At 42.1% G+C, this 130061-nt stretch overlaps 2 protein-coding genes, 1 long non-coding RNA gene and 1 other non-coding gene across 6 annotated transcripts in view; all 4 read left to right on the forward strand.

Moving 5' to 3' along the window:
* The window catches only part of DGKG (diacylglycerol kinase gamma), a 153834-nt gene extending 136572 nt beyond the window's left edge, over positions 1-17262 (forward strand). For all 3 annotated transcript variants that reach the window (XM_023750483.1, XM_023750484.1, XM_023750485.1), the window contains 3 exons: positions 6378-6498; positions 8692-8752; positions 17103-17262. In XM_023750483.1, coding sequence (XP_023606251.1) covers positions 6378-6498; positions 8692-8752; positions 17103-17201 — 281 coding nt within the window. In that variant the 3' untranslated portion in view covers positions 17202-17262. The remainder of the gene's footprint in view (positions 1-6377; positions 6499-8691; positions 8753-17102) is intronic.
* A 1374-nt stretch (positions 17263-18636) lies between these two features.
* On the forward strand, positions 18637-30393 carry LOC106696378. Its single transcript, XR_002828203.1, has 3 exons — positions 18637-19492; positions 30077-30215; positions 30315-30393. It is a non-coding gene; the product is annotated as an uncharacterized LOC106696378 (long non-coding RNA).
* A 22022-nt stretch (positions 30394-52415) lies between these two features.
* Positions 52416-110165, forward strand: ETV5 (ETS variant 5). Its single transcript, XM_006084818.3, is given in 14 exon segments — positions 52416-52577; positions 55714-55833; positions 55972-56059; positions 56186-56233; positions 56327-56377; positions 80950-81079; positions 82000-82287; positions 94341-94459; positions 94462-94599; positions 97201-97260; positions 101340-101408; positions 101570-101739; positions 105948-106049; positions 107627-110165. Coding segments are annotated over 13 exon segments (1530 nt in total). The 5' UTR covers positions 52416-52577; positions 55714-55788; the 3' UTR covers positions 107849-110165.
* A 1714-nt stretch (positions 110166-111879) lies between these two features.
* On the forward strand, positions 111880-111986 carry LOC111825125. The gene has a single exon (XR_002828248.1). It is a non-coding gene; the product is annotated as a U6 spliceosomal RNA (small nuclear RNA).
* The last annotated feature ends 18075 nt before the right edge of the window (positions 111987-130061 follow it).

A 130061-nucleotide genomic window follows, 5' to 3' on the forward strand; every position in this document is an offset into this window, starting at 1 on the left:
ACCAGACTAAGCAGGATGCCCAGTTAATCGAAAGCTCACCTGGATTTGCAGCCTCTCCATGGATGTAAGAAAGTATGAGAAACATGGAAGATTTTTTTTTGTATGTTTTAGCCCAAATATTTTTGTTTGGGGACTCTTGTATACAGCTCTAAGAAGGTAGATAGACAATTAGAGATTGTTGACAGTTGGCAGGATGAATGTGGCAGAAAAGGAAAGTGAAACTAATATATTTTTAATGTCCACTCTTTCACATACAACTCTGACATTTAATCTCATACCCAAATTTGAGATTAATATCATTATTCCTAATTCCACATTTTCAAGTGAAGAAGCTCTAGATGAAAACAATCAGGAAGTAACTTGTTGATATTCCTTTTCACTCCAACTCCTGCATGTGTTGGGGCAGTTTTATTGCCTAGAGCTCAAGTTATCAAACTTGAGTGCGCCCGAGAATCTTCTAGAGGGCTTGTTAGAACACAGAGTATTGGACACAACCCAGAGTTTCTGACTCAATGGGTCTGGGGTGGGGCCTGAGGATTTACGTTTCTAACAAGTTCCCAGGTGACGCTGCTGCTGCTGCTGCTCTGAGACCACACTGTGGAAACCACTGGCCTATGGGGATGACCCATCCAAAAACCTAGCCCAGTGGTTCCGAAACAGTGCTCCATTCTGTAATCTTAAAAAAATAAAGTGATACCTAGCTCATTCTGATTTAACTGGTGCAAGCTAGGCATCATTATTTGTAAAAACTCTCCAGGTACAGCAAGTCCTCACTTAACATATTCGATAGGTTCTGCCACTTTAAGCAAAATGACGTACTATGAAACCAGTTTCACCATAGGCAAACTGATATAAACAAGAGTTAAGTTCCTGTGGCATTTCATCAGCATTACAATGAAATGAGGTTGGCCAAAACAATATTATTTGAGGAACTGCTGTAACTCTAACAGGCAGCAAAGTTTAGGAACCACCAAACTTGCCTCACTTCTCCTTGACTCTAATCCTCATCACCACCTTCTTCTTCGGCTCCCCACTACTGGGGCCACAGGTGGAACTTCTCATGCACCGGAGCTGCTCTGCTCACAACATCTCTTTCCAACCCTCTTTCTCCCACCGGCTCAGAATACCTGGTCCTTGAACTCATCAAGTCTCTTACTGGCCTTCTCCCTTTCCATCCAGCCCTTCACATTCAGCCCCTTGTTCTTTCTTTGACCATATCTACCTGGGGAAGTTTAAGGAGGAGTACCTAAATCAAACTGCAGGCATGGAAGTCCAGGGACGTTTTTTGAAGTTGATGGCACTTGAACTGAGTTTTGATGGACAGTAAAAAGTGGAAGAGGGCATTTCAAGCAGGGGAACAGCATATGTAGTGGCACAAGGAGGGAGACGGAAGGGTTTACCTGGGAATTCCATGCTGTTGTGTATGTCTGGAGCTGGTACCTAGCCCTACAATGTCAGGAAATAAACTTCACAGGCAGCCTCTTGCCAGTTGGGAATGGGCCTTGGGCATCGAGCCAGGAAATTTACATCATCTTTACAAGTATGAAGAGCGGTTGATAGGTTTTCTCTTAAGGACTTTTAAATTATAACATTGATCATACTTATAGAAAATATGAAACACCTAGAAATGCATAAAGCAGAAAATAACAATCACCTTTAATCTAATTACCCAGAACTCACCACTGTTACAATTTTAGGGTAATTTGTCCTTTTCTTCTATGCATATTCTTACATAGTTGAGAGCAGGCTCTTTAAGTAAGTTCATATCCCTCCTTCGCACTTAACATTATAACATACATGTTTAATGTTTTTGAAATTTTGTAAATATTTTAATGGCAGCATAAAATTCTATCATATGGATACCATATAATTGATTTAACTATTTTCATACAGATAGGAATAGGGGAGAGAAGATTTCACTACAGGCATACCTCGGAGATATGGTGGGTTAAGTTCCAGACAGCCAAAGTAAAGCAAGTATTGCAATAAAGCAAGTGCAATCTTTTTGTTGGTGGAGGGTCTTGCCTTCAATTTGTTAAAAAAAAAAAAGCAATAAAGCAAAGCACAAAACAAGGTATGTCTGTGTTACAATTGATGCTACAGTGTTCACGTTTGTATGAACTTAGATTCTGTCAATGATTTCTTGTGATCAGTATTAAGAACAAAATGAATGAATCAACTGTCTGAAAGTTTCTTCCCAACAAGTTTTCTGCCAGCTTCCACTCATCACAGGTGTGAAAAACTGCACATTTCATCTTCTCTTCACAGCACTTGTGGTTATGACTGAAGGATTTGGGGTGTGGGCACAACACAAGCGGATTTGCATTTATAAAGTTGCATACTGGAGACTGAATCAAATGGAACAAATCAGAAATGTTATTGTCCTTACTGTCCCTCCTTTGCTTCCACATTTTCCCCCTTTCCATTTCCCTGTTCACCGTTTTTCTTTCCCAGAGAGTGCATATTAATTGTTCATTGCACTCAAGCACTACGTAAGGCTTTGTAACCAAGAACAGAGCTGAGAGGCCTCGCTCTATGGTCACTACAAGCTTGTGCCCAGCCCACAGACCCTTTTTTTATAGTTTTGTCAAAAAAAAATCTCTTGCCTGGTCAGTGTGGCTCAGTGGTTGAGCGTTGACCTGTGAACCAGGAGGCAGAGAGGTTCATTTCCATGCATGGGTTACGAGTTTGGTCCCTAGGGGGTGTGCAGGAGGCAGCTGATCAATGATTCTCATCATTGATATTTCTCTCTCTCCCTCTCTTTTCCTCTCTGAAATCAATTAAATTATATATTTTTAAAATCTCTGGACAGTACTTCTCCTTCAGTATAAATATCTATATATATAAAAGCCTAAGCGACCATTACAACCAAACGACCAGAACAACCAGTCGACCAGTCGCTATGACACGCACAGGAGCTGCCCCCTGTGAGCTCCCACAGGGGGAGCACTGCTCAGCCAGAAGCCAGGATCATGGCTGGCAAGCACAGCTGCAGCAGGGGGAGCCTCTCCCAACTCCACAGCAGCACTGAGATGAGCTCGAGTGGCACCCGGCCTGGCTTGGGCTCCTCCCTGGCTGCCTTGCAGCTTGGCACACTGCTATATTCCCCGAGGGGTCCTGGATTGTGGGAGGGCACAGGCCAGGCTGTGGGACCCTCCCTGCACAAATCCATGCACCAGGCCTCTAGTTTTTTTATATTCTCCAGTAAAACTCCCAAGTGGGTTTATTGCTAAATGAATTTCTCTCTTCATCCTGTGACTATCCAATACTACATATGATCATCCCTGTCCCTAGAATGTTTTTCCTCTTTCTTAACCCAGCAAATTGCCTTGGTAGTCATCCTTCAAGACCTTCCTTAAATGACCTTCCAACCTTGACCAGTCAGAATCAGTTATTCAGGCTTCCTTACTCCTATAGTTCAAGTACAGCGTTTTCTATACCTAACACTTTTCTCCCTCTTGGCTAAAAAAAAAAATCCTTCCAAACTAAAATATTTTGTACCCCACTTCTTAACAGAGTGCCTGATACTTGTTTGCTACTCAGTAACTGTTGAATGAATAAATAAGTAAGTTAATTCCTGTTTTACTAAGGTGCATAGACATTTCATCTTAAATACTAATGAGTTGATAAGTGTAAAGACAATATGGAGTTGATATGAATTGCCAAAACCACACTCTGAATCATTGGTACCTAAGGTAAAACAGACACCTGGTATACCAGATGTCCTGATCCTGGGTTCTAAGTTCTAAACATTTAATTGTTCTGTGTGCCTGGACATTGATTTGCATTCTATTCTGTTTTATTTTAAAAGAAAATTTAATTTGGGTGTAAGTATCTCTGTGCTAGAAACAGTAAAGGGAATTCAGTGATGCCAGTATTTCCAAAGTATGTTCCTAAGAAAACTACCATGGACTGTTCATAGGCATCACACAAAAGAATAGCCTTGTGGTCCCATATATTTTGGGAAACAGAGATAAATAGGTTTCTTTACCTCAGAATTTCCTGGTAGCCATTCTAGGAAGTTGAAAGAAAAATCAGTTAAGAAATGGTAAAGAGATAGAAAAGCAGTCAGTCTTCCTTCAGTGGTAGATAGGAGTCATCTAGCCCCTTTATGCTAGGGAAGATTCAGAATACAAATTCAAAGGCAGAATGGCAAAAAGTGTACTGAGAGCCTAGCTCCTACATTTATCTCCTCAGTTCCACATTTGTGCAAGCCCCTGCCCCCCACACACCCACCACGCTGATGAGATCAGCCTTCATTACTTCTCTTCTAGAGCCAAGAAGCAAGGTAATGTGTGGGAAGTGATAACTGTAAGGTAATGTGTGGGAAGTGATAACAACTCTAGAGTTAAAGCCATTCAACAGGAAAATTTGTTAAAAGACCAAGACATTGTAAAAACTGAAACACTTGAGTCCATTAAGTCCTCTGCTTCTTAGAACATCTTGTTACCAGGGAATGTTTCAAGGAGGGAAAAACATTGAACTATCCCACAGCTCTGTCAGATACCAAAGCCTGGTACAAAGAACAACATTTTATAAGATATCTGTCCCTCTGCCACTAGAAAAACTTTTTAAAAGTTCTGCTTCTCTTCCTTTCTTCTACCCCAATATAACTCCTCCACCCTCTTCACACTGTATATCTATATATACTTCTCTCCTCCCACCTTTTCCTTCTCCTCCTCTTCCTCTTCCTCCCCCTCCTCCTCCTCCTCCTCCTCCTCCTCCTCCTCCTCCTCCTCCTCCTCCTCCTCCTCCTCCTCCTTCTCCTCCTTCTTCTTCTTCTTCTTCTTCTTCTTCTTCTTCTTCTTCTTCTTCTTCTTTCTCTCTCTCTCTCTCTCTCTCTCTCTCTCTCTCTCTCTCTGTCACATAACCCATGTTGATTTCACTGACACTGTTAAAATGACACAGTAAGCTAAGATTACCAATGGTTATTTAATGCTCTTTGGTAAGAAGGGAACTAATTAAGTGACTAGAGGTTTAGACATGTGTTGTTTATTGGAAGTAAACTCCTTAAGAGAGCCTGGAGCGTTCGCCTAAGCAAACATTGCCCTTCATGACTTCTTGTTCCAAGTCCAAATGAGATGGAGACTTTAAGGAGATAGTATCTTTTCAGAGAGAGAGAGAGAGAGAGAGAGAGAGACCCGAGAAGGAGAATGGGAGTGCCATGGATGTAGAGGGGGACGCTATATACCTGTTACAGAAAGACTAAAGCAATTTGTGTTCATCAATGATTACCAGTAGGTTAGACATTAGCAATGTTGACACATTTGTGGTCAGCGCAATGGTTTGTTTAACTGTCTTCACTACAAATACATCCATCAAGAGAATGTTTTTTAAACAATAGTCTTTTAAACAAAAAAAAAGTAAAAACAAACCCAAATATCTGCTTGCCAATGCTAATAAACATTATTGCAATATATCAGGAGGTTCCTTAGAAGACAGAAGCCATCTGTTAAGTAAACAAAAAAATTAACATAGACACCATTTTTTAGTTTGTGGATATTAACAGGATGTTAGTGATTAGCTACAACCTATGAAAAAAGTGCCTTTGCTGAAGTAGGCAAAAGAATGGAAGCTTTTAAAGAGTCTGCATTTTTATTTTGTTTCTGTTTTAAATAAATAAAAGTTGTGTTGTAAAAGTGAGACTTGGGCCCAACATCAAATCTTAAGACTTCCATTGCTTTCACAATAAATTGGGCAGGCACAATCTAAGCCTTAGGAACTTGAAAAAAGAACCTCTTCCAGGTGTCAAATCAGAAGTTACTGCCACTGTGGGAGGTCGTCGATATTATGTGACTCTGAGCCTGACACTAATATTTTCTGTTCCTCTTTTTCTACTGTGGACCTAGAATAATCTGGTGTAGGTAAAATATTCTTTTCCTTGGCTCAGATTAGGCACCTGGTGTCCTGAAAGAGGTCACTGATTTCCCCAAGGATGTCCAAGGAGGTTGGCTCACCACTGGCTTACCATAGGCCAAAATTGAGGTTAATTAACCATCAGTCATCATCAGTAGGGCCAAGATGTTATTCAGACATTCAGAGAAGAGAAACTTGATCCAGCTATGAATAATGGTCTTCATCAACATTCCTTCCTATATTAATCCCAATCCAATGTCTTTTTAGCTTGAAAATAACTTCAGAAATAGCTCAGTTCATCTTTAATGTTACTCCACATCAACACCTTTTTTCACTAGAACTGGGTTTCTGTTCATGAAAAGGTACATTTAATGGCCTTTGAAGAAATTTTCTATTCAGAATGAGTATGAAAATGCTGTTTGGTGGGAGATGAAGAGATATTGACAGATCTGGGTTGGCCAAAACCTGCCTGAGGAACACAGAGATGTATATGTACTGCTTTTGCTTTTCTCACTCTGCAGACCTCAGTGACCAGCTTCTTGAAGTGGTGGGACTAGAGGGAGCCATGGAGATGGGGCAGATCTACACTGGCCTGAAGAGTGCGGGCAGGAGGCTGGCCCAGTGCTCCTCTGTCACCATCAGGTATGCTTCCACATTACCCAGCATCCTCCAAGTCTCCCGATTTGTTCCTAGATTTAAGTGCAGGAAGCATGGGGGGGGGGGGGCAGAAGCTTGATAACTTTTATAAAGAATGTCTTTCTTTGGAGACCATTTCCCAAAGTAGATATAATGCAGTCACCCAGGACATAAACTAGAGGGTCTACCACAACCAATTTGCTGTTGTCTTAGAATGAATTGATGAAATTCTCTAAGCAGGAGTATAAGACTCCTTGCCTTTTTATATTTACAAATTAAAATGTTAGCTGTATGTCGGAGGGCACACTCTGACAAAAAGCAGGCTTTCTGCTCTGCTCTTTCTTGGATAGTGGCCTTAGAAACACTATTTTCTATATGCCTTTGTAGAGCTAAACCATCAACATCAGGAAACCCATTATAATTGACTAAGAGGATGATGGTTCTTCAAGGTATGGACCATCAGGTCAGCCACTGCAGGCGCCTAGAAGAGAAGGAGTCGAAAGGAGGGGATCCTGTGATTTGGATTGCTTCTGTTTAATCAGTGCAACTAATCAGCTTCTTCTCCACCTGATTATTTCAGAAGTCTTTGTTCCTTTCCTTTTTCCATTCAATTTCTGCAGATAAAATCTATTAGTGTGCCTTGGGGACCTCCTAGAGGGGACCACAGCATGCAGGTTTCCCAAAGATATTTGACCACAGAATCCTTTTCTCCAAGAACCTCTTGGGCAAGTGTCCTCAGAGCACATTTATGGAAACCCTGCTCTTGACACTCCCTGTATGCCTCCGAATGGTCCCCTGAAATTGTTCCTTGATGTCTCTTAGCTGAAGGTCTATCTCACGAACCTCTTTTCTTCATTCTGTCCCTGTGTCTTCTCTGTCTTTTCTGTTATTTCCCCAAAGCTTTGCTCCTCTTTCTCTCTGGGCTGTTGCTGTGCTGGGTCCTCTGCTTTCCAGATAAATCTCTTCCTTCCCTGTCCAGTCACCATGACTCTAGTATTGGGTAGGTCCAATCAGCACATCTAAGCTATAACTTATGTAGACCACAAAGAATGTAACATCTTAATCCTGGAAGAATTTTTAAAAATCCATGTAAAAGAAGGAAGAATTTCTCTTTATATTCAGTAGACTATTTCGAGATAGAAACAGAGTGGGTGAGCCAGGAGCTCCATCCTCCTGGGCATTTTCCAGATTCTCTCCTCAGTCCCCAAAACAAAAATCCACTCTCTCCTCTTATTACTTGTTTGACTATTAGGTTTATTGTTGTTCTTGTTGTTGTTTTAAATATCCCCAGGGTCAGTCAGAGAATGATCAAATTAAAACACAACTTGCCTCCCACATTTTATAGTTTCAAAAACAGGGCAGTTGTCAGGTGAGGACTTCCTGTCCAGTGGGTAGCAACTGTTCCCTGCTCACCCAGACCAGAGACCTCTGGGAGGACCTGCCTTTTCTCCCAAAGGTGAGGTAGTATGAATTCACAACTCTTTAACAGAAGAAAGATCGGAGACCTCGTCTCTCTCCTTTTGACAATCCACTTGCCAGAGAAGCTTTGTCCCAAACAAAAAAGCAACACTGTCTCCTCTCCTCTCTTCCTGCCAATGGGGACAATGTTCCCAATGACCCCATTTCCCAGTTCGTGCAACCAGATAAAAGAGGGGGTGGTTAGGATCAGAGGCAAGGCAAGACACACTCATATCTGACCTGTACCTTGTACAAGTTGGAGACATTTATATCATTGACACAATGCAACTTCTCACTCAACATAGAAACCAGGCCTTTTCCCATTTCATAACCTTTCCCATTTCAGTGAAGTTTTTGGCACCATCTGCAAGCCCTCTGCCTGATTGTTTGAGGGTCTGTTCAGCAGTTATGCTGCTATGCTTGTTAGCCACTGATCCCCAGGCTTCTGTGGACTTCACTGCTCACCCAGGGCAGTGTTTCTCAAAGTAGGGTCTGAAGACCAAAACAACAAAATCACCCATAGTACTCATCAAAATGCAATCTCCTGGACCTGGAAAGTCAATATCCTTGACGTGGGCCTGGGAATTTTTTTTAATAACCCCCACTCCCCAAGACAGTCTTAGAGAACCACTCCTATGTGGGCAGATAAGGACTTCCCACTTCAGTTTCCCTGGCGGGGACAACCCTGATTCTCTGACTCTAAGAAGCTCACTGTGTTATCTTGGTTCTCCGGGGTTCCAGGACAAACAAGCTGCTGCCGATGCAAGTGGATGGAGAGCCCTGGATGCAGCCACCTTGCACGGTAAGTTTTCCTGGTCTTTGAGGTGAGGATGAGAAGCTTTATTTGGGGTCTTTTGGGAGCACTGACCTAATATGAAATCACTGAATCTCAGAGTTGCACAGGCTTTGAGAAATCATCCTCTCTTTCACTTTGTTCATCCATCCATTCATTTACCTGCCAAGCTTTTATTGAATACCTGCTATGTTTCAGCACTTGTGAGGCATCAGTTCCAAAACTCATGAATGAAAGCTCACGATTCTTCTGAGACTCGTTTATACTATCCTTGAGAGCCTCAGCTTGAATCATTCCAGTGGCAGGGAATTTACCGCATCAAAAGAAAGACTGTTCTGCTGATGAACAAATCTAATTGTTAGAAAGTGCTTCTTTATGTTGAAGTCAAATCTGCACACTTAACCTAGAACTTTCAACAAGTCACCCATGGGAGCTCCTGCGGGGGGAATTCCCATAGTGCATGGACACATTCATCATGAGTTCACCACAGCTGTGAGGACCTATATGAGAACTCCACTGAAAGAGTAACCACATGAGTTATCTATTTTGGTTATGGTGTTCACCTAGCACTTAACACTGAGCCTGGTTTTCTAATAGTTGTGCAATAATGTTTATTGAACAGTGAACAAAGAACTGAACAATTGAACAAACAAAAACAAAGGGGACATCTTCATTCCCTTTATACTATGTTAGCTCTCCACTTAGCTATAGGAGCCAGGCAGCCTTTCTCTTAGTTTCTTCTCTGCTGAAACCCAGCTAGAAACTCTATGGTGAAGAGAAACCACTGTCTTGGTGTTCAGGAACCAGGGTCTTCATGAGATACTACATTAATAATATTCTCTATACTATCATGAGACAAATCTCAAAAGACAAAAGTAATATTTCTAAGCTTTCTCACTCTGGTAAATATTCAGATGCCTCAATAACCTGATGTTTTGAGCCCGTCGGAACATCAAGTGGTATTCCACTAGAAAAAGGGTTTTCATGAGATTTCATGCATCACAGCACAAAAGAACTTTTGATAAAAACTGAATACAGTTAAATTAAAATGAAGTTTTAAAAAACTGTTAAATACAGTTATACAAATAAATGCAAATGGATCATTCTTTGCAAGAGAAGATACATAATGGAAGCATTAGTAACATGGATCCCAAACCTAAAGTTCTATTAAACAATGCTGAAAGCATTTGAGACATTGTTGAAGGAATAATAAAGATATGTTAAATTTTTCATTGTATTTTTTCATTTTGGCAATTTAAAAGAGTTTCTCAGAAGAAACTTTTAATAACTAAATAATCCTTTAGTGAAACTAAAAACAGGGCACACACTTTCAAATCTGGGAGAATTTAAAATTTATGAACCTTATCAATGTAACAAAAACAGAAAGCAAATAATAAGCAAACATTAAAAATTTTTTTGAAGTATGATGAAAGAGGTTGAGACTAAATACATCAATAATGACAAAAAATATATGTTAAAGTCTCCTAACAAAAGGGGATTAGAAATTAAAATGTAATGTTATGCTTTATAAGAGATATACCTAAAACAAAAGTATATATTTGTCATATCCTTTTTTAGGCATAGAGAAATTAAAAGTAATAAATGTATTGTTAATTATATTAATTTTAGACAAACTAACTTGCCAACATGCCAAAAACACAAAATAGAGTAAAGAAGGTCACTTTTATTTGATAAAAAGTAGAGTCAAGTAGGAGAAATAATGTAATGGTCATAAAATTTTAGGTATCTAATAATAGAATCAAAATATATAATGTGAGAAATAGTATCAATATATATACTGAAGAAAAAAATGACAGATAAGAAAAAACTGACAGAAAGACCAATATTGAGAGGCTTTAAAATATGTTTTTGCCTTAAAAAAAATAAATAAATAAGTGACATAAAACTTGGATAAAATAACTTGATAACCTATAAACAAATTAAATATCTTTATTTTTTCAAGAACCCACAGAATATTTACTAAAATAGATCATAAAGAAATTTACCAAAAAATCTATATAAAATTCAGAAACAGAAATTATAAAGTTTATTTTATTTAACTACAAAGCAATAAAACTAGAAATTAATAATAGAAGATTAAATAAATAAGCAAACAAAATTTAAAATTAATAATAGAAGATTAAATAAATAAGCAAACAAAATTTAATTATTCAATGATTTTAAATTTTTCTACAGAACAGTAGATTCAAGAGATTAAAACCATCATTATTGACTTAGAAAAATAAAAATAAAGGCTCTCATTCAAAACTTATAGAATATAGCTTAAACCATATTTGAAGGCATGTTCAGAGACCCATATACATCTATCATTCAAAAGAGGGGGGGAAAAAGTAATGAATCATTCCAAAATTATAAGAATAAAACAAAATAGGAGAGGCAGAAGGAAGAAAATAATAAAAATAAAATAGAAATTAAATAATTTAAAAACAGGAAAATCTAAAACTAGTTCTTTAAACATGTCAAATATTTGAAAACCTAATTTCAAAAAGAGAAAACCAATGATCATAGTTATTAAAATGTAAAAATATATAATAATTGCAATAAAAATATAAATGCAGTAATGGTTTTATTTAATTACTAGAGGCCTGATGCACAAAATTCGTGCAAGGGGCACGGTCCTCGCAGCCCCAGCTTTGTCTGGAAGGACGTTCAGCTGTCTGGTCTAATTAGCATATTACCCTTTTATTATTACAGATAACACATTACATAATATGAGAGATATAAAAATAGATGAAGACTTAAAGATTTAACAAATATTTTTTTAAAAGGTTTGAATTTAGAAACTTGTTTCTAAATAGAGATGCCAAACAAAATCTTATTGCAATTGTTTTTTAACTTTAAAAAAAAAACCAATGCAATAGTGAAGGCATTTAATGAAAGAACTATGAGGAAGGGCTTCCCACAAGATATTAAAACAGCTATAAAGCCACTGTAGTTGGCACAATATTGTATAGATAAATCAACTGTACAGAAGAGGCCCTAAGAAACCCTAGTACATAAAAACTAATGAAGAAAAAAAAAAGGAAGATCATAAACTAATTTAAAGGCAATGAACTGTTTAACATATACTAGCCAAAAAATTGCCTGACTGGGAAAATGTCATTATATATCAACTTCTCAACTCTATACTCCAGAAACAAAACAGAAAAACTCTAATTCTATTAAAGAATTAAATGTTACTAGCTGGGGGGAAATATAGGTGACTATCATCACACTGTGAGCAAGGACTTTTTAAAGAGGAAAACGTGACATATTGGACTATTAACAAGTTTAAGACTCTACAAGTCAAGAATCAATATAGATCTTTAAAAGGCTAAAGACAAGATGTTTCCAATAGCTATCTCAATGAGCAGGTTAATTCTCATAATGTATAATGATCTCTTAGAAACCAGCAGGAGAAAATACTAGGAATGCAGTTGTGAACAGACAATTCACAGAAGAAATGCCATGGGCTAATAAACCTGTGAAATAATATTTAATATAACAAATTAAGAAAAAGGAGGAGAAAGAATTTCAAGTTAAAATAGTGAGAAAGCCCTGCCATGTTTCACTTACCAAATTAGCATAATTTGCTTTTCTTTTAAAAATAATATTCATTGTTGTCAAGGGTGTGGCGAGTCAGGCACATTCAACCAGTGAGTCCAGAGTATAAACTGGTACAGCTGCGCTGGTAAGCATTTGGAGCCATGTATCAAGAAGATCCTTGCAAATATTAAATCCAGTTCATTTACTCTGACCCTTAAAATTGTTCATATACTTCTAGGTATTTATTCTAAGTAAAATGCAAGTTTCTAGAAATACAGAAACCAGTGTTTAAAAATGTCTATATTATTCATAATAGCAAAAAAAAAAAATTGGAAATTACCTACATTTAGGGAAATGGTTATGTGAACATCATCAAATGGAATAATTTTCAGCCACTGGAAATTATATAATGAATTTTTAATGATATCAGAAATGCTTTCAGAATAATGTTAAATGGAAATAGCTGATTTCAATTTTATTAAAAATATATAAGCACAGAAACAAACTGGAAAAAATATACCAAAAAGTTAACAGCAATTACTTCTAGGTGATTTTTAATTTTTTTCCATAATTTCTAAATTCTTAAAAATGGGGATATATTTGTTTACACATAAAGATTTTTGTGTATAAAATAGTCATAATTTAAAGACTTGCCTTGTGCTTGCAGCACTGTAAGATGGCCTCTCATGCTTTACCACCAGTTAGATGGCATCATTTGAGCTTTGAAATTAAGAACCTTCTCCCAGAGTTAGATAATAGTACCAGTAAGATCTCAAAGTTGAAAGGGATTTTACTAGTCCAGTGATTCCCAAACTTGAGTATATGTTCAAATAACCTGGAGGGCTTTCAAAACACAGATTGCTGGATTTGTTATTCAGTAGGTCAGGATGCCTTAAGAATTTGCATTTCTGACAAGTTTCCAGGAAATGCTGATACTGCTGGTCTAGGGACCACACTTTGAAAACCAATAATCTAGTTGAACTTCCCGACCTATCAATAAATCCCAGACTTCTCCACCCCTAGTAAAACCTGATTGTCCAGCTACATTTGAAAGCCTCTGATGGCAGGAAACACTCTTATGAAGCTGGGCCTCCTAAGATGTTGGAGAACCCAGAAATAGCTAAGATCTGAAAAACTGTGCAAACCCCCTCTCTCCTCCTCAAGGCTCACTTTAAGCAGGAATATTTCCTTGACTTTTTAAAAAGTCAAGTTGAGACCTTTCAAGTTTGTGCCTTTCTATTTATTTCCAACTGAAATTAGGGCAGACTTAGATACTTCCCAAATGATCAGGGAAGGGTCCACACATACAGTTATTGGCCATTTTGCTGGGCATGATTCGAATTATTTGCCCTGAGAGGGCAACGTTGAGGAGTAAGTCTCTCAGTTTATTGCTTCTCTTGAAGTAATAAAAATGTGTTGATTTCCAGAAGATGGCCCCCAAAACAAAGTCAACTCCCAGCACTAGTGAAATTTTAAAATTTACTCCTTTCAATGGGGAATTATATGCTGCAGTAGTTTTGTGAATTTCAAGCTATCACAAGAGCCCACTATATCACTTATCTCTATAATAGAGCAGAGAACTAGGAACATGGGGCTGCTGTCCCTAGTGCTTGTCAGATGTTGTAAATATTATGAAAGGTGTTTAAGAAATTATAGAGACTTTAGTTAATTGCCTGACCTGCCCAATTACCAGAGAAACTTGAGTTCTAACTACAGAAACATGAATGCTCTCTTTCCATCAAGGGTCAAAAAGTCAGGTTTAGCCACATCCAACTACCTTCTAAAATGAGATCTTCGCTATTTAACTTCACCAACCCCCTCCTAATTTGGATACCCAAAGGGGGTAAGAGACTGACATCTCTTTGACTCCAAAAGAGGATATGAACTCATATTTCTTATTTTTAGTGCATATACATACAGTCAACTCTCAGTTATCTATAGTACTTGAATCCACAAACCACATCAAAATCTCATGTTACCCAGGGTCTCCAACCTCCTACTCAATCAAGACCTTCATCAAAACTGCTGAAAAACCAAATGAGAGGGATTTGAGTTTCACTTCCTTCTCTTCACCCTGGAAGTGCTAACAAGCAAGCAAATAGCTCAGCTAGAGAGAGAAAAAGGAGAAGCCAGGGTCTTCTATCATCTGAAAAAAAATGGGCTCCATCCGTGGGAAATGTAGGCAGTGCCAGTTGCCACTCTGCCTCAAGCATAGCCACCCACCACTGCCATGATGTTCTCTCTCTCTTCTTGCTGTTCTAATCGGTCAGTACTTCCACAGCATGTCCTCTGAATAGGCACTGCACTTGCTCCGGGAATACCAAGGTGAGTAAGATGAAGTTCTTCCCCTCAGGGGACTTGTGTGCTCAGGCAGTAAGAGAAAGCTTACCACAAGGAAATGTGCCACAAATTGCTGTCATCAGAGAGAGCAAAATTACATGCCACAGAGAAGTGCTGTCAGAGTCCCCAGTCTATGCCTCACTTCCATAAATTCTGGAATAACCATAATGCCCATAATAAGGCACATAACACAAAATGTTGCTTGAAGTGTTCTTGGTTTGTTCCTCTGGTGACTACCACAAAACAGAAAGATGGACTCCCCTTCCAGATCTCCAGACTCTAGACCAGTGGTTCTCAACCTTCCTAATGCCGCGACCCTTTAATACAGTTCCTCATGTTGTGGTGACCCCCAACCATAAAATTATTTTCGTTGCTACTTCATAACTGTAATTTTGCCACTGTTATGAATCGTAATATAAATATCTGATATGCAGGATGTATTTTCATTGGTACAAATTGAACATAATTAAAGCCTAGTGATTAATCACAAAAACAATATGTAATTATATATGTGTTTTCTGATGGTCTTAGACAACCTCTGTGAAAGGGTCGTTCGACCCCCAAAGGGGTTGCAACCCACAGGTTGAGAACCGCTGCTCTAGACCAGGGGTCCTCAAACTTTTTAAACAGGGGGCCAGTTCACTGTCCCTCAGACCGTTGGAGGGCCAGACTATAGTTTAAAAAAAAAAACTATGACAAATTCCTATGCACACTACACATATCTTATTTTGAAGTAAAAAAACAAAACAGGAACAAATACAATATTTGTATTTGCATGTGGCCCGCGGGCCGTAGTTTGAAGACCCCTGCTCTAGACCAACATGAGAATCATTTTCAGCTTCTATCACTCAGTAAGTTTCCACAACAGCTTTTGGTTCTACCTTTTCCTTTCCATAGCCTGGAGCCTTATAAATTTAAACCTGGCTTCCATAGTACCCTCTTGGTCAGACTCTTCCTTCATTCCAGCTCACTCTGACAACTGTTAAATAATTTTCCTAAAACTCTTTTTCATCATGTTATTCTCCAGCTTAAAAAGTTATCAGAGTTCCTCATTACCTCACATTAAACCCCTTAAAGCCCTATCCCATCTGTATTCCCAACCTCATGTCTCATCCTTTGCCCCCCATTCAACCAGTTTGTATGTGGCCCCTCTTCCCAGTGTCTTCCCTTTCTCTTTTCAGCAGCGCATTTCCTCCCCTTCCTTTCAGATCTTAAAATTATTTTTCAAATACTCCATTCAGACTACTCATTCCTTACCTAATTTCTTTTTGGCACCACTTGGTTTAAGCTACATTCATTTAAATATGTAGTTTCTCTGTTGCTTTCTGTGGTCACACTGTCATTTCCAATGATGGGATAAAAACCATGAGAAAGGGCTCCTAGATTCTGTTGCTTTTGATACACATCTTTTTCCTTCTCCTCCAAAGTAAGATACCAATTATTTAACTGTTACGTACCATTTTACACTTTATGATGGGCTTTCATTGACAGTCTACCAGTTGACCTTCACAACTTTGTGAGAAAAATGTCCTCATATTATAGTTGGCCAGATGGGGTTTTGAAAGCTAAGGGATTTTTCCAAAGGCTCACAGTAAAGAGGTGGGAATTCTGGGACACAAACCCTGGTCTTTGAATCCTAAATTTCTCTCGTTCCCACATCATCTTCCTACTCTGAATACATCAGACTTGATAAGTGTTGTTGATAGACTGAAAATGCAGATTATTGAAGTGGCAGTGTCACCAGGCCACATGTAAATAGGGATTAAGCATTTTGAATCCATGCCCTGAAGACAATGAGCATTCACCAATGTTTTCTACTTCAAATTGACTTAAAGTTTACAGGAGAAAATACTCATAAAACCTAAAATTAAAAAAAAAAACCCATATGCTTTTAAAATAAAGTTAGGTCTCTCCTAGGTGAGGTGAAGAAAAGAGGAAAGACTTAGGAGACACACTTGGGAATTCTCCAGATCATGTTGCTTGAGTCAGGGCTTCAACAGAAAGTCAACTTTGAATTACTGGTTGACATCTCAGCACTGCCTAAGCAGGAATGGCTAGGAGTGGAGGCTGGGAATCTGAGAACTGGGCTCTGGATGTTCTGTCCCTCTCTGTGTAACCTTAGGCCTTTATCCTGCCGAGGGGTTGAATGAGATGGTCCCCGAGGTATCCTCCGGCTGTGACATTCTGAAAGTCTATGAATAGCAAGGACACAAGACAGGTGCGAGCTGATTACCACGTGGGAAGCTCACACTTGTCTGTCCCCAGTGCTTCCGCCCCTCACTTCCAGCAGTGCCAAACTCCAGGCCTCGTCAGGGTCCAGTTGCCAATTCTGAAGTTGTTCAAGGACAGTCGTCCTTCTGCATGGGGCTCCTTCCAACCTGAAGCTGGCCTTCCTTCCTCTCTCTGAGACTCACTCTCCCATAGGCTTCTGGGATTCCATGCCACTAATTCAGTTCTGCCTCTTTGCTTTTAGATTAAAATTATTCACAAGAACCAAGCACCCATGATGATGGGACCTCCCCAGAAGAGCAGCTTCTTTTCCCTGAGAAGGAAGAGCCGTTCAAAAGACTAAACAATGTGCCAATTGCCAGTGAAACCAAGACAGAAAACAAGAAACTGTAACACACACACACACACACACACACACACACACACACACTCTCTCTCTCTCTCTCTCTCTCTCTCTCTCTCTCTCTCTCTCTCCTCTCTAACCAGCAGAAGTTAAGCCACCCTTCAGGAGGAAACCTTCACTCTGCCATATATTCTCTTTATTTCAAGAATGGACATACCCTAACAGAGCCAGTGCAACCGAACATTTTGAATGGACTTGGGGCCCACCAGGGTATGGTTGGCTCATGCAGCAATCTCCACATTCCCAGAAGGCCTTGGGTGAGACTTTCCCAGATTGAAGAAGAACTCCCCCTTCCTTCCCACCAGCCCTGTAAGTTTCCTCATGGACACTCGCAAGGAGCAGGCTGCAGGTTTCCTGCCTATGGTGAGATCGGATGTGGCCCAGGGAAAGAGCTCCCATTCCAGAGAGCCTACACAAAGGTGCCTCTGTAAAGAGACAAATGGCCTCCAACGCTCAGAGCATAACCCTTGGCAGGGCTCAGCAAGCGCACGTTGAGTTCTTGGTCGTCCTTCCAGCGAGAGCAGCAGCTTTTCCCTGAACCTGCTGAGGAGGCAGAAAGGCTGTGCAAAGCTGTGTTTCCATTCTTGGTTCTCTCCGCTGTCAGTGGGCACTTGTTATTTCCCGAAGCCTTCTCCTGGTGGCTGTGTTTGTTTAGAGACGGCTCCAGGAGCCCCCAGAGCTGCCTGCACAGCATACCTTAGATGTGGTATTTATTTTCTTAGTCCTGTGAACACCTGGGAGGAAAAGCAGAGAAACTGGGATTTATTTTTCAAATTGGTGTCATAATATTGTATAAAAAGGGAAGGAAAAAAAACCACCCCCAGCTTCTTTCTTTTTCAAGCCAAAGTGTGTTTCCTGTTTGAGTTCCAAGCCCTGGTGGCAGTCTATTCCTGAAGGCAGAGAAGTCAGGCGGGAAAGGCCGTTTGCTGAGGAGACCAGGAGACAAACCATCAGGTGGTTCCTCCAGCCTCTTTGCACCTAGTCCTCCCAGAGTATGACCTGAGGGCCCTTCTGATGGTCTTATTTGTGTACATATGTGTTGCGTATATATTTATAAATATAAATATTTATTTACTGATGGACTTTTCCTGATTTAAAAATATATATTTAGCATAGGAACAGAAAATGGAAAAGATAAAGAAGGTTTTTACTCCTCCATTCCACCATTTCCTTGTCAAGACATATTGCCCTGTGGTGACTGTGAGATTTAAGGGAAATGAAAGTAGATTCTTATCATAGAGAAACTGAGAATTCCTATTCTGGATCATTAAAACAACCATGATATATATACTGGGCATGATTTATTCTTCCATTTATCAGATAAGAAAACCGAGTCTCAGAAAATTAAGAGACTTGTCCATGATATCTTGGCTAATGTGGTTTGGGAATAGGTGCCACTTAAGAAGATACAAAAAAAAAAAAAGGATACTCGATAGAGAAAATAACCACACATCTTGGAACAGGGTCATTTCTGGTCACTGAGAAATGATTCCATTTGGATCCAGGTTGCCAGGGAAGAATGAATGTGCAGCACATGTGTGCATAGGACAAGCCCACATGAGAAAATGAGGCCTCATGATTGATGCTTCTCAACGATTCTCTTTGGCCTGAACTGATGAGAAGTTGGTCTGAGTTTAAGGCACTGAACAGATCATCAAACTCTCCACATATCACCTCATCATGGTCATCACAGTCTCTCAGCATGGAAACAACCTGGCTGGCTGCAGGGATAACCTCCGTGGAAAGTCCCAGGAGGGCTGAGGGATCTTCTGCGAGGTACTGCCAGCCAGGACCCAGAAGGGTCTCAGCAAAGCTCAGTGGGCTTCGTTCAGCTGGTGCTGGCATTACCCTCCTTTCCCGAGAGCAAATGTCTGTGGAGCTGCTTCGATAGAAGAAACATTTGCCTTGCTCCCTCGGGCCTCCATCCCCTCTGAGATTCCTCAAGAGGAAACCTGGGCTCACTGGACATTGCTCTGCTGAGCTTCCTCTAATCTCCTGGCACTGAGTCAGGAGCTTTGTTCAAGGAAAGGAAAATTACGATTGTGTGTACAAATTGATTCTAACTCTGAAGGAAGCAGTCATCTAGGACCATGTGGACTGGACATCTAGGACCATCCTGCTCAACCTAACAGTGCAGAGCACCGGGCAAGGGGGAAACCAGGCCGCCCGAAGAATCTCCTGAGGAACTGGAGCCATGGTGATGGGATCAACAAGCTCCAGAATGACAGCAGGTACCTTCTTGGAAGCCAATTGATTCTGAAACACACACAGGATCAGGTTTGGGGTCACCAATGCTAAGGCATTTACAGAAGTGTTTGCATGTGTTTCAGCCCTGATCCCCCAACACTGAGGCTGTTGACACATGGCATTATTATGAACACATGAAACTGATTTTCAAAGATTCACAAGTCAGAGACTCGCCCTCTGCCCACTCTACTCTAGTGCATAGGACTTATAATGTTGCTTGAGAGACATGTCCCAAGTCTTCCTTAGAGCCAGAGTATAACAAACTTGGGTGGAATTTCACTTCCAATTTGGTAACTTCAGTAAGCCTAGGGTTGTTGTTTATTCTGATCTTGCCACTCATCCCTTAACTTCTGTGACTGTAATTTCTTACTATAGAGTGCCTCATCAGAGTGGACCTCACAGCAACCTCTGAGATTGGCAGAGAGGTATTATCATTCCAATCTAAATAATGAAAAAAAAACCCACAACAACAAGGCTTATAGAGGTTTAGTAACTTCTCAAAATCACACAGACAGTCGGGGGATAATTCAGTTCTGATTCCTCACCTTATTCTTAGTCTGGCCATGCCACTGACATGTTCTCACCTGCCCCCACACTTCTACCCCACTAGCAATACAAAGAATAAAACAAGAATCTTTGACACCTTGTGTTGTCCGTGGACTAATGGGCTAGGAGTTGCTATGGCTTGGTCTTTGTGGGTTTCCTCCAATGAGTTGAGAATTGAGATAGACTTAGTAGGATGATTACATTTCAGGTCAGAGACCAGCTCCTCTCAAGAGAGTTCTTTCCACAGATGGAAAAGATATGTTAAAATTGCCAAATAAATTAGGAAATACTTGGCAGAACCTGGAAGAGCCTCCAGACTGGCGTTACATAACATGTATATACATTATACATATGCACATTATATAAGGTAACATAGTACTTAATGTGCTGCATATATTATGTAAATTACATATTTGTGAGTAATCATGATAAATATAGAGACCCACTAATCACTTTTTTACACATACTCAGTGACAGATTAGGAAGTTTCTTTGCCAGAGAGTCTTAAAACTTACTCTCTCCTGCTGCTTTGGTTCCAACTCCTGCCAAAAATAATTGCATCAACTTTTCCCATCTCCATCCCCCTTTCCTGCTGGCCAAAATTCTCAGTTACCTCCTTGCCCAGCTAGTACCTTCTATGGAATACTACCACAATTGGGATCATAAAAATAGAAATCATGTGGATGGGAAGGATCTAGACTCCCAGATTCCCTATGTCACAGGCTTACCTTCCCCCCCTCAAAACTCCCAGACAGGTGAGTGCCTAATGCTAGTGTTAAAGGAAGAGAGGAAGGGAGACGGGGAGAAAGAGGAAGAGTCTCCAAGCAAGGAAACCAACTCTCCAAGCAAGGAACCATCCTAGTGTTTCTTGGCCACCAGTTCCCGGATCCAGCAATAATCAATCAGGAAGTTATTTCAAACAGAATATCTGAAACCATAATTACCTAAATGTGTTTCACAAAATACTAGTATCCATAAAATGCTCCATGAAAAAAAAAAAGTTCTGTGGTCAAGTACTAGATCCCCTTCTAGGAGATGCATACAGGGGCTTATCTCTAAGAACTCACGGTAAAGAGCCATAGGGACCTTTATTTGTCTGCAAACATCTATAGATTAGAAACCCTGCCTTAAGCCCACTATTTCTTCTTTTTGTTTTGTGGAAAGATGGGAACATGAAAGTAAACATCCTCTGCAATATTCTTCCAAAAAGTAATTTTCTCGGGTAAGGAGTGTCCATTCTTAAGAAACTCTTTCTTGTTTCTTCTATGTGATTGTTTAACTACTTTGATTGTTCCCATTGTTCTTCATGTCTTCAAGCAAGAACCTTGGTTCTGGACCCTGCCCTCTGAAGGGATTGGGATTGGGGGAAAATTAAGGAGAAAACATGATAGCTGACAGGGGTCAGGCTTCATCTGTGTAACTCCAGAGAACAGAACTCGGTTTACACAGCACAGTTGTAAAGAAGTCTATTTTTACTCAATTCAATGACTGCTCTTAGAGCTGACCTAATAAGGCGAGTGCTACCTTGTGGGGGAATGAACAGCCACCAGCTCTTATAGGGAAAGCCTTGACCCAGTTGGGTGGGAAACAAGCAGTGGTTGTTCTACCTTGTTCAAAAAGCTGTTGAAGTGTTTTTGTAAGCATTAATGTTAAATCAATAGTTCTATTACTTCTTTTTGAACAGTATACCTTGGCTTCTCTTGTTTTTTGAAAGAATGAAAAGTGACTCCCAGAGAGATGTCTGAATAAGTGGATACTGACCAGTTGTACCACACTTATACATGGGAGGACTAATCTGACTCATTGTACCCTCAAGGGCAGCCAGTGGCAGTGATCTCTCCTTGGTAGCTGTGAGAATTGAAGGAATGAGTTAAAGTATTAAGACAAAAAGAAATTTTGCATTTCTATCGAGGTCCATATTAGCAGTTTGGAATTCTTTTCCTGGTCACAAATACCAGACCTGCATCTGACTTGCAATAACAATGAAAAAGAAACTATCCCACATCTTGAATATCAATCAAATTTTAGAAAGAAAAGAAGAGCAAAATTGTACAGAATTGCACATGGGGCCATTGTTTTTAGCTCACCTGATATTCCAGCATATTGGAGTGCATCATGTAACTTTCTACTACAGAGAGGAAACAGAGAAGGGAGACAGAAAAGGGAATTCCCATGTATTGCTTACTGGGTACAAGGCACTGCATCAAAGTCTTTTCATGTGCTATCCCATTTAAACCTTAGAGTAGCCTACCATATGGGCATTGTACTTATTTCACAGGTAAGGAATTAGTATATAGAAAGGTGAAGTACTTATCCAAGATCAGATAGATAGTGAGTGATAGAGCTGGGATTTGACATGGCTCTTTCTCACATCAAAATGTATGCTTTTCTACTATATTTTAGTGTCTTTAACATTCTTATATAACTATTTCCCACCCTGCTATCATCCTGGGTGAGGTTACATGACATTGTAATCTCCTATCTGGTCAACCTCTGTATATCCATCTAATCATATTCCTATTTAAGAACTTCCAGTGCTTGCCCACATTTAAATTCAACAACCTCCATGGACAGCTGGAACCCACTACCTCATTCTTGCAATCAAATTGGCAGTCATCCCTTAATCATCAATGTTTCAAATGCTAACTGAATGGGACTCATTTCCCAAGGCCTACATAATAAATTTTCTATTTATCTCTGTGAGGAAGAGAGCCCCAAGCACCCTTCTCAGACTGAAATGCCACGGTCAGCAGTGACTGGCCTGCTTGGGGAAGGAGAGCTAGGGTTGTGGAAAGGAACCTCCAGCAAGAAGGCTTTGCATGTGATCCTCATTAGCGATAGGCGTGGGCTGGGCCATCTGTGTTCCACAGGAGAACAGAATGGCAGGCTGCCTTTCACATGCCAAGAGAAGCAATCTAATGGGAAGATCCAGAAAGCTCAAAAAACAGAGAGGAATTTTTCTTCATGGACATCTCTGTGGGAAACCAGGGACATAGAAAACCAAAGGTTTTTGGAAATTAGCTGCTTCACTTGCTGGGCATTCCACCCTTGCTACCACTTTATTCTTCATGTCCATGGTGCAGGATGGCAAGCAGAGCCCTGCAGCCTCACGTACTAACTAAACTCCCTTAGATGGAGCCAATGATAAACCTATGTTATCCTGAAATCTGTGGAGGCAAGGGCAGGTACATTATAGCAAGGCATCAGAGTTTGCAATTAAGCCTCCAAGTCTCCCAGGGTCAGGAAACACTGCAAATAGAAGAGACCATTTAATTGGATGCTCAATGCAGATTCTAGAGAAGTAATCCGGAAATATGGAGGACTACTCTAAATGCAATTTGGAAACAAAGAGGATAACATCTAACCCAGTATTTAATGTGTAGTAGCTAATGAGTAAATATTTGTTAAATGAATTAATAGGTACAGTAAGTATAGTGAGTATCTGTCTTTCTACCCTGGAATAGATAGGGAGGGAGGTGGGGGAGGGGGGATGAAAGCTTTTTAACTAACAACTCAGGAACTTGAAACCACAGGATGTAGAGGGAGCTCATGGGGGCCTTTAACTACCCAGACATCTGTTGACTGATGGATACAGCTAAATATGGATCATCAAAGGGCTTTCTAGGTCACATGGAGGGCAGCTTCATGATTCAGAAAATATGAAATTCAACTTGGACAGAAAGACAGAAATATTTGCATTCTACTTCTTAGAGATCAGGTCAGAATTGACAAAGAATAAAAAAACAGCACACAAGTGGAGTTACAACACAGTAAGAGACCCACATAATAAGATACAGATTCATGAGATGAAAAGAGATAGAGAACTGAAAATTTTTTAGCAGATTTATTTGGGCAAGGGAGATGAGCATGAGCACTGTGGTCTAAAAATGGAAAAGGGGACTGAGGAATCTTTTATTTTTAAAGCATAAAGTTGAGTTAATGGTAAAATAGAAATTTCCAGGCATTGATAAAATCATTCCTAAATAGCAACTATCATTTATTGTCCAGTCCAAAGCCTATTACTTTTTTAAATATATTTTTATTGATTTTAGAGAGGGAGAGGGAGGGAGAGATAGAAATATCAATAATGAGAGAGGATCATTGATTAGCTATCTCCTGCATGCCCTCCCCCCACACTGGGGGATTGAGCCCACAACCTGTACATGTGCCCTGACCAGGAATTGAAATGTGACCTCCTGGTTCATAGGTCCAACACTCAACCACTGAGCCTCACCAGCCAGGCCAAAGCCACTTTTAGACCACTTTTAAACTTCACAAGAACCTGAGGTTGGTGCTATGTGGTTCCCCATTTGACAAATGAGGAAACTGAGAAACAAATGAGAGCAAACCTCATGGGGGAAGATCCAGGATTCAGATCTGTCAGTATCTGCCTTCAAAGTCCATGTTCACACCTGCGGTGCCCTCACTGGTTCCTCTGAGCTTCAAGCATGGTGACAGGGATTTGCTACCCCCAAACCAATCCCCTGTACATGACTTCCTTCTCAAACTGAAAATCCAAGTCTCTCTCCTCCCTCTTCCACAGAGCAGAAGTGGCAAGTACCATTCATTTGGGCACAGAGGCACACTGAGGAGAAGGGGCAGATGTGGGCAGCAGAAGGTCCATGCACACCTTACCCACCTCCCTTTTTCTTAGGTTCACTCTCCAAGGCACCAGCTTGGCCATATCCTAAGCCACTACTCAGAGAATAGACAGCCAACAATGAATGCCCAATGAAGAACTCTACGAGATCAGAGCATTCACATAATATGAAACATCATATTAAAAGATTCACAGAGACCATGTTAAAGATCAAGAGCAGTGAGCTCTAGCTGGTTTGGCTCAGTGGATAGATTGTCAGCCTACAGACTGAAGGGTCCCGGGTTTGATTCCAGTCAAGGGTACATGCCCAGATTGCAGGCTCAATCCCCAGTAGTGGACGTGCAGGAGGCAGCCAATCAATGCTTCTCTCTCATCATTGATGTTTCTATCTCTCCCTCTCCCTTCCTCTCTGAAATAAATAAAAATAAAAATAATTTTTTTAAAGATCAGGAGCAGTGAAATGAGGTCAGGTAGTCAAACATCTGACTTAGTAACTGATAGTGGAAGGTGGAATGGAAGTTTGAAGTGGTCTTTTAAAAATCTCTTAGATGAATTATAATTTGGGGTTAAAGACTGCTTCTAAAATAATGCCCCCCCAAAAAAAATTTTATTAATTTTTTCCTTTCCAAAAAAAATTATTTTTAAAATGGAGTCTTACTAAGAATTACAAGGTAAGGGATAATAAAATGGTTATTTCTTTTTACCTTAGACAGTACAAAAAGAAAGGAATTTATTAACCCCACAGTGTAAGTGTCAATCCAGAAAGAGATTCCAGAAAGTCAGCATTTTCTGTTGAAGAACTAGACAACAGTAATTAATTAATTTATTTGTTTATATTTTTTTATTTTTTTAAGAGAACTGGTACCTATTGGTTACCAGAAAATGGCATGATCTTCAAAAAAAGAAAACATTTCCTGTTGAATATTTCCTCTCTCCCCAACACTCTTGAGGTAAAAGGATTGAGAACTAAATCTTTTCACTTAGAGAACCACATATGCATGGAGGGTGTTAATAATAGAGGATGTCAGTGAATTGTTTGGGGCTTGCTGTCATCATACTCTGCTACCACCAGGCATTAAGGAAATGATCATAAACCTAAGAGGATGAAGCAATTTCCACCTTCATCCACTCCCTATCAGCCTCCTGAAGCTCCCCTATCCCCAGTTAAATACACTTCCTGGAATTAGAACATCTGGTAATCATTTCTTTTTATTATGAAAATATTCAAACATATGGAAAAGCAGAGCCGTGAGTATAATGAGAACCCACATATCTGTCACTTAGAGTCAACAGTTCTTATCATTTTGCCATATTTGTTTTATCTTTTCTTTCATCAAAATATTTTAAGTGAATTATAGATGTCATGACATCTCACACCAAAATATTGCACATACATCATCATGGGAGATCCTTTAAGTGTTAAAGCTTGTGTGTGTCCTCCACGTTGCTGGAGAAAGATGTCAGAGTGTTGAGTATATGAGCTCAGTCATTTCCCAACTGACTGACTCCAGTTGTCACAAATAGAAGTTAATCAGGTATCACTCTAAGGAAGGTTTGGCTGTACTCAAAATGTTCCTGATGGATCTGGAAAGACAAAGGTAAACAGCACATTAACTAAATTCTCAGAAGACACTGAGTTGGGAAGTGTTATAAGCACGAATGATGCCGGAGAGAAAATGCAAAGTACTTGGAGGAGTTAGAAATTTACCTGAATACTGTGTGTTCCTTATTTTTTAAATAAAAATTGTTTAAAGCATTAGCAGTTACAGAAAGATTGGGCACAGTATTATTTTGGACAGGTGAAACATCATATCTGCAGATTCATTTAGTCAGATTAAAACACATTCTCATCATTGCCTCCATAAGTGAAGAATATGGAGCTAGTCTGGGGGAGGGGTAAGCAGCTGAGATGCACAGACAGATCCTCCCCCTCCACTGGGACACAACTGAACTGGAAGTGTGTCAACCCCCAAGAGAATGTCTGGGAAGCCTGGTTGAGAGACGTTGGCTCCCTCATGCAGGATGAGATTTTATTTTCAGGAGGCAAAGTGAAAGGGAAGTGGGTATTATTACACTTGCTCTGTGCTTAGCTACTGGGGTCAGGGCAGGCAAACTGCAGATGTTCTGGACAAGATATAGGCAAGATGTTGGTTAGTTTGCTTGCAAAAGTCTGCTGGCTCAGTGATTCTGCCAAACAAAAGGGAAGCAGGTAAAATGAGACAGCAGGTTCCAGAATATTCATCCTGTCTCAGTCAATAAATGGAATGAGTTTCCTATTCAAGAACTGCCTAGCTGATGGCAACAACTGGAAATCAAGGCCTGATACTCAACCGTGGCCTGATTCCCAGCTGTGGCTGGCAAACCTAACCCAGCACCCATCTAGCTTCCCACACATTAAGAAGGAAAAGCTTTCTTAACCATCCCCTCAGTGCCTATCTGCATACCTTTGATTCATTAAACATTCCACCCCACACTCCCTTCCCCCATACTGTAGGGAGCGGCTATAGGGTTAAGCTCATGTGCTGGGCCCGCACAGCCAAGGGTTTGGTGAGCCTGGGGGGGTGGGGGGGGCGGCGAAGGATGTAGAAAAGACAGACAACGAGAATAAGCTGGATCTAGGTGGATCTTCCTGTGCCTGGCTGAGGCCACAGAGAGAGATCCAGACGGCAAGCTGAGCCTTTATTTTATAGCCAGAGGTAAACAAGGTAGTGGTCATTATAGTTACAATGTTCTTGTGAGTTTCATTTGTTTTGGCAGCACTTGCTGCATCTCCCACAGCCCATTAGCTACCCATATAAGATCTAGGGAGCATCATAAGGTCAAGCCTAATTATGCTAAGAGGACTGTGCCCTCTAAGCTGGAACTTATTTGTGGCTTTGCCAACAGGTCAGTCCGAAGCTTAACCCTATAGCCGCCCCCTACACATACCATGGCGTCCATAGACCAAGCATCACCTTCTCTTTGCCTAACGTTGCTGCCATGAGCAATGAACGTCCGTGTTAGTCAAATGAAAATTATTTTCACCATCTTGAGTGTAGGAACTTGTTTTCTTTCCAGAGCACCCCTTCTTTGAAAGAACACAGTCTCTTCTGATCTCTTTCCTCCAACCTAACCCCTGGCCCTGATGCCCAGGATCTGCAGATGGGTGTGAAAACACATGAGCTCATTGGAGCTTATGTAAGAGCTATTGGCAGGCCTTCCCAGGAGAGGGATGGTGGCCGGGTCTCTGCACCCTCCCATTGCCTTGTGTAGGCAACATGATTTTTCTTTTCTCTATCTCCTCGAAACAGAGAGGCTTACTTGTACTGCTGTGCCTTAGCCGTGTGTAGCAGTAGTCGAGGAAGCATAATGTTCCCTCCTACATTCCAGTGATTAAAAGTGGCACAGCTTCCTGATGGGGGGAAATAAGTATTCAAAAGACCAAGTTCACTTGCATGTGTTGAGCCCCTTTCGTGGTGGCACTGCTCCTTTTCTCAGCTCTTTGGATCACCACAGAGGAGCAATAAGAGGAATAAAATGGGATCTGAGGACAGAAGCCTCCTTGACATCTCAGAGGGCTCCAATTTCAATGTCCCTTCTGAGATGTTGGTGAACAGGGTCTAGGGCAGAGAGAGAGATGAAATAAATGGGAGTTCCCATCTCCCCACAAAGGAAAAATTAAGGACATTTATGGAAATCTGTTGGATATTCTCAAAGGCAGGTCATCTTCAGGAAATTGATCCTGCCTCCAATTGATGTGGAGAGAACTCCTTTCCTTTCCCAGACTTCATTTTCTGGAGGCCAAGAAGAAACTTTTGGGAACTGTACTCAGGAAACAAAGAGAAGTGAAGCGACCCAACCTCCAAACTCAGTGGGTGTTTTACATGGCTTCCCAGAGGCGAAGGGAAGGTTTAGGTTAGGACTTGGTTTTTCTCCAGCCGTTGAAGAAATGGGAGGACCCATGATGATGTGATGCTCTGCTCTGCTGCCTCAGTTGCTCTGGCCCCAGCTGCTGGAGGCAATGCCAGAGAAGATTGGGGTCTCAGTCGGTGCTTGTTCTCAGTCTCCTTACTGAGTTCATAGACCATGACCCAAGGCACTTCCTGCCCACACAGCATCAGGTCCGGAAGTGCATTCCTCAACCTCTGCTCAGCACATCCCTGCTTCTCACATGGGACCAACTCCACTTCCTGGCCTGACAAGGACCTGGGCAAGTCCTATGATATCTGTTTTCCTACATGTACAACGGGGCTGGAGAGGAGGACTAATACAATTATTCACTTATTCATTAATATATATTTTGTTATTTAACAATGTCTATTTGCCAGGCACTGCCCCCTAACTTAACATGGCTCAATGCAATCCTCTTACCTCTCATCTTTTCCCATCATATTCTGCTTTTCACAACTTCCACTCACCCCTAGTTCCTGCTTCTTTCACTTTTTCTTCTTTTATTCTCATGCTATTTTTCTTCTTTTTCCTCCCCATGACTCTATTTTAGAATGGCCATACATAAAATCAGAATATCTGCCCACGTTGTTAACTCCAGGCAAATCTGTGTTTAAAAGGCCCAAGAAAGATCAGAGGACAGTATCCAGAGCCTAATTTCAGGGTGTATTCAAGTGTCTCACAACTTCTCCCTTCAACAAATTGTCCTTAATGTCTAACTCAAACCCCTCTGTTCATTACTACTATTCTTTTTCTCATTACCTTTTGAGTCACATCTCAGCCATAAAGTACCTGTGTGGGTATAGAACTGATAGGAAGTTTAACCCAAAGTGACATAGTTGAACATCCAGATCATAAGGATATTTGTTTTCATGTAACAACAGAATCAGGAACCAAGAAGGGACTAGACGCCATGGAAGTTAAGAGGGATTAGCTTCTGTAAAATCAACAAAAACAGAACAAGTAAGCAAAAACCCATAAGTATAACCCAACTGGAGTCACAATTTCTGATAGACTATTTCAATAAACATGAAAAGTCCATTGAGCCAGGATCATAGGCCCCTCCTGTTGGAAAGGCCCTTCTTCAGATGTCATTGAATCCAATCTTGCATACAGAGTTGGTAGCCAGCATTGTATAATGTCTGTGCTCTGATGATTATGGTTGAATAAAGAATGGTGGCCATTCAGCATTGGTGCCTATGTCACCACATACATAATTTTCTCCAAAGCCATTCTCCCGGGCACCTGGGTAGGGGTAAGCCATGTCTACACTTGGACAGTGCCTAATGCTCCAGATATTGCCCTTTTTGATCTGTGGAAACCTACCAAGGTAGCTTACGGTCTTTTTGTTTTTTAATCTCTCACCCTACACACACACACTCCCTTCCCTGGCTTACAGTCTTGATAGAGGCAGTGTGTCTAGTGACTAGGTCACCTGAAAAGGAGGTGATTTCAAAAAATGCAACACTTTATTTATTATTTATTTCTTCTCTAGATAGCAAGAGGCAGGAGAGTGAACTGAAAAGAAGAGGATCCTACAGCAAGTTGCTGACCCAGCTTACAGCACAGCTGCCCTCTTTCATAAAATGGGAAGAATCATTTGTGCCTCTCTGTACCATCGTCCTCAATGCTCGGTAGCTATCACAGAGAAGTTGTTATTGTTAGCAAGTAATCATAATTCCAAGAAGCCACCAGCTAAGGGGGTTCTGATGGATGCTTTTCTCTTTCTTCAGAAAACAAGTAAGACCCCTCTATCTTGGAAAAGTCTGACAAATGTTCCCTAGAGGCTGCTGAGGAAGGGAGCCATTCCACATCCCATGATGGTATGAGGGATGAAGAACCCTGCCTGGGAAACAAGAGCAACACGGGGAGTGGGCTACAGTCCTGTCTCAGCCACATGGCCTTGGGCATGTCCTTTAGCCTTCTGGGCCCTCTCTTTCTACCAAACAAGGAGGCTCTAAAGACCTTCCCACTTCAATGACCTTGCCTTCACCTGGGGCAAATACTAAGGCCATCAGAGAGAGGGCAGGGTTCTCGTTCCCCTGGGTCTTCCCCCAGCCCTGCTGACCTAGGAAGGCTACTGCCAACCCTCAGCCAAGATCTACCTTCCCTCTTGAGGATTGGCCATGCTCAGAAATCAACTAATTTGGGGGGCCAACATGGAACAAAACACACTACAAGGAAACTCTTTGATATGCCTTCCACCTAGGTATACACACACACACACACACACACACACACACACACACACACACACATCTATAGACACACTCAATCCCTAAAGTGTAAGTATTTTCCCTTCCATGTATCAAACCTATTTTACCCTTTCTAACTGCCAGTGTGTTAGGAGAGAATTCATTCCCACTAATGGAAAACACTGCTTCCTTTTAGGGAGCTTAGCTAAACCTCAGTGTTTGGGGGTGACCCTGGGCACAAGTCGAAGCTACAGGTCCCAAAACACATTAACTGCAGCCCAGAAATGTAGGCTCTACCAACCGGGACTGAGGCAGTAAATAGTTAGCACAGTGCCAGGGTCCAGATCCTTCCCTCCTTGCTTGTCCACCTCCACTGCCTCCCCCACCCACAGATATGTTGTTCTGTGGTGGTGGTTGCCTGTTCCAGCCTGCCCGTCTGCCTGCACAGAGTGCCGTGGACTTATTCTGTAATGTACTGTGTATATGTATGTCCTGATTGTGGTTTACTACAAATAAAAATGACAGCAGATTGCTGACCTCTGACTTCTTAGTGGTTTCATGCTATCGCTTGAGAAATCCAGATTGTCTGATCAGCCACAGGCACTGGAGACACAGATGCTCCTCTAGACTACCCTGTAACCTTTCCACACTTGCCCACTGCCAGGGAGCTTCCACTGATATGCCAGGACTGGTAAGAATTGAAGGTCTCTGTTGCCACTTTCCAGGTGTTAAAAGAGGGTGAGAGGAAGCCAAAATTCCTATAAAATAAACCCTTGCTAAACATTATGTATCTATCATCTCACTGACATCTGAAAACTCTCCTATGAAGTGGTTAGCATTTTATAGGTGAGAAAACAAAGTCTCAGACATGGTAATTAACTTGCTCAACAAGTAACACAGTAAGTAACTCAGTTCTGTCTCTCTCCTACCCCAATATGCTCTCTTCTCTAAATTAGTGTTTCTCCAAGTGTGGCCCATGGACTGCTTACATCAGAAACCTCTGAGGTCCAGATGCCTGGGCCCCACTCAGAAGTCCTGAGAGTGGGACCCTGAATTCTGACTGTCTATGATCCGGGCTATAGATAAATCTGTGTGCTCATGAAAGTCTGGGAGCCACTGCAGCACACCACGCTAGAGGGCAGGAACTCTGAAGGACAGAGTGAAGCCAGGGCTTTAGAACAACTCAGAATCTGAAGCCTGTAGATGAGCACCCTGAGACAGAAGAGACCTGGAGAGGAAGCAGGTTTGGAATGAAAGGGCAAATGGAAAGTGAAGGCGTGAACTTCACATCAGAGTTGTCTGGCTCCTCTCCCCAGAATGTAGACCCCCAGGAACAAGTCCATCATCTGGCCTCAGGCAGATGCTGTCCTGAGCCAAAGTTTCAAGGTCATACCTGGGTGGGGCTAGGCAAGGAGGTGGAGGAGATGTGGGTTCAACATCGCTGCAGCAAGGACTGGGGCTTGCAGTGGGGTAGCAGCCCCAGAGGATGAGGCCACAGATGCTTTGCAACTGCTTGCAGGCTCCTGTTGTCTTTTCAGCCCCTGCCTTTCTGTCCGGCTTGGCCTCACTGGCCAGTCCCTAAGATTTGAAGAGCCATTGCTGCTGTCTCTACAGGTCTTCCTGCCTCCATTGACCCACTAGATTCCAAAAGCCCCAGAACTCACGGCCTGAACCCTTAGTCTTCACATCCCCACTGTCATCCTCAGGGCTGGGCAAGGACTCCAGCCTCAGGGAACCTAACCAAAAACGTTACTCACTCCTACCCAATCCCTCCCGCTTCCACCTGGACCTGCCGAGTTCTATTTTGTGCCTCTGTCTAGGTGGAGGTTTCTGAAATAATGGGTGTTGGGATGTTGAGGTGGGGCACTGTGAGACAGATGCATAATTGCTACTCTAACAGAACAAAATACTGGAAATAGCTCCACTGCCCACTCCACTGTGGAGATTCAACTGTCCTATGACCTCCCAGCTGCAACACTAACTATGCGTGAACAATATTTTCCTGAAGAAAATGGCTTTTCTGGAGTCAAGAAATAAATAAAACATCTACACCAAATTTCATATAACCAAGTCAGCAAAACACTTAAATTATGAATCCAGAAAGTAGTTTATGATATAAAATTCTTATAGGGAGAATTTTCTTGAAATCTGTAGCTAACAAAAGAATTGCATAAATAAGGAAGATGCTGGTCCATTCGAGAACAAAGGCCTTTAGCAGTTGTGCTTACATGTTAAACAGTAGCAAAGAATAAGCCATTTGCTGTAGCATTTACAGGACTTTCTAACACACCAGACCAGGTTCCTGCTTCTTCCCCAACTTAACAGGTTACTGTGTGTCCCTAAGAGTAATAAAACTGTCTTTGTTCCTAAATGTTCTCTCCTCCTACTTTTCATTTAACCAGACTATCAATCATTACAGAAATATTTCCAAATCTAAAACCCTAATGCTGCTCACAGAGGAAATAGAAAGTCAAAGGCAGCAAAAATGGTGAGGGAAGTAGATCAGAAAGACCAGAGAGACCAGGAGATAATCATGGTCTCTGAGTTGGAGGGATCACAGAGAACAATTGGCCTAACCTCTCAGTCAAAGCAAGACTCCCCAGCACAGCATCTGCCCTGTGCCCAGTCACCTTGCTTGAAGACTGCTGATGGGCAGCCCACTACCTTCCCAGGAGCCCAAATGAGATCAGTTCTCTGAGCCTTAGATAGGCTCCTATTGCACCAAAATCTGCCTGCCATTAACTCCCATTATTGAGCCCTGGCTTGGCCACTAGCAACACAAATTCTCACCTCTCTTCTGCAGGACAGCTTTTAGATATTTGGAAACAGCTACCCCATCCTAAGTCTTTATTTTTTATTTTTCCGCCAGACTAAACATCCTCTAAATCATTAAATCATCCCTTATATGTCATGATTCTTGGACCCTAACTTACTCTTGCAACTTTCTCTGGAAAAAACATGTTTGCTAAAGTCCCTCTCAAAATGCAATTCCCAGAACCGAACGCAGCACAGTGCCCCAGAAACAGGTGGACGAGGCAGAGTTGCATCCTTTCCTCTGGATGTCACATTGGCTTTCTTTGGCAACTGTGTCACCCTGCTCATTCATCCTGTGAACACAGCCAACATCTCCTAGCACCTAGTGAATGCCAATAACTACCATGGCTATGGTGCTTCACAGATCACAAAGTCCTTTCAAAAATGTGGTCTCATTTACTCATCACAACAACCCAGGGAGGTTAATAAAGATGAAGAAACTAAGGTTTTTCCAAGGACATATGCTGAGGCCTCAAGCCCTAAGCCTATGAGTCCAAATCCATGTTCCTCTAAACACACACATATCGTCTTCTCACTTGAACCTCTGTTGAGGCCAAGAAAGTCTCCCTGGCTCCATTTGTTAGTAGCTATTCAAACTCTCTTTTTTTTTAGTTCCATTTTATCTTGTTAATTTATACCCATCCTTTAACCTATCTAGATCTTTTTGACTCCCATTTCTACCACCCCTTATGCTAAAGAGAAGACACTGGGTCAGAGAGATAGGCAGAAGAGGATGAACTACCAAACTGGGGGTGGGAGGGGATTGCTTTGGGAGGGAGGAGCTGGGAAGAAAGCATCTCAGAGAAAAATGGGCAATGTGGTGTGGCAGCTGCATGTTGAAGAGGGGGATCAGGAGACCAGGTTCCAGGCCCCATCCACCTTCGCTGGTCTGTTACCCTAGGCAAGACCATTAGCCTCTCAGAGCCTCACTTTCTGAGGACAGGGCATCCGGGTGGGACCATTCAATTCCCAAGACCTTTCCCAGTTTTATGAATCTAGTTAGAAGAAACCTTATCATTAACCCAATGGTTTTTCTTCTCTTTCAATCTAATGAAGATATTGTACATCAGACTTCACTCAAAACATTTCACATGGCTTTTTTTCTGCAAAAAGAAAGAAAAACAAAGATGGCTGAGGGGCTATGACAATAAGCAACATTTATTTCATCTGATTGCCAGCCCTGAGTTGTTTTTGGTTTGTTTTTGTTTGGGTTTTTTAGGGGGGAGGGTCAGGGGGACAATTACAATTGTCTCTCAAGAAGTAGGACACAAAAACTAAGGAATCTTCAAGAGAGCTGAACAAGAGGCTCTGCAGCTGTCACCTGACACCCTCTCCATATTATCATAGGACCAAGGTTTCCACAGTGAACCCCCCTACAGTGCCCACTTAAATGATGCAGAAAGGGAGAGACGGTACCTGCGAAGCAGCTCTGTGTGCCTTCCTGGGGAGGTCACATGATAAATATTCTCAGATCAAATTGCACGGAGGTAGGAAATATCATCCCATGTTTTCATTCTTCTAGAGTGGAGCTGCTCAATAGAAATATAATGTGTGCCACATTGGAAAGTTTAAATTTTCCTATTAGCCACTTGCTAATAGGCCTGCCCTCTCTTAGTCCTACCGTTTTTTAAAAAGTGTAAAAAAGGAACAGGTGAAAGTAATCAAATGTTTTATTTAACTCAACGCATCTAAATACTATCACTTCAAATGTAATCAATATAAAATTATTAATGAGATACTTAAAAATTTTTATACGAAGTCTTCAAAATCCATATGAACATTTGCCAAGGAAGCAAGGAAGGGAAGAGCTTGGCTTTGAACTTCTGAGTATCTATCTGATGATAAAATGCATCATCATTTCACTACATCATTCTGCCTATTAAACTTCAGGAAGCATTATGAAAAGATCATGGTTTTTAATGCCAAACAGACTTGGGTTCAAATTTCAGCTAGGTGACCAGAGATGGGGAGCTCACTACAGAGGTGAGCAGAGTGATCTTGGGCTCGGTACCTTACCTCTCTTACCCCCATTTCCTCATCTGCTAAATGGGGATGATAATATTTACCTCTCAGGGGACTATGATGATGACATGTGTCATGCAAACATTACACTTTCTATAAATGTTAGCTTCCTTTCCTTGTCTAATACAGTGGGGAAAACAATCATGCTTCTCTAGCCAAGGTTTAATCATGCAGCAGCTTTGACCCTATCTAGAGAGGGGAAAGTAATGAAAAGCAAACCAAAATTGAGAAAGGGAGCCAGCTCCTACCATCAGCCTCTTTGTATGTTCTTTAAAAAGCTCCACAAAATGCAGATCTAGCCAGGGCAGCCCATGAAGGTTAGGGAGCTAGTGATCCCCTTGCTTTGCTGGCAGGTAGATGCGTGCACACTGCACTTTCTTCTGACCTTTGCCTCAGGGATTCTAGCATTTATACTTCCTTTTCCTCAAGCCCAGTAAGATCCACCTTGGCTCTTCTGAGAGCTTGGGAGGCTGCAAACTCTAAGAACCATTCCTGATGTAGCAGCCCAGGTGGAAAAGGGGCTCAGAATATACTCAGTGGTTCTGTCATAAGGCCTAAGTCTTATCTGGGGTTTGATCCTTGGGAAAGAAAATGGCTCCTTTAACCCAAGATCCTCATGAGCTTAGGAAAAGGGACAGCTGGGGGATGCAAAACTGCCATTGTCTTCATCAGAAAGGACTTATCAAAATTAAACACTCCGTCCTAACTTATTTCCTAAGCCTTGCCCTCCCCTCGTACATTTCCCTGGACTTCCTCATCTCCATGCCTTTACTGGTCCAGTTCCTCTGCCTGCTGGGCCCTCCTCCTGTCCTGTCCCCAGCAGTCCTACTCCTCCTCATCTTCACTTGCCAATAGGTCTGCCCTCTCTCAATCCTACCACCACCATGACCAACATACACACACACATACACACACACACACACACACATACACACCACCACCATCACCATCACCACCATGAACCACCATACATATATTCCTTACCAATCTTCCTTTGCCTACCTCATTTCTATCACCACCATTATACACAATCACAGCATACATATACATATAGGACCACCATCACATACATCCTACATACCACCACACACTCACACCCATATTCACCAATAGTATCATTTACTATACACACACACACACACACCACATACATGTAACCCCCACACACAGAGGCACATACACACCACAGCCAACTGCACCACACACCTCTCACTAGTCCCTCCACCCATACACACACACAACACACAGAATAATTACCCACCTCAGAATATTTGATCTTCTGAACTCTGAAGACTTATCTTTTCTTACCTGGATTAGAGTCATTCATACACAAACATCTTTTATCTCCCCTAACTTGACTATGAGCCCCTTGAGGACAGAACCTGTTTCTCTTTTTATTTCTGTACCCTGCACAATGATCGGGGTATGGTGGGGGCTCGGGAGTTATTTCTGACTGAATAAATGACTCAATAAACCCAGATGGGTCTATAGGGCTTACAGAGACAATCAGGGCATTAATCATGTAGGCCCTGAGCTGGCCTAGCCTGGGGGCTGGGGGCTGCCGTCTTTGGTGGCTGGTCCTGCCTGATCCTGCTCCACTGCCTTGGTTTCATTCCAAGGGAAATATTTGTTCTGTGAGCAAATAAAATGAGAATATGTTCTAATCTGCTGCAAAGATACACAGAGCTGCCTTTAGCCTGATGCTTAGCTCTCTGAGGGCACTTCAAAGAACTGGGAGAATAAAATGTCCACATGGGGCTGGAAGAGTGTAACCCTTTCCTTCCCAGAAAGAAGGGCAAATGAAGGCTGGATGACAAGTTCCCCTTGAACATTTCTAAATAAAACCCCCTGTAGGCCGGTCAGAATCCCAGATGTGACAGGTGATCACAAGATTCTCTTCCCTACCGTTCCACAGATTCAGAAGTGCCATACCTGTGATTTGAAAACACTGACACACACTGGCACCAGAACCCTTTACTTAATGTCCAGGGTTCACTAACTAATGGAGAAGTCTATCGCCAAGAAATGCGTGTGTGTTGAACCAAACCTTCTTATCTTCATTCCCACAGAAGCTGGCCTTCTGCCACCCAAGCGTCACAGGCCATGGATCTGTGTGCCAACATCTTAACAAATGGGCCGAATGGTTGGAGAAGTCAGTAGGATAGAGGTTCCCAGTGGCAGAAACTTAGGAAGGGATCTTTGTAGTTTGTTTGCTTCCTCCTGAGGAATTCTTAGAAGTTCAGAACCTTCCATAATAAGCTGACATCGGATACAGTTGTTTCCGAATACAGTCTCAAGTCTGATTGCAGGTTTCAAAACGTCTGACCAAGGAATGCAATGTTTCAGCGTTCCCTTAGCCCAGCCCTGTCCCTACTTACAGTCTGGGTCAAAAAACAACACAACAGCCCTAGCTGGTTCGGCTCAATGAACAGAGTGTCAGCCTGTGGACTGAAGGGTTCCAGGTTCAATTCCGGTCAAGAGCACATACCTCAGTTGCAGGCTCAATCCCTGGTCAGAGCGTATGAGGGAGGCAACCAATTGATGTGTCTTACATGGATGTTTCTCTCTCTCTCTGTCTCTCCCCCTCTCTTCTGCTCTCTCTCTAAAAATCAATGGGAAAATATCCTTGTTTGAGGATTAACAACAAACAGCAACACACACATCATTGAACTACCAGATATGGGAACCCAGTGCAAATTAAACCACTTATTAAATGTCCAAAGAGAGATCACTTAGGATCCCCACAGTGGATTCTGAAAATATAACCCCGGACTGTCCCTTCATTCCATGCTCTGTTAAGTTTGGGTCTTCTGGGTTGAGCTGTCCTGAGCACAGGCACGCTTGTTTAGAATTCTGGGCCAAGAGCAAGTCTTGATTACTCCATAGGGCCATCTTAGCTGCCATTTGCTCTCTTATCTGGTGTTTGAATCTTCTCAACAAACTGCAGGTAAAAAATATTGGTGTCATCATCTACCTCCTTTTGTAAGTCAGGATTCTGAGGCTCAGAGAGGCCAAGCAACTTGCCCAAGAGAGCCCAGCTAGAGTCAAAAGTCTGATTTATTGACTTTAAGGCTCTTTTCCAAGGACTGCTTCACCAGTTGAGCCAACCTTCACAGAAGCCACTGTCTGCTTATTCCTACTCCTTTGTTATTCAAAGCAACTGCTATTCTCTACCTCATTAGATCCTACTTTTTAACACATGCAGTGTAATTTTAAAGCCACACAAAATTAACCCAATCAATCCAAAAGACTTTTTGAAAACCTGTTTCCTTTGAAAATGAATTGTCTTTTAGATTCCCCCATTACAAAGTAGAATCACAAGCCCTCTCTGATGTCTTTACAACACCCCTGTGCTCGGTGTTATTGCCTCTCCCAGGAGCTAGATGGATGCCATGGTACAATCCTCCCTTTGTCTGACAGCTGTCATTCACAATGGGAAGGGGGCAGTTGACTCGACCCTCATCTGAAATAGGCAACAAAGTCTGGCCAGATCTCCAACAGTCATACCTATATTAAAACACACAAAGGCACACACGTGCACACACAAAGATGTTGGTGATAGTGCAGTTTTTTACCTCAAAAGAAATGGAAACAGCCTAATACCCAACAGAAGGAAAACAATTAAACAAATAAATGATGTTATAGCCATAAGAAGGCATATCAGTTTATTAAAAAATGTAGTTTATGAAGACAGTTTAATGTCCTGCAAACAAGCCTGTAATGTACTGCTAGGCACAATGTGAACTTACACATTAAAAAATATATCTCCATTACATATATATATATATATATATATATATATATATATATATATATATATATATATCTCCATTATGTTAGACAGCAAAGAATAAAGACAGAGAAGAAATATGTTTAAATGTTAACAGTAATCATTTCTAGAATTATAGGTGCTTGTTAGTTTATTTTTAATGGTTTTTTGTTTTGTATATTCCTAATTGCACACGATGTGTATATAATGATTTTATGATTTGAAATATTTTTAAAACTTTGCAAAAACAAAATTTCCAGTTTGGGTGAATTAAGATTAATTTTTGGAATTAATAAAAACAATTTTGGCAAAACTATAAAAAAGTGATACAATTAAATATCTGAAAACTCTCTGGAATTAGACAAAAATCAAAATTTATTTTTTGAAGTATCATAATAGATATGCATGCCTTCCAGTGGAAAGAACAAATCCTACTTTTGATCCTGCTCCCTTACAAGTAATAATGTACCAAGTGTTTTAATATAATAAGTGTAACAGCCTGAAGGATTCTGTTACTTGTCAACCCTTGGACTCAAAATGCCTTGAACTAACCTCTACCATTCATGGTCAAGTTTGAGGAAGGGCTCTTGGAAGAAATCCCAGGTGTGGAGGTGGGAAAGGGGGCAGGGGGAGGAGCAAACATGAGCCTCCTCGCCAGCCTGGAGTGAACTTAGACACTTATTCAGTGAAGGCACTTAGATCTCTGTTCTCCCTCCTCCATGCAAGTTCTCAAAGGCAAAAACCAGGACTTGCTGGGTTGATTCCAATCATTCTGAGGCACTCGGAGTCCCAGCAGCCTGTAGACAGCCTTCCGCATTTTTTTCTGTAGTCCCAATCCTGTTTATTAACACTTTGGAGTGCTGAAGCCAGGACGAAGAGGAGGCTAACAAATGCTTTCTTGGATACCTCCATCTCTTCATCCACAATCTACACTATTTTTCTCTCACCTCTCTACTCCAATGTACTTCAGGCCACCCTTCATACCCATGAGATTCGTCTTCCCCAAATTTCCCCTTTCCACTTGTCACTTCCCTACTCCAGAACCTACCTTGGCTCCCTCTTACTCAAGGGATCAGATCCAGATTCCTCAGATCCCCATGCACAGTTTACTCCCTCCAAACGCACCTTCCTCTGCCCTACACCACCCCTACGCCCCGATCCTCCTTACCCTCCACTCCATCCCGGCTTTCAGCCCAGCCCTCCCTCTCCTGCGAGCTACACTGTAGTGACACTCAGAAGTCCCATCAGTTGTAAAAAAGAGTTCCTTCACTAAAATAGCATAATGGCGTCTTGTCCAAATGATGCTCAAAGATACAATTTTCTCAGTGTTCAGTTTTCTCCTCTCAACTTTTGTTAAACCTTTGGTATCAGCAGCTCTGCCTAGCTCTAGTGAGAGCCCACAGATGGCAAAGGGGGCAAACAAGCCCCTGGCGAAAAATCGTGGAAAAGCCTCAGCAAGAGCCCATCACGTGTCTTCAACAGCTTGTTTATTTCACAGACACAGGCTCATGGTTGTAGTTTTATATGTACACATAAAATAAATTCCCATTTCCTACTAATAAAAGTGTCCTTGGTTCATGGATAGAATTATGTACCTCATGCTTTTGTGATAGTCCTTTTAAAAACATCTTGGTGGTCTATTAAGAAAATTATGATTGCTGTGAGCCAGGACACCTGGGTGACTTTGGAAACCATTTTTCAGACGTATTACACCCCTCTTCCCCCAGTATACACACACTCACACACACTTGTGCCTTCATCTGCATAGGATCTCCACATCCCGTTTTCTGACAACGAATACCCCGGCACGCTCCCACTCACACAGCACATGAAGGCTTTCTGCCCTCTGTCCTGAGATCCAACAGAATTCCTTTAGTCCCTTCAGAAATCTCTGAAGAAGAGAGAAACACTGGATATCAGAGAAAATTGGTTAAGAAGAAAACACTAAGTGAAATCTACAAGGGGGAAATATCACATCGAGAAGCAAGATGTTAGGAATTCTTTAATTTATCCCAGGGAATACTGAAAAGGTCAGTAGTAGTCATGAAATGTTAGCACCTAGTGCCTCAATTCATACCGAGAAGAGGGGAGGGAGCAAGATGTATTCTGTCGACTCTATGCCAGACACTCTGCTCGATGCTTTTGGAATGTTCTATTTATTCCTCCTCAGAAACCTTAAAGTTTGCATTATTATTCCTCTTTTACAAATGATAAAACTGAGGCCCAGAAAGATCAAAGTTGCTCAAATTCACCCACTTAGAAATGGCAGAGCCACGATGGAAACCTAGTTCCACTGCCATAGCCACTAGGCACTGGACCACACACACACACACACACACACACACACACACACACACACACACACAGACTAGCCAGCTCTGTGAGGCAGGAGTTACTATACCCATTTTTCTGATAGGAGATCGATGAGCAGAGAAGTGAAATGAGCAGGACCAACAGTCACATAAGAGTGGTGAAATTGAGATGTGAGATGGGCTTTCACTCCATGTTCTTGTTCTGTTCACAACACAACGGAGCACAGGTGAAATTTAGCAGCTGTGAGAGAAGGCGGTAAATCTGGAAAGCAGGGGGATGTAGGTCTGAAGATCTTTGAATAAATAAAGTGCTTCTTCCAGACATGAGTCTGTAGAGCTATTACCATATTACCATATGGGTTACCTCGTTACCATTTACATTTGTAAGATGTACACATAGTTGTAAATGAATGCTACCTGCATTCCAGCCGGGAACGTGTGGGTTGGAAAGGGTAAAACATGGTTCCTGTAATGAAAAATTACATCTTGTCACTGAAGTCAGTTTTAACACATAAGGAGGAAGAGGAAGACCATATTTAGCTCTTACATTCTACTGTGGCTCAGACGGCCCTGTCAGAACAGGCCCTGAGGTCAGTTTCCAGGTTCAAGATGAACATTCCTAAGGTCCAAATGAAAGCCAGATAAATATACAAAGTAATTAGGTTTTGGAGAAAGGAGCAATAAAAGTGAGGAAAGATTTCAAAGTTGGTTCAAGTCAAAGGGCATGTGAAATTCTCCCAACCAGGAGACTACCTAGTGAAGAAAATTTCTCAGTGATCAAGCCAAAATGTTGATCTTTCAGGGCTGCCTAAAGGAAATCCTCCAGGGGCAGTGGGGCCTATCCCTGGTTGCTGGCCACACGTAGGAGGACCAGGCAGGCTAGAGGAGAAATAAGAAGTGGTTCTTTCAACCTATTCAAGATCGCCAGCCCAGAGGATAAGGGTGCACCTATGGGGGAAGATATAAGTTGAATGAGTTAGCGAAGAGGCTGATACCTTCCTCCTGCACAGGCCTGGATTTCAGAAATGGAAATGGGAGGTTTGGGCATTTTGGTGCAGTATAAATTCCTCTGAGCTGCTGAGAGCTGAGATGAGGCTGTAGGATCCCACCAAGCTCCACGCCATCCCAAATCTGGCTGAAATGAAACTCAGTGTCCCAGGGCCCAGGTATGGCTGCTAAAGAAATGAAGCATTTCCTTTGGTGTGAACCCTGAGCAACTGCAGAGGCCAGGCAACCATCCTTACTCCTCTCCTACCCTGTGGGCAGGCAGGAGCTGGGCATACATAAACACAATCCACAAAGAGAAGGTAATCCGGCCACCCCCTTTCTCAAGGACAATGCTTTGCTTGCTCATTCACATATTCATTCATCCTTTGGTGATCACCTGCTAAGTGCCAGGAGCTATGTATAGGGCTGGGTAATAGAGTCAAGCACCCAAGAGGGTCCCTGTTAGAGGAAGTTGTCCTTTGGGCAACACAGACATGTGAACAATGTGATACAGGCTGCAATTGAGGCCATCATAGGGCAAATTATGTTGGAAGCCTTTCTATGTCCTTTGGTTGATGATTTTTAAGCACCTATGAGATGCATCCCACGATTCCAAAATATGAATGATCAATCCCTTAATGACTGTATAAGACCCCAGACCTGTCACCATGTCCCTCCCCAGCCCTGATCTTGCACTGGTGGGGTCCCTCAGACTGGCCTGCGCCCTCTCGCAATCCGGGACCCCTCAGGAGATGTCAAAGAGCTGGTTTCGGCCCGACGACAGAACAACCGGTCGCTATGACGCACACTGACTACAAGGGGGCAGACACTCAATGCAGGAGCTTCCCCCTGGTGGTCAGTGCACTCCCACAGGGGGAGCACCACTCAGCCAGAAGCCGGGCTCATGGCTGGTAAGTGCAGCGGCAGTGGCCGGAGCCTCTCCTGCCCCTGCAGCAGCACTAAGGGTGTCTGACTGCCAGCTTAGGCCTGCTCCCTGCATCAGTCAGACATCCCCCGAGGACTCCCCAGACTGCAAGAGGGCACAGGCCAGGCTGAGGGAGTGCACAAATTTCATGCACTGGGCCTCTAGTATCCTATATAATAAAGATGTAATATGCAAATTGACCCTCATGCCCTCATAAGATGGCTGTCTACAACCAGGCCAGCAGGGGGGTTAGTGAGGGGATGACCAAATGACTGAACAGCAGGCTGCATGGGGTGACCAGGCTGGCAGAGGGGGCGTTGGGGGTGACCTGGCCAGCAGAGGGGGCCAGTAAGGGATGACCAGGCCGGTGGGGGGTGGGGGGCAGTTAGGAGCGACCAGGCCAGCAGGGAGGGGGCAGTTAGGGGCAGCCAGGCAGGCAGGCAGGTGAGCAATTAGGAGCCAGCGGTCCAGGATTGTGAGAGGAATGGTTTAGGCCCGATCCCTGGGACATCCCCCGAGGGGTCCTGGATTGGATAGGGTGCAGGCTGGGCTGAGGGGACCCCCCCCCTTCTGTGCACGAATTTTATGCACCAGGCCTCTAGTCATTAATAAAAGCAAAAACTGGAAACTGCCCTAATGTCCATTAACAATAAAATGGATAAGTCAGTTGTAATATATTCATACAATTGGATACTATACAGAAAAGAGAATGAATGGAAACACAGCTACACAGTATAAATAGATGACTCTTCCAAACATAATGTTGAAGAAAGGAAGCCAGACACAAAAGAGTGTTACTGTATGATTCCATGTATACAATGTACAAAAAATAAGCAAAATGTATCTGTGATGTTAGAAACCAAGATGGTGGCTACCCTTGTGGAGAATGGGAAAGGGAAATTAGTGACTAGAAGGGGGCATGAAAGGATCTTTTGGAGTGGAGAGCTAATAATGTTGTTTTGTAATCTGGATACTAGAAGTACAGAGGTGCTTGCTTTGTGAAAATTCATCAAGTTCCACACTTACGATCTGTGTACTTTCCATTTGGTATGTTACATTTCAATAAAAAATAAACAGCCCATCCGGTGCTGCTCAGTGGTTGAGCGTCGACCCATGAACCAAGAGATCCCCAGTTCAATTCCCAGTCAGGGCACATGCCCAGGTTTCAAGCTTGATCCCCATTGGAGGGTGCCCAGAGGCAGCTGATCGATAATGTTTCTCTCTCATTGATGTTTCTATCTCTCCCTCTCCCTTCCTTTCTCTCTAAAATCAATAAAAACATATTTTTAAAAATAGAATAAAAAATAAACAAATGCAAAATAGACCACAATGGAGATGCCCAAGCATTTCCTTACATCAAGCAGATAATTCCGCTTAAGAGTTAGATGCTGACCTAGCCTCCTAGATCTCCAGCCCTGGGACAGTGGTGAGAGATGGGAGTAAACTGTAGTCCCTAATGGTTTGGAGCACCTGTTTCCTGCCCCGAGGCAGAAGCTAAGTGCAGAGAGAAACAGACAGAGGACCTGAGAACACCTCTGCTGTGCAGAGAAGTCAGAGCTTTCCCGGGATGGGATGCTGTTCTCACAGCGTGCATTTTTAGCCATGAAGTTTGACTTAATGGGAGAGAATTCAGAGAAGGGAGAGGAGCAGGGATGAGGAGAGGTTTTCAGGTGGGCTCTAGTTTAAATGGAAGCTGAGTTATGCCCCAGAGATAAGGGGTCAGAGATAGGGGATCAGTAAGAATCATGGTGGGGGAGGGGCAGAAGAGGCCATCCTCTGCTTATAAACACTGGTTTCACGGGGCAATAGGAGGAAAAACTGCCTCAGGTTGGAAGGACAGGCTAGATGCCCATGTGAAGCCTGAAGCCATGCGATGGAATCCACTGATGGGAGCATTTCACCTGGGAGCTCTATTACCAGTTGGCCAAGGTTGCACTTTCCTTTGTCCAGCTCAAGGCCCAACCGGTGGCTCAGTGCTTGAGCATCGACCTATGAACCAGGAGGTCGCGGTTCAATTCCCAGTCAGGGCACATGTCCTGGTTGCGGGCTCTATCCCCAGTAGGGCATGCAGGAGGCTGCCTATCAATGATTTTCTTTCATCATTGATGTTCTATCTCTCCCTCTCCCTTCCTCTCTGAAATCAATAAAGATACATTTTTTTAAAAAAGATAAATACAGAGCCGGTGCAGGGTGGGTATTTACCAACCAAGCCAAGAGCTGAAAGAACCACCCTCTTTACCACAGGCTCTCCAGCTGCCATGTTGAAGCAGGCCCATGAGAGAATCCACGTTCCAGTCTCCCCCATCCCAGCCCCTTAGTCTGCTCCTCCAGTGGGGCTGTCTGGCGATGCCAAAGTGAGGCCTTTCACAGCTCCAAACGGGCAAGTTCTGAGTTAGCCTGATATTCTGACTTTGGGGGCTAAAGTCTGGGTAGATTGCAGCAAGGGTTAACCATATGAGACTCTCCACTAAGGGCATAAAAGGAAGCAAAAGAAGGACTCTGAGTGGTCAAAATAGATTTTGCCAAGTCTACACATTTGAGTTCATTTACTTCCTCATTGGAGGGGGCCCTTTAGCTCTACACCCATTTCAAGCTCACTTGGTTTGCTGGTTTCCAAGCCTCTGGCGGAGCAGAGGCAGAGAATTGCAGCAGACATGACGGGCTGCTGGAGAAGCATGTTCTTAATATATTGAGTTCTGATTGACAACTTCATGTGGAAAAGAAGCAAGAAAACTCTAAAAACCAGACATGGGGGCCCCCAAATCCCAGTAGCCTAAGGCTCCTTCATGTGGAGACAGGCAGTCTTTCATGGCCTCAGAGGTAGAGCAGGATGTTGGCATCTGACTGGCTTGAGGAACAGGCGACTCTGTCCTGCATGGCCAGACCCAAGGGAGACTGCAGGGTTATCGGCCGCGGTGAAGATCCTGCTGCAGAGCTGGACTATCTTCTGAAGGTAATGGGAAGCCATGGGAAGTTCCCAAAGATTCCCACCCTATTGTTTTTGTAAGGTTTGGGGCTGAAGGAAGAAATCTCTCAAAACATCAGCAATCTAAATGTATTATGTGTCACTCGCTTTTCTTGATAGTGGATGTTTATGAAATCTAAGAGTTGAAAGTTAGGAGAAAGGATATCCTCAAGCTCAGGAAAGGAGCCAGGAGAGGAATAAGGCCCCACTAGGCCAGGAGGTCAGAGGGTCAAGAACATGGTTTGCTCCTTCTTAATGGAAAACTCAGACATGATTTGTAACCTCACTTTGACCCTCAAATTATACATAATCAAATTGGGTATTATTACTGTCTCCAAGAATAGTTGGGAGTATTCAATAAGACAGTATGTGTAGCCCTAGCTGGTTTGGCTCAGTGGATAGAGCGGCAGCCTGTGAACTGAAGGGTCCTGGGTTCGATTCTGGTCAAGGGCACGTGCTCGGGTTGCAGGCACATCCCCAGTGTGGAGCGTACAGGAGGCAGCCAATCAGGCTCTCTCATCGCTGATGTTTCTATCTCTCTCTCCCTAACCCTTCCTCTCTGAAATCAATAAAATATATTAATTAAAAAAAGACAGTGTATATAAAGTGTCTAGCACAGAGCCTGGTATATAGAGGTATAGGGGATGCTCAGTAAAGGTAATTTCCTTTCTCTTTCTAAAGTGGCTTTAATGAAGACAAATTGTAGCTGCCCTGGATAATAATTCAGAAATCTGGCTGGAGTTGCTGAAGCATATTCCCGAGGAAGCACTGTGACTCTCTTGGGAGTGGAAGATAAGCAACCAGGGCCCCAAAGGCAAGAAGAGGGAAATTGATGGAGTGGGAGATTGCAGGAACTAAGACCACAGGATAAAGTGTTTCAGAGCAAGGTCTCTGTTCAAGGTCTGCCCTGAACTCCAACTCTTACCAGCTGTGTGATCTTGGGCAAGTTACCTAATCTCTGGGCCTCTGATCCCTCAGCGATAAAATAGAGATAATGATGGTATCTGCATCACAGGGTTGTTAGTAGGATCAAGTAGGTTAATATAAGCAAGGCCCCTAATGGGCCTGACACAGTAAAGTGCTTTTTCAGTGTTGGCTGTTGTCACTACGCACACAGGGCTTCCCTGAGGCTGAGGCAGCCCAGCAGAGTGGTTACTGACCAGACTCCCGAGGGGCCCCCTTGGGCACACGCTCTCTCTTACAGTGTGCTAGCCTGTGACTGGAGCAATTTATGTAGCCTTTCTATACCTACTTTTTTTTTTCACCTGGGAAAGGTGAAGGTGATAATAATAGGAGCTCCCTCAGAGGGCCACTATTGTTGGGATGAAATGTGTTCATACATATGAAGTGTTTAGAAAAGAGTCTGGCTCCTATTAAGCACTGAGCAAATGTCAGTTATTATTATTCCTTGGCTATAAGGAACCCTGAAGATGATATAGCCCTCCTTTGCTTAAAGAGACATTGAATCTAAAAGAGTTTATTTTCTCTCCTCAATTTTTAGGGTATTTCTTTCTGAATTTTAGAAAGAAGGCTGTGCCAGCCAGATAGAATCCTTTTTCCCTTGAAGATAAGAAAAACGTTTGGGTACTTTTTTGATACTGTCCTCAAGCCCTTCCCTCCTTATGATACAAGAATGGGAGAGGACTCCTGGGAGCATGGAGCCCACCCCCAGCCTCCACGAACCACAGACAGCATTGCTAACACAGGAACTCGAGGCATTTTCCTAATGTGCGGAACCAAGATCATGAGGCTGCCACATTTCCCGCTGCCGTTTTGATGATCATCAGCTCAAGGCAGGGTTGCTTGCCTTACATTTTAACTTGCTTTGGGGATTTTAAGGGAAAACTTTAGAAGCGGTCCCCTAAAGGGAGACAGAAGCTTTCGGGCTTGGGGCAAGAGACTTGTTTTTCTTTCCTTCTGTGTTGTTTCTCTGTAGACACACTGCAAATTGAAGGGCAAGGGGCTAGTTATCCTACGGCGATTAAGTGAGTTTCGCTACTGCCGGGAGGACAAAGGCTAGATTGACTCTAGACGAATGTTCCAGAGGGCAGGCCTGTCTTTTTATCTTTTCCAGTCCTGTTTCTCTCCTGGAGGAGGGGGTACATTAGAACACATGCTGGACAAAAACTACAATGTAAGCAATGTTCTTAGGAGGAAAGACTCAATGTACCGGGCAAAGAACTTCTAAATACTGACACCTCTTACAAAGGTAACAAGAGAAGATGCGGAGTGGGGTGGTGATGGGAGTAAGGAAGGTAAGTCCCTAAGAAGGGAACTCAGAAGAAAAGAAGAAGGAGGCAGAAAAGAAGCAGCTCTGGGCCCAGGAGTCAGTCTGGCAAGATTAGTCATCACAAGTTATACTCACACATTTCAACTCAGAGCCAAGGTGCCTGGGCCCAGGACCTGAACTCCCTGTCCAATACAAGCTCCAAATTTTCAGAATCACAGACTGTTAGAGCTGGAGCAATCCTCTGAGTTCATCTATCTTACCTAGTGCACTAGCCCCTGTGCACTCTCCCTAAATCTTTCTGTGTAAATGCTTCCTGTGACAGGAGACTCATTATATTCATTCACTGGAGCACCCCAAACATGCTGAAATCCTTCCTAACCCTCTACTGAGATAAAAACCTGCCTCCCTGAAACTCCAACCAGTTTTGTCCTCTCCTGGATAAATGGGGTTCAAACGATATTTTCTGAGTTACGGAGGCATATGCTAGATCTCCTGCCTGAGGGCTTTTCCAGGTTCAGCAACCTGCAAGCTGTGTGTCCACTGGCAAGTTACTTAATCTCTCTGTGCCTCCGTTTCTTGTCTAAAAAAATCAGATAATAATTGTAGAGACCACTGCAGTGCTGTTATCATGGGGATTAAATAAGGTAATCTGTAGAGAATTATATATGATATGAACAGGTCATATAATAAGTGCTCAGTAAACTTCAGCTGCTGAAATTGTGCCATAGATTGTGGGCCCCTCCAAGACACAGACTGGATCATATTTATCTCTGTAACTTTATTGCCTAGCACAGGAGCTGGCTGAGTATTTGGTCCAAAAAAAAAATTTTACTGAATGACTAAATAATTAATTGGCAAGAGCTCTATTCTGATGTAAATCCCTATATATGATCTTATGTCTGTAACAGTCTTCTCATAAGAACCCATCCCCCAACTCCTCCTGTGCCCTCAACTTAGCCACTATTTATTACTACTTAATCCAGAAATACCAACTTCTCTTCCCAAGATGGGATGGAGAACCTTGGCTTGAGGCAAAGGTCACAAGAGCCACACTCCAGGCATCAAGTCCCAACCTGTGGAGAAAGTCCTGCTCTGTATCCTCGCAGGTAGAGTTATAAAGTATGATTGAGCCTGGCCTGCGTCAACCTATGAACCAGGAGGTCACAGCTGGGTTCCTGGTCAGGGCATATGCTTGGGTTGCAGGCTCGATCCCCAGTGTGAGGCGTGCAAAAGGCAGCCAATTGATGATTCTCTCTCATCATTGATGTTTCTGTCTCTCTCTCCCTCTCCTTTCCTCCCTGAAATCAATAAAAATAAATATATACATTTTTAAAAAGTGTGATCAATGTGCTATGGCTTATATGGTAAGGCCATGTGGCCCTGTGGGCTGCAGGCCTCCCAGAGGGCTAGAGCCTGAGATAGATTTAAGCAAAGAGAAGTACAAAGCTCTTTTGGAGAAACTAGATCAGACAGCAGATAAGATGAGAAGAGGTAGGACAGGATTCGGGCAGACAAACTGGGGAGGAGGAGGATCCAGGAGCTAACCTGGGCCCTGAGTCTAGTTGGAGAGATAGAAGCTTCAGGGATGTCAGCAACACCCTGGGAACACAACTGGACTAGGGTAACACCTCTAGTCACCAAACGGAAATGGTGCTATCTGGGGAATGAAGAGAAGCATAAAGTTACTGGAGCTGGGGCCAATAGTAAAATGCTCTACTAGGAAAGTAGATATCATGGAACTGCTAGTTAAAAGTGCTGAGCACTTTCCCACCTATCAACTCACGCCCACCCCAGTGTCTCCCAACATCAACAATAGCTCAGCCCTAGCCGGTTTGGCTCAGTGGATAGAGGGTCGGCCTGCGGACTCAAGGGTCCCAGGTTTGATTCTGGTCAAGGGCATGTACCTTGGTTGCAGGCACATCCCCAATGGGGGGTGTGCAGGAGGCAACTGATTGATGTTTCTCTCTCATCGATGCTTCTAACTCTCTATCCCTCTCCCTTCCTCTCTGTAAAAAAATCAATAAAATATATTTTAAAAAAAATAATAGCTCATGCCTGGTCAGTGCTGAGCCCAGGATTCAATCGGGGTATTCCAGGTCCCTTAGGTGAACTCCCACCTTTCTTGAGCTTTAAACTACAGACCAAGTGCCTGCTGGCTCTGTTTAAGATACACAAGAGTGGAAGCAGAAAAAAAGGTGGGCAAATTTTGACTTAAAAAAAAAATTCCCCTCTAAAAATCCACACTGCATTCTTTATGGTGGGATCCAGGAGCAGCCCCGGAGTTCGCTACCCTGGGGACCCCTTTACTGGGGGCTCTGTCCTAACATTTGGCGTCTTTCCACCCCACCGCTAGCACTCGGGATGAATGGCAGGGCAGAGCTCCCTCACGAGCCCCCGCATCCTAGGGCGGAGCGGAGCCTCCCCGCGGTTTTCACTGGAGAGGGGATGGGGAGGGGGGAGGGGGAGAGCTGCGAGAAGACTGTTTATTTGTTTCCTGGAATCTCGGCAATTGCAGTTAGTGCCCCATCGCTTGGCAAGCAGAGCAGCTTCTCGCCGCTCCCAGCTGCACGGGATCTAATTCTCAAATGCACCATCTTGCATTCAACACTTAAATGGAAAACAAGCAGCCCCCGGGAGGGAGGCGGGCGGTCTAACTCCGCAAGCCCTTTTCCGAGGGATTTATGCCACTAGGTGGGTTGACTGGTTGGTGCCCTCCCCTGAGAGGATATTTCGTTGAGCGCCGACCCTCTCTCATCTTGGATCCAAAACCCACTCTAGCGGGGGTTATAAACTGCAGTTACACATGGATAGAAAACGGGATTTTGGTTCGGCCTTAGGCCTTGCCAGTATAAAATAGTAACTAAAATCTGTTCAAGAGCTCAGATTTTAAAGGGAGATGCTGCTTATTCTTCCCCACTGGAAACCTGGGTAAAGGAAATTAAGGCCTCTCTTAAAGGTAACTAAGATTAGAGGGCTCGGTTTCCGTTTTCTGTGTTTCTGTGGGCCGAACGCCCAGGTCGGTCAGCGAGTTTCTCTCTGGGTGGAATGACGAATTCCTCTCGCCTGAATTCTAAAATGATCGTTTTGCTTGGTTCTGCAGCTGTGAATGTCTGTCGCCCATGGGGCCCAATCCTGGCGGTAGCGCGCTGCTAGTGGGAGAAATGGGTGAATGGGGAAGAGGGACGAGCCATGCCTCTGTGAAAAGTTGGAAGACCTGCGAGGAGACAAGTAACCGCAGTTCCTCCGGGCCTCGGCCCCTTTAAGTGCTTCACTGACTCAGCTAAGCTTCCCCCTCAGGTCGTGTTTTTTATGAATGAAAAACGTCCTTACATTCATTATATAAACAAGCCTGTGCTGATTGGTCAATGGCCCCCGGTGCATAGATTATGTAAAACAGATCCCTGAGGGGTGGGGAGGGACGTCCCATTGACCAATGGGAGCCTGAGTTGATGGGGCGGCCTGGCTGGATTTGCCCGTAGACAGGGTAAACAAGAGGTGATGGACAGCTAAGGAAGCAAGTTTAAGCCAATGGGAACGCGGCAGGGCTAGGGCTATGGGCCAATGGCGGCGGGCGGAGCAGCGGGCCGCGGGGGGCCGGGCCAGTGCTCCAGCCTGGCTGGCAGCTGCGGCGCAGAGTCCAGCGGCTTGTGTGCGGAGCGGTTCCCTGTACCTAGAGCGGTTCGGCCCAGCCATTTGCTTAGGCGCCCAGGCCCGGTGCGCGCGTGCGTGAGCGCGCCTGCGCCCGGGGCCGCTGCAAGGGGAGAGCCGCCGCCTCAGGTGAGGGCGCGTTGGGGGGGCCTCAGAGGGGGAGTCCAGGAACGGGTCGGAAGGGCCCTAGAGTTTACGGGCTGATTCAGAATCTTCAAATCGGGGTGCACTTTTTATTTGGGATGAGCCCACCCCACCCCCCAGGGGTCTGACCGCCCCCTCCTCTCACGGCCCGGTCCGGTTCGATTTCTGGGAGGCTTCGGGCGGGGGTGGCTAACGGTTCCGGAGCGCGTGGAGAGAGGGTTTCCGCACGTCTCGGAGGAGGCGCTCGGGAGCGCGAAGTGCGGGGGCTCCCGGGCGGGGATGGGGGCGCGGGGTCGCGGGGCTTTATAGTCTCCGGAGGTCTGAGAGCCCCGAGGGGACCTGGAGGCTCGCGAGAAGAGACGCTCGGCGGAGCTTTGCAGTGGGGAGGAGGGGGCCGAGAGCAGCATAGGGGGGAGTATTTGAGAGGTGATGCCCCAGAACCCCAGGAGCGGTTAAGTGACATTAGGCTTGTCTGCGGGATTGGAGGTTGGCTCGGAACTTGCAGGCCTTGCAAGTTTCAGGGTGTGGAAAGTGGACACCCAAGCCCCCAGCGAACTGAGCGTCAAGCTGCACAGCGATTCCCGAGAAATCCGGGAGCATCAGAACAGCGGCCTGGGGATGGTGGGGAGGAAAACGGGTGCGGTGAAGGGGGGTGGGGGGATGGAGAGATGCTGGAGCCTCGCGCAGGATTAGGGATCTAACCTCATTTTCAGAGGAGAGGGGACTTCTGAGAGGGGACTTCAGAACTCCTTGTTGAGGAGGGGTGCCAAAGAGGGATGTTCGGAGGGTCTTTTGGGGGAAAGGGGAGGAATTGAGGGCGGTTGGTAGCTCCCGGCGCCGCAGCTCGTTTTTATGAATGTGAGTGACTTTATGAATGAAGCGGGTTTCTTTCGTTGGCTCCTGCTCCCTGCGGCTTTTTTTTTCCCTCCCCTTTTTGTGAATGAAGCATTGAGCTTGCTTCCTAAAACGCTGGGGTGAGGGGCCTGCGTCGGAGGCTGGGCGTGCGTTGGGAGTGGGGGCGGGGGCGCCTCTGAAGGAGTTTTCATGAATGGGGAAGGCTGGGAATTGGGTGGAAGTGTGTCTTGTTTTGTGAATGGGGCCCAGCGCGAGGGATCCAGTTACAGGCTTTACCTGATGTGGCTGCCGCGGCTCGCTTTTCCATTCATAAAACCGGGTCCGCTGTGCGCCGCGGGGGAGGGGCCTGGATCGCTCCGCTGCGCCGTGTTAAAGTTTTCCTGGGGGCACCGAGAAGGGCGAGGGGGAGGGGGGCGGGGGGGGGCGGGGGAGGGCGCAAAGGAAGTAGTTTAAACTCCTGGATGAACTCAGCCTTCCCTTCAGGTTTAAATATATACTTATATATATACTTTGAACACGATTTCTCTAGCCCTTTAACTGCGAGGACTGCTTTAAAGATCCTCAATGCCTCTTGGATTCGCGTGTGGCATCCTTCTTTCTTTTATTCATTTTTTTTTTTTTAAATATATTTGCTCGTCATGGTGAAGTATTTTGCAACGTATTTTATCATGAGACTGAATATATCTCCCCCTCCGGTTTCTCCCTCCGATCTCCTACCCGTTGTCCTCTTCTCTCAATAGACATTTATAGAACTTCTAAGGCCAGGATTTAATCGGACAGGTTTTTGAAGGGCACAGAAGACTCATTTTCATGCCCCTCAACTCAGTGCTGGTGATTCTCAGATTTTGTGTACGCGTTGGTGACATTTGAGAAAGGGGCTTTATTCTGAATATTTTAGCGATATTTGGAAGGCACGAAAGCAGGCTAGCAGGAGTGTTTTTTGTAGGAAACTGAACCGTGTGCAGTTTTGCTCCTCTCCCCCCCCCCCCTTTCTCTTTGACTGAACATATCTGATTACTTGTGCCAAAGTGCTGAGAGGAGGCTGGCCGTGAAGGGTTTCCTTGCATCCTGCTCACCAAAATTTGATATGCTCCACACAGTGTGAAAAACAAATTGGATGGAATTGTCCACTGAGAAAAAGTTCCCTACTTAAAGTTTATATACAAGTTAAACAAAGAATTATCCTTCAGCATTTTACATTATTTCAAGTTCGAGTGGGTGAAATTGTTTTCCCCATTTTGTTGACTTAACTGTGTTTCCTTATTTGGAGAATAAAACAAATTGTTCAGGAAGATGGTACCTTCCTAAGATTGTTGTTTTACTCCTCCCAAATTAGAAAAGGTTCCCTCCTCTCCATTTTAACCCCCAATTTCTCTTTCCAGCCCCCAAGACTTGACAGTACTGAAACAAGTTTAATTTTATAATTTGGCATGTTGGGGAGGGGTGGAGAATGAACATCAGTGTAAGGAAAATATTGAATTTTCTTTTCATGTATCTTTTGCTTTCGATACTTTCAAAAAAGATCTGTGGTAGATATGCATTTAAAATATGTACAATGGAATTTAGTTTCCTTTATCCATTACTTTTCATAGTTATTTTATTATTTTAGAAGTTGGAGGTATCTCTGTAAGTTGCCATGGAGATTATTTGTGACATTACAGCCACACACCTGTTTGGACAGAAGGTTTAGGTTTTAGTAAAGAGCAATGTGAAGATAAGTATACCTTTGGTGGATATATTCATGGAACTATATATAGTGTTTTGCCACTGACCTACAAAATACTTTTAGAAACACTATGTATGTCAGATTCTTAATTGCCAATAATTTGGAATGCTTAAACCCAGTTTTCTACTTCCTGTCACTGTAGTAGAAAAATTAGATTATATATATAACAATCCCAACACTACAAATGCCTTAGAGAATCTTCTATTGAAGAGAACTTGAAATCACCTTTTTATAATGAAAATAAGGTGCCCCCTCCTTTTTTAAAAAACAAAGGAAAGATAATAGCAAACCTATACTCTAATGAGAGAGAGAGAGAGAGAGAGAAAAGGATGAGTAAATGGATTTGGCACTAAGTACACTATGAACCTTTGATGCCCTTAAACCCAGCGTTAGTCTGTAAAGCTAACACCTTGAGTGGGCTTCACGTACCACAAAGAAAGGTAGTGGTTTACATAGGCCCTAAAGAAAGAATGGAATAAAATTATTTCATTTCTCTTCTCCCCCCCCCCCCAGTAAAAATCTCCCAAATTCATATTACAGGAGGACCCCCTCTCCCCCCAGAAATTACTCAATGCTGAAACCTTTCAAAGTGATATTAGAGACGTTGGAAGCACCATGGATGGGTTTTATGACCAGCAAGTCCCTTTTATGGTCCCAGGGGTAAGTTTATGTGGCTTTTGATTTGTTTTGTCCTCCCTCTTCAAATTCCAGTCTTCTCCTTATTGATTTAGTAATACCACCCCCTTTCAAGACCCCTTTTTTACACTTGAGTCTTCACTGTTTGTTTGCCTTTTTCAGAAATCTAGATCAGAGGAATGTAGAGGGCGGCCTGTGACTGACAGAAAGAGGAAGTTTTTGGACACAGATTTGGCCCATGATTCTGAAGGTAGTGAAGCTTTCCCCTCTGTGTTGTGGCTTCCTCAAATGGCTCCCAGGGAAAGCAGCACGTAGATTCTTCCCTTCTCCCCAACAGAGGAATCCTCATTCTGGTGTCTTCTGTTTTTAATTCTAGAGTTGTTTCAGGATCTCAGTCAACTTCAAGAGGCTTGGTTAGCTGAAGGCAAGTTTCTTGTCTGTCCTATTTTCCATATAAAACATTTCACTGTGTTTTTTAATAAAACGTAAAGGTCTAAAATAAAAATCTCTTTTTCAGCACAAGTTCCTGATGATGAACAGTTTGTCCCAGATTTTCAGTCTGATAACTGTAAGTACCTTTCTGGTGGTAGCTGATTTGTTCTGAAATTGTTTGGTCTTGGATTATCCATGTCTAGATTGCTTTTTTCAGATATATATTCAGCATGTTTGGACAGTGGAATGCGTTTTGTTTCTTTTAATAACACAAAGTTAACCCCCAAAACATTTGTTTCATTCCTTATTGAAATTATTTCTAAAGTGCTTTTATTCGATTGCAGGTAAGATTTACTGAACATAGTTTAACCCTAAATTTCTTTTTTCCCTAAGAATATTGTAAGGCTTCAAGCTCAAGATTATAAATTAATTGACATTGTATATAAGATGTTGGACCAAACATCCATTAACCAGACATTATCTTACAGTGTTTTGGTTTGTTTTATGAATTAAGTCCTTGATGCAAATCATGAGCCTGACATTTTATTATCTTTTAAAGGTGCAGAAAATAGTTAATGAAAGGTTCAGTTAATTGTGGCTTCACCTAACATGTTGTCAATTTTGTTTCTACTTCTAAGCTGAAAAGGGATGGTCACAGGGTGACCTGAATTACTCCTAATATTCACGTGTTGTCAGTACTTTATCACTCAGAGAAGAGTAAAACTACTTTAAAAATGGTCGTTAAGTGATCATGTCATTGAGATAACAAATAAGGTGGCCAGCTCAAAAGACAGCTCTCCAAGCTGGCAGGGGTGTGGTTAGCTTTGCACTGATCTTTCAGAGCTGTCCTCAACAGGTTTGGGGAGCTTTTATGGTCCAGGCAGAGCTATCAAGGACAAAGCTGGCTGATGAAATTTGAGCAGCACAGGGCAGCTCTAGAGAGCATTAGTCACTGGCGAATGAGCAGGTTTGAGAGAGGCCTGGAGAAAATGCGGCCTCTCTTGAGAGTTGCATCATAGAGAAATTCATGTCTCTTAGTCATAGTTTATAATAGCAAGCACCTGAGCCAGGCAAGGATTCGATTTCTCATTTTGTACCAACAAATTCTTCCCAGCTTTGTTTTAGAGAGAGAGGGGAAGAGAGAAAATGAATGACATAAAGAGAGAGAGAAAATGCTTTGGGAGAGAGGGTGTCTTTGAGTCTCAGTAAAATCTGGGTGTTCTAAATCATTCAATGAAAGATCAGAAGCACCAGCTAAACATTCTTTAATGATAGGTCTCATATTCAAGGCATAATGCCATGAGACTTTAAAAGGGGATAAACTATAACCCACAGATGCATGGTTACCTTAGCTTTGTCACAGCTTGCTGTGAATATTTTCTTAGGAAAGTAAATGATGTTGATTTTTGCCCTTTGATTGCTTTTAAGTGATTGGGAAACTTGCCACTGAAAGACTAAATAAAGATAACCCAAAGTGGTGTGTGTGTGTGTGTGTGTGTGTGTGTGTGCGCGCGCATGTGTGTGCATGGATGCATACATAAGATAAAAGGCAGGATTTGTAATCCCACTCTGTTCTGTGTTGACAACTTGGCCCAGCCTTTCCAGTTCTTGCTCAGAGCAGCATAAATTGCAGTCTGTTTGGGAGGTGGCTTTCTTGGCAGAGGCTCGTTGAAATGCTTTTATGACACTTTGTTTGTTTCACTATTAACCCAAAAGAGTGAAAGGGAGGTGAGATGACTGCATTCAAATTGATTTCATGTGCTAGAGCAGAGGTATGTTCTTCAGAGAAAGATGTCAGCAAACAGGATTTATATTCGGAGAGATATTTATCTGCAGGAATAAGCTGAAAGGAAAGAATCAATACATGGCTTTTGGCTCCTTAGAAGCGAATAGAATGTGCTAAATTCTTTCATTAAATTGTCATACCGAAAATGGAGGTGCTTTGGGAGACATTTCTGCTTACCAAGTGTGCTATGTTTTTTACTTTGTTTGCTTTTTGCTTTAACTTCTTATAGTTAAGCTTTGCTGTCTTTTAAAGATAAAACAGATGGTTGAGTAGCCTTGAAAGGTTTTTTAATAATTCTTTCCCCTTCTCTGTTATTTCTGGAGATGGACCCTCAAGAAGAATAGATTTTAGTAGATCCACTTGCTTTAGAGGTTAGTGAAGAACACAGATTTGGAATGGTGTATCCTTCATCCATCCATCCTTGCTATTAGTGTGACTGGTTTGACTTCTGTTGAAACGGACAATGTAGATGCATGGATGCTGGCAGAGCCCAAGGCTGGGCCCACTCTTCTCTGTGAGTGCATCTCACAGCCTTGGGCTGAGGATCAACTTCTACTCCTGTCACTTCTCCTTCTGGTAGAGCCTATGATTATTCCAGGGGAGCGGGAGAAACGCATTCAGATTTAATGAAACTTTATAAGTTGGTTTGAATCAACTAGTCCATGAACTAGAAAACAAACTTGCACTTGCTTGGTAAAGCAAACCTTTCCCTACTCTAGCAGAGCATTTGAAACAAGCACTCTTCTGTGGCCTGCCACTTGGGATGGTCTGCCTTTGCTGGTAATGCTGATTTGGTTCATTTTCTATTGTGCATGTGTGAGACTGTAGGAGAGAGAAAAAGAAATATCATGTGGGTAATTGTCTTTATTTTAGAATTCAGTTTTGAAAATTACGGCGTACTTTCTTCAGTAAGCACTTACAAGGTTAACTTTAAAGAGATGATATTTTGTTAAGTGTTCTAGCTTTAGGTTCCTACCCATAGGCATCCATCCACAATGAAACCATTGTTCTTAAAAGTTTTATATAAATGCCCAGCTTATTTCTAGCTATATAGATTTCACCTTACTTCACAAATATAAACATTAGTAAAGTATCTCCCATCTGGAAACTCTTCTAGGTCAAATTCAAGGGAATAAAAAGTACAACCTATAGCCTATAGGGGTTCTGCCAAGTTCTCCCCATTGTCCCCTGGTCCTGAGAAGTACCCCTGAAAATCCCAGATTATTTGAGCTGGAGGTTTCTTGCAAAGATAAGTCTTGTCCAATCCCTTCATTTTACAGAGGGCCTAGTATAAGGACTGGATAGCTGGAGAGACTGACTAATGTTAGGGGCCAATAGCAGGGGTTAGGTGAAATGATGAGAGGAAATTATACAATAATATCCTTAAAGAAGCAAAAGCTGCAGAGGCAGGGGGTACTGGCGGGTTCACAGGTGCCCAGGGCTCCCCCTCATTATTTCAAATACCTCCAGACGGCCCTCGGGAGAGCCCCAGGGAGACTGCTGGCGCCTGGTTCAACACCTCCATTCTCTTTATTCCGTGATCCTGAGAAACATATTAAATATCTCGGTGCTTTGAGTTTTTCCCATCCAGGACTTGGAAGTGAGAGAGAAATTATAAAACAGAAAAAATATAAAATGGACATGTTTCCTAGAAGACATATTAGCATGTGTATAGATAAAACTGTGTGTTATGTATCCTGTATATTATAAATGAGTATGTGTGTGCATACCTATGTAAATGTGCCTGTGGCTAAATATGTGAATTAACACATAGAGCTACCAAACCAGGGAATCTGGGTCAGTAGATGGATGTATAGAGATTTTTACTACACATTTTCACAGAATTAACTACAAATCAAAAGGTAAGAGTGGAACTCAAAATCCATAGATTTGGGGTGGGGTAAGGGTTATATTGATTTTTCTGAACTGAGTGCTTGAGCATTTAAGGGTATTCCTGGATTTTAGCATGTACAAATCGTTTTGTTAATGCAGATTTCAATTTTTTTTCTTACTTATTTCATTTGTGATATTGTGAATGTTTACCAACATCTCAAATAACAAATATTTTATGCTGGGGAGAAGGCATGATAAAAATCTTATTTTAAAATCATGGCCTCCATACTAAGTATAATTTAGAGAATTGTTTTAAAATCTAAGTGACCTTATTTCCCCTGAACTGTTATTTTTAAATATGTGTCTCAAAAAGAATGGCAGGACTGGAGGAAGTACGAGTAATTTTCAAAGGACTGTCTAATTAACCGATGAAATTGACTTTTCATAAATACCTGTCATAGATGGCTGGGGAAATAGGATTAACTGTTATGACAACCCTTGAGCCTAAAACACATTGATCTTAGTCCTGTTTCAATATGAGATTATTCAATTGGACTTTTTCCTAAATATGTGAATTAACACATATTTAGTATGCGGTTGATATAGTAGAGGCAGTGCCTTCCTTTTGGAGAGGACATACCATTTTGGACTCAGAGGTGGGGTAGCAAAACTCTAGGTTTACTTGCTCTCTGGTCCTGGGCCATTTCAATTTGAAAGGATCCTCCCTCTCCCTTCCTCTCTAGAATCAATAATATATATATATATATATATATATATATATATATATATATATATAATATTTTATTGACTTTTTACAGAGAGGAAGGGAGAGGGATAGAGAGTTAGAAACATCGATGAGAGAGAAACATCAATCAGCTGCCTCCTGCACACCTCCTACTGGGGATGTGCCCACAACCAAGGTACATGACGTTGACCGTTGGGACCCTTCAGTCCGCAGGTTGACACTCTATCCACTGAGCCAACCGGGTAGGGCTAAAAAATATATATTTTTAGATGAGAATGTTGAAGAAGCAAAGCTATCAATTTATCATTTTCAGAAGCCAGTAGTTGGAAGGTAGGGAGAAGAAAGAAGAGTGCTGAAGAAAGCCGGAGGAAAATGTGGGGCTGAGGGAGATCATTTCACTCCAGGTTTACAGTGTATTTTCAACGGCTCTGTGAGCTAGTTCTGACCTCGGAGAGGGTGCTGAATGATTGGATATCCTTCCTGTTTTGATAGCATCCTTAGACCCAAGTCTCTTAAGAAACCAAGACCTAGAGTGCCCATTTAACTAAAAGCCATATGTTTCTACAAATCTGTTTTCCTCTAACTTTAATGCAGTTAGGCTTATTAAAAACAATGGATTTTTCTCTGCCTCTTAGATGTCTTCCTGCTTTTAGTGCTCTGATAAAACCTACTAACCTTTCCAGTCCTTTGTGTTTGGTGAGAACGACTTGGGATGGGGAATTACATGGGGTCTGCCTGGTAGATCACTTAGGTAGATTCCAGGTAACAAAATCCTGTCATCTCTCAAGAAATTATCATCATCTATCTCTCATCTTTCTTCACTTTTATAAGATGAAGACAGGTAGCATGATAAAGCTGAGAATTTGTACTATCTGTCATTTCTACCTTCTAGTCGTGTCCTTGGTGGTGGAGTTAGGTGGGGTGTGTGGTTCTCTACCAAGAGACTGTTCCCTCCACATGTTTCTCAGGTTTTAATGATGGTAAAGTACATCCAGGCTCAGAGGCTGACAGCCCCTGGTGGGCACATGGCTGCCCTTGAGGCAGCTCGGGCCCCATCTGTGCCCTGGCACACAGTGCTTCTCCACTTGCAATCCGAGGAGTGCGGAGTCTTGTCATGTTGCAGCTCCCAGCTCTTGGACAAGTGCCAGGCATGCTGATGCCAGTACCGGATTAGGTTGCTTTTTTAAAAATTCATTCTGTGAACTCATCAAGCTCATTTAACAGAGGCTTTGGTCGTCAGTTTCTATCATTGTCCCATTCCTCTTAGAGGCTCAGCTTGAAGGAAGGGTAAAATAGTAGGCCCTAATATGCCTGTGTGTGTGTGTGTGTGTGTGTGTGTGTGTGTGTGTGTGTGTAGCCATAATATTAGTACACCTTAGGGCTTGGCAAGTAGATCATGGACTAGCAGCTCTCCTCAGGGAGAAGAGCTCCCCCCCCCCGCCCCCCCCCTCCCCCCCAGGAAAGGACCCTGCATAGCAAATACCGGAGGCTCCCATGCCTGGAAGGAGAAGCATCCAGGGGAAAGTTAAGGCAGAGGCTGCCAGATGCCAGGGAGCAGGATAAGATCTAGCCTTTCAAAGGCCAGGTGTTGGAGACAGATCTGCAGGACAGCCCAGGCATTGATCCTGATTCTGTGGTCAGAAGGACTTGACAGAAATGCTTCTCGAGTCACCTCCCAGTTCACTAGGGAGTGGGGGTGGCGGCAGCAGAGAGAAGGCGTCTAAGCATGAGACATTTGACAAAAGCCAGATATTTTATAAAAAGAGGAAACAACTAAAATTTATTTCCTGGCTTTAATTTTCACAAAGTAGTATGTTTTTCCTTGAAATAAAGTCACATTGTCAGACTGGCTTCAGTAGATCTCTCTCAGGGTGATTATTGACGGTTTGAAAAAAATATATCAAAGAAACCAAACCAGTTTTTAGCCTTGTACTCTCTTTTACATTGTCCTTGGAGTAGCCCCAGATCTCCACTGCTCTTCCCTTTGGATGTCTCATGGGTATTCAGAGGGGATTATAAACCTTACAGGCTGGACGAAGCGCCAGGAAAAGAAACTGGAAGTGAATGTGTTTGCCGCCTCCCACTCTGCGGCCACAGAATCTAGAGTAGAGTCTCCAGAGACCCTCTCCCTTGGGGGGAAAGCCAGGTGGCTCCCGATGTAGCAGTTGGCAATGAATGCAAAAGCAAGGAGTCTGTGAAGGCCAGCTTCCAGAGAAAGCTGTCCTCTAATGCAAGCCAGCTCTCCCCCGGGGGCAGGAGAAATACCGCCGAAGTCTGTTTCTCTCGGCTGGTAGCGACAGTCCGATTCCGAACCAGGCAGTCCAAGATAGTTTTCTTTCGCCCCTCCCCCTTTGCCCGAGGGCACTGGCCGACCCCACTCCGAGCGGACTTGCACACCCTTGCAGATTTCAGCCCTAGTCTGAGCCATCTGAATCTTAGGGAGGGTGCGGAGCGGGCAGGCGCCTGCAGCGTCTGAATTTCTTACATAAACACAACTCGCTGGGCGAGCAAGCGTCCCTGCGGCGACAGCTGGGCTCTGCTCCGACTGCCCCAGTGAGCCGAGCTGCGAGTCCCCCTCTTGCTGAATGGAGCATTCCAAATTGGTTGTGAATGGAGGGCGGGGCTCCCTTGCAGACTTTTTCAATGAATAACCAGACCCCATTGTGTAGCTTGTGGAAAAACAACCAACTCAAACAACACTGGGACTGTTAGAAATATGCTTGTGATTGGCAGCTTGGAGAACCTCCAAAATTAGTTTCCTTTGGCTTCCCTGCTGCTCCCTGTTCTCCGAGCCTGGGCTAAATGGGGTTTGAGTTTTCTTTCAAGTGCTGACTTTAACCCTTCAACTGCCCGGCCAGAAGGGCTGCTGCTGACCCATCTGGCCCCCCTTTCGTGGTCTCCCGTTCGTGGTCTCTCTAAAAGGAGCGATAATAGGAGAGGGTGGGTTAGCTTCCCTGGAGGGAGAGGTGTTGAGACTTGATCTGAGGATATTACCCTTTTATCTCCTGCTTCCCCTGGGGCTGGGTCTCTAGCTTCCTAGTGAAGTTTGCCGCCCGCTCGCCTGCTGCAGGTTCGTCTTCCCTCCTGGCCTGAAGAACGGCTGTTTGCCGGCCCCGTGCAAGTATTTCTTGTTCAGGGAGCGACAAAGCTGTAGTTTCTCTACTCTTTGGCCTTCCTTCTTCTAATTAATTTCGCATTGTGGTCAGATATGTGTCATCTTAAAATGACACTTCCCAGACTAGGACTCAGCTGTAGGGGAGCCCTACTATGGCCGCAACCCTTCCGGTGGGTGCTCCTCAAATGCCTTGCTTCTGCTCCAGAGCCAGGGTAGCCTCACCCCAGAATGAGGCCCGGTTCTAGGGGTACACTAGCCTCAGTAGCACCCCCTAAACATCCTCCAGTATCTTGGCTAACACCTCACAGACTACCCCAAGGGCTGTGTGGGCTAGACCCGGGCTGTATGATGCGCACAAAAAGGACAACCAGTTAAAAAGCAAAACAAAACTTAATAGTAATCCAGTGCAATTTCCTCGGGGTTTTTTAAAGAGCTCTTCTTAGTCCCTAATCCTTATCCTCACAACCAAAATGAGGCTGTTTGCATCTGTGTTTTGCTGTAAGGAGGTTTTTTTCGTAAATAGTTCCCTTGATATAAGTTGGTCCTTCTCTATTAAAAAAAGAACAGGCCTGGGCAGATTGTCCTTTTGTGAGGGAGTTTGAAACCTCTCAGGAGGTAACCCTAGATATCGGCTGTGTGAGAGGATGCTGATGTTTGTGCTTGCTGAGGAGGACTTCAGCTTACATAAACACTTTTCAGCCCAGGGCCTGCAAATGCTTTGCAGTTGCCTGAAAGGGCACTTAATGAGGGTCTTTTATACTTTTCCCCTAGAAAGAGTAGAATAGAAGGGGTGGGGGAGTCTCTTCTTTGTGACCACCCACTGTAAAGACCAGACCCTGGGATGCCTACCCTAAGTTCCCTAAGCTGAGTTTTGGTAGAGAATAATTTAGTGGTCATCACTTCACTGTGTTGAGGGATACCTCGAGTCAGAACATTTCTGCCCTCCTCAACTCCCTTTTAATTCCTTTCGTTCCCCACCAGCCTGGAATCTTATTTCTTGAGGAATAGGGAAAAAGCAGCATAGGGATTTAATGTGCAGTATTTGGTATCTTGATGAATATTAAACTTAGTCCCTGCTTCCCAATTTCCATTCTGTTGAAACAGGAAACAAATTCTCTTTGGCTCTAAGTGTCTCCAATAGCAGAGAATCCCTGCCTTATGTTTCCTCATGCCTGTCTCAGCCATAATACCTGCTCTGCACACAGCCAGTTCTTGGTGAATGTATTTGCACCCACCACATTCTCTGTTATGTCCCCTTTCCACCCCATCTTTCAACAGCCCCCAAGTCCAGCCTCTGGCTGGTAGGGAAGTAACTCTGTAGAGGGTCTCAAGACCTGAGTTCTGAGAGTCCTTGGGATGACCTCAGAGATAAATAGAAAAGAACTAGTTAGGGCTACTTCTCATTTTCTGGTTCCTCTTTTAAACACACACACTAGCCAAGTCTTCCTAGGCTGCATTTAGACTTTGTGCAGCTAATGCTACGGTTCCCAGAAAGAGCATGTGCGAGCGAACAGCCACAGTTTAGGCGCCCTTGACAGCCTTGCTGGGTTGCGGCTTTGGGAGGAGGGCTATAGATAGAAGGAATGGTTCGCAAGAGGCGCCGATTCCTCTAGCTGGGATTTTCTCCTGTCAGATTTTAAAGATGAATTTTAAATTGGAAGATAAATTTTTCCACAGTGCTTAGATCCTATTTCAAGTATTCCCTTTACTGCCAATTTAAATGAGAATTATATAAATTGGAAATAAATTATAGAAGGGATGTTAGAGAAGGTTTAGTTTTTGCATTTTTTCCCCCTTTCAGGAAAAATGCCCTGTTTCCCCTTTACCTGATGGTGTGTTCCACAGTGAGCAGCCCTCCGTGGTAAAATCTAGGCTTGACCAAAGGCCCATGGTAGAGGAAGCCATCCTGTCATCTCTAATAAAACTCCAGTTGGGAGGACAGAGCTCTCTTTAGGCCTCTTTCTCAACTGTAAAAATTAAATGAATAGTTGTCTATCATATTGGTAAAGACTGAATATTAAAATTTTTTTAACAGCTGCCCCAGGAAAGTAGATGGTATGAATCATACTCAACCCCTCCTCTGGCATAATTAGGACAGTCAGTCACCTTCTCCTCCCAGCCGTCTCTTAAGCTTGAAGGTAACCAGACACCCCAGGTGGAAGCAAGGTCTCGAAGCTGCAGGTCTAAAAAGATCCAGCCTGTGGCAATGGGAAGGGGACGGTGCATTCAAAACCAGAGGAACCACTTATTTCTATCTTGACTCTCCTCGTGGTCAGCTCTGTACACTCGGACAAGCCTTTTATTTGACTGTCAAATGCTTTGGTGTCTCCATAGCCCACAAGTATGGGGATGTGACCTCTTATGCAATTAGAAATATTCATCCTGTACCCAATATTTTTATGAAGGAGCCCCTATCTATTAATATACAAGCCCTACCTCCATCAAAGTTGGGCCCGTTCTTTTCTAAGCTCCCTTTTCCTCCCTTTAATTTCTGACTCTCACATTCAAGGCCTCTGGGTTTCCTTTTCCAGAATTCTAAAGTAGCAAACCTAAATTGTTAGGATAAATGAGTTCTTTGAAGAAAAGGAACTGCACAAATCCAACCTATACTTCAAAAATAATTCTGAAGTGTGGAGAGAGTGTGCACTTAAAGGAAGTAAATCTGAAACTCGTTTATCTGGGGGGAAAAAACCCTCCCTACGACCATCGGTATTAAATTATCTCCTTTAATTGATAACAGAGAATTTTCTGTTTGGAAATGACTATTTGAAAGATTTGCAGTTTTGTGCCAAGAATGAGATGCAGCTATTCCGTGATAGACACTCGTTTTTCACCAGTTCCCCATCTGTGAGTCAGGACATTCCTGGTTTGGTACAGACATCCTTGTTGGGCTCCCCTTACTAGCACAACCACTTCTGTTGGGAGGAGGAGAGAAGAAGCATTAATACGAAGAATCTCTTTCCTTCTATTTTAGCCAGACTTAGAATAGAAATCTTTAAAAATCACTCATGTCATTATTGTTAGTACTAATAGAGGTGAAGAGAGGACAAGGCCAGTATCCCAAATTCCATTTAGCAACTGGTCCTCCTAGTTGATGACCAAGGACATGACCAGCCAAAGTCTTTACCCTGATAGACTTGTCCTTGGACCATTGGTCAGCCTTGAGGACTGTCCTTCTCAGAAGGCCCATTATTACCCCCACTTCTTCCCAGGCTGAAGAGCAGCTTCCAAACTCCTTGCAACTGAACAACAGGTAAATCGCCTTGAGGGCCACTTTTGCTCTTCTTAGCCAAAGCTATCCCATCACTGTCCTCTAGGACCTGGGTGTCATCCTTGAATTGGATCACATGTTTTCCTCTCTGGAGGGGGAGTGAACAGGTAGGGGAAGCCTCGAGCTCCCGTGAAGGATAGGACATCCTCCCACCCCCCACATGTCAAGTGGTCAGCCCGAGTGGTACTATTCCAACTTTTGGGTTGCAGTTGTACATTATACAGTGACTTCCCAAACTGACTTTCATGGGGGAAATTTGATTTTGAGATACCATGTGCTGGCCTGCCGACCAGCTGCTACTATTGTTGAAAGAGGCAATGGGAGGAGGAGCGAAGGAGGGAGGAAATTTGGGGGGGATGTTCTAATCATTGAGCTGGGACTAGTAGAAGCAAAACTCTAAATCACCTCCTCTCCTCCCCATTCTATGAAGCCACTAGATAATATAAACATACTGTAGTTTAAATTATATGATCCCAGCAGTGTAAAGAATGCCCCCAATAAGGCCCTGTAAAGTATAATCCCCTTGTTAGGTCAACACCCCCTTCCCACAGAGAAATTAAAGTCTCTTTATACATGTAAAACCATTATTTTCATCTTTTACTCTAGCCAGAAGGACTTTGTTTTGGGGTCTAATGGAAGCTGCAACCTGGGGGGCCCTTACACTGAGACCGCTAATGTGCTTTGTCATCTTTGGAGCTGGGCTTCTCCATTGTTGAGTCTGTCTGGTAGCACATAATCCACATTCCAGAGAGCAGTAAGGTCATAAAATAACCAGCCCTATGCAAACAAAATTTACAAACACTTCCCACTCCAAGCCAATGTGAGCACTGCAGCATCTTGTCATCCAAGCACCAATCCTAGGTACTGCCAGCATTTCCCCAGAGAAAGGAAAGATCTGCAAGCCCAATGCATTATCTGTGGCTCCACTTAGACCCATGTTGCTGTTGTCAGCTCAAGTCCATAGCAGAGATTTAGGGTTATCCGAGATAAACAGAAAATGGAAGAGAGGCTTACAGAGAACAGCCTTGTGGTTTTAACTTCTCCATGGTATCAATTCTGTTGTCTAATTTAAAACCCAGGTGGGAGAAACTCTATCAGTAACTCTAATTCCTGTATTCTGGGAGAAATTCCACTGCCTTTGCAGGTAGCCTCTTAGAGTTGTTTCAGATACCACTCTCTACTAATGCTATTTATTACAGGGGTTGGCAAAAGTAGGTTTATAGTCATCAGTATGCAAAACACAGTTTATACTTGTATTATTATTTATTTATTACTTATTGTATTACTTGTATTCTTTGTCATATTATTATTTCGTATTCTTACAATTTATATTTTAGGTAATAATGGCTGGTAATTTTAATCTACTTTTGCCCATCCCTGTGTATTTTTTAAATTGGAATATTTTTTTAAGCTACCTTTACTTTTTTTTTTTTAATCCTCACCCGAGGATATTTTTCCATTGATTGTTAGAGAGAGTGGAAGAGAGAGGGAAAGACAGAGAGAAATATCGATGTGGAAACACACCGATTGGTTGCCTCTTGCATGAGTCCTGACCAGGGTCAGACCGGGAAGGAGCCTGAAACCGAGGTACGTTCCCTTGACCAGAATCGAACCTGGGACCCTTCGGTCTGCAGGCTGACACTCTATCCACTGAGCCACACCTGCTAGGCTAAGCTCCCTTTACTTTCTAATGCTATATTCAAGGCTTCGGGATTTGCATTTTCAGAATTCTGAAATAACTAGAGGCCCCGTGCATGAATTTGTGCACTGGCGGGATCCCTCGGCCTGGCCTGCAGGGATCAGGCCAAAACCGGCTCTCCGACATCCCCCAAAGGATCCCGGATTGTGAGAGGACGCAGGCCAGGCCAAGGGACCCCACCGGTGCACGATCAGGGCAGGGGAGGGTTCCAGAGGTGTCCAACCCATCTTGTCTAGTCCCGACAGCCGGACCCCAGCAGCAAGCTAACCTACTGGTCAGAGCATCTGCCCCCTGGTGGTCAGTGCGCATCATAGCAACTGGTTAAACAGTCGAACGAACCGTCGGACACTTAGCATATTAGGCTTTTATTATGTAGGATCTTCTCATGACTCTGCTAAGCCTGTTTTTCTACCATCCCCATTGTGAATTGAGAGAGGGCTCTCTGGAGACACAGTCTCCACACTATCAAGTAAATGCCTATCACTTTTTAATAGGAGCTCACCAACACAATATTCCTGGCTTGCATCCCAAAACAGGTTCCAGCTCTTGAACTTCCAAATACTTGGTATAAATTTCCACCTACTCTTATGGGCAAGAAAGGTGTCTTCCTCCCTCATCCCTTTTCCCACTGGATGAAGACCTGGCTCCAGTCTCATTGGTTATTTTTTCACTCTGGTATTCCCCAGCCATTTTTATGCAGGATCATCAAGACTTAAGTCTCCCTCTCGGGTTGGTCCTGTTTCTATATTAATGTAACCCTAGCCCTATTTGTTAGGTCTGTCTTTTCCCATAGGTTATGTCAGAAGTTCAAAGCCTTTTTTCTTTTTTTTTCTTTTTTTTGAGCTGATTATATTATCCCAAGTTTCTAGCTCTAAATCATGAAAAATAGAGTGTTTTTTTGTTCACACACCAACTCCTGAAGCCTCTCTCCTGCTGACTGTAGGTTTTTGCCACTGCATAGAAGAAATCTGATTCCTGGAACCAAATGTTCCAGGAACTAGCTTTATCAGTTGCTAATTTGGCTCTTTTGTTATTTCTTGTACAGATGATATTGACCATATAGGAAGGACTTCTACAATTGTTAATTAATGAATTCTGCTTCCTCATGGTTGATCCTGACCCCTAGGACCCTGCAATAAACCATTAGCATGATAGTGTTTGGGTCCTCACTGAGAAAACAAGACAAGTAGGAAATTACCTGGAGTAATCAACACCATAACCCCACCCACCCATCACCACCACCATGATGAATCACCAACCTAAAATTCTGAATACTGCTGCCGTGTCAGTCCTGAAGAGGTCGGTTCCTGTACTTACTGATACCAAATTCTACCCCAGAGCAGAAGCCTTGCTTCCTTCTTGTAGGACTTTGTCCAGGACAAATTCAGCTTTTCTTGTAGTTTGAGATTGTAGAATGAGCCTGCCCTGAAATCTCAGCCCCTGTATGTGGTACGCTTACCTAGATGTTGGCTGTACCAGATGTTTGTCATCTTACCACGAGTTGCACGGAAAGCCTTGATTCCACATGAGAGTGCTACGTCCATCCTTGATTCCCAGGATATAAATGTACAGAGGATTCTCCAACATACTTTCTTTAACACAATGTAAGTCAGTGATGGCGAACCTTTTGAGCTCGGCGTGTCAGCATTTTGAAAAACCCTAACTTAACTCTGGTGCCGTGTCACATATAGAAATTTTTTGATATTTGCAACCATAGTAAAACAAAGACTTATATTTTTGATATTTATTTTATATATTTAAATGCCATTTAACAAAGAAAAATCAACCAAAAAAATGAGTTCGCGTGTCACCTCTGACACGCGTGTCATAGGTTCGCCATCACTGATGTAGGTCTTCAGCTCCACATTCCTTTCTGATCTCTTAGGCTATCAAGCTAGGTTGGACCAGTTGGAGCCCCCAGAAACACTTGTGTCATTTTTCCTTAAGGCTCAGAGCACCAAAAGCCCAGGCCACCTGTTGGGGAGCACACGAGACTTGTTTGGAAAGGTCAAGGAATAATCAGGGGCGCTGCCTTCGGCCCTGCCCTAATTTGGAATTCCGATAAACAGGGCGGGCCGCCTTCAGCACACTTCCCTTTTCTCAGAATGTCCTCTTACAAACTTTCCAGCCAAGTCTCGTGTGCTCCCCAACAGCCACCCATTTCGAGCTTCTGGCCCTGGCCCTGCTCAGTCTTTATGGGCAGAAGGAGCCAAACCAGCTGCTTTGTAGGGAAGAGCATAAAGGAGAACCTCAAGGAAGAAAACTTTAATTATTTTTAATTTTGTCAACCTTCACAGGTTGGTGATTGTTGCACTATATCCTCTTTTTTTTTTTTTCCTTAATCCTCACCCAAGGATATTTTTCCCATTGATTTTTAGAGAGAACGGAAGAGAAGGAGGGAGGGAGAGAGAAAGAAAGAAACATCGATGTGAGAGGGACACATCGATTGGTTGCCTCCCACACTCGCCCCAACCAGAGTTGGGGATTGAACTTGCAACCCATGTACATGCCCTTGACCAGGAATTGAACCTGTGACCCTTGGGTGCTCGGGCCAAGACCCTAACCACTTAGGAAAACTGGCCAGGGTTGCACCATATCCTCTTGAATACTCTGGGATGAAATCTAATGAGTTATCTAGCTGTTTTGGTAATGTTCTAAACCTCTTGGGCATGTATATTCACAAAGAATGGGTGTTCTCCATTTTTCCCCCCAAGAATGCTTTGTGGTCTTGAGTTGGACATGTGTTTTAGTTTATGTATAGTAATATCTATATGGAATTACTAATAAATTTCAGTTTTGTTAATATTTGTACTTATATAATTGATGTCGTTTTACAACATCAGTTGGAAGAGGGGGCAATGGGGAATAATCATGTTGACAGGAGAAGCAGTTTTCATTTTGTCCGCTCCTGGGTGTTCCCTTCTCCTTTCTAAGTGGGCCAGAGCCACACACAACATTTGCGAGCCACTAGCTTAGAAGTTAGGGTATGACCAACATTTGTTCTTGTGTAATTTTAGATTCCTGGGGCTATGTTATCCAAACATAGTAGAGGTACAAATAAACAGGTCAGTATCCTTTCGTTTTGGTAATAGGCCTGGGTGACTTTCCTCATGTGTGAATGCATGGTTTTGAAGTTCTTTGCACATCTACTTGTGACCTTTTTAGTCAACCATAAGATAAAGGGATTTTTTTTCCTCTAAGTATCTCGGAGATGGGGTATTATACCTGTTTTACTGATTTATTTTTAAAACATTGCTACATTTGTGTCATTTCTGTATATATAGATTTTTTTTTTTATTTCTGGATCATTTGAAGTAAGTTGCAGACATTTTGATATTTTACCTCCAAATACTTTAGTGTACATCTCCAAAGATTAAGGACATTCTTCTACATAGAAATTAACTTTATCCACTAATATTTAGAATTCCCCAGTTGTCCCCAGATGTCTTTTATAGCTGATATTGATACTGTTTTTTACCTAGGATTTCATTAAGAACCATATATTGCATTTATTGTTATGCCTCTTTCATCTTCAATCTTTATAATCTGCCTACTTTTTTTCCCCCCATAACACTTAGGTTTTTTAAGAGGCCTGGTCAGTTGTTTTGTAGTTTTGACTTTTTTAGGATACATTTTTAAAGGATATATAGAAATGCAGACATACGGGAATGCTAATCTTAAATCTGGAAGTCTCCTCTCCTGTTTAAGTCTGGAAATCTCCTGTTGTCTATTCTCACATCTGATATCCATGTTATTGTGTTGACTTTAAAACACTGGTAAAGTCCAGCCTGTGTGGCTCAGTGGTTGAGTGTTGACCTATGAGCCTGGAGGTCATGGGTTCGATGACCCGTCAGGTTCCCTGCCCAAGTTGCGGGCTCGAGCCCCTGTGTGGAAAATGCAGAAACAGCCAATCAATGATTCTCTCTCATCATTGATGTTTCTATGTCTCTCTCCCTCTCCCTTTCTCTCTGCATCAGTAAAAATATATGAAATAAATAATCATAAACACAGGTAAAACAGTGAGTCAGGCCCCACCGGTTTGGCTCGGTGGATGGAGTGTCGGCCTGCGGACTGAAGGGTCCCGGGTTCGATTCCAGTCAAGGGCATGTACCTTGGTTGCAGGCACATCTCCAGTGAGGAGTGTGCAGGGGGGCGGCTGATTGATGTTTCTCTCTCATCGATGTTTCTAACTCTCTATCCCTCTTCCTTCCTCTCTGTAAAAAATCAATAAAATATATTTTTTTAAAAACACACACAAAAAAAACAGTGAGTCAGATGGAGATACCTGGGTCAGAGATAGCTTGTGCATGTTCAGGAGAGGGCTTTTGAGGGACTCATTTAAAAAAAAAATTTAGCATAGCTTACTAAATAATTGATTTATGGGTGATTTTTCACTATATTCAAATTCTGAATTTATGCTTTCAAATCTTAGCTGTGTCAGATATTAAAGAAAATGGCACATTCCCCTATACCTCCTCCAATTCTTCATTTAGAACCTGTGCCCCCTAACTAAATTTGATAACACTTAAAGTTTTTATTTTTGGAAACTATTTCCAGGCAGAATTGGTGTTAACCATTAAACAAGTTTGAGCAGGTCTCTTATTTGGTTTGGAAATCCAAAAGGCATCTCCTTTTCCAGATGTTCTTTGTTAAGTGCCAGAACCACTTACTTTATCTCCCTTGAACCTCTTGTTTCCCAGAACAGGGTGCCATATCCTTGTCATTCACTGGTGCTGCTATAGCAATTACAAAGAATATTGAGCTATTAACAATATATTTTATGTTTGAAATGAATTTCTAATCTTCTCAGCCCTAGAATAAAAACATATTTCCGACCTCTTCTGGTAATATGGGACAACTTAAAAAATAAGCCTCATACTCTCTACCTCTTTTTTTTTTTTTTTTTTTTTTACTAATTAGCTTTGTCTCAAAATGTCCTAAAAAGGGAAAGGCAGCCTCGTGTTGGGAAGTAGGCCATTTGCTTTGTTTGTACTCTTCAAACCGAAGAAACCAAGGGATGCTGCATTTGGTGGCTTAAGCCCTTTGATCTTTGGCAATGGGGTACTCTGACAAGCTAGGGATAAGTCAGGGGAGAAGAAGCCACACCTGCCTTCCAGGTGGCTTCCTCAGTCCTGTTTTGCAGTGTCATTTTATGTTCACATGTCCATCTGCTTGATAGTCTTTCCCTTTGCCTGCCTTCCTCGTGTTCCACTCACTGTCATATCCAAAGAATAGTGTGGGCAAATGCCTCAGGCTCCTTCATCCCCACATTCTTGAACTACACAGCACATATTTCTTAGTATCGAGGGAAATTAAGATGGGTGGTAATGGTTTAAGAGAGGAACAGTGAGCTAAAGTTGGTGGCAAAGAGAGTAATAAGCTTAGGAATAGACCTTCACTTCAGCATCACGGCTCTGGAATCCTGAGAAGTCTCTGACCGCGACTATGTTCGTTCCACATCATGTTTGTTCAGAAGTGCTGTGAGAGGCTCTGCAGACCGAGGCTGGCCACCTGAGACCTAGCCTCATGGACATGCCATTCTGGTCAACTTCCGCATGAGACACAACTTTCCATGTAAAGTAAGAAGATCGTGGCTGTCGAGTGTGACCAAATAAGGTTCTCCCTGAGGTCAGTCTTGCACAGCTGATGTGGGAAAGATGAGTCTGCTCCAGATGAAGGTAATGAAACTGCAGAAGAGAAGAGGAAAACCCCCCAAACAAGCTCTGAACAACTGGTGGAAGGCAGGCAAAGCCTCTGTGTGAAGCGGGAGAAATAAGGACTGGCTTGGTCTTTCTCCCTCTCAGATGGCAGTATAACTGATTGGCAATTTCTCTAACACTTAACAACTGCATACATGTTGTATGTATTCACAGCAGTCTGCGACTTGTTACAACTTTGATGATTATGAAACACCAAAGTAAAGGTTTATTGGACAAGGTGGGGGTTTTTTGTCTTTCTAAGAAAAGAAACAAAACAATTTCTTGTGACTTAAATTGTTGTTCATCATAACATTCAACAAAAGTATTTTCCTTTGTTTTGATCCTCGAAGCTGTAACAGCGAAGTTCACAGCCAGCACTGGCATGGGGTAGCTTCCTTGGATAGATTCCATAGGCCTGTACTTGCGGGCAGGAAACAGGTTTTAGCAGCAAAGGGAATTATTATTTCTCTTGAATGGGCCAATTTGTCTATTTTTTCTCTTTTGAAACAGTGGGGTATTTCTTTGAAAGACTGCTTCTATACCATCACACACTGAGATGTCTAGAATTGTTAAAATTTTAGACATCTTAGTAACTATTAACTCGATGATGGATAGGGCTCCTTAGCAAAAAAATAGAAACCTAATTGAAATAACATACAGCAATCATAAGAGTACAGTTTGATAGATTTTCACCAACTGTATAAACATTTAGATCAAGACCTAGAACTTACCAGAAAACAAGATTCCTTGTGCCCCCTAAACCAATACTACCCCCAGTCATCCTGACTTTAAACACCATAGATTAGTGTTGTCTCCTTTTGAATGTTACACAAATGGACCCATGTAGTATGTACCCTTTTATGTCTAGCTTCTTTTGCTCAACATGTTTATGAAATTCCATATTGTGTGTAATTTACATTTCATCCTCATTCCTGTAGTAGTGCTGAGATTTTGTTTGGGGTTACCTTGAGCTTATACATAAATTTGGGGAGAATTGATATCTTTATAATAAGCTTTCCAGCTCATAAATATGCCATATCCTTCTTTTTATTGAGAGTTCTTTAATTTTTCTTAGTGTTTTGTAGTTTTTAGTTGAGGTATCTTATATGTTTTTTATTAGATGTCTTCCTAGATATTTGATGTTATTTGTTGCTATTGTAGGTGTATTTTTTAATTTCACATTGTTTTAGTTACAATGTATAGAAATAGTTCTTTTTATATATTGGCCTAATAATCTTGGTAAATTAGCTAATTTATACTTTGTGGAGACTTTTATATTTTCTGCTTACCCAACCAGGCCATCTGTGAATAATGACCTTATATTTCTTCCATTCTAATTTTACTACCTTTTATTTATTTTACTTGACTTATTGCATTGACTAGCATCAGGCATGACTTTTGATCAGTTTTTCAGACAGAAAAATCTTTCATGGAGTTCCCTAGTAAAAAAAAAAAGCAATTTATGAAGTTAAGTTGGTTGATTTGTGAACATCATATCCAAATTTAAAATGGTGTTATGATGGCCTACAAAGCCACCATACACTGTTCTTTATTGTGCATACCCACAGATATGGATTGAAAATCTTGTCAGCCAGCCACCCTTGTCTTTCCTACCCCAGACAAGCAGAGCATCTCATTTATATTTGTGCATGGGTCCTTAACAGAGTCTCATAGTCAAATAAGGATCCAGACCGCTCACTGAAAATGTTCTTGCCTCAGAGGTGGAATTAAGAGAGTATTGTCAAGAAGCAATTTCAGGAGGGCAGGGCTTGTGGAGAGATGGTATCCAAGGGGATGGTGCCCTGTCTGGCAAGTCATTGGCTGGCTGCAGAAGATACCAAGTCTTCCAAAGTGCCTGCAGTTGTCTAACAGAGCAGACGATTTTGGTCAGCTAGCATATAGAAGGAAGAATGATATCTTTTAGATGGAACACTAGAACTGGAGGCAAGGACTGTAAGAAGTAAAAGCTGCTGGAGTCAAGAGATGTCAGCTGCCAGTAGGAGGGAGGGAGGGAGGGATCCTGGGCCTAGAGATAGGAGAAAGTGTAAGTCCTTGTATGAATTCAGGTGTATCAGGTGTACCTCCAGCTGGAGAGTGCAGATTTAGAAAACATGAGGATACAGACCCTGAGAGCTGGCAAAATGTATTCTTCCTCTCTCTTCTTTGGTGTTGTCTTCCTTTTCCATCTCTTTCTCTACTTCCTTTAATCCCTTTATGATGTAATCTTTATCTGTCAGATTTCATCTGGGAGGCAATGTGACGGAATGACTAAGAACTATTTAGGTGGAAATCCTGACCACTTACAGCTATGCCACCAGAACAGATTACTTACCTTTATTAAGCCGTGGTTTTCTCATCTATAAAATGGAGACAGTGGAAGTAACTTTTTTATTGGTTGGGAAGATCAAATAAAATAATGTATGTAAGAGTATGGCACAAAGTAGATGCTAAAGGGCCCGTCTGGCTGCCTCTCTCTTGATCTGTCTACCTTGTTCTTTTCCAGAGGTATTAGTTCTTATGCATGTTTCCCTTGTACTAAGTGTAATGTGTTTTTCTTGTTTTAGTTGAAAAAAAGCTTTGTGTCCTCTATTTTTAATGTACAAATTGGGTGAGTGAAATGTCTCCCATTTCTGTCCCTGTGGTAGATTACCGAAATGACAGTGGGGAACGATTTCCTCCTCTCCCTCCTAGTGGCAGCAGCTCCAAGACCTTGAGCAATTCCTTTAACTCCTTTGGGCCCAGGGTCCTTATCTATATATGTAAGGGACTAGATTAAGTGGACTGTGAGGCTCTCGTCTAACTCTAATTATATCTACGAGAAGATGCTAAAAGTCAGATTCCTCACTAAATTATACATGCCATGAAGAAACGTGTCTGTTTTGCATATCATCATATCCCAGCGCCTCCAGAATGCCTGGCCCATAGAAGATGCTCAGCAAATGAATGGTTGACATCTTTACAACAAGGAATGTGGTTCATATTCACCAGGAGTTGTCAGAGCACCATTGGCTTTATGGGCCCATCTTCAATAACTCTGAGAAAAATTTCTAATGGTAGAAAATGCTTACCGACTCACATAGTCAACTTTTTTGGCATTTATTTTCAAACTTATGAATTCAAACTTCATAAATATTTTAGAGTTCATGATCCTTTCTCAATTTCAATTTGTTGCCATGCTTTATAGCCCTAGGTCTTGTCATCGTTCAGTATGTCGCCTGTATGAAGGTAAAGGCTCTATTTTTGAAAGCACAGTGTATAACTACACAATATCATAGCACCATCTGCAAGGTGCTATGCCATTTTCTTTATTTCTCAAGGCAGCATCACAAAGCTCATTTACCAAAGGAAGGAACAGACTAAAGGCAAGGAGCATTCCTTGGGCTTCTTCATTCCTGCTTTAAATATACATCGCTATCTCTGACTAACGCGTGCCATAATCAGAATCCTTTATACATCCTCTGGCTCAGTTCCTTGGGAGAGCTGAGCCTTCTTTCTTACTGCTTGCAGGGCCCCTAATGGCTTTCCTATCAGTGGTCTGTGAAACTTCCAATTCTCATTCCTGCTGTGTTCCACTCTCTTCTTTCTCCTTTAAATGGTAGATTCCTGGGGAAGAAATATTCATGACTATCATTGGGTCTAGCTTTGCAGGCTAGACCCAATGATAGATGTGGTTAAGAATTAATTGGAAATTTAATCCATTCAGTCACTCATTGTCTTAGTCCATTCAGGCTGCTATAAGAAAATACCATAGACTGGGTAGCTTATAAAAAAACAAGTTTACTTCTCACAGTTTTAGAGGCTGGAAGTCTGAGATCAGGGTGCCCGCATGGTTGGGTGAGGGCTCTCTTCAGAGTCTAGAAAGTTGGCATCCTCACATGGCTCTACCCTCATTACCCAATTATCTCCCAAAGTTCCCTCACCTTTTAATACCATCACATTGGACATTAGGATTTCAACATACAAATTTGAGAGGGACACAAGCATTCAGACCATAGCACTCACCAGATATTACTTGAATTACTCCTTTGTGTAGAGAACATAGGATCCCAGGTATAAGACAATTTGGGGGTCATAGAAGGTTTATAATTTAGAGCCAAAATGGTCTACACCAGCCGTGGGCAAACTACGGCCCGCAGGCCGGATCCGGCCCGTTTGAAATGAATAAAACTAAAAAAAAAAAAAAGACCGTACCCTTTTATGTAATGATGTTTACTTTGAATTTATATTAGTTCACACAAACACTCCATCCATGCTTTTGTTCCGGCCCTCCGGTCCAGTTTAAGAACCCATTGTGGCCCTCGAGTCAAAAAGTTTGCCCACCCCTCTACACACTAGGAGTACTGTGTAGATTTAAAGAAATCAAGACTTGGAATTGTCTGGCAGTTCATATTCTCTTGCAAAGTAGATATACACTGTTCCTGAAGCCATTATAAATTTTTTTCTTTTCGGGCAGCTTTGGTTTACCCTCTGGTGTTAGTCTTATTAGCAGAACTGATAATATTTATAATAATATCATGAAAATGTCAAGACATTTCTAAAACCTGAAATGAGAAAATTGAATAGTACCATAATCATTTACTTTCTAAACTTAGGTAAAACAGGGATTATTTTCTTTAGATAAAGTAAGAAAAGTAGACACAGAACCTTTGTTTACATTGGGACATCATCACCTTTCCTCATTGTTTTGCCAACACTTTTATGGCAGAAGACGAGTAGGAGAAGAGGCCATGACAAAGGGGCAGTGCTGCCTTGGAGAAATGGTTTCTGTGTCCAGTTGTCTGACTCTCCCTTCTCGTTTACTAACAAGATGCTAACAATAACACGCCTAGCCATTTTCTGTTTCTGAATGTCTGAAAACATTGGATAATAATTGAGAGTTGGCTGCCATGATGTCACCATCAAAAAATCATGGGAGAGACTCTAATGGCTTCTAAATATAATCTGCCAGTTCTGAACTTATTTCATGCACTCAGGAATAGCAGTTGGCATTATGTAGGGAAGAAATTATGAAAACCTGTCCTCTCCAGTCAGTCACTGGCAGGACTTTGCTTTATAAACTTGTCATCAGTGATAGACTTACCTGTCTCATTTGTTCACTTCTGAGACCAGAATTCAAGGTTGGAGGAGGCACTGAAAAACCAGTTGGCCTGAAGATTGTTCAGTCTTATCAGTCAGAAAAGGGATGATTGTTGAGCTCTAAGTCTACCTCCTTTAATCACAAAGAATTTGCCAATCTCCTGAAAATATTTTAGGAGTAAACACTAAGTCAAACAGAATTTTCGTGGGTTACCAGGGCACTGACTCTGGTTAGCTATTTAATGAGACCTTTGATACACTGGAAAGTGGCTAACACAAATGCTTAACTCATTCGCGCTTCCCCCACCCTCCAGGATAGCTGGACAGAGTAGCAATTCTGACTATAACAAGAGGAAAACAGCCCTCATAGTGCAGCATCTTTAAAGTTTGTCCTACTTTGGGTAAAATGCTCCCTCTAAAATGAGTAGCGCCTAGATAAGACCGAAAAGGCAAACCTGGTTTGATTTAGTTCAGTTTGGTTTGGCTACTATATGTAAGTCACCTTGACTTGAAAAACTTGTTGCTTTGGCTTCTCAAAATCACCAATGGAATATGCAGTTGACTTCCAAATGGAAAGCAACAGCTCTGTGCACCATTTCATTCATTGAGGAAAAGTAATTGGCACCATCCATGAAAGGATGAGTTATAAAAACCTGCCCTTCCTGGGGGGTCACTGGGGAAAAAACACACATAAGCGCAAAGGTTTCCAGGACATTTCCTGTACACAGTTAGCTTTTCCTAGGTTGTGGTCTGGTCCTTTGTACTCCTTTGCTTTTAAAAATGTTTGAAATGTCCCTAAAGTTGAATTATCTCCTATTCAGACCTGATATTTAGAGTTGCTTGTGGAGGGACTTTTAAAAAGTCATGTATTTAATTTATAAATATGCTTCCAAATATGAAATGTATTTGCCAGAGGAATATGAGTTAATGTGTAATGTCTACCAATATGTTTTTGGCTGTTTTGTCCTTTTTGGATACAAAATTCTTCATGCCTGCAGTTCTTGGTTTTCTATCACACCTGCACTGGGAAGGAAGGGGGAGCATCACCTGCAGAATTTTTAAGTGTTTCAGAGCCTCTGGGAAGCAGACCCAACACCAAAGCAATTTGTAAAAGACATTTGGCCCTGGCTGGTGGCTCAGCTGGTTGCAGGTTCCCCATCAGGGCACACACCTAGATCCCCAGTCTGGAGGCAACTGATCGATGTTTCTCTCTCTCTCTCTCTCTCTCTCTCTCTCTCTCTCTCTCTCTCTGAAAATCAGAGGATTCAAAAAATAATAATTTTTTTAAAAGTGTCAAATGATGGATGATTTCTGAGTTTAAAGAACTTTTCAAGGGTTTTAGATGGAAGACTATATTTAAGCACTTGGCTTTCTCTGGCATGTGACTTGACACGAGTTCCAAGAACAATCAGCTCATTTCAGGGTTTGCAGAAGGAAGCACTGTGCTCCCTGTTAATTGGCTGTCCTCCCTCTTCTCATTGCAGTGGTGCTTCATGCCCCACCTCCAACCAAGATCAAACGGGAGCTGCACAGCCCCTCCTCCGAGCTGTCATCCTGCAGCCATGAGCAGGCTCTCGGTGCTAACTATGGAGAAAAGTGCCTCTACAACTATTGGTAAGTGGAGCCCGAGAAGGCTGGCCAGAAAGTAGCCTTCAAGCTGACTGTTTCAAATATTATTCAGCAGACACTCAGGATAGCACACCCCATCTTTACCTGCAGTGTAATCCTCTAGGTGCAGGCCAGCTCAAATGGGCCTTTCTTTGTGCTGAACATGAAATGCAAAACTGTTCAACTGACTGGGGTGGTGGGAGGACTCAGTGCTTGGGGTACTGAACCCCCCTCCCCGCCAAGGGAAAAATCCTTGAATACTGGGATATTTGATCTGTGACTTCGATGGAGGGAATGTATACTCCTTCGTGTCTATCATATGTTAATGTGAACTTTAAGCACCAAAGAAGTAATCTTCAAATCAGAATATATGAAAAAGCTTTGATGCTTATGCCCTTTACTTAAGAATATCCAGGCTCAGGAATGAAGCTTTAATTTTAAATCATTCTTTGCTCTAGAAGATAAACATAGATCTACTTGAGAGTGGGGAGGAGAAGAGTTGTTAATTCAAGTGATGTTACAGCAGAAATTCGTCTTCAACAAAGATTCTGACTAATTTCTGGGAACCCTGGAATACTTGGGAGAGGGTCTGGGAAACTTCTCCAGACACATAAATTCTGCCCCCATCTGTCCACCTGACACACACATACATGGAGAACACGGTTGGAAGGGGGGAGAAAGGAAACCGGAAGCAGAGGCTAAAATTATCTTTGAGAAGAATCACTAGAAGTGTTAAATAGTCCCTGTGACGCAGTGTGTTTGTCACTTTTCAGAGGTACAAATATTCCCTCAGGGCTGCCAGCAATTTAACTATGTTAATGCTGTCATTTCCTGGCAACCGAGGGCTGCAGCATTCTGCTGGACCTGGTGACCAAGCTAATGGCTTCATTGCAGCTTACTGGTTCCTTCTCTTTTTCTGTTTGCAGTGCCTATGATAGGAAGCCTCCCTCTGGGTTCAAGCCATTAACCCCTCCCACCACCCCCCTGTCACCCACCCATCAGAATTCCCTATTTCCCCCACCTCAGGCAACTCTGCCCACCTCCGTGCACCCTGCTGCAGCAGGCCCAGTACAAGGTGTGGGCCCAGCCCCCACCCCTCATTCGCTTCCAGACCCTGGACCACAGCAGCAAACCTTTGCGGTCCCCCGGCCACCACATCAGCCCCTGCAGATGCCAAAGATGATGCCTGAAAACCAGTATCCATCAGAACAGAGGTGGGTGCTGATCCGGGCTTCCTTTGCTGCCTGCATTCCCCTCCCCTTCTCCTCACTGGGAGAGGGGGAGCCGTTAGTCATATTTACCAGGTGTCTATAAAGTTCTCATTCCACTGCGGCATCTTGTGAGGTAAGACTAATAATAACATGAATATGGCCTGTTTACATGTCACCCTGTTCCTGAGGTATTCCAAGTGGTTTATAAACATTACAACGTCCTTTTGAAGCAGGAATGGGGAGATAATTAGTACTGTCCCCCCATTACAGAGCCCAGGGAAGAGTGACTTTCCCAGGACACAGTGTCCGTTGACCCTCACTCAGGGCCGCTCTCCTGGCTGCTCACTGGATACTAGAATTGAACCTTGATTTATGCTCCCCATACATCCTTTATTAACACTTACCTATTGGGGAAGTTTGATGGTAGGAGGTATTATTATTCATCTGATTTTCACAAATTTTAGCAGTAGGAGATTAACTAAAGACTTTATTTATAATTATCTACTTTTGAGATAGAAACCTCCTGGTTTCACTCCAGGTAGTTCTACATTTCAAATAAGGAAACTAAGGCACCAGGAGGAATGTGTCCAGAGTCATGTATTCATCAAACAAACCAACGTGTGTGAAGGGAACCTGCTCTGCAAACATGAAACTTAGGTCCCCGCCTTCCCAGCCTGTTATCTGCCGTGTTCTAGAATTTTGGATGCTTGTGGCCTTCCTTTATGTAGGGTGTCTTGGGGGTCTCGGATTTTCATTTCAAGTCTCTCTGGGATAAGGAGATAATGTAGGCGGCAAGTTGTCAGTGATGTTACCAAGGGCTGCAAGATGGTGGCCATTGTATTTCCTCTGTCTGTCTTGCTCTGCACTGGGTGGGTGTGAGGGCGGGAGGCAGGAGAGGAGGGAGGATGTATGAGTACACCTCCCCCAGGCCTGGCCCAACCCAAATGCCTCCCCGTGTTTACTCAGAGGTCACTTGCTTTATTTCTAAATGAAATGCAGAAAAACATTAGCCCTCTTATCTGGTTCTAATCCCCTGACCCCCTTGCTGTGAAACTCACCATAAAGAACTACCTCATTTGGCTGGTTGTGTTTATTCCCCTGGTGAGGCCAAATGCCACAAACACCAGTGATACATGGGGCCCAAGGGGTGAGACTGATTGGAGGCTGGCTCAGTAGTGGGCCTCCATTTACACAGAACTCATCTAAAGGAAGCAGCCACCACTAAGCTTTGCCAGTTATTACCTTGTTAACAGCCTTGCACTCTTCCAGGAGAATTCGGAAATTTGGATTTTTATGTAAAAATTCCGGGTTGCCTTTTTTAAAGTTGGCAACTAATTCAAATTAAAAACAACAGCAACACTTTGCAGACTAAACAAAACCTCTCTGTGGGCAAAATTACCCTGCAAGCCTGCCAGTTTGTGAACTCAGGCCTGGATACCATTTTTATTCCAATAGTTTTTTGTGTGTGTTTTTAAATAGTATCCTCCTGATTATCTGCAGAGATTATTAATTGAGGGGGAGGGATGGCGTAGGGCCTATATTCAGTATTTCAAATACTTAATAAACTTTGTATTTGTCATACCGTGTATAAAAGAAAATCTTATTTATACAGTTGTGCACTGCTTAACAACAGATACCTTCTGAGAAATTCATTGTTAGGCGATTTTGTCATGTGCGAACATCATAGAGTGAGTGCACTTACACAAACCTAGATGGTAGCCTACTACACACCTAGGCTGTATGGTATAGCTTATTGCTCCTGGCTACAAACCTGTACTGCATGTTACTGAATACCGTAGGTAGGCAATCGTAACACAATGGTATTTGTGTATATAAACATCTAAACATAGAAAAGGGATAGAAAAAAAATGTACTAGTATATAAGATAAATAATGGTACGCCTGTCTGGGTACCTACCGTGATTGGAGGACTAGGAGTTGCTCTGGGTGAGTCAGTGAGTGAGCGGTGAGTGAATGTGAAGGCCTGGGACATGACTGTGCACCACTGTAGACTCTATAAACACTGTGCACTTAGGCTCCACTCAATTTATAAAACAACACGAGATTAAATCAAGCACAAGAGAAATGATGTAATCAAGCAGCGGGGTAAACACGAGACGTGTGAAGCTGCTGCTGGCGTAACACAGCATACTATTTTTGTGCACTCTAAAATGAGGATCAAAAGTATAGTAAAACATAAGCCAGTAGCATAGTCACTTATTGTTATCAAATCAAATGCACTGCACCTAATTGTATGCTCTACACTTTAATATGATTTGCAGCGCAGTAGGTTTGTTTACACCAGCATCACACACAGACACGTGAGTAACAACGTGTTACACTGTGATGATACAGTGTCTATGACATCACCAGCTGATAGGACTTTTTCAGCCTTATTATAATCTTACTAGAGGCCCAGTGCATGAAAATTCATGCACTGGAGGTGGGGGGGGGGGGGTCCCTCAGCCCGGCCTGCCCGCTCTCACAGTCCGGGAGCCCTCAGGGGCAGGAGGCGACCCAGTGATCAGGGGAAGGCGACACCCCCATCACACCTCTGCTGCTGCAACTGCTGGCCCTGGTTACCTGAGCCTTGGGCAGCCCTGGGAGGCTGAGGGGACTGGGCGCCGCCATCTTTGAGGGCGTGGTGGTCAATTAGCATATTCCCTCCTATTGGCTGTGGGCACCACCATCCTTGTGATGATGTGAGGGTCAATTAGCATATTCCATCTTTATTAGATAGGATAGGATCACCACCTTTTTGGGGTCACTTACATTGTTGACTGAAATCATTAAGCAGCTCATACCGTATTTCTCTCTTAGTCCCTATTTCTTACCAGATTGTGTCAAAGGTTAACTGAACCAGGGGAAAAAAAGCCCTAATTCTGCTGGAGGTTATTTGTCCTCAGGCAGGCCTGGCAGAGAGGGGGCCTTAGTCTCCAGGCTGCCCAGCCTCCTCCCAAAACGAAGAAATTTGATCCCTGATAGTTAAAAGTTTCTGACCTCAAGTGTCCAAAAAGAAAGAGGTAGGAACCAGAAAGTAAGCATTTCTTTTATGGGGTGATTCCTCCCTGAAATTTATCTGTTCGTCTTGGACTTACTTCCCCTTCCCCTCTGCCATTAGGAATCATGAGTCTAAAATAAAAAGACCTCACATCCCCTGGGTGATACAAAGATCCTTGAGAGAAATGGGGTGAAGGGTGAAGTTCCGAATCGATAAATAAAAAACACTAACACTAGGGCACTTAGGCTTCTACACCAGAGCACTGTAGTCTCAAAGTTGAGGGTACACAGGAGTTCCTACGGGGGCTTATTAGAAATGCAGATTCCTGCTGCACCCAGAGATTGACTTGGTGGGTCTGGAGCCAGGCCTGGATATATTATTGTCACATTTTGAGACATCACGATCCAGCTGTCTCTTTTATCCCCATCTCTACTCCAATCCCCCCCTTTCTCTCAGCATCAAGTACTCAGTACTCTGAATTTTTTTCTTATTGCCCTGATCTATGACAAATGAGATAATGTGATATCTGTGTGATGCAAAATGCATTTAAAAAACAACAAACAATTTTGCTTATAGATACCGGGTAGCACATGGAAAATGAGACAAACTGAAATCCCTGATCTGATTTTGTAACAGTAACAGTAATTGCAGGCATGTATGATAAGCTTAATAACCACATGTTTAATAACTTTTATGCATGCCCGAAAGTGGGGCAGATTACTCTTATTAGTAACTGTAGTTTGTTCTCTGTTAACTCTTTATTTAAATTAGAGGGAATATTACTTCAAAAACGAGCCCCCTTAACCAAAAGATATGGTATTTTGTGGGATAGAAGGAAATACAGTCTTATTGGAGCCCTTTAACAGCTCTGTAAACAAGGAAGAGTAAAAAAAAATCTATTTTACAGATAAGAAAATCAGGCCTCAGCAACTAAAGGACTTCCTAAATGTCACGTAGCCAAATGCAGGGTCCTCCATTTAGAGAGCAAAGCGTTAACTTACAGCTACGCCATATGGTTTGGTTATAATTTGGGTGTGGGGGGCAGGTTGCTAACATTCGCTAATGTCTATTAAAAACTGAGTAAGTGACCTTGAGAAATTTGTTCTAGCCTTGAACTTTATCCAACTCTTTATCTCTTAAACTATCAGAACATACGCCATCTCTTAAACTATAAAATCCTACTAAATTCCTTCATCATTTACAGACATGTTATAATACGTATCTGTTTTGTTTTGCTCATTCTGTTGAATAGAGTAAGCCCGTTGAGGTTTAAAAACCATGATTTAGACCCCTTCTTTTAGACCACATTTAACCCAGTATTTTACTTGTCTTCAGTATGTCTCTTGATGAAGTGATAATAGTTTGCTAAGATTATACTTTAAACAACTAAAACATAATCTAGTCAAAAGTATATTCTTAATGTTTTATGCAATCTTAGTATATAATTCTTCACAACTCAAAATTTATTTTTAGAAGATAAATACTTGTTTGGGAGGGTGATTTATATTCACTATTTCCTCCCCTCGAGGAGGAAAAACCCTTGTAATTTGGCACGTTCAGACCTGTTCCATTTATCCTTAAAGACCACAGCTGCTCTTGAAGAGGAGAGGAGAGTGCTTTTCATTCATCCATTGCAGTCTCACATGGCTTCTCATCGTGCTGTTTACCACATTTACATGGCAAGGTGCTGGAACTTAGAAAATATCCTTACGTTATGCCCATAGTACTGGCCAGATATGGTTTTGCCTTTCACTGTACCATTTCTCATTACATCTAGAGTTGAGACTCCACAATTCAACTTAGGCTCAACTAAAAAATTGATCACCTAAGAATTTTAGAACACACTATTCTCTCATTTGACATCAAGACACAAAAACTCAAGAAAAGACAAAGTTTAAAAAAATATTGCTGCTGTTGGAAAAATCCTCTGCTTGGATGCGACCCGAGGGCGTAGAATTGTAATAGGCTATTCTGCTGATATTGATCCCCAGCAGGGAGTGTGCAGGAGGCAGCTGATCGATGTTTCTCTCTCATCGATGTTTCTAACGCTCTATCCCTCTCCCTTCCTCTCTGTAAAAAATCAATAAAATATATATTAAAAAAAAAAAAAAAAGAAAAGATAAAGTTTAAAAAAATATTGCTGCTGTTGGAAAAATCCTCTGCTTGGATGCGACCCGAGAGCGTAGAGTTGTAATAGGCTATTCTGCTGATATTGATAGTCAGAATACAGTGCCCCAGGGTCACCTAGAAAGGATCAGTCACGTGTGGCATCTTCTGAAGGATGAATGGCCTACCTGCTAAGTTCTCTCCCTCAGTGGTTATGACCAAAGCTTCAGAGCTCCAAAGGATGAGCTTGAGTGTCCTGGAATTGTGATTTACTGGATACGACTCATTCTCTAAAGATGGTAGATAGTAAGAGAGTTAACATATTCAAGTTTTTCTCCTGTTTCTACTTTCTCTTTTAAAGCCCATCCCTAGTAAATTGCTGTTCGTTTTTGTCGTCATACTTTGTAGCTTTTAGAGAGGGAAGAATTTGACTGAGTCACATTTGTTAGCCTGAGTGTGTCTGATGCATCTTCTCGCCGTGCACTCCTGTTAATAGCATGTTACAAATGGCAGCACAAACTCACTTTGGGATCCGAAACTGCGTTTCATAGATGCTTAATGGAACCTTCTTTAACAGACTCAGTGATCTACTTCTAATGGTTACAGTGTGGGTGTTTTTAGTTCTGAATCTTAAGAGAGCTTGTTTTCAGCAATTAACCATGTTTACTATAGGGTTTTTGTTACCTTTTAATTAGGCTAAAGGAAATTTCCTACTATCCCTAGTTTACTGAGTTTTTAATGGAATGGATATTGACCCTTATCAAATACTTCTCCCTCTGTTGAGATGATCAAAGGAAATTTTTCTTTTAATTTCCCACTGTAGAGAGTTACATTGATTTATATGGAACCAACCTTGTATTCTTGTGATAAACCTAACTTATCTGTTATGTATCATCTTTTGTATGTTGCTGGACTTGATTTTCCAATATCTATTTAGGACTTTTGCATCACTATGATTGAGATAAATGTACACTTTTTCTTATATTGTCCTTGTTGGTTTTAGCATTGAGGTTATACTCATCAAATGAGTAGTGGGTATCCTCCTTTTTATATATTCTGGAATAGTTTGTGTGAAATTGGCATTCTTTCTTCCATGAAATCTTGGAAGAATTTGTCAGTAAAATCATGTGGATCTGATATTATCTTTGTGGAAGATGTTCAGTTACTGATTCAGCATCTTCACCTTTTTATAGTTTTGCTCTGGAATTTCTATTTAGCTGAGTGAATTTAATAAATTATTTTTTGTGAATTTTTAAATTAATTGCCATAAAGTTGTTTATAATGTTTTTTTAAATAAAACCTCTATAGCATCTATAGGTATCGCTTTTTCATGTTTGATATTTATCTAGATTTTTTTTTTCTTTCATAGTCTTAGCAGACAATTTCATTCGTCTTTATAACAAATCAACTTTGGCTTTACTCATCCTCTCTATTGGGTGTTTTCTATATCACTGATTTCTGCTTTCACTAAAATATCTCATTTTTATTTCAGTTCATTCTGTTTTTCTTTTTCTAACTTCTTTGGTTGGGTGATTACCTCATTAATGTGTAGCTTTTTTTCTTTATAATATAACCATATAACCAAATAAAACTCCTCCTAAGGCTCGGTGACCATACATTTAGTTTTTCCCAGGTCGTGTATGGTTCATGTCTTGTCTGGATGTAATTGCTAATAGCATCCGCTTTAATTCCCCAAAATATCCTGGTTGGGGCAATCAATTATTTTATCTCCCTGCCCAAATCCTGCTTAAGCTGTCCCCACAAGTTCTGATGTGTAGTATTTTAAAAATTCAGTTCCAACTGTTTGCTATTATTTCTTTTAGTCTTGAAGTTCTTTAAAAAATATTTTTCTTAATTTCCAAACCTATGAGAGTTTTCAAGTTGCCTGGACTATATTTTTATTTAAATGTCATAAGATAGTATTTAAAAACAATTTATAGAAACAATTGTAGAAACAGTATAGGCCAGTAGCTCTGGAGTTGGACAGACAGACCTGGTTTTGAATCTGTATGACCTTAGGCAAGCAGTTAACTGCTCTAAGTGTTGGTTTCTTCATCTGAAAATGGAGAAGAGTAGATACCACACATATCATTGGGTGGATTAAATGAAAAATCATATTGGCACAGAGAAGGTACTTATTAAATGTTAACTTTTATGACAATTTCACTGCTTAAAAATCACTCTTATATTTCATAAAGGAAACTATACTTAGGGAATCTTCCTAAAATGATGTCGATAGCACAATTTTAGAAATTGCAAGTTTTGAAAATGTAAAAGCCCTCTTTATTCCTAATCTTTTCTGTTTGTCATCAGACTTATTAATGATGTACATATAAAACTAATACTTTCACTATTTTATATTGGGGACATCTCATGTTTACATCACCTTCTTCCATATTTGATCTTGAGAAATCAGATAAGCATCTAAGCCTTTAAAATTTTATCACTCAATGTTTTATCGCCGTTCAAATGGGCCAACTTGAGTCTAAGCAGAGCTGACAGGCCTCGCAGAGCCCTGAGAGCTGTTTCAGAATTCTCTGGTTTTGCTTTTAGGGACCGTGTTTGGGTTTTGTTTTGCAACAGTGTCTGGCTTGGTATATGGCAGGAAAAATAAACATTAGTGTGAAGTTGGGTAGCACATTGCCACCCAGAATATAAATCAGCATTCTCTTTCTGAGAAAGCAAACTAGATATTGGGTAGGCAACTAGTGGACTCTTCTATTTTGTGTGAGTGATAGTACTTTCTCCCAATTCCTTAAGATCTTTCCTTACATTTGCATAACTTCGAATTTGGCTTGTTGCAGGCTGGGGGAGGGCTGGAACATTTGATAGTGATGTTTAAACGTAATGTATATCGAGAACCTAGCAGAGTGCTGGGCCCTGTTTCATACATTATCTTATATAATCTTTACAACAGACTTTTGGGACAGTTCCCATGGTTGTCCTTATTTTACAGAAGAGGAAACTGAGGCTCAGAGCAGTTATATAACTCACCCAAGGTCACATAGCTAATAAGGGTAAAGATTGGATTTCAACCGAGGATGTTCTGACTTCACAGCCAGAGCCTCTTACCCAGCTATGCTGCTTCTCTATTTTCTATCTGCTCTTAGCCTTAACGGAAATATTAAGCACTTGGTGTTGGTGTCTTGGCTGATCTTACATATCATCTCTCAATGGCCTCTGAACATCACTGCTTCACCCGGCACCCGCGGCCACTGTGTGGCCTTCATTGAATCCACACTTTTCTCCTTTTTTTCCTCTAAGCATTGTTTACTCTGTGTGTTGGCAGCAGAAACTGAAAAGGAAATGCAGAAAAAGCATCTAACGGTTTTCATAACGTAAACCAAATGTTGGTAGCGTGGGTGAGCTCTTGGGAGGAAAGGCGCTATATAAATCTGACAGATAAATAAATAACTGGTTCTTTAAATAAACTGGCACTGAAAAAGCCTTAATCTGTAACCTATTGAATTTAGAATCCCTCGGTAGTCGGAAGTCTCCTTTTGCTCACCAACTGTGATTTCACTACCACCTGAGCCCTGTTGGGATATGAGTGTGGGGGTGCGGGTCAGAGGGGTTGGGAGTGAGCGGGGAGAGGTTTGTTAGGAACCAGGCCCCTCTTCCACTGAAAATGCTTGCCTGCCTCAGTAAACAAGAGGCATCTTTGTCACAGCTGTATTATGTATACAACACATTCTTAGGTACTTCAAAGGATTGGGAACAGGGAAAGAGGGTTCAAATGAAGGTCATTGAGTAAAGTTCACAGAATGTATTTAGGGGAGAAGAACTGAATTACTTTACTAATCTCAGCAAATAAAAGCCGTTATCAGCAGCAAGCTCTGAGAGACTTTCTTCCAAATTGTTGGTTTTGTGACCTACCCTTAAGGTCCCCTTTGCCACTTCCACTCCCTCAAAACAAACCAAGACAGAACAATCCCAGTGACAGAATCTATCTGCAGATCCCAGGCCCCCAAGTTTCACAAATCCTTCCAGTTATGCTGCCTGATGCCCATCTGGAAGTACCTTTTCCTGAAGGGGCTGTACCAGGACAGCTCTAGAGTTTCATTCTGAAAGGTGAGAAGATGAGCGGAAGTAGAGTGGTTGGGTCTGCCAGCTGCAGAGGCTCTGATTACAGAACTGAGTGGTTCCTGCCATCCCGGAGCCATCAAAGGAAGTGATTTGTGCAGGTCACCTTTGAAGGTGCTGAGATGGTGGCAGAGGGGAAAGATAGAGAACAGCGCCCTTATTGCTGTTCCTTCCTGCTAGCATAAGGTTTGGGTACTTTATAAAAATAAGGCCTTGAGAATATCCTCATCTTTCTTTTGGGTTCCCTTCTTCAAATTTTTCTTCAAAAACTCAGGTTTTCAGTGTACTGCTGGCGCCTATATTCTATTTTCCTTTTTTTTTTTTTTTTTTTTTGGTAGCTATATTCTAAACGTCAAGTCGAACCCCGAGTTTCAAATTTACACTTCTTCAAAGACTCCGCAAGGGTTTCCTTAAATAACAGCATCCTAGAAAATCTCATTCCTGATGAAGTTCCACTGTGATGCATTCAGTCCCTCAGTGAAAGGCTCTCAACCCACTGAGCCTTATATAGTTTTAAAACTTATTCAGTACATTGGCCAGGCAGATTCTGATGCTTTTAGTTCTGGGATAAAAGGATAAGTATATGTAAAATTGTTGTAAAATGATCTGGAACAAATACAATATTTGTATTTGCATGTGGCTCGCGGGCCGTAGTTTGAGGACCCCTGCTATAGAGAATGGAAGGGAGGGCAGAAGGGGAGAGTCAGAGAGAGAGAAACATCGATGTCTCTTACATGGATTGGTTGCCTCCTGCATGCTCCCCCCCTTGACTGGGAATCCTCCAGTGTGCAGGCCAATGCTCTGACCACAGTTATGCCAGCCAGGGCATAGGGTGCTGCTTTTGATAGGGTAGTAAAGACTCAGAGTAAGAGCCATGCTGTACCCTGATCTAAAAAGTACTTTATCTGCACCCAATCTTTTCAGTTTAAGATTTTAAAGCTTGATATCCTAGAAATCTGTTGGCCACCTGTTGCCACAGACTGATTCAAATCAAATTCAAATGATTTGATTAAAGCTATTAATAGGATTCAAGCTAACAGGAGAGAGTAAGACCTTAATATTACAGGATTATATTGTTGATTTTTTAAAATGTATTGAAATTAGTACTAAAATCTTTACTTTTTTCCCCCTGAACCTTGGCTCGTATTTTTTACCTGAGGGCACATATTCACAAATGCTTTTCTTTATACACATAGATTAGTGCCTTATGCATATTTTATGGATTGAGGCCTCACATTGAGGGTTCCCATCTCTAACTTCTGCACTCACCCTCCTGATGTCTACCCCAGTTCGGCAGTGATTACAGCTGTGCCAGAAACCATGCTTTTGTAGACATGACTTTATTTCATCATTCCAGTAGCATTCGGTCAGATAATACATCCCCATGTTACAGATAAGGAAACTGAAACCAAGAAAATGTGCCCCCCATCACTTCCCTAGTAAGTGGCTTCACTTCAGGACCCCAGGCTTTCTCTTTTACTACTCCGCCTTCGCAACAGGGCAGGGGCAGTTGGCACTCCTCTGGGTTTCTCTGACAGCTAAAGGATGTTAATGATACTCATTAAATAACAATAACAAAGGCTTTTATTGTTCTGTCTTATTATAAAATAATGCATATTTATTCAACTATAGATGAGCAAAAAAAGAAAGTCACCTAAAATCATTACCACCCAAAATAAGCAATATGAACATTTAGGTACAAATCCAGGATTTTATATAACACCATACACACTTTCCTTATGTTTGCGAAAATGTGATGCTCTTTGTACTCTTTCACAGCCTGCCTTAAAATATCAAAAATACCTTTGCAGGTCCTTATATATTTGTATACTGCATCATTTTTTATGATTCCTTTCAACTAAATGGCTGTATTACCACATCCTTAGCCAGTTCCTGTATTAGACATTTGTACTGGTGACCATCTTTGTAGCTAAAATCTAACTATATCTATGATTTCAGTGTGTTTTATGTGTCAGACACAGATTTATTAACTGCCTGCTCATCCTCTAAGTAATCGGGAAAAACTGTCTCTCTCCTTAATGATTACTAATGAAGTTAAACTTTTTGTTTATTTATGAGTCCTAGTATTCCTTCTTTAGTGATTTTTCCTGATTTATGTCATTTGCCCATTTTTTTCAGTTGGGATGTTCATCTTTTATTGATTTTTAAAAGCCCTTTATGTCAACAACATTAACATTGCTATATTTGTTAGAGAATTTTCCTCCAATTAGTTTAATTTTGGGGTTTGCTTCTGGTATTTTCTGACTGTCACAGATTTTCCCCCCAGTTTGTTGTTTCCTTGTTGGTTTTGTTGCTGATGTTTTTTGACTTATAGAAACTTATACAATGAGGTATGTTCATATTTATTTTGGTGGTTTCTGCTGTTGGTACAATGTATAAAAAGGTGTTTTTCTCCAAGATTTTATGTTTTCATATATATTTACTTTACTATTATGTTTTTACATTAAATCTTTATTCTACATTAAATTTATTTAAGCATATGGTATAAAGCAGAAGTTCAACCTTTTCCCCCACTAATTTGAAATGCCTATCTTAACAAATTTTGGAATATATTTGACAGTTTCTGACTTTCCATTCAATTTCTTTGACATGCCTATCTTGCATTTCTTCTATTCCTGTTTTAATTATTATGGCTTTATAATATTTTCAGTGTGAAATAGATCATTATCTCTTTTCAAAATTATTTAATCTTTTAAATAAAGTTTAGGATCATTTTGTCAAGTTGGTTGGAGAGGCATTGCTTTGCAAATAATTTCCTTAACCTGAACATCTAATCCTCAATGCTAAATTATAGAAGGTATTCGTGATGTTCTTAATTAAACAATATAACTACTTTCTTCTTGCAGATTTCAGAGACAACTGTCTGAACCCTGCCACCCCTTCCCTCCTCAGTCAGGAGTTCCTGGAGATAATCGCCCCAGTTACCACCGGCAAATGTCAGAACCTATTGTCCCTGCAGCTCCCCCACCCCTCAGGGATTCAAACAAGAATACCATGACCCACTCTATGAACATGGGGTCCCAGGCATGCCGGGCCCCCCAGCACATGGGTTCCAGTCACCAATGGGAATCAAGCAGGAGCCTCGGGATTACTGCGTTGATTCAGGTTAGTATGAAGTCATGCTACTTCTTTCTTCATTCTCTCATCCATCTTTCTGGGCATTATTGAATGTCTTCCTTCTGTAGGGCTTTGGGGAATAGTTTCATAAAATTAGCCCTTAAAGAACTTAGGAGCTAGTAAAGCAGGTGTGTGTATGCATAACTGAATAAAAAACAGAGCACAAAAGCCATGCAAATGGTAGGAAGTGCAGGGGGCAGTCAAAAGTGGTGCAAGGAGATTTCAAGAGGGTGGCAAGTAGGTGGAAGCTACACTCACCTCCTCCAGGACCAAACCAGAATTACAACTAAATTAAAAGTGGTGCAGAATACACCTCTGAGGCCAACCCTGAAGATTGCTGGGGTCCAGTCTTTTTTTTTTTTCAGAGAGGAAGGGAGAGGGAGAGAGAAAATCATTGATCGGCTGCCTCCTGCACGCTCCACACTAGGGATTGAGCCTGCAACTGGGGCATGTGCCCTGACTGAGAATCTAACCGTGATCGCCTGGTTACTAGGTCGATGCTCAACCACTGAGCCACGCTGGCCAGGCCCGGGGTCCAATCTTGATGATACTCTTTTTAAGACCTATTATCTTAGGGTCACTGGACACAGGGAATATTATTTCTGCATCTTAGTCCTGTCCCTAGTTCTGTGGCTTTCTTTCTTAATACAAGACTCACAAACTTTCAATATAAGAATATTGAAGAGAGTGGGAAGGGATTCTTTCTATTCTTGAAATGAATGGTGTTCCAAGAAAGCACCTGGTGTGTCATTGCTCTGTGGGGTGCTGGGTGCACCGTGGGAAAGGTGTCTTTTTGGTTGCTTCATGGGATTCACTGCTCTATTGCAATGTTTTCATCTGGAAAAGTTTCTGTGTCCTTCAGTGGCTGCTGGTGTACACAGGGAGAGATACATTAGGTCTCCTATTATTTGGTTACTAGAGGCCCAGTGCATGAATTCGTGCACAGGTGGGGTCTGGCCAACCTGCCCCGATGGGGACCGATCAGGGCCGGGTGGCAGAGAGGAGGGGCCTAGGGAGGTTGGCCGGCAGGCTCTGCCCCCAATCAGGATGGTGGGGCCAATCAGGAGCAGGGCCAGCCAGGGGAAGGGTCTGCAGGAGGTTGGGGGGGTTGATCAGGCCCCCATCGGGCTGGTTGACCACCGCAGTACACATCATAGTGACTGGTCATTCCAGTCGTTCCGGTCACTTGGCTTTTATATAGATAGATAGGTTACTCTTGTCTAGAACCTTAAGCATATCAAGAGTTTAAGCTGTACTTGGGGGCCCTGCTGTCCCCCCTCCCCTCCACACACACTCATTCACTGACTACATATCTTAGAGGTCAGGTTTATTAAATGAGATCATCAGGGAAAAGGAGGGTTGGGTTGTAGCTTGCACATTTAGAAACTGTTTCTTCTGCTTCGTTTTTCCTCCTTTCAGAAATGACTTAAGTTTTTCACTCTTTTTTGCAGTTGGTGCTAAAGGAATTTGAGGGTTGGTGGGTAGGTTTTCATCCTTCCCCAGGCATGCTTTTCTTGAAGACCCTAGGGAAGGGCGGGGCAGTATATACTTGAATGGCTTTTGCAAATGAAATAGGTTATAGAATTTACTCAATGGCCTTTTGTGAGATAATACATAGGTTGCTAAATTCAGGCAGAAATTGGTTATGGAAAAGGTTGAGGAGGTAAGCAGACGGGAGACATCTGTTGCTTTATGATAGAAAAATCACCAAGTATAGGTATCAATAACTTGTAAAGTTCCCATTGGCATTCCTCCTGAAGGCTTTGATGTATTATTCTCAGGAGTTGGCATGACCAGAAACATTTTTACTTTGGGATTGACATTTTAATCTGTCCTGACCAGTTTTTTACCCCATCCCACTCCCTTAAAGCAAGACACTCAGCAGATGTTACCATATCTGTAATTCTTTGGTCTGAGTGGTGTCCTGGTATGTAGGCAGGCTTGCCCTGCATAGACACAACTCAACTCACTGTCTTGAAAACATGATGGCAGAAGAAGAGATGGCTGTGCAGGGGTTCCATTCTGACAGGTCCGGCATGGTGCAAATGTACTTGCCAAATCCACTCCTGCCAGTTCTTGTCCTAGCTTCATAGCTTCAGATCCCCTAATCTCTTTGGCCTAAAAATACCTTCACCTCTTACAGCAGAACTGGATGTGACCATCAGCTATAAAGAGTAAATTGGGAAGATCTTAGTGACCCTCCTCCCCGTCCAAAACCCCAAAGCCGCAGAGTTGTTATAGGCAGGAGGCCAACCTTGGCCTTTTAAAAGCCAATTTCTTCTACCATGAGCTCTCTCATCAAGTTTGGTATTAAACTAATTTCTAAATGAGCAAGTTGTGAGAATGAGACATTTTTTTCTCTCAGTTCTCGATTTAGGAGTCAAGAGTCCTCCTTTCAGATGGTGGGTTATATGGTGTTTTCCATGTTGGTTATTAGGGTGGTACCTCTTTCCCAGGACAAAACCAAAATGACATGACCTTGGAGCAGGAGAAGGTTAGGGCTTCACTGCAGAGCTGCAGTTTGATTGTTGTGATGACTCACCACAGAAATGATTGACGAGAGTGTGCCTGTCTGTGTTTCTCTTTCAGAAGTGCCTAACTGCCAGTCAACCTACATGAGAGGGGGCTATTTCTCCAACAGCCATGAAGGTAAGTAACTTTAAAAAAGAAAAGTATTCAGGGAAGCTTAAAATTGCTCAGTTTCCAGGCTAAGATTTCAGATCATAGTTTAAACCATCCTTAGCTCATGAATATGAGAGCTAGTTGATCATATTCTTCTGTTATTTTGCTCACACAGTCTGAGGCATGCTCCTGAGCACTGTGAGGGCTGCCAGCATTTTCAATAGCAATGACCCTAACTGTAGGAGTTCAGGGGAGAATGTGAAGAAAAGGTGGACCAATCAGTTTTCCACATTTCCATACAAGGAGATTACACAGCTGTATATAACACATTCGGCCTAAACTGGAACTTAGGAATTATGTCATGACTTGAGATGGTAGGTTCAGGACTTCTCTTCTGAACATTGAAACATGGGAGAGCTTTTTCCTTAGAACAGCTTCCCCAGAAGTATGTTTTATTTTCTGTTAAATTAACCACTCCATAAATATCTAGAGCAGTGATTCATCAAACCCAGGGCATAACCTTCACCTGGAACTTGTTAGAAATGCAAATTCTCAGGACCCACCCAGACCTAGTGAATAAGAAACTCCCAGCAATCCATGTTTTAGCAAGCCAGGTGATCTGATGCACATTCAAGTCGGAGAACTACTATAGAGCAGAGAGTCTGAGCTTTGGCTCCACATTAGAATCACCTGAGGAGCTTTTAAAACATTTGATATCCAGGCTTCACCCAGACCATTAAGCAGAAATTCTGGGGTGGAACCCAGGGGTTAGTAGCCTCTAAAACTCCCCAGGTGATTCTAATGTGCAGCCAAGGTTGAGAACCACTGCTCTAGAGTTTTGGAGGAAGGTTGAAAGAACTAATAAAACAGCACTATGAAACATTGGCTGGTTTTTGTAAGTGATTGGTTCACAGGAGTAGTTTCAATGAAAAATTATTTCCCACTGGCTTGGTTGGAGGGGAGACCAGGTGTTGTTGCACGGGGCACTGAGATAATCAGAGTGAGTGTCCAGCCCTGGGAAGGAAGGGCTTCTATTGGACCTCTGACTGTGATCGGCACAGCTGTGTGGGGCTCTCTTCCAGGTTCCCGAATGTTTCTACAGAATCAATTGATGTCTGCAGCAGGCAAAATAAGAGGGAGTTGGGGGGAAGAGGGAGGAAAACATTTTGCATAATTACAACATTTAGAAAGGAGCATGCTCTTAAAGGAAATATTTTTAGTAAGGCATTGGGCTGCTTACTACACACAAAATACCTGGTGAGTTTGTGTTCGTTGCCCCACTCTTTCCCATTCCTTTCCCTGCCCCCACACAGTGAAGAAGTTCGTTGCAAAGAGACCTGCATTTTTAATTGCTCTAAATTATTCTGACATGGTTTTTCCCTCCGTATACAGGCTTGACCACAGATGCCTGTGAAACAGTTAGTGGAACAAGTGTTTCTGATTGGCATCTGTGATTACTAAGATAGCCATCTTGCCTTAGCGTTCACCTGGAATCTTTGCATACTATTTTGAATCTCTCATTTCTACTTTGCTCCTCAAACAGGTCCTTCCTTCCTGCCACCTTTATTTGAGTGATTAGATAGTTGTAGCCACAACTGATGTAATTGCTGGCGCAAATTCAACTGACTTACATTTCACTTAAACCAACAGCATCTTCCAGATGTTTTAGAGAATCACATGTGGTGATAACTAGAAACCACAAAATACATCAAAACGATACTCATGGGCAGGCCTTCATCTGATTAGTTTGAAAACCAAACCTAGAAGGTAATCTAGCTTTACATTTTCTCCCAGTATATTATAACTGCATTATCTTTACGTTAGAGGAAGAAAAGCTCTAAAAATAACACAGCAAGTGTAACAGGTGTGTGAATTTTGAAGTAGTATATTTATAATGACTATCATAAGGCCATTCAAACATCACTGGAGTTACCAAAATCCATATGGAAAATCAGGAATATATAGTTTTCTGGCAAACAAGGCAAAAAGCATGATGTAACTCTTGTTGATAGTATAAAGTATTACAGTTTGTCATAAAAGTCAGTTTTCTAATCAAATTGGAAAATAAATGTATCATAGGAGTCACTGAATTCCTGATTTAAAAGTTAGCATTGTATTCCTAAGTCTTTTTTAATGGAGACTGTAGATTCTCTCATTTATTCAAATACTTATTGAGCACTTATTATGTATCAGGTGCTATGAAGATATGAAGAAATTCAGAACATGGTCCTTATCCTCAAGGAATTTTGAATCTATGAGAGAGAATAGAAGATAAAGCTCTCACATTATTCAATTAATTTCTTAATAGTACTTATCACAATGTACAATTAACTATCTTAACTTTTTTCAATCATCATTTATTGCACACTTATCTACCAGGAGCTATTCTTGGCACGCCAGTATAAAGATAAATAGGTCCATGGAACAGAATATATATTAACTTGTTAAATTCTCACAACTCTATAAGGTAGGAATTATTATCTTCCCTAGTCTTCATATGAGGAAACTGGAGCACAGAGAAATTAATTAACTTGTTCAAGGTCACACAGCTAATCTAGGTCCATCAGTCTGGCTCTAGGGCCTACACTCTTTAAATGTTCCATACCACACCATGTCTCATTTATTTATTTTTTTTCCTACTTAATTGTCTGTGTCCATCAATTGGGATGCGAGCTCCATGAGCACAGGCACCAAGTCCGTAGTCTTCTCATGTCTACCTCCTTCCAGCGCAGTGCCTGGCAAAAATATTTATTGAATTAAATAATAAATAAATGACAATAAAATTATACATCCTTTGAGGTAGTTAAGCAAACAGAGAAATAGTGCTTAGAGCTGAGGAAACAAAAAATCATTCAAACCTCAAAAAAATCTCAGTTTCCTTTAAATTGGGCAGTGTTTTCCCAGTTCCAGGCCTCTTAAAAATGGTGCTGGTCCTGCCAAGAACTTGGTCTGGACTGATCATGAAGAAAGAACAACAGATTGTTTCTTGGCACCTTTACCTGTGGATTTTTCAAGTTATAGCAAATCCCTCTCGAAATCTAAGATAGCCCTTCACTGCAGAGTGCTTCCCCCTGCCTGTCCCCACTGCAGACCTGGCACGCATACACCTGTACTACACAGCCAGGTTTGTGGACCAGAGAACTGAGCACAGGGAGCATCGTTTACCAGACAGGCGCCCCTGGTGCTTTCTCCTGAGAAGTGTGCTGGTGGAGGAGAGTACACGGGAGTGCTCACACCCGGAAGCAGGCCAGACCATGGGGAGAGATGTGGTCCCCATCAAGCCTGTCTATTAAGTGGCTTTGATTTGAACCGCTGATCTTGTCAGGATGCCTGGTGACACGGTGGTCAGCATGGAATGCATATTAAGGGTTTTTGTGGATTGTGAATACAGGACATTCTTTCCTTCTTCTTGACCCCTTTAACTTTCTGCCCTGGCTTCCTTTCATTTCCTCGTACATGTGTTGTTAGACCAGTCAGTTCCCCCTTCTTGATCTCTGTTTTGTTATCTGTAAAATAAGTTTTATTGCTAGAACGTCTCTTCAGATTCCTTCCATGTGCCTGGTTATAACTGCAACATGCTTTTTAAGTTATTACTCCGCGAAATCCTCCACAGGCCCAAGTCTTTAGTCAATTTGGCGATCCTCTCTCCCCTCCAAACTCTTTCGTAATTGAATGAGGTATGTGGGCAGCCTCGACAAAGAAAGGTTGAAAATGGCGAGACTATGCACAGATCAACCAAATCCATGTGGCTAGGCCGACTGAAATAGATGAGATGTCTTTTCAGATATAAAGCCTTAGACACAGCAACACTGATCCATGCAGACATCAGAAGCAAGATGTGAAGGAACTTCTGGTGACTCGGTGCTTCCCTGCAGTCTTAGCTCTCAGAGCAGGGCCGCTCTGAAGCTCTGGTGAATACATCAGAACGCGAAGGCCTGAGTCCTTTTGAAGTCCCCCAAAATTCAGTCTAGCATCGATATTTCCATTAATGGGGCTTAGGGCCCAAAAGGATAGGATCCCATTTTAGTTCTTAGATCCAGAATTTTAATAGAACACACAGAGAATTTGTTAAGCAACGTGGTCTTTCTTTTTAACTTCTCCTTCAGGCTTTTCATATGAAAAAGATCCCCGGTTGTACTTCGATGACACTTGTGTTGTTCCTGAGAGACTGGAAGGTGAGTAGCCCTATCCGGTTTGTTGCTAAGCCGGAGGCTCAGGGATGTCAGAGCACCTCCCTCAGTCTTATTAATAGCAGATTAGCATTAACTCTTTTTTGCCCAAACCACCTGAAATACTTAAGATTAAAGTATTGCATGTGTACCTTTGTCCCAAACAGGCAAAGTCAAACAAGAGCCCACCATGTATCGTGAGGGGCCCCCTTACCAGAGGCGAGGCTCCCTTCAGCTGTGGCAGTTCCTGGTTACCCTTCTGGATGACCCAGCCAATGCCCACTTCATTGCCTGGACAGGCCGAGGCATGGAGTTCAAGCTGATAGAACCTGAGGAGGTGAGCATTGGATGCTGGACTCGAATGATTTTTTATTTGTTGATGGTGCTGATGTTTGCTCTTGTTCAGTTCTCCATTGAGGCTTGTACAGTGTTAAATATGCTCTTCTCATTCAGATCTGGCCTGGTCAGTGGGCTTGGCGGTGCCCTTCCTATTATCCAGAGGTCAGTTTACAATTCACAGACAGGCAGATTCTCCACTGTGAAATACATTAAAAAGCATTAGCATCCCTTCTACAAAGTCTGGGGAGGGGGCCATAAAGATCTAAATGGGGCCTGTTTTTCGCCTTGGATAGTTGTTTACAAGTGTTGTTTCAGTGATAAACTTGTTTTGGTGTCGGCCCTTATGTGTCATAGCCTATATGTGGAGCTACAGAATATTTGTGTGATGCTTTGGTAATATATTACAGGATGCAGCTACCCCAGTACATATTTCAAATAGCTCTAACCTAAAGAAATGAAATTATCAGAGATAATTTAGATTTTTTTAAGTATATTATGTGACATCACGATAGTTGAAAGATGACAAAACCTTCGTTATATTGTTAATAGAAAAAGAAATATTGTTAACATTATTACTGTCTGTTGCTCAGAACTATTGACAAAAAGACCTATGGACAGAACCAGTACCATCTCTTCAGTGGGGAAGACATATTACAGAACCCCTTACCTGAATATCACATAACAAAGTAAATCAAATTAGACTCTCAGTTTGGCATATTCCAAAGGGATTGATTTTTAATTTCTATTTGACTTAGATTCTAGAGAGATTATAAATGAGAAGAAGTAACAGCCCTGAAAATCTTTCATGTGCTTCGTAGAGTAGCATGTACTTAGGTGTGTTATATATTAAATCAGCAGAGCATAAGTATCTTTGGGTATGTGTAATTGAAATGAGAACAATGTTCTTAGAAAACATTTGAGCAAGAACTGCAGTTTTAAATGTTGTTCCTTTAATTCCAGGGCTCAGGCTAGCACACTAAGGGGTTAAGTTGGTATGAGGGCTAACAGTGGAGGTAACAACCTGGCACTTGATTTGGAAGAAGACAATGGTCCAAAAGTTAAGAGGAGAATATGTGGATTGGAGGCAGTTATAAAAGGAGATGCACGTAAGGTGTTCTTTACCTTGTATCACTCACAAAAATGGAAATGTGTCAACATTCCATGTTATAAATGGTTTCTGTCAGGACTCAACCTACCTTCAAAGCCAGAGTCCGGTACCGTTGTGTTTCTAAGCGTTTCTTTATGGCTAAGTCATGTGGAAATGGAGCCATGTTTTCGGCCTCCAGCCATACTGGGGAGCCATCGGCCCGCATTCTGTTCCTCATAACGCGGCCTGGTTTATGTGAGGCTTGAGGAAAGCATGTCACCTAGACTCTCCGAGGCTTTGTGACAGTAAATCTGTCCTGCGGCAGCCCTTATTGATTTATCCTGTTGCACAAACAGGAGCTTTTATTACTTTATTGCCACTGCCTCGGGCCTAAGCACAGGCTGTACAGCTGCAGGTGAACCTGGTTATGACCCTTTGTAAAGCTGTTATTGAATCTTCTGCTCTCCTACCAGTGGTAAAGAAAATGATGAACAGATGGCAAAGGGCCTCTGCTTTCTCAATAAAGAAACTAATATTAATCCAGAACGCTCATAAATGCCAAGCGGCCAAGTCACGTGAGGCCCGTGGTGGCCTTGAGCCCCCCCTCGGCTGATTGGACAGCTTCGTTTCTTCAGGAAGTGCTCCTTCCCACCCCACCTTGCCATCCCAGGCATTCCATGAACCCTGAATGTGCCAGGCTCTTCATCCAGGACGGCTCTGTTCCATCTCTGCACTTTACCTCGGGACAGGCAGCATTTGTGGTGTTTTTTTCCCACTGTACTCCTTGCGGGCCCTTCTCTTGTTAATGTCAGGAAGATACCAACTCCTCGGAAAAGCTGTAAGAAGTCGTCATGGGGGGAGCTGGGAGGGTGAAGTGGAGGAGGAAGCTGTTTGGGACGTAATTGTAGGCAGCTGTGTGGCTGAGTAGTGCACTCTGGGTAATTATCCATAATATCCATTACACTGTGCATGGAAATTGTGGTTTTAGAACTGCGTTTTGGCAGGCCCCCTAATCAAATGTCTTTTGATAGTCGTCCAGCTTAGCACCCTCTCAATTATGACTGACTCGGCTTTAATCTGGAGCCATTTTAACTGTGAATCTGCATTAATGAATATTTTGGGGGTAGGGTTGTTTGTTGAACATGTGGCAGATAACTGATGCCATGGGAGGTGTAAAAGGATGGGCTGCGGAAAGAACCGCTCCCCGTGCTATGGCTGCTCTCTCTTGAAAAGGGAGGAAAAGATATGTGGATTTTTTTTTTAACTCCTTCAGCCTCCATCCTCAAGATGCCTGCTATCAAAGGAATGGTTGGGAAAGATGAAAGGCAGAAAGAGCTGGTAACAAACCATTCCCTGCTCCCCTCACCCCAGAAATGAGGCAGCCTTAATTCCCAGCTGCTCTGCAGTTGTGCCGCATTATGCATTACTGCAGAAGGAGCAGCCCTGGTGAAGGCCACTGAATCATAGGGCCCTGGCCCAGGAGGATGAGTCAGTAACTATGGCTACCACAGATGCTTTGAAGTCTGTGCATATACAAAACCTCTCTCCAGTAAGCTATTGCATAAGCAAGTGACTGCAAAGAGAGGTTGTGGCAGAAGCGGAGGAATATTCAAGAATGTTTTCCACCACTAAATATACTAAAGTGATGAGGCTGGGCTTCTTTTAAGGGTCCCTGCGTCACTTGTGGCTGACAGTAGTTTAAGTACGGTTTCATAGTCTCATTTCTATTGAGCCAGGGTGGAAGAACATATATTAGGGTAGCAGTTTTCCCTTTACACTACTATTTCCAGATGTAATTTTTGGTTAATTTTGCCCTTTTGGCTATTTCAGAGATAGAGCTGAATGGATGCATTATGGAGAAAGGAGGAGAGCCAGGACATCGTGTGTGCATAGGGGCAGGAAGTAAACGAATGGAAATTTAACTTTCACAGTTTCTTGCAAGGCAGAGTGGAATCATGGCTATTAAATTATTCTAATGTAATTAGGACAGATGCATTCCTCCTTACTTATCAGATCATTTCTGGTATTTATTAAAGGTCATTTTAGAATCCTGAATTCAGATGTTGTTTTCATTCTGCCCAAATACTTTCAGCAGAATGCTGTTTTATGATCTACTTTTCCACTTGCAATCTCCCTACTTCCCATTCCATATTTAACATTTGGTGTTTTAATATAGTTATTTTGCTTTTTTTAAAAAGTTTCCAAGACTGACTTAAAATGTTCAAAACCTGACCCCTGGTTTGCATATATTTAAAGACCTCTGAGAAGACTCACATTTCTAGGGTTGTTCTTTTCCTGCCTTGACAGTCATCTTTATAGGCAGGATTTGGGCTCTTGAGAAACTTGAGAACAGAACTTGCTTGGCTGCCCTGAGAATTGGGTAAACTCTACTAGGAAGTTTTTTGGCTGCAAGACTTTTTTTGCCCAGAGCTCCAATTACTTCTCCCCATCATTGCACCTCAGGTGGACTGGGTGGGATAATGCACTTCAGAACTGTTTGGGAAACCCTGTTAATTTTTCATTAAGTGGATAATGGTGCTACATGTTTTAATGTCCATTCTTCAAGTCCTCTGGGAGCAGGGGATTGGATGGCAGCAGGCTGAAATGATCTGATTCCCCCTTATTCCATGAGCTGCAATAAGTAAACATCTCCCAGCCCCTCTCCAATCTTATTAGAATTGAACTTTTGCTCTGCTGGCCCATTAGCAACTCACTAGTGTGTTTCTAATGTTTTAGGAATGACCATTCTAATTATTCCTTATTGACTGCTACAGAAACTATAGCACTTAATGGCAACATGTTAATGGTCTACGGGTATTGGTCAATAATTCATATGTGGAGAAACAGTAGAGGGCCTGCTTCCTCTGGGACATCAGCCCAGCCCTCTGTAATCTACAGTACTAGCATTCTTCCACCTCTAGGTCTCACCTCTTAGCCGTTGTGACCAAATCATCACCTTTGTGGAATGTTTAGTCTTGAGGGAATGAGATGCTTTTCCTTTCAGGTCAGGGAAATGGAGCATTGACCAGAGCAGTCAGGGTACAGAACTGGCTCTCCTGGGTCGGCAGAAAACCACTAGGCCCAGGGAATGAGTTTCCATTGCTTTCCTGTCTCTTCAGGTTGCTCGGCGTTGGGGTATCCAGAAGAACCGGCCAGCCATGAACTACGACAAGCTCAGCCGTTCTCTACGCTATTACTATGAGAAGGGCATCATGCAGAAGGTGAGAAGTTACGAGAGACACAAACCGCTCTGACCACATTCAAAGAGAATGTCAAGGGCTTCTGCAATAAGGCTGTTTATAATGGCTGGCTGGAGAAAATTAGAAAATAAATGGTCTTCTCAAGTTCTTACTGGAGAAAATGTCAGCCTCATAAGTGATTTTGTGGTAGGAGAAAGTCTTGGAAAAGCAAACTTAAGACAAGAGTCAAATGAGATATAAAGAGTACCTTTATTGCTCTTGGGTGTACATGAAAACCAGAGGTTGTGTGTGGAACAAATCACGGGAAAATTAGGCTCCTCTGCTTTACTTAAACTGCCTCTCATTACGAAAATATCCAGACACTTAGGCCAATTATTGTGTCCATAAAGGAGCATGTGTGGGAATTGACTTGAATCTCACAAGAGTTTCATTGAAGTCTTTAGTTGTTAAAACATCTAGACCTTCAAATATGTTGGTTTAATGCTCTCAAAAATGTTAGAGAAGTAACCAACTCTTGAAGTGTGGAACCAGAGATTTAATGTAAAACTGGCTTAGAAAAACTAAATAGGAATGGTTAAGTGTATGTCTGTATTACCTGAGCGAAGCTGATTTTTGGGTTTGATTTTTGGAGGTATGGGATGCTAAACAACCAGCAGAGAATGGTTCCCAGTGACCTAGATTGCTCCTCAGCTACATCATGAGGCCTTTGGATAATCAAGACTTTTTAGTGCTAAATAGTGTTATGATGGGTAAATCCATATAAAGTAGTTATCAGTTCCTCAGTGTAATAGAACCATGGAATGAGCAATTTAAAACTGCAGGTAAGCCAAGAAGCAATTCTTTTTGGCTTTGGAACAAACTTAAAATTTCCACATAGGCTGTCTGATCAAATTCCTAGCCCTTAAAAATAACAAAGCTTACTGTGGAGATTGAACTTTGGAAGTGACTGAAATCATGACCTGGCTTTGGCTTTGTACCTTTATATATATATATATATATATATATATATATATATATATATATATATATGATTGATTTTTTACAGAGAGGAAGGGAGAGGGATAGAGAGTTAGAAACATTGATGAGAGAATGAGAGAGAAGCATTGATCAGCTGCCTCCTGCACATCCCCTACTGGGGATGTGCCCGCAACCAACGTACATGCCCTTGACCGGAATCGAACCTGGGACCCTTCAGTCCGTAGTCCAACGCTCTATCCAATGAGCCAAACCAGCTAGGGCAAGGCTTTGTACCTTTCAATGCCGAAGCCATTGTACTTCCTCGTAACACCAAGCGCCAACCTCAGATACTCGTTCTTTCTAAGCTGTGACTCTAAGACAGTGAGCCCATCTAGTGTGAATATGAAATTCAGATATCTCAACTGCTGAGCTGTGGTGTCAACACAACACTTGACAGGTAGCAGGTCCCCAAGATTTATCAAAATAAATCTGCATGATTTGGATAATCAGTTACTAATGAGCCTCCTTTGGTCCCTGGCTTCCTGAGAGCTTGGTGACTTACAAATATATCATTATTCTTCCCTGGGTCCCCACCGTGCCCTGTTCCAGCTGGGCCTTATTAGGTGTGTTTTCTCTCTCAGGTGGCTGGGGAGCGATACGTCTACAAGTTTGTCTGTGACCCGGATGCCCTTTTCTCCATGGCCTTCCCTGACAACCAGCGCCCTTTCCTGAAAGCAGAGTCCGAGTGCCACCTCAACGAGGAGGATACCCTGCCGCTGACCCACTTTGAAGACAACCCTGCTTACCTCCTGGACATGGATCGCTGCAGCAGCCTCCCCTATGCTGAAGGCTTCGCTTACTAAGTTTCTGAATGGCTGAGCGGCCAAACCCTAGAGCTAGCAGTTCCCATTCAGGCAAATGAGGGCAGTGGTTTTGTTTGTGTTTTTGGCTGTTCCTAAAACTTGCCCTTTGAGTATTATCCGGAGAACCCAAGCTGTCTCTGGATTGGCACCCTTAAAGACAGACACCTTGGCTGGGGAGTGGGAACAGGGAGGGGCAGAGAAACCTCCAAAAGGCTGGTGCCTCAGCTCTGATCCTGACAGGGTTTCTGGGAAGAGATTGCAATGGAGCCTCCTTCCCATGGACAATACATGCAAAGCAATACCTTGTTCAGGTTAGTACCCACAGACTGGGGGAGAGTGTGACAATCTGCATCGATCACGAACTACTAAATGCCTTTACATAGAAGGGCTCTGATTTGCACAATTTATTGAAAATGAAACCACAAACCCAAAGGACAGTAGGTAGGCTAAGTTGGGGAGGCTCAAACCACGAAGGGTTAAAAATATATCATAAAATTCAGAGAGCTCATCTAGCTCAATCTGTAATGTTTCCCCTTGGTCTAGAAAGAAGGGGGAAAGTCAGAACAGCTGTTACCCACTCCATGGTTCTCAAATAATTAGCATTGCTACTCCTGGGAACCTTCTGGCCATGTGGTCACCAAGTAGAACAAGCCCCCTTTTCTCTTCCCAGTCACGTGGCTCTGTGCGGATGGCTTTAATTTTAGGAGAAGGGTGATTAACACTTTGACTGTATTTTGTTTTGCTTTGATTTGGGGGATTGTTTTGTTTTGGTGGTTGTTTTGGAAAAACAGTTTATAAACTGATTTTTGTAGTTTTGGTATTTAAAGCAAAAAAAAAAACACAAAAAAAACACACCAAACCTTTTGGTAACTGCACTGCATCCCTTAGATGGGGCAGTGCCGACTTATGAAGACGCTGCAGCTTGAAAGGGGCTTTGTGGGGGCTTCCCCTCAGCCGTGTACAAGCCCACTTTACTGCCCACTTTGTGCTTTCTGCACCAGACAGCCTGACGGAACACTTGCACCTGAGATGTACATTTTCGAGGTGTGCGGGGCAGCCTGAACACACCGCTTAGATTCTATGTGTATAGTTCCCCACGGTCTCTAACACGCCCTCTCTGGAAAGCAAATGTACATAATACATGTCATGTCCATTCGGAACCTGGTCACCTGGTGGGAACCCAGGGGACGCGTCCCTGGGTATGACTGATGACAACTTCCGTTTCATCAGTTTGTTTTGTTTTTCCTTTTCCTTTCATTCTTGGACTTTAAACCCTGCATATGATTCCATAGGGTTTGAGACTTACATGTGACACTGACAGGTAAACAGTGCTAGCATTTTAGTTTCCTGCCACCTTAAAAAATAAATAAATAAAAAGCTTATCTGGTTGCTGTATTATATTGAAGTTTTAAACAACCCAGCTAAAGCTATGTGGAAGCTGAGCTCAGTGTAGAGGAAAAGTTCATTAGGAAGGAGGTGGTAGCACCTCGCTGCTGCCGGCCTGCTCTGTTGACTCTGTGCTCCCGTGACACTTAGCGCTGAGAACTGTGCTGCTCCACACGCGAAGGACAGCGTGGGCTCCGCGAGGGTGACACCTGCCATGAATTGTTTTCCTATGGATGGAGCGCTGCACAGTCAAACGGTCCCCCCTATGACCGGCAGCACATTTGTGAAGAGGGTCCCTGGGGGAAGGGGTGTATTTTATAGCTATGGAAACAAGGTTTTCCTCTGTTGGAAGCTACTTAAGCCCACAAAGGTGTTGAACCTATAGCTTGGGCCTTCATTAGCATTGTACTCTAATCAAAGGACTCTTTTTCAAACCATATTTATAGCTTTCTAACCTACACATAGTCTATATACATAGATGCATATTTTATCCCCAGCTGGCTAGAGATTTATTTGTTGTAAATGCTGTATAGGATTTTTTTTTCCTTTCTTTGCTTATCCTGGTTTGGGTTTTTTGGGTTGGTTTGGTTTTTTTAATGGGTGTATGCTATCTTAGCAAGAATGAAAATAATCGCGTAGCCTGAGCTCCCCCTCCCTGCTGTAACCGCGTGGCCTGTGCTGTCAGGGGCGTAGGATGGAGGCATCACCGTTGCATTCCCATCGGACTCATGCACCTCCCGGAGGGTTTTATTTTTGTTTGTTTGTTTGTTTTGGTTTGCTTCTTTTCCAGAGTGTGGAAAGTCTACAGTGCAGAAAGGCTTTAACCTGCCAGTTGATTTGAAATACTTCCCCCTGCGCAGGGCCGTATGCATCCTGCCAAGCTGCGTTATATTCTGTACTGTGTACAATAAAGAAGTTTGCTTTCAGTTTACCAAGTGTCTGAAACCCGCCTCTTTCTTGCCCTCTGTGTCTGATTTTAAAGCAAGCAGAAGCCACCTGGCTATGTCTCTTTCTCTCTCCCTCTCTCATTGTCTCTCAACTGTTGAGCGTTACCCAGGATTGTGGAGGTGAGAGTAGTGTAGGGAACTGTTACCTAGAAATAGAGAACACAGCTGCTCTTTGGCCTCACCTCTTAAACTCTGGCTGAAAATGGTCCTTTTCCCAGCCAGTGGTGAGCTGAGGCCACCCCATCCCGTTGAGCCCACCTACTCACCAACACTTTAGTATTTTTTAAAAGATATTTTTATTGATTTTATAGAGGGAGAGAGAGGGAGAGAGAGATAGAAACATCAATGATGAGAGAAAATCATTGATTGCCTGCCTCCGGATCGAGCCCACAACCCAGGCTTGTGCCCTTACTGGGAATCGAACCATGACTTGGTTAACCACTGAGCCATGCCAGTCGGGCAACACTTAGTATTTTTTAAAACATAGCTCGTGTCTGGGCTCTGAGTTGTGTAAAAAAGATTACTAACTAGCCAGGACTTAGAGTTCCAGAATGACTCTAGCTCAGCCTCTTACACAGATACTTTTGAAAACCAGTAAAAACTCAAGAAGATCATTTATTTCCTAATTTTCCTGAAATAAGTTTTGATCTTAAAAGTAAAAATTTTACTAATAGTTGGTCCCTCGAGAACAACAACAGCAAAAACTTAGGGAAGTCTTGCCTGCTTTGTTTTTTCTGACCCTGCAGCAGTGCAAAAATCGTCCAAATTTGTCTTTTTTTCATGGGTTCACTTGGGAAAAGTCTGGGACAAAATGAAGTTTGCAGGGTTGTGTGCAGTATTATGCCTGTTGGTGTTCCCATTTCAGCCTTTTTCCGCAGCTTACCTGGGGCTTTTCAGGACTCCTGTTACAGTAGAGGGATAAGTAGAGCCTTTTTTCAAGCCTATAACAGAAGGCTTTCTGTAAGTTTATCTACTTTCTCTCTTAAGGGCATTTTACAAGCCCTTAAGTGTAAAAACATCTGAGACTGAATGGGTGCACAGCCGCTTGAATGGGAGCTTGTGAGGAATGAATGTCTGCCACATAAACCCATTAGCTCGGACAGATTAAGATGCTTGGGGAGAAGGCAGAGGAGCCCAGGACAAAGCAGCTCTGCCTCAGCTTCACCATGATAAGGCTTTGACAATCAGCGTCCCATTATTCATGGGCTCATTATCCAGCCCGGGCCCAGACCCAGATCGTTAACCTAACTCGGGAGGTCACCAAACACTGGGCCGCCCTTTTCATGCTGGGCGCTAGGATAAGGAAGCCCAGAAAATGTGAAGTTTACTCTTCATCGAGGTCCCTTTTCACCAGCCAAGCCAAGGAAACAATGCTTATTCAGTTGTTCAATGACAAAGAGGTAGTGTGAGGGCAAAAGAATGTGCTTTTGAAAGCCAGAGTATGTGTAGAATCTAAATTCTAATGCAGCTGGGACAAATGTAAACGAATGTGGGAGAAAAACACTCATGTTTCCAGTTGGTTGGAAACCTTGGACAGACAGTTTGTTGCCCAGTGGTACAGGTGGCTGGAGCTCAGTGTGTGGCCTCTCAAACACAAGCAAAAGGGGAGTGGGAGTAGAGAGAAAAATCATCAGTTCTAACATATGAAAGCATTAATTTTATTCAGCATATATATTGTACTTAAAATAGAGGGTGGGGGTGCTTGCTTCGGCAGCACATAGACTAAAATTAGAACGATACAGAGAAGATTAGCATGGCCCCTGCGCAAGGATGACACGCAAATTCGTGAAGCGTTCCATATATAAAAAAAAAAAAAAAAAATAGAGGGTGGGGATGAGAGTACCACACAGATAAGCCCCGGAGTCCTTTTGATCTCGGCAAATAACGCTCGTGTCCCATTCAGGAGGGGCCCCTTGCATGGCCAGCCTTCCTTAGCTCCTCCAATTTAAGAGCTGGCTCTACACCCGCCTGGGTTTGTTGACCTTGGCAGTGAACCTCAGATAGCTAACCTTTGGATAGCACTTTACAGTTTACAGAGCACTGTTTCATTCCCATTATCTTTTTGGCAGACTTTCTTAAATGGTAACACTTTGTTGAAATTGAAAATACGGCTGTTAGCCTCCAAAATTACTCTCTTGGAGTGTTCACCGTGGCTACACTGGAAAGAGGACTAGACACTGGGAGGCAGGACACGGATTCTGGCCCCAGCTCTGAGGTTGCCTGGATTAACTAGATGATCGCTGGGCCATCCTGGCCTAAGCTTCTGAATTGAAAATAGATTGTAGGGGAGCAAGACCAAGTAGTAGGCTATTATAGTAATCCAGGTGAAGTGAGATAGTGGCTTTATCCAGGCCATAAGGAGGTCATAATCTGGATATATTGTTATGGTAGAGCCAATAGGTTTTGGATGTGTAGAGACAAGGAAGTCAGTTGTGGCTCCAAGGTTTTTGGCCTGAGCACAAGTGTTGACGTTTCCATTTACTGAGAAGAATAAGACTGAGGAGAAAAATTGGAGGTGGGAGTGGGGAAAGAACAGGCATTCTGTTTGGAACATATTGACTTTGAGGTGCCTCTTGTAAATCCAAATGGGAATGGCGATTTGGATATGCAAGTCTAGAGTTCAGGGGAGAGATCCAGGCCGGAAATAGAAATTAAGAGTCATCAATGTGTAAAGAGTATTTAAAGCTGAGACTGGATGAGATCACTAGGGAATAAGAATAGATTGAAAAAAAAAGTTTCCAGGACTGAGCCCTGAGGCACTCCAAGATTAAGGATAGGAGAGATGAAGAACCATCAGAGGAGACTGAAAAAGAATGGCTAATGAAATAGGAATAACCAGGAGGCTATTTCCAGAAGAACGGAGACACCAACTATGACAGGCGCTTCTGATGTGTACAGTAGGGTGAGGACTGGGACTAAATTAGTAACATGGAGGTCATGGATTACTTGCACAAGCCATTTCCATAAAGGGGGAGAGATAATAGACAGAACTGATCAATACTACTGGGATCCAAAGGAGGTTTGAGTTTACTCTCAGTCTAGGACAGGGATCAGAGAAGGCTCATGGTTCCAAAATCCTGGGTTTGAATTCAGCCCAGCCTCTTACTAGCCCTTCCATTTTCATTCTCTTAAAATCTGAAAGAGGTCCTGGAACCCCTGCCAGGTATCCTGCCCAGAGAGTGTTTTGGGTTTTTTGTGGCGTGTTTTTTTTTAGGATAAATGAACAATTAAGATGCTATTATCACCACCTTTCCCATCTCCATGGGACTCTATTCTTGTTTGATGCTCAAATTGGGTTTTTTTTGGGAAATGTTGTGTTTTTTAAATAACTTTCTTTTTCATGTTACACAATTGGCATATGTTTTTTATAGAAAACCAGAAAAAAAACATAGCCAAGTTTAAAACTATTCTAAAAATTCAACTAGAAATCACAGTTAACACTTTACTGCACATATTTCCAGATGGCTTTTTTTATATTGTTATTTTAATTTTAAAATGTGGTCATATTTATATCATACATAATTTTGTAAATTACTTTTTAAATAATATATTTGAACATCTTTCCATACTAAGAAATATTCTCCTACAATACCTAGCTGCATGCTATTCCGAAGTACATATATAATATATTTAAGCAGTCCCCTTTACTAAAGATTTAAGGAACCACAAATATATATTCAAAACCAAGCCAAGTGATCTCCATCCAAAATCAAACAAACAAAAAAATAATTTGAGCACCAAATGTTGGCAAAGATACGACTCTGGGGGAGTATAAAATGCAACAACCACTTTGGAAAACTGTTTGGCAGTTTCTTATTAAGGTAAATATACATCTACCCTATGATCCAACAATTTCAATCTGAAATATTTACCCAAGACATTTATAAACATGTGTTCACAAAAAGACCTCTGCAAGAATATGTTTAGAAGCTTTATTTACAATAGCCACCAAAAACAACCCAAATGTCCATCAACAGGAGATCAGATAGACAAGTTGTGGTATCCACATAGGAGAATACTGTACTACTCAGCAACAAGGAAGGAACAAACTATATGGTGATAGAATCAGAAAGCAGTAGCAGGGGATCGGTGGGCAGGAACTATTTGGAAAGGGGTGGAGGGAGGTTCTGTAGCAATAGAAATATTCTACATCTTGGCTTGGGTGATTGGTACATGTATGTTTGGCAACACTTGGCAAACTGAACACCTGAACTCTGTGCATTTTATTTTATGTTAATTATTCCTCCAAATAATATTTGTAGTCATTTCTTGGGATAAAGCCAAATTCCTTACCTTGGCCTTACAGGGTGAGTCCTTGCATATCTCTCCAGCTTCATCTTGCTACTTTCTCTCCTTTATGTTATACTAGAGGCCCGGTGCACGAATTCATGCACCAGTGAGGTCCCTCGGCCTGGCCTGCAGGATCAGGTCGAAAACAGCTCTCCGACATCCCCTGAGGAGTCCCAGATTGCGAGAGGGCGCAGGCCAGGCCAAGGGACCCCACTGGTGCATGATCAGGGCTGGGGAGGGATACGGGAGGTTGGCTAGCCAGGAAGGGACCGAAGGAGGGCTCCAGGTCGAACTCCAGCAGCAAGCTAACCTACCGGTTGGAGTGTCTGCCCCCTGGTGGTCAGTGCACACCATAGCGAGCAGTTGAGCAGCCTTAGCATATCATTAGCATATTACACTTTGATTGGTTGAACAGATGACCAGACAACCAGACACTTGGCATATTAGGCTTTTATTACATAGGATGTTTAGCACCCTGCCTTCTTCTGGTGTCTCAACTATACCTTGCTCCCTCCTTGACACAAACTGTTCCCTAGACCTGAAACTTTACACCACCTCTGAGTCTATCCCTAACTTGATCCAGCTCAACCTCCAAACATTCTTTTAACCTCAATTTGAAAGCCACCCCAGGGAAAACAATCAACTAATCTTGCAAGTAAATGAATAATTTTAATTTCCTGGCCTTCCTAGATATGATCTTATGTCCCAATATATGAGTGCTCTTCTTCAGCACTCACTAGTTTTGTGTGTGTTTTTTCATATCCCATCTCACAATTCTTAATTATTCACATATTTGAAAAGTTAGTTGATTGTCTTCTCCAATAGACTGTAAATTTCATGAAGGCAGGACCATGCCTCTTATGCTAACTGCTTGATCTCTAAAGTAAGTAATTAAGAAATATCTATTGGATGAATAAACATAATAATGAACATCTTTATTTATTTGTGACTTTCAGGATAAATTCCAGGAAGATAGATTGTTTGGGCAAAGGGTAGGCACATTTCAAGGCTATTTATATGAACTGCAAAAGGCTCACCAAAAAGTCTGTATTAATTTGTACTTGTTTCAACAGGAGACTACTGGTTCTCACAACCTTTGTCTACACTGGATATTATTTATGTTTATACATCTATTTGCCATTCCTTCTCTTCTTTACTGAATTCAAATATTATTTACTGGGTACCTACTAATACCATGTACCAAGACAGATGTTGAGAATTCAGTAATGAATTAGAGCAGTAGTTTTCACATTTTTGGCTTACATACCCTATAAAAGAATTTTGAAAAGCTAGGTATCCTTTAGCACTATTTTAAGTTGACATTAAACATTTTCCATCATATTTTTTAAAGTTGAAAAGGATAGCCCCAGCGAGATGGCTCAGTTGGTTGGAGCATCATCTCATACACCAAAAAGTTTTTGGGTTCAATTCCCAGTCAGGACACATACCTAGGTTGCAGGTTCAATCCACAATTGGAGCACATACAGGAAGCAACCTATCAATGTTTCTCTCATGTTAATGTCTCTCTCTCTCTTTCTCTCTCTCTCTCTCTCTCTCTCTCTCCCTTCTTCTCTCTCTAAAATCAATGAACATATCCTCAGATGAGGATTTTTTTAAGTAGAAAATGGTATAACTTTCAATTTATTGCAAATTCTGTCTTTTAAAATGTAATTATTCCAATTTAACAATGCATTCTATTTACATTAGCAATTTAATTGCCACCATCACTAAATTATCACCATTAATTATCACCAAATACACAATCTCTTTTTTTAAATGTTTTATCTTTTTTCACAATCTCTTTAACAGACTTTTGTCACTCCTTTTTATCCTTAAACTCATATTTTCATGTAGGTCCCCAAAAGAATTTTATCCTAATACAATAATACATTTTTGTGCTTGGAAGTCTTTATCCTACTTTTTTTTATCTTGCCCTAACATACTTATATACAACACAATATTTTAAATCATTTCCTTTGATGGTATGACTTCACAAGTTAAAAATTAATTTGCATTGAGTGATTATTACAATTATCAGTTCATAATTGATCAAAACAGCATAAATATATAACCAAATCTGATATGTAATTATTAAACATAAAAAGTAGAAATTTGACAGAAATGAATCTCTCAGTGATCTCATTGGGATGGGAGTGTTATTGGTTTTTCCAAGAATGAGATAGGGCTTAGCACTAGTTCTATTTCTAATTTCAATTTTACGTAAATGCTAAGTTATACCATGTGACAGAGAATGCTAGCTGTTGACCAAAATAATTTTTCTTTTCTCCCTTGGTAATAAGATTGTAGCCAAATGTGTGACTGGCTATATTCCCCAGCGTCCCTTGAATTGTAGCTTACTGGTTATTAATATGTTGCCTCCCAGCTCAAATTCACCCTTTTTGTTTGCTCTGTGAAACGGATCTGGGCCCTTTAAACGTTTTTCCTTTGCTAGCTGGCACTGAAGCTTTGTCAGTAGAGGGCATAGAGTGACTTGGAAGGAGAAGAGGGTTTTATTAGTTCCTGTGTGCAGGTTCCTGAAGTGATAACAGCTTCCTCAGTGTCCAGCTCCTGCAGTGCCCAGCCGCCAGCAGCTTCCCTCCCTTTTGTAGCAAAGTGCCTTGAGCAGCTTAGATTTCCAGCAAGTTCCACCAGCCAGGCATTTCTCTGCCCTCCAGGGAGCCATAGCCCTGCCATCTAGTACAGTAAAGGATCAACTTACCAGGCTCACATTGTCCAAATCCTGCACATTCCAAAAAAAATTTGGCCTTTGCCTGGCTCCTGAGAGATAACTGTCAAGCCCTTGGAATATCCTATCTGGGAATAGTGTATTGGGCCTATGCTATGTTAATCTATGCTAACAATGTGGTTTATGGTAGGGGGCCTTGGGCCACAAGGTATCAGTTGACCTCTGGAAGGGCTGGAGACTAAGTAACTAAGGTCAGCCATGTGGACCAGCCCTCATAGAAACCCTAAACACCAAGGCATGGCGAGATTCCCAGTTGGCAAAACTTCATGGATGTTTTCACACATCATTGCTGGGAGAATAAATGCTGTCCCTATGACTCCACTGAGAGGGAACAATGGAAGCTGCAACTGACTTCACCCTATGTGCCTTTTGCTTTGCTGATTTTAATCTATCTGTATCCTTTCACTGTAAAAAACAAAAACAAAAAACACATGCTTTTCTGAGTTTGTGCCTGTCTCACAAATCATTGAATCTGCAGGTGATACACCTCTCTCTAAAGTTTGCATCTCAGCTTTGAGAGGCGAGGAGAGAAGAGGAGAAAGTAGAGACTCTTCCTTAGGCACTCTGTCCCAGCCCTGAGTGAATATCTGTTCTTTATAGCTGCCATCCCTTTATTCCTGAGCTGCCGATTCCTGGTCATACCAATCGCCTGTTACAGTTAGTAATTCTTCATATTAAACTTTCCCTATTCAAATTACTTTGTGGTTTTCCTCTCCTGATTGGACCCAGATAGACACAGGGGTCATGTTACTTGTTCTCTCTAAACAGAAGTAATGTGTGCTATTTCTGGGCTATTAAGAAAGCGGGTACACCACTGTGCACCCTTCCAGTTGGATGTAAATGATGACAAGACCTGAGGGATGGTGGAGGCACAAGCCTGGGCCTCTGATTCACCACCTGCTGGAGAGCATCTGCCGATTAAGAAATAACTTTGATTATGTTTGAACCACGTTTGAGTCTGTTTGTAATACCCATTTAACCTACCCTAACTAACATACTTTGTTCACATAAACAAGTGCTTAGGAATGGAAGGAGTAGTGTATATGTGTTTCTAAATACAAATGCCACTCCATTCTTCTAAGTTCTGCGCCAAAATTTACATACTGATCTTTCATTAGAAACTAGAGGCCCGATGCATGAAATTCGTGCCTGGGGAGGGGGGGCAGTGGGTCCCTCAGCCCAGCCTGCACCCTCTCGCAATCCGGGACCCTTCAGGGGATGTCCAACTGCCGGTTTAGGCCAGGGATCAGGCCTAAACTGACAGTCAGACATCCGTCTCACAATCCAGGACCGCTGGCTCCAAACCACTCGCCTGCCTGCCTCATCACCCATAACCACTCTGCCTGCCTGCCTGATTGCCCCTAACCACTCTGCCTGCCTGCCTGACTGCCCCTAACTGCTTGCCTGCCTGCCTGATCACCCTTAACCACTCACCTGCCTGCCTAATCACCCCTAACTGCTCACCTGCCTGCCTGATTGCCCCTAACTGCTCACCTGCTTGCCTGATCACCCTTAATCACCTCTGCCTCAGCTCCTGCTGCTGTGGCTTCGTCCAAAAGGACGTCCAGAATGACGTCCAGAAGGTCGTTCAGATGTCTGGGCTAATTAGCATATTATACTTTTATTATTATAGATTATCTTAAATGACCTAGCAATTGACAACTCTATTAGGTGCCCCTTCAGTTTGTTGGGAAAAAAAATAGAAATTATTTAACTTACAAAAATAGAAGTTACCAGTCACTAGAATTTAATCATTATTCCATTTCTGAGAAGTATACAAAAAAGATTTTAACACATCTTGCTACCAAATGACTCTTTTTTATTTTTTAATATATTTTATTGATTTTTTACAGAGAGGAAGGGAGAGGGATAGAGAGTTAGAAACATCGATCAGCTGCCTCCTGCACACTCCCTACTGGGGATGTGCCCGCAACCAAGGTACATGCCCTTGACCAGAATCGAACCTGGGACCCTTGAGTCTGCAGGCTGACACTCTATCCACTGAGCCAAACCGGTTAGGGCCAAATGACTCTTATGTCAGTGGTTCTCAAAGTGTGGATTCCAGACAAGCCGTCATATCATCTAGCAACGTGTTAGAGATAAACATTCTCAGGCCCTACCTCAGACCTACTGAATCAGAAATTCTGGGGATGGACTCAGCAATCTGTTTTATGAACAAGCCCTCTAGGTGATTCCGATGCATTGCTCAAGTTTGAGAATCACTGCTGTACACTCTGCCTGTAACTCTTTCCCTTGGATTTGTATTTAATTTGATAGTTTCCAAAAGTGTTAACATAATTACATACATCCCATGATTTTTCCCACATTCTCTTATTTAAAGGTAACTCCTAGATTTCACCCACACTCAGGGCAAGGGGATGACACAAGGTGAGAATACCAGGAAGCAAGGATCATTGGGACCCTCTTAGATCTTGTCTGCCACATTACTAAGTAATTTTGTTTAAATGCCTTTGTTTTATCACATGATTTCATTATTTTTGTTTCATTCTTGAGCTACACATGGTGGTGGTCCCTAGAAGCCCAAGCTTACACTCCTATAACTTCAAGTCCAACAGAAAAAAAACTATCTCCTTTGAAATAATACCAAGTTTTATCAAAACTTCAGAGATTCCATTTAGAACATTCAATAATAAGCATTCTGGAAAATGTTTACTAGGACATTTTTGGCAAAGTTGGGCCTCATGTTTAAACCAACCAGCCAAAACAGACCACAACCTACTTTCCATCAGAAAGAGTCTGATGTTATCTTTTAATTCAAATAAATATTTTAGTATAAAGAATAATATACAAAACTTGAAATAATACATTTGCAGCATATTATGTAAGAAAGATTATTAAAAGCAGTCAGGTCAAGATCAAACTGATGCAGATCTAATATAACTCATCATATTCTAGTTACCAAAACAAGATGATAGTGATAGGCTTCATTACTTTGTAATTATGTGTGGCTAAAGTTATCAATTATTATTAATGTGAGGAGTATTACTGAAGGCAAGGTACTCCTTCAGTAAATGGGTGTCCATGTGGGTATTGAACTCTGGTGGACAGCTTTGGGGATAATGCATTTAAAAAGCCAAAATAGCTCCATTAATTTCATTAGACTTTATGATTAAATTTTCCATGTATTTAATGAAAAAGAAAGGTATATACTGCTAAGACTAATTGGTCCAGCAGCTAGCATATAATTTTATTTTTTGTTAATAGGAACTGGAAAATCTTATTATAAGCTGAAATAAGATGAGTATTGACCATAATTGTAATGCACATTTCATAATAAGATTTGACAGAATAGGTTTGAACTATTTTATTGAACGATGCACAACATCTTCAAAAGCACATGAGATTTTTATATAGTGTATATTTTGTGTGCTTGTGTGAAGGATAGTTTATTTTGCTTACAGATTTATTTACTTTTTTATTTCAAGTCTATGAAAGGTCAAAAGAATAATATAATGAACACATGCAAACATTTCCCTTAAGTTCATCTATCCTCCTATCTATTTATATACTTTTTAATGAAAAGTATATAAAATGCAAGCTCCTAAGTGCAATGACATTTCTCTAGGCCTATTATCTGGTAGAATGTCTCACAAGCTGGATTTGTCTGATATTTTCTCATGATTGGATTTAGATGAAATGTTTTGTCAGGAATATGACTTAAGAGTTATTGTACACTTCCTAGCACATCACTTTAAGAGGAGCGTGATATCAGTTTGCCCCAGTATTACTGATGCTGAGTTTGATCACTTGTTAAGTGGTGATGCCAGTTCTTTCTATTATAAAAGTACTTTTCCCCCCATGTCATTAAGAAGTAACCTGTTCCCCAATTAAATTTTACCCAATGTTTTTATCATCCTCTGATGATCTTGCCTGAATAAATAAATATACACATTGGTGGTTGCTCAATGTTGATTTTCTGGTATATCTTGAAAGGTGAGTTGATCCAAAAACTTTGCAGGTCCAGTTAAAAGAATCAACACCCTGAAATCTGCATTGCTTCCGTTGTTAATAGAGACCACTCCTTCCAGTGAGTGACAGCTCCTGGGGATGAGTGATGGGCCTAGATGAAAATCTCACCTCTTAGGTGAGATTCCCCAGAAGCAGAGTCTGAGATTGGGGTTCTGCTCAACCTATTCATTGGAAAATATCCTCGGAAGAGGGGAAATAAAAGTAGTAGGGAAGGGCAAGGAAGAAAAGTTAAGCAAGAAGGCTCTAGAACACAGTCCCACTTTGAGAAAAGAGAATTGGCCTTTTTTTATTCCATGCCAGTCAGTCATTGGCAGAGTATGGGTTGGTCAGACTCATAGCCTCCCTTGTAGTAAGGCTCCTGTATGAGCAACAGCAATTCCCTAAAGAAGTGGACAGCTAAGAACTGTTATCAGCTAACACTCACAGCAACATTCAAATGTAAATGTTTTTAAACACCAAGTTAACTATACAAAAGACATCTGAAAACCAAGTTTCTCTAATTTATGACCCTTGGAATAAATAAGTCAATGGAACAGATTTAGAGGAATAAGTTTATATAAGAATTTTCCATACAATAAAAACATTTCAAGTCAATGGATTATTTTTTCAGTTAGGGGTCTTTTGATAAGTCAAAAACCCCAGTTGTGTGTGTGTGTGTGTGTGTATGTGTGTGTGTGTGTACAAGAATAGACAAAAATAGGTTTACAGTTGTTTGTGTGGAAAAAGACATGCAAATTATGATTTTTAACTCAAAAGAATGTCACAATGGCACAGTGCACTTAGGTACAATCTCATAAGTGCTCAAATTGCCAGCCTTCATTATTTATATATTCTTACTAGAGGCCCAGTGCACGAAATTCGTGCACTGGGGGGGGGGGGGGGTGCCCCTCAGCCCAGCCTGCAACCCTCTCCAATCTGGGACCCCTCGGGGGATGTCCCAACTGCCTGGTTAGGCCTAACCAGGAGGTCGGACATCCCTTCTTACAATTCAAGGACTGCTGGGTCCAACCACTCGGCTGCCTGCTGCCGATTGCCCTAACTGCACGCCCCTGCTGGCTTGGTCACCCCCAAATGCCTCCCCTGCCGGCCTGGTCACTCCTAACTACCCTCCCCTGCTGACCTGGTTGCCCCTAACTGCCCCCCCTGCTGGCCTGATTGCCCACAACTGCCCTCCCATGCCAGCCATCTTGTGGCTGTGGGTGCCACCATCTTTGAGAGTGTGGCAGTCAATAGCATATTCCCTCCTTATTGGCTGTGGGCGCCACCATCTTTGCAGCCTGCTGCTCAGTCATTTGGTCATCCCTCACTAAACCCCTGCCGGCCTGGTCACCCCACGCAGCCTGCTGTTCAGTCATTTGGTCATCCCTCACTAACACCCATGCCGGCCTGGTCACTACCAATACCTAGTGTCTTTGCATTATACAACGCTCTCCTTTTCATTGTATTTGCTTCATTCTTGAGCTACACATGGCAGTAGTCCCTAGAAGCCCAAACTTACAGTCTTATAACTTCAAGTCCAACAGAAAAAAAACTATCTCTTTTGAAATAATACCAATCAAAGTCTTAGAGCTGAGTCTTCTTGACTCTGATTGTCCTAGCTTTGGTTATGCCCCATTCCTGAACCAATGACTATGGCCAAGATTTATTTATTTACTCAACCCTGGAGCAGGAGTTAGTAGTGTCAGTTCCAGAAAACCATATGGATCGAGAGGTGGTTACTCAAGAAAAATAGAGGGACTGTTATTAAGAGAAGAGGCAAAGGATTCTGGCCAGGAGGCAAAAATAACAGATGTCTCCTATAACTGATTATTCAATAAAGATGTTTAGATATCTGATAAGCCAACTGCAAAGACCAAGGTTGGACAATTGGGAGTGAAGCTAGGCATTTACTCACTCTTTACATCACAATAGATTCCAGATGATTTAAACATTTTTATGTAAAAAACAAAACCACAAAAGTACTGGAAGAAAGCATGACTAAATAATTTTAAAAGCTAGAAGCAGAGATAGCCTCATTAAGCATGACACAAGATACAGAAACCATAAAGGATAATATTGATAAAATTTGACCACATAAAGTCTTAAAAGCTTTCTACATAAAAAATACCACACTGAATGAGATAAGGAAGATCTACAATGAAGATATAATAGTTATGAAAATCTATACACCAAGTAATGTAACAATGATCATCATATATAGCATAAATTATAAAAGACACAAGAAGAAAGAGACACAGACACATTAGTAGGAGACTTTAATTCATCCTTTTAGTCTGTGACAGATCAAGTGGATAAATGATGAGAGAGATTTTATAAAGATAATTATTAGTAAGGAAGTTCTGATAGATAAAATTTCAACTCTTTACCCTGAAAATAAAATGAAAAACAATACATTTCCTTTTCCTCCAAGGGCCCATGAAACATTCACAAAATTTGACTATGTATTGGGCCATAAGAAGACATTCTCAGATCAATGTACAATAAAACCAGTAGTAATAAGAAAATAAAAAGTATGTTAAAATTCTGTCTCAAACACTTCTTGGATTTAAGGGAAAATAACTAGAGTTGTAATCAATCTAGAAATAATAATGATGAAAACAACATATTAAAACCTATGAACATTGTTCAGAAGAAATTTCATATCTTTATAAGCATCTGGCTCCAAAATTAGAAAAAGAACAACAAAATAAACTATAGGAGAGTAGGAAAAAAGAATAAATCAGTGTTTTAGAAAACAGAAAAATAGTAGGAATAAGAATAAATAAGAGCAATAAATAAATTAAAGAAAAATAATAAAATGTAAAGTATATATTTATAAGTTTTTATTAAATTAAATAAGAGAGTGCATGAGCATAAATGTGGTAAAATGTAAACATCTGAGAAAACTGGGTGAAAAGTATGTGGAAATTCTTTACACTATTCTTATAATTTCTTAAACAGCTTTTCTTGTGATGAGGAAGTAGAGATAAGTTGGCCAAAGGTTTGGGTGGTTTTTGTTTTTTTTAATGACAGAAACCTGGGCATATTTAAATATCCATGGCAAGATGCCAGTAGTGGGAAAAGGGTGAAGAATGGGGGAGAGAGAGAGTGCAAGGATGAGAGAGAATCGAAAGAATGAGTAGATGCTTATGACTATAAAACAATATATGTGCAATGCAGATAATTTGGTAAAAATAGAAAGGAATATATATAAGAATACAAACCATGAATCATATCAAGACCTAATATGAAGGTTCATTGCTGGAGGCATTTCAGGTGCAGGCAGGACAGAGGGAGGCCTGGAGGACAGAGGCAGAGAGGAGGCCTCAGAGGCCCTCTGGATTTGCTCACTCATTTCATAGATGGGAAAACTGAGGTTTAGAGACATGAAAGTATTTTCTTTAGATTACAGAGCTAGTTAAGGGCAAACATCCTCTTCTAACTCCTGATCCAATGCTCATTCCACTTTATAGGAACTGTCACTGAAGTTTCCAGTGGTTGTCAACCACCGCAGACACTGTCCCTGGAAGCACTGGTAGATGTGTGGGAGCCTTTTTGATTATTATAGGACAAGGGGATGCTATTGTCCTTGAATGGATGGGGAGTAAAGATGTTAAACTTTCTACGGTGATCCAGGAAGTTCTGTACAATGAAGACTGTACTATCCAAAGACCAACTGCACCTATGTTAGGAACCCTTACAGGAGCTGTGCCCAGAAACCAGGCTTCTGGGGTCAGGTCCAGCCCACTGTTATTGCACTATGTGACTGGGCAAGTCACCAATCCTCCTCATTCATTTTGAAAATCAGCATTTTATACCAGATGGGAACTCACATCCTTCAGCCTCTGACTTGCCCAGATTCTGTCATCACATTTGGTTGGCCCCTCGAAGGAGGCCAACGGTGGTCAGCAGCAGATGCTGCCAATGACACACAGGTGCATGCAGAGTAAAACCCCAAGCCCTTCACTTTGTCAGTCCCTTGGGCTCAGTGGCTTCACAGCTGAGCTAGATCTCTAGCATCTTAGATGATAACTATGCTCTTATTTGTAGAACTCTTTATAGCGTTACTAAGCATTTTCGCCTGCATTATTTCATTGTTCTCCCATTAGCCCTGTGAAGTAGTTATTACAACTCCAATTTTATAAATGAGAGAAACTAGATTCAGAGTACAAATGACTTGTCTCAGATAACTGGGTCAGTAATTGAAAGATGGAGCTGAGGTAAAGGCCTGTCTTCTGAGGCCAAATCCAAAACACTTTTCAGCCCCTCTCCATGCCCTAATGGCAAATGCTGGATTTTTTTTTTTTACCTGCTCCCTTTGGTCCAGGCTGTGCAATGATTTCCACTCCCCCATCCTCCTTCTCTCAGGCCACTATTTTCACTTGGGTTAGAAATTAACTGGAGAGCAAGCAAGAGAACCACAAGCTTGCTCTTAGCTTCCTTAGAAAACAGCTTTTTAACATCAACAATAGATGGTTAATCTATAATAATAAAAGGGTAATATGCTAATTAGACAAGACAGCCGATTGACCTTCTGGATGTCCTTCCAGACAACCTTCTGGACGAAGCCAGGGCTGTGAGGGCCGAGCCCCTTGTACGAATTTCGTGCATCGGGCCTCTAGTTGTTTATCAGGTAGTGAGCTCTCTGTCACTAGGGTGTTTAAGAAGACAGTGGATGACTATCTGGCAAAGACGTGGTAGAGAAGATTCCTGATTTGCAAATTCAAAAGATCTCTGGAGTCCCTTCCAAATTTGAGAGCAGAGGACTCTGCGCTTAGGGAGACAGCATGGTTCAGAAGCTGACTGGGCAGAGGACCAGGCTGTGGAACAGAATCAAGTCTGGAGAAGGAAAGAAAGAAAAAAACTCTTAAAGTGATTGTGAAGCAGATTCTTTTCTTCCAAGAAAAAGACTGGAGCCCCAACAGGGATGGAGAGACAAACTGGGTTGATGCCTAAAAAGGAAGTTAGGGGAAATGTCAGTATTTCTCAAATAGCCTTGTACAGAAAATGTGTCAACAAACACCCAGCCAAACTTCCCCGACTACAACTCAGGCATCACAGACGAGAAACAGAGGAGCAGTCTCTTGAGAGAAAAGCACTTGAATTGAGTTAAAAATATATTAAATTCACAATCAGTCAAAAATGCTAAAGGCCCACAGAATATCTTTAGACCAGACTTCTTCCATTTTCCTGAAAGTGGGATTCTTTTTAAAACATTATCTGAATCAACATTTGGGGGTGGAGGGTGGGAAGGACAGGCCTTGCAGTGGGAAATCGGCATTTCATCATTTAGCCGGAGCAGTATTTTGATTGCAATTCCAGAGGGAATTCTGGGGACTACTGCTGTTCTTACAATGGAAACCAAGTCCTGAATTATCTTTGCAGCCTGGCAGCCTGATGTAATAAATAACTTCAGGTGAAAAAGGAATTCACATTTACAATAACCAACAGAATGCCTTTTTTCCCCCAAAATTCTTTAGAAATCTTGTTCAACCCCTTTCAACCATGGGTACACTTGAATATGTTTAGAAAAAAACAGATTTTAAAATAACTCCTCTTATATATGTAAAACATAGAGAAAATACACATGCACCCAAAACAGGAAATAAATGTGATATGTTTATCCACCACCCCAAAATAAGCATTTTAGTATGTCTACTAGATTTTTAAAAAATATATGTTTATTGATTTCAGAGAGGAAAGGAGAGGGAGAAAGAGATAGCAACATCAATAATGAGAGAGAATCATTGATTAGCTGCCTCTTACACACCCCCCACTGGGGATTGAGTGACATCCCTGGCATGTGCCCTGCCCAGGAATCGAACCATGACCTCCTGGTTCATAGGTTGACACTCAACTAGAGGCCCTACACACTGAGTCACACTGGTGGGGTACGACTATATTTTTTAAAGTTTCACTTTAAGTTTTCGAATGGTTCAAAATCCAAGTGGCATTAAGAAGATATTCTTTGACAACTGTTGTCTCCACTTGACCTCCATCTATCATGTTTCCCACCCACTCCCAGGTGACCTCTTTTGAGTTGGTTATGTATCCTTCTAGTACAAACATAAATTCTAATTTTATACCTTTCTTACTACAAAAAGGTTGCATATACTACATCTAGCTTTTTGCACTTGAAAATATATCCTAGTTTGCATTAAAATGGGATCATACTTTTTGTAACTTGCTTATTTGCTTAAGAATTTTTTATGGATATGTTTGCATATCATCAAATATTTTTCTAGAGTATAAGTTTTAAAGGATATGATGCCAGGAAAAAGCCCTGGGGTACTACTATGGCTGGGTTGTTTTTTGTTGTTGTTTTGTTGTTTTGTGGGAGTTTTTTGCCTCTCTTGGGATAATTTCTAGAAAAGGAAAGAAGAATGCTCTGGCTCCTGGAGTCGAGGCCTGTAAGTGAGTTCTAGCTCAGCCAGTTGCCAGCTATGTGCACATAATGACTGAGGCAAGACAAGCTGGGAGCCTCAGTTCCCAGTATTTACACTTTCTCACCCACAATAATGCCAGCTTGGCCTCTAATCGAGACTGTGTGAGAATTAAATGAGACAATGGTTAGGAAAAGACCATTCAATGTGAGGCAACAAGGAGTTAAAATGTTAACATACCTACACCATGCTCACAAAAATATTAACATACCTACACCATGCTCACAAAAATATTAACATACCTACACCATGCTCACAAAAATATTAACATACCTACACCATGCTCACAAGCATACACCCTCGCATGCATGCACCAATGCATACACAAGTATTTACATTTCAATAGGGAACTCTTTTTGGTTACTGTTTTATGGCTTTTCAGTAAATAATTTTTCTCAAAACTCGAGTCTTCTAAAAACATTTTTCTTGTTACATATTTAATGTAAACACATTATAGAAAAATTAAGATGAGTAAATAAACAAAAAGGAGAAAACTGAAATAATATATCATTTATTTGCAAAATCCTCCCCTAATTTCCATATTTATGTGTATATGTGTGTACATGCGCATGTGTTTGTGCGCCTATACACAAATATATACAATTTATAAAACTGAGCTCATATTGTATGTTGTTTGTGCAATCTCCTATTTCCACTCAGCATATTACATATATAGTTCCATATTCATAAACATCTTTATTGTCACTAATAGTTACATAGAATTCTATTGCATTAATAAATATACTATACTTTGTCTAACCAATCCATTTTTGTTGGGAATTTAAGTTCCTTTGAGATTTTCATCTACACTAATAAAAGAGAAACATGGTAATTAGCGTACGACCGCTACCCTTCCCATTGGCTAATCAGCATATCCTTATGCAAATTAACTGTCAGCCAAGATGGCGGCCAGCAGCCAGGCAGCTGGAAGCGAGCATGAGGCTTGCTTGCTCCAGTGACTGCAGACTGCAACGTTCCCCACCTGACTTGCCGGCCTCTGAGCTACAACTCTAAGAAACTATGTTGCAAATATAGTTGCAAAACCCGATTGAGATCTGGTGATTGTGGGGGCCACCTAAGCAAGGTAAAGTCTCCCTCATGTTCTTTAAACCACTCCTGCACAATGCGAGCACCATGGCAAGGCGCATTGTCTTGTTGGAAGAAGCCATCTCCATTGGGATATGCCATCAACATGACAGGATGAACTTGATCAGCAACAATACTTAGGTATGTTGTGCTATTCAGACGTTGTTCCACACGAATTAAAGGGCCCAAATCATGCCAGGAAAACATGCCCCAAACCATAACACTGCCCCCACAAGCTTGAAGGGTTGTACTCATGCATGTGGGGTGCATGCTTTCATGCTGTTTCCACCAAATTCTCACTCTGCCATCTGCATGATGCAACTGGAAACGTGATTCACTGGATCACATGACTTTTTTCCAATGCTTGACTGCCCAATCCTTGTGTTCCTATGCGAATTGGAGACGTTTTCTCTTGGTAACTGCAGACAGCAAAGGTGTTCAAACAGGCCTTTGGCTTCCATATCCCATACGATGCAGTGTACGGCTAATTTGCCTACAGACGTCAGGTGGTCATAATAATCTGGCCACTCAGTGTATATTTATACACTCTATATGAGGCCCCTAGAGCAGTGATGGAGAACCTATGACACGCGTGTCAGAGGTGATACGTGAACTCATTTTTTTGGTTGATTTTTCTTTGTTAAATGGCATTTAAATATATAAAATAAATATCAAAAATATAAGTCTTTGTTTTACTATGGTTGCAAATATCAAAAAATTCTATATGTGACATGGCACCAGAGTTAAGTTAGGGTTTTTCAAGATGCTGACACACCGAGCTCAAAAGGTTCGCCATCACTGCCCTAGAGCCATAAGAAATGCAAAAAAATTCACTGTTAATAACTCATTCTTGAATTGCCCCCCTTAAACATCAAATTACCCCCCTGTGGGGCATGTGCCCCACATTGGGAACCACTGGTCATGGTGCCAGAGTTACAAAGATGAATCTGTTTCAGGAACTGTTTATTTAAGAAAGAATACTGAAAGAATTATGATCATATTTTGGATTTGCTGAACTCCTTAGGGTTCCTGGTGTGCCTAAAATTCCCTTTCAAAACACTACATCTATTCCCTAACCCAGTGGTTCTCAACCTTGGCTGCACATTAGCATCACCTGGAAATCTTTTAAAATCCTGATTCTCGGCCTCATCCTCCGGAAATTCTGTTTCTTGTACTATGTGTGGCCCCACCCCATAACAAAGAAACAGATTTCCGGAGATGAGGCCAGGCCCAGAAATCAGGATTTTTAAAAAGATTCCCAGGTGATTCTAATGTGCAGCCAAGGTTGAGACCACTGTGGATTGACCCTTTCTCTGCCTGGAAATTTCTACTCATCTGTCAAGACC

Source organism: Myotis lucifugus, unplaced genomic scaffold, assembly GCF_000147115.1.
Source record: "Myotis lucifugus unplaced genomic scaffold, Myoluc2.0 scaffold_14, whole genome shotgun sequence".
In the NCBI taxonomy this organism is placed as follows: Eukaryota; Metazoa; Chordata; class Mammalia; order Chiroptera; family Vespertilionidae; genus Myotis; species Myotis lucifugus.